Raw genomic sequence first — 144,179 nt, 5'->3', positions numbered from 1 at the left:
AGGGCGCAGGACTCTGCCAGCTCGGCTCAGCAGCATGTCGACCCTCTGCCTCTGGGTTCATCCATAAGATCAGAGGTGATGGAACTCCAGGCACTGATGCAGGAGTCTCTGGCAGGATTTGTCTCTAGGGTCGCTGCGAGTGTGGAGCAAATGGAGGAGTCCATAGCGAACATGAGAAGAGTCTTTGTGCAGTCATTGGCGCATGAATGCATCACCACGGAAAGGATGGCTACCTCCGTGGAAAGGATTGCTACCTCCATGGTAAGGCTGGCTACCGTAGAGGAGAGGATGGCTACGGTAGAGGAGAGGATGGCTACGGCCATGGAGGAGCTTAGTCACCAGGGTATGGAAAACATGGTCATTATTCAGAATAGAATGACATCTCTTGAGGAGCGATGGGCATCTATTGAACAGAGAAACCAGACCTTCATGGAAGTCCTTCTGAGTAGGACTGCCACTGCAGATACGGGTCCCCATGGCCCCCCTGATGTGCAGCAATGTGCTCTCCAGCCACTTGCAGGCGGTGAGGGGGACCTGACCCATGAGAGGGAGGTTGGTGGCAGACCTCAAGGAAGTGGGGGCTCCTCTCCAAGCGCTCACACTTCCATGCCACTGCAAAGCCCTTGGTCAGAGCCCCACTGGAGTCCATACCCAAGTGAGATAGACGTCTCAACCCCTGCACAGCCGCAGGAGCAGCAGACTGTTAACGAGCCCTCACAGGCTCGCAACCCCAGAGGATGCCCGCCAAAGGTGTCGAGACAGGAGCAGCAGGAAAGTGAGCAAGGGGCCTCCACATCTGCTGAAGCCACAGGAGAGGCACCACGTAGGAGCATGCGTAAGAGGAAAATTCTGCACAAATAGTCACAAGGGTAGTCACTTGGGTGCAATTTTGTGTTTATTGTAAAAATGCCATCACGTCGTTATAAAAATTCTGATGGCAAATGTTGCAGTTGCGGCGTCTGTCATTTCGCTATTGGGACTTCCACATTGAGGCCTTAGGAATACTTTCAACTGTCAGTATGGTGGTCAGAGTGCTAGGAATCCACTGGTTCTTGGCCATTGTCAAAGCTCTGGTAAGAAGCAGCGAGGCAAAAGTGTTTGATTGACTAGGCTAAGCAAATCTGGCCAGGATGAGTGTGTTCCTTGCATCCCGGGCAGCAATGTTCTCGCATAATGCTGCTGCTGGTTGATGGGCCTCTGCAGGTTGTTCATTTTCGCACTCCTCCTCCTCCTCCTCCTCCTCATCTGAGGAGGTTATGCAAGGAGCCACTTGGTCCTCAGCAATCTGCAAGCCATGATGCTGTGCCATGTTGAGAAGTGCACAGCAAACCATGATGATTCTGGAGACCCTGGCTGCTGAGTACTGCAGGGCTGCACCTGATCTATCCAGGCATCTGAAGCGCATCTTCAGCAAACTGATGGTTTGCTCGATAATGGATCTGGTGGAAATGTGGCTGGAGTTGTAGCGCTCCTCAGCTTCATTGGCTGGCCTCCTCAATGGCGTCATTAGCCACGTCCTCAGGGGATAGCCCTTGTCTCCAAATAGCCATCCGTGAAGTTGGTCTGGCGGACTGAATAGCGGAGGCACACTAGACTGGCGCAGTATGAAAGAGCCATGGCAACTGCCAGGGTACTTGGCACAAACATGCAAAATTTCCTTCTTGTGGTCACACACCAGCTGAACGTTGAGGGAGTGGAAGCCCTTGCGGTTGACAAAAATACCTGGATTGCGATGGGGTGCCCTAAGGGCCACATGTGTGCAGTCAACGACGCCCTGCACCCTTGGAAAGCCTGCCAGATGAGCTAATCCAACCGCTCGCGCTGTGACACTTGCACGATCCTTGGTGAAATGGATGTGATTGTGCGTGAGGGCAAAGAGGGCATCGGTTACCTGCGTGATGCAAGTGTGTGCGGCCGCCTGGGAGATGCCACTGATGTCTGCTGCTGATCCCTGGAATGAGCCTGAGGCAAAAAAGCTGAGTGCGGTGGTGACTTTGATGGCCGCTGGTAATGCTTGTCCACCTGGTCCTCTGGGCAGCAGGTCTTGCTGTAGCATTGCGCAGATGTCAGTCACTACCTCTAGCGAAAGTTGGAGCCGCCTTTGGCACTGCTGCTCAGACATGTTGAGGTAGCTGCGTCTGTAGACTCTGTTTGGGGGGTATCTCCTGCGCTGACAGGCTTCCAGGCGCTGGCCCCTTCTGGCCTGTGCAGCTTCAGGTGGGTGAGCAGTAGCCTGCCGCTCCTGCTGCTGCTGCTGTTGCTGGTGCTGCTGTTGTTCCTGGTTCTGCTGCTGCTGTGGCTGGTGCTCAAGCTCCTCTAATGCCCAGATGGGAAGGAAATAAATGGCTCCCATGCTTCTGGTATGTGCCTCCGTTGAGGAAGTGCTGAGTGAAGGTGGCGAGAGGGGTTTTCCAGGAGGTCACACTGGAGATGGGTGTGAGGCTCCAACCTTCCACAGGTGTGGTTAAGTCTTCTAAAAGTTACCCCAGACCTGAGACCACTAAGTCCTGCCACCTGCAAATCATGGCTGATCAAATCTCCTCTTTAATGGTTGACCTGCAGTTGATAGTCAGCAATCCAATAGTGCTCCCGCCAGGTTTCACATTCTTGTTTCCCACCAGGCGTGTTTCATGTGGGAAAAGGGTTAAATTCGCAAGGGCCTTTCAAAATAGGATTATAGAGGCCATTTAGTGGTTGCTAAGGGCCTTAACGACCAGTCCCAACTGTTGGATGCGGGACGGAGTCGGGACCATCAGACACGACTGAGTTAAAATTGCTCAGAGTCGGGAACCAGGTTGGGGGGGGGGGGGGGTCCCAGGGGTCCCGCCCCCCGCCCACCAGTTTTTATGATTTTAACCCCCCGCACGCCTCCAAGCCCGCCTCCATGGCTCAATGAAAATCGACGCCTTTAAGTCTTCATCACTTGTAAGCTCAGCCTTGCGTGAGCAGATGTTCACTATATCTCACTGTGAACCACATTGTAACCCTCTAAAAAATTGTTATAAAAATTATAAAGCTGCAATATACAATGATAAACTTTTTTTAACATCATGGTATAAAGGCTGTTATTTGTTTTGCTCAAAGAATCTATTACGACTGACAAGATGTGCAGGTTAGGTTGATTGGCTATGATAAATTGACCCTTAGTGTTAGGGGGATTAAATACATGGGGTTACGGAGATAGGGTGGGATATGTGTTGGTGCAGGGGTTACGGGGATCGGGTGGGATGTGTGTCGGTGCAGGCTCGATGGGCCGAAATGGCCTCTATCTGCACTGTGGGGATTCTGTGTGATTCTGTGATTCTGTGATAAACTAGAAGGAACAACTTGAGACGGCAAGTCTCACACGCGCAATACTGTGCAGTGAGGGTGGGGTCAATGCTAAAATGTGGAGTTTGTAGCCTGTGTTACAATGCATTACTGTATTCTTCCATAATTTCAACATATTTGGGAAGTTCATGCGATCAAGAGGTGAAAGTGAATGTGCCCTATATATATCAATAAACCACCACAAACTCTGACGCAATTTTGAAATTAGGGCAATAAGAAACACCTAAACCTTTAATCCTGTGTAACTGTAAAAGCATTACAAACACGTCTGAACCAAGTTCAAATGATAAAACTGTGAACGTTGAAACAGCCCAGAACTGAAATGTGCCTTTAGTTTGGCCCCTTAAATGCAAAAGTAACTGTTATATTGAGTGCAGGTTAATTTGTTGTTAGAATCTCCTTCACCTGGTTAAAAGAGCATTGAATTCAATGGAGCATAAAATCAGGCAGGGTGTGAAACGGGAGTCGAAGCCGAATCTGCCCTGTTCCCGCCAGGCAGATTAGTTTAAAATCGAGGTTCCAATATCAGTATTAAGCACTCCCAGGTTTGGCACAGCATGATTAAATACAGAATAAAGCTATTCTGCCTTGCCCCGCCTAGGAACATAGGAACCTAGGAACAAAAGTAAACCATTTAGACCCTCGAGCATGTTCTGCCATTCAATGAGATCATGGCTGATCTGCGACCTAACTCCATATGCCCGCCTTTGCCCCATATCCCTTAATACCTTTGGTTAACAAAAATCTATTGATCTCAGATTTAAAATTAACAATTGATCTAGCATCAATTGCTGTTTGCAGAAGAGAGTTCCAAACTTCTACCACCCTTTGTGTGTAGAAGTGTTTCCAAATTTCACTCCTGAAAGGTCTGGCTCTAATTTTTAGACTATGCCCCCTAGTCCTAGAATCCCCAACCAGTGGAAATAGTTTCTCTCTATCTACCCTACCTGATCCCCTTAATATGTTGAAAACTTTGATCAAATCACCCATAACCTTATAAATACCAGGGAATACAAACCTAGTTTATGTAATCTCTCCTTGTAATTTAACCCTTGGAGTCCGGGTATTATTCTGGTAAACCTACGCTCCCTCCAAGGCCAGTACATCCTTTCTAAGGTGTGGTGCCCAGAACTACTCACAGTACTCCAGGTGTGGTCTAACCAGGGCTTTGTACAGCTGCAGCATGACTTCTACCCCCTTGTATTCTAGTCCTCTAGATATAAAGGCCAGCATTCCTTTCGCCTTTTTGATTATTTTCTGTACCTGTTCATGACATTTTAATGATCTATGTACTTGGACCCTCAAGTCTCTTTGGACCTCCACTGTTATTAGCTTTTCACCACTTAGAAAGTACCCTGTTCTATCCTAAGGTCCTAAAAGCTGAATATAGGGAGTTAGGAGGTAAGTTAAAAAATAGGACCTCAAAGGTAGTAATCTCAGGATTGCTACCAGTGCCATGTGCTAGTCAGAGTAGAAATAGAAGGATATTTCAGATGAATACGTGGCTAGAGGAATGGTGCAAGGGGGAGGGATTCAAATTCCTGGGGCATTGGAACTGGTTCTGGGGAGGTGGGACCAGTTCAAACCGGACGGTTTGTACCTGGGCAGGGCCGGGACCGATGTCCTAGGGGGAGTGTTTGCTAGTGCTCTGGGGGAGGGTTTAAACTAAAATGGCAGGGGATTGGGAACCTGAGCAGGGGGACAGAGGAAAGGGAAACAAGGATAAAAGCAAAAGATAGGAAGGAGAAAAACAAAAGTAGCAGTCAGAGAAATCAACGGTTTAAATCAAACATGGCCGCAGTAAATAATAATTCTAATAGGTCTAAGAGCGTTAAAAAAACAAGCCTGAAGGCTTTGTGTCTTAATGCGAGGAGCATTCATAATAAGGTGGATGAATTAGCTGCGCAAATAGAGGTAAACGAATATGATTTGATTGGGATTACGGAAACATGGCTCCAGGGTGGCCAAGGCTGGGAACTCAACATCCAGGATTATTCAATATTCAGGAAAGATAGGCAAAAAGGAAAGGGAGGTGGTGTAGCATTGCTGGTTAAAGAAGGGATTAACACAATTGTAAGGAAGGATATTAGCTCTGATGATGTGGAATCTGTATGGGTAGAACTGAGAAATACCAAGGGGCAGAAAACGTTAGTGGGAGTGGTATATAGACCTCCAAACAGTAATGCAGAGGTTGGGGATGGCATTAAAAGGGAAATTAAAGAAGCGTGCAATAAGGGCACAGCAGTCATCATGGGTGACTTTAATCTACATATAGATTGGGCTAACCAAATTAGTAACAATACTGTGGAGGAGGAATTCCTGGAGTGTTTAAGGGATGGTTTCCTGGACCAATATGTCGAGGAACCAACCAGAGATCAGGCCATCTTAGACTGGGTATTATGTAACGAGAAAGGATTAATTAGCAATCTTGTTGAACGAGGCCCCTTGGGTCGATATGATAGAATTCTTCATTAAGATGGAGAATGAAGTAGTCGACTCAGAGACTAGGGTCCTAAATTTAAATAAAGGAAACTACGATGGTCTGAGGCACGAGTTGGGTAGGATTGATTGGGGAATGTCACTCAAAGGGTTGACGGTGGATAGGCACTGGCAAACATTCAAAGACCGCATGGATGAACTACAGAATTTGTTCATCCCAGTTTGGCATAAAAATAAAACAAAAAAGGTGACTCAACCATGGCTAACAAGGAAAATTAGGGATAGCATAAGATCTAAGGAGAGAACATATAAATTGGCCAGAAAAAGCAGTAAACCTGAGTATTGGGAGCAGTTTAGGATTCAACAAAGGAGGACAAAGGGATTAATTAAAAAAGGGAAAATAGAATATGAGAGTAAGCTTGCAGGGAACATAAAAACTGACTGTAAAAGCTTTTATAGATATGTGAAGAGAAAAAGATTGGTGAAGTCAAGCGTAGGTCCCTTGCAGTCAGAATCAGGGGAATTTATAATGGGGAACAAAGAAATGGCAGACCAATTAAATACATATTTTGGTTCTGTCTTCACAAAGGAGGACACAAGTAACCTCCCAGAGATGTCGGGGAACATAGGGTCTGATGGAAGGGAGGAACTGAAAGAAATCAGTATTTGTAGGGAAATGGTGTTAGGGAAATTGATGGGATTGAAGGCCGATAAATCCCCAGGGCCTGATAATCTACATCCTAGGGTACTTAAGGAAGTGGCCCTAGAAATAGTAGATGCATTGCTGATCATCTTCCAGCATTCGATGGAATCTGGAACAGTACCCATGGATTGGAGGGTAGTTAATGTTACCCCACTAGTCAAAAAAGGTGCTAGAGAGAAATTGGGGAATTACAGACCGGTAAGCCTGACATCGGTAGTGGGGAAAATGCTAGAGTCCATTATAAAAGATGTAATAGCAGAGCACTTGGAAAACAGTGACAGGATCGGACAAAGTCAACATGGATTTACAAAAGGTAAATCGTGCTTGACTAACCTACTGGAATTTTTTGAGGATGTAACTGGTAAAATAGATAAGGGAGAACCAGTGGATGTGGTGTATTTGGACTTTCAGAAAGCTTTCGATAAGGTCCCGCATAAGAGATTAGCATGTAAAGTTAAGGCACATGGGATTGGGGGCAAGGTATTGACTTGAATAGAGAACTGGTTGGCAGACAGAAAGCAAAGAATTGGAATAAACGGGTCTTTTTCCGAGTGGCAGGCAGTGACTAGTGGGGTACCGCAGGGATCGGTCCTTGGACCCCAGCTATTCACAATATATATTAATGATCTAGACAAGGGAACTAGATGTAATATCTCCAAATTTGCAGATGACACAAAGCTGGGTGGGCGTGTGTGCTGTGAGGAGGATGCCGAGAAACTCCAGGATGATTTGGACATGTTGGGTGATTGGGCAAAAGCATGGCAGATGCAATATAACGTGGATAAATGTGAGGTTATCCACTTTGGTGGCAAAAACAGGAAGGCAGATTATTATCTGAATGGCAATAGATTGGGAGAGGGGGAAGTGCAACGAGACCTGGGTGTCCTTGTGCACGAGTCGCTGAAGGTAAGCATGCAGGTGCCGTAAGCGGTTAAGAAGGCAAATGGTATGTTGACCTTCGTAGTGAGAGGGTTTGAGTACAGGAACAAGGATGTCTTGCTGCAGTTATACAGGGCCTTGGTGAGACCACATCTTGAGTATTGTGTGCAGTTTTGGTCGCCTTATCTGAGGAAGGACGTTCTTGCCATGGAAGGAGTTCAGCGAAGATTCACCAGGCTGATACCTGGGATGGCAGGAATGACGTATGAGGAGAGATTGGGTCGATTGGGCATGTACTCGCTGGAATTTAGAAGAATGAGTGAGGATCTCATTGAAACTTATAACATTCTGACAGGACTGGACAGACTAGATGCAGGAAGGATGTTCCTGATGGTCGGGGAGTCCAGAACCAGGGGTCACAGTCTAAGGATAAGGGGTAGGCCATTTAGGACAGAAATGAGGAGGAATTTCTTCACCCAGAGAGTGGTGAACCTGTGGAATTCTCTACCACAGAAGGCAGTAGAGGCCAATACATTAAATATATTCAAGAAGGAGTTGGATATATTTCTTAAGGCTAAAGGGATCAAGGGGTATGGGGAGAAAGCAGGGACCGGGTACTGAATTTGGATGATCAGCCATGATCGCATTGAATGGCGGAGCAGGCTCGAAGGGCCAAATGGCCTACTCCTGCTACATCTTCTATGTTTCTATGTTTCTATCCTTTTTAGGTCCAAAGTGGATGACCTCACATTTGCCTACACTGAAATCCATTAGCCACAGTTTTGCCCATTCACTGAATCTATCAACATCTCTTTGTAATGTTATGCTTTCGTCCACACTGCATACAATGCCTCCTATCTTCGTGTCATTGGCAAATTTGGATATATGACTTTCTATCCCATCATCTAAGTCGTTAATAAATACGGTGAATAGTTGAGGCCCCAACACAGATCCCTGCGGGACGCCACTAGTCACATCCTGCCAATTTGATTACCTGCCCATTACCCTTACTCTCTGTCTCCTGTCACTCAACCTATTTCCTAACCCGGTCAATTATTTGCCTTCAATTCCATGGGCTTCAACCTTAGTTAACCTGTCCACTACTTTAGTAACCTCTTCAAAAAATTCACTCAGGTTCGTCAAATTTTTACAAATCCATGTTGGCTCCCTCTGATCAGCTGAAATTTTTCAAGTCACCCTATCCTTAATTATAGACTCCAGTAATTTCCTGACAACAGATGTTAGGCTAACTGGTCTATAATTTCTTGGTTTCCCTCTCTCACCATTCTTAAACATGCACAATTTTTGAAATCTAAAGGAATGATTCCTGAATGGAGAGAACTTTGGAAGATTATAGTTAGGGCATCTGCAATCTGCTCACCTACTTCCTTTAAAACCCTGGGATGGAAACCATCTTGTCCTGGAGATTTGTCACTCTTTAGCGCCATTAGTTTCGTCATTATTGTTATTTTACTTGCGTTAATTTTAGTGAGTCCCTGTCCCTGATGTAATATTAGTTTCCTTGGGATTTCCAGCATGCAATCCTCTTCCTTTACTGTAAATACTGACGCAAAGTAATTATTAAACATGTCTGCCATTTCCTTAATATCATTGACAATATCACCGTTATCAGTTTTCAAGGGGCTAACATTGCTCCTGACCACCCTCTTTTTCCTAATATAATTGCAAAAAATGTTTGTGTTGATTTTGATATCCCTTGTAAGTTTCTTTTCATATTCCCTTTTTGTAGCTCTTACTAGCTGTTTTGTCACCCTTTGCTGATCTTTGTATTTTTCCCATTCATAAGAACATGAGAAATAGGAGCAAGAGTAGGCCATTTGGCCCCTCAAGCCTCTTCCGCTATTCAATAAGATCATGGCTGATCTTCTACCTCAACTCCACTTTCCTGCACTATCCCCATATCTCTTGATTCCGGTAATATCCAAAAATCTATCGATCTTTGTCTTGAATATACTCAACGACTGAGCCTCCACAGCCCTCTGGGATAGAGAATTCCAAAGATTCACCACCATCTGAGTGAAGAAATTTCTCCTCATCTCAATCCTTAATGGCCAAGCCCTTATTCTGAGACTGCGATCCCTGGTTCTAGGCTCTCCAGCCAGGGGAAACATCCTCCCTGCATCTACCCTGTCAAGCCCTGTAAGAATTTTGTATGTTTCAATGAGATCACCTCTCATTCTTCTAAACTCTAGAGAATTAGGCCTAGTCTACTCAATCTCTCCTCATAGGACAATCCCCCCATCCCAGGAACCAGTCTGGTGAACCTTCATTGCACTCCCTCTATGGCAAGTATATCCTTCCTTAGGTAAGGAGACCAAAACTGTACACAATACTCCAGGTGTGGTCTGACCAGGGCCCTATATAATTGCAGCAAGACGTCTTTACTCTTATACACAATAAACACCAACATACCATTTGCTTTCCTAATTGCTTGTTGTACTTGCATGTTAACTTTCAGTGATTCTTGTACAAGGACACCCAGGTCCCTCTGAACACCAACATTTCCCAATCTCTCACCACTTAAAAATACACTGCTTTTCTATTTTTCCTACCAAAGTGGATAACTTCACCTTTCTCCACATTATATTCCATTTGCCATGTGTTTGCCCACTCACTTAGCTTGTATATATCCCCTTGAAGTGTCTTTGCATCCTCCTCACAACTTACATTCCCACCCAGCTTTGTATCATCAGCAATTCTGGATATATTACATTTGACCCTCTCACTCAAATCATTGATATAGATTGTGAATAGCTGAGGCCCAAGCACTGATCCTTGTGGTATCCCACTAGTTACAGCCTGCCAACCCAAAAATGACCCGTTTATTCCTACTCTCTGTTTTCTGTCCGTTAACCAATCCTCAATCCATGTTAGTAATTACCCCTAATCCCATAAGCCCTAATTTTGTTTAATAGCCTCTTGTGTGGCACCTTATCGAATGCCTTCTGAAATCCAAATACACCACATCCACTGGTTCCCTCTTATCTATTCTGCTAGTTACAACCTCAAAAAACTCTAAGGGGTCGATTTTATCTCAGGTGCAGGGAATTGGCGGGTTCCCCAAATTTAGTGATTCTGACATGATTGTAAATGGATCTGTGAGATTGATGCAAATTTAACACAATTGGCCAATTGGTTTCCAGCGTGTGGGAAGCCTTGGCAATTGAATATTTCCAGTCAGAAAGTCGCAGAATTTGACGTCATCATTGCTGCTGCTTTTAGGGCCCACAGCAAGCCTTGCTTCCTCTGCAGGTTTCCAACCTTCAACATTAAGATGGCACAGGAGCCTACAGGAGGAACGGCCAGCGGGAGGGCCAGATCTGTGCCCAAATTTGATCAGGCTTCACTACAGGCATTACTGGATGGCGCTAGGGCCCACAGGGAGGTCCTCTTCCCTTCTTCAAGGAGGAAGAGGCCTCCCAGCCAGACCAAGGCTGTGTGGCTAGAGGTGGCAGGTCAAGTCAACTGCTTGGGGCTTACATGAAGAACGTGGTTGCAGTGCAGGAAAAGATTCCATGACCTTCTTCGCACTGGAAAAGTAAGTACTGTATGATGTTTCCATCACTCTCAATCTGATCCCCATTGCCTTTCCTCACCAGCACTCAGCTTTAGCAATCTCTTCCTGCACATCCCACTAGACACTCACACCCATGCACCCTTACCCATTCCCTCTCTCTCTATGCTCACATTCACAGAACTATGCCACCATGCAGCCCTCACACTCCCTCTCACTCTGATGCTTTGAACACAACTGACAACACACAGGGAGGGCCCTTGGTATTGCAACCTCACTTTGTCTCCTTCTAAGTATCTATGCTATGCAATCTCTGCACTCACTCCTTCATTCTCACTCAACCTCCACTTGCCTCCCTCATTGCAGGAAAAGAGAGCTCACAACAGGAGAGAGCGAGCCAGGATAGGAGGAGGGCCGCCCTCATTAGCCCAGCTCACCCCCTGGGAGGAAGGCGTCCTGGAGATTGCCGGGGCTGACCGAGATGAGGACGTTGGAGAAGGACAGGCAGGAGCATCCCCGCAAGCTGCTGACAGAATAGTTTTCCATCTCTCTCATTGACATTGCATGAGTCGCTGATAATGATTCTGAAGCTACATCATATGGACTTATGATCATCTGCATAATGCAATGCGCATGTAACCTTGGCATCACATCTCTAACTTTTTCCTTGACTCCCCCACACGACCATCGAGAGCCCTCTGCAGGAGGAAGAGCCTGAGCAGCCAAACTCCTCAGAGGAATCTGCAACATCTGAGGGCGCAGCGTCAGCAGAAATAAGCGCACCCAGCACCAGCGCAGACACTCACACCTCGGTGGGACCTTCGGGACATAGAGTAGAGTTGTCACCTGGTGCATCACAGCTCACAAGTGAGCATCAGCAGATTGTGGAGACAGGGACAGCAGTGGAGAGTGCTCATCAGAGGGCGCAGGACTCTGCCAGCTTGGCTCAGCTGCATGTGGACCCTCTGCCTCTGGGTCCATCCATAAGATCAGAGGTGATGGAACTCCATGCACAGATGCAGGAGTCTCTGGCAGGTTTTGTCTCCAGGGTTGTTGCGAGTGTGGAGCGAATGGAGGAGTCCATAGCGAACATGAGCAGAGCCTTTGTGGAGTCAGTGGCGCATGAACGCTTCAACATGGAAAGGATGGCTACCTACATGGAAATGATTGCTGCCTCCGTGGTAAGGCTGGCTACGGTAGAGGAGAGGAGGGCTACGGCCATGGAGGAGCTTAGTCGCCAGGGTATGGAAAACATGGTGAGTGTTCAGAATAGAATGACATCTCTTGAGGAGCGATGGGCATCTATTGAACAGAGAAACCAGACCTTCATGGAAGTCCTTCTGAGTAGGACTGCCATTGTAGATATGGGTCCCCATGGCCCCCCTGATGTGCAGCAAGCTGCTCTCAAGCCACTTGCAGACACTGAGCGGACCTGACCCATGAGAGGGAGGTTGGTGGCAGACCTCAAGGAAGTGGGGGCTCCTCTCCAAGTGCTCACACTTCCATGCCACTGCAGAGCCCTCGGTCAGAGCCCTGCCGGAGTCCACACCCAACGGAGATAGAGGTCTCAACCCCTGCACAGCCGCAGGAGCAGCAGACTGCTGGTGAGCCCTCACAGGCTCGCCATCCCAGAGGATGCCCGCCAAAGATGTCGAGACAGGAGCAGCAGGAAAGTGAGCAAGGGGCCTCCACATCTGCTGAAGCCACAGGGGAGCCACTACGTAGGAGCACGCGTAAGAGGAAAATAAAGCACAAATAGTCACAAGGGTAGTCACTTGGGTGAAATGCTGTGTGTTTTGTTAAAATGCCATCAGTTGTGTGTTTTTCATAAAAATTCTGATGGCAACTTCTGCAATTGTGGCATGTGTCATTTCGCGAATGGGGCTGGTGGTCCTCTAATGCCAAGAGGGGAAGGAAAAAAAGGCCTCCCATGCTTCTGGTAGGTGCCTCAGTTGAGGAAGCGCTGAGTGAGGGTGGCGAGAGGGGTCTCGCAGGAGGTCACACTGGAGAAGTGTGTGAGGCTCCAACCTTCCACAGCTGTGGTTATGCCTGGTAAAAGTTGCCCCAGACCTGAGACAACAAAGTCCTGCCACCTGCAAATGATGACTGATCAAATATCCTCTTTAATGTTGGACCTGCAGCTGATAGTCAGCAAGCCAATAGTGTTCACGCCAGGTTTCACAGGCGTGATCCCCACCAGGCGCGTTTTACGCGGGAAAAGGGTTAAACAGGCAAGAGCCTGTTAAAATGGGATTATAAAGTCCAATCAGTGCTGTTTAAGGGCCATAAAGACCATTCCCGCCTGTTGCAGGCGGGACTGATTCGGGTCAATCAGACACACCTAGGTTAAAATGGCGTGGAGGCGGGAGCCAGGCAGGAGGGGGGTGGTCACGACCCCCAGGTTTTGCGATTTTAACCCCCCGCACGCCTAAAAGCCCGCCTCACGGCCCAATGAAAAGCAAGGCTTTACATTCATCAAACACAATTTCCCTTTCATAAGTCCATGTTGACTCTGCCCAATCCTACTATTATTTTCTAAGTGCCCTGTTACCACGTCCTTAATAATAGATTCTAGCATTTTCCCTACTACTGATGTCAGGCTAACTGGTCTGTAGTTCCCCGTTTTCTCTCTCCCTCCTTTCTTAAATAGCGGGGTTACATTTCGCTACCTTCCAAGCTGCAGGAACCATTCTAGAATCTGTGGAATTTTGGAAAATGACAACCAATGCATCCACTATCTCTATAGCCTCCTCTTTCAAAACCCTAGGATGTAGGCCATCAGGTCCAAGGGAGTTATCGGCTTTCAGTCCTATTAATTTCTCCAGTACAATTTTTTATTAATACTGATTTCTTTCAGTTCCTCATTCTCGCTAGACCCTTGGTTCTCTACTATTTCCGGGAAGTTTTTTGCATCTCCTTCCGTGAAGACAGAAACAAAGTGGTCCCAAACCCACTTCCAACCTGCCTCCAATCAATCTTCCTGGGAGTCGGGTCCCCAATTTGCGCAAGGACCCGACTCCTAGCGGCGGGAAGAAGATTATAGTCAATTGACTGCTTGTTAACAGGCAGTTAAGAGGCTTTTTCCGATATTGCCAGGTCAACTGCGGGATTCCCGACGTCCGGACACCACGGCAGGTAAGTGTGGCATGTTGTGAGTCTGCTGTAGTGTTTCTTCATTGATGACAGCTGCAGAAGTGGTGTGGAGGATCCAATGGTACACTAGTGCGTTTTAGAGGTAAGGAAATGCTGGGAAAATCATTTTTAATGTATTTAGACTTTGCTGTAGGTAATAAGGTTTGAAGTGTTTGTGTAGTCCCACCTCATTGGGAGAACCTCTCCCACCAGTGACAAATTTCTTCTTTAACCTCACCTGCAACTGCCATCTGTTTTATCCTAAGGAGAGAGTCTCTGGAACATAAACATAAGAACATAAGAAGTAGGAGCAGGAGTAGGCCATACGGTCCCTCGGGCCTGCTCCACCATTCAATAGGATCATGGCTGATCTGAACCTAGACTCACGTCCACTTCCCTGCCCACTCCCCGTAACCCCTAATTCCCTTATCAGCTAGGAAACTGTCTATCTCCATTTTAAATTTATTTAATGTCGCAGCTTCCACAGCTCTCTGAGGTAGCAAATTCAATAGATTTACTACCCTCTGAGTGAAGAAGTTTCTCCTCATCTCAGTTTTGAAAGGGCAGCCCCTTATTCTAAGATTATGCCCCCTAGTTCTAGTCTCACCCATCAGTGGAAACATCCTCACCGCATCCACCCGATCAAGCCCCCTCACAATCTTATATGTTTCGATAAGATCGCCTCTCATTCTTCTGAATTCCAATGAGTAGAGGCCCAACCTACTCAACCTTTCCTCATAAGTCAACCCCCTCATCTCCGGAATCAACCGAGTGAACCTTCTCTGAACTGCCTCGAGAGCAAGTATATCTTTTCTTAAATATGGAAACCAAAACTGTACGCAGTATTCCAGGTGTGGCCTCACCAGTACCCTGTATAACTGAAGCAAGACTTCCCTGCTTTTATGCTCCATCCCCCTTGCAATAAAAGCCAAGATTCCATTGGCCTTCCTGATCACCTGCTGTACCTGTTTCATGCAACAGGACCCCCAGATCCCTTTGTACTGTAGCACTTTGCAGTTTCTCTCCATTTAGATAATAACTTGCTCTTTGATTTTTTCTGCCAAAGTGCATAACCTCACACTTTCCAACATTATATTCCATCTGTCAAATTTCTGCCCACTCACTTAGCTTGTCTATGTCCTTTTGCAGGTTTTTTATGTCCTCCTCACTCACTGCTTTCCCTCCCATCTTTGTATCGTCGGCAAACTTGGATATGTTGCACTTGGTCCCCTCCTCCAAATCGTTAATATAGATTGTAAAGAGTTGGGGTCCCAACACTGACCCCTGCGGAACACCACTAGTTACTGATTGCCAACCCGAGAATGAACCATTTATCCCAACTCTCTGTTTTCTGTTAGATAGCCAATCTTCCACCCATGCCAGTATATTACCCCCAATCCCGTGATTTTTTTGATCTTGTGCAGTAATCTTTTGTGTGGCACCTTGTCAAATGCCTTTTGGAAGTCCAAATACACCACATCCACTGTTTCCCCTTTATCCACCCTGTTTGTTACATCCTCAAAGAATTTGAGCAAATTTGTCAAACATGACTTCCCCTTCATAAAACCATGCTGACTCTGTCCGATTAAATTATGCTTATCCAAATGTCCTGTTACTGCTTCCTTAATAATGGACTCCAACATTTTACCAACCACAGATGATAGGCTAACTGGTCTATAGTTTCCAGCCTTTTGTCTACCTCCCTTTTTAAATAAGGGCGTTACATTAGCGGTTTTCCAATCTGCTGGGACCTTTCCTGAATCCAGGGAGTTTTGGAAAATTACCACCAATGCATCCGCAATCCCTACCGCTACTTCTCTCAAGACCCTAGGATGTAAGCCATCAGCTCCAGGGGATTTATCCGCCTTAAGTCCCATTATCTTACCGAGTACCATCTCCTTAGTGATTTTAATCGTGTTTAGCTCCTCCCCCCCATAGCCCCTGTTTGTCCAGTGTTGGGATATTTTTAGTGTCCTCTACTGTAAAGACTGATACAAAATATTTGTTCAGCGTTTTTGCCATCTCCATGTTCCCCACTACTAATTTCCCGGTCTCGTCCTCTGAGGGACCAACATTCACTTTAGCTACCCTTTTTCCTTTTATATAACTGTAGAAACTCTTGCTATCTGTTTTTATATTTTTTGCTAGTTTACTTTCATAATCTATCTTCCCTTTCTTAATTAATCTTTTAGTTATTCTTTGCTGGCTTCTAAATGCTTCCCAATCTTCTATCCTCCCACTAGATTTGGCTACTTTATATGCCCTTGTTTTCAGTCGGATACTATCCTTTATTACTTTACTTAGCCACGGATGGCTGTATTTTCTTTTACGCCCCTTTTTCCTCACTGGAATATATTTTTCTTGAAAGTTGTGAAATATCTCCTTGAATGTACACCACTGCTCATGTACCATCTTACACCGTAATCTATTTTCCCAGTCCACTTTAGTCAACTCTGCTCTCATACCTTCATAGTCTCCTTTATTTAAGCTTAGTATGCTGGTTTGAGAGCCAACTCTCTCACCCTCCAACTGAATTTGAAATCCAATCATGTTATGGTCACTCATTCCAAGGGGATCCTTTACTAGGACTTTTTTATTAATCCTGTCTCATTACACAGGACCAGATCTAAGATTGCCTGCCCCCTGGTTGGTTCAGTTACATACTGCTCAAGGAACCCGTCCCTAATGCACTCTATGAACTCTTCCTCAAGTCTGCCCTGCCCAATTTGATTTGTCCAGTCAATATGAAAGTTAAAATCTCCCATGATTATAGCTGTTCCCTGATTACAAGCCCCAACTATTTCCTGATTTATACTCCGACCAATAGAGTTGCAACTGTTAGGAGGCCTATAGACTATGCCCACCAGTGACTTTTTCCCCTTATTATTCCTTATCTCCACCCAAACTGTTTCACTATCCTGATCCTTTGACCCAATATCATTTCTCACTATTGCAGTGATTCCATCCTTTATTAACAAAGCCACCCCACCTCCCTTTCCTTCCTGTCTGTCCTTCCTAATAGTCAAATACCCCTGGATGTTTAGTTCCCAGTCATGGTCACCTTGCAGCCATGTTTCTGTAATGGCCACCAGATCATACCCATGTGCAGTTATTTGTACCGTCAACTCGTCTATTTTGTTACGAATGCGGCGTGCATTCAGATAAAGAACTTTTAAATATGTTTTGTAACAACATAAGAACATAAGAAATAGGAGCAGGAGTAGGCCAATCGGCCCCTCGAGCCTGCTCCGCCATTCAATAGGATCATGGCTGATCTGATCCTAACCGCCAATCCACTATCACAGAACCATCTCCTGAATCTAACAGAATTAGACACACAAAATAGGAGCAGGATCAGGCTACACGGCCCCTGGGCCCGCTCCGCTCCCCACAGGGCCATGGCCGATCTGAACCTAGACTCATGTCCAAATTCCTGCCCGCTCCCCGTAACCCTTAATTCCCTTTACTTCTAGGAAACTGTCTACTTCTGTTTTAAATTTATGTAATGATGTAGCTTCTACAGCTTTTTGGGGCAGCATATTCCATGGACCTACCACCCTCTGAGTGAAGTAGTTCCTCCTCATCTCAGTTTTGACAGAGCAGCCCCTTATTCTAAGGCTATGCCCCCTAGTTCTAGTTTCACCCATTATTGGGAACATCCTCCCCGCATCCACCCGATGCCACCCCTTCACAATCTTATATGTTTCAATAAGATCGCCTCTCATTCTTCTGAACTCCAATGAGTAGAGTCCCAATCTACTCAACCTCTCCTCATATGTCCATCCCCTCATCCCCGGGATTAACTGAGTGAACCTTCTTTGTACTGACTCGAGAGCAAGTATGTCCTTTCTTAAGTATGGACACCAAAACTGTATGCAGTATTCCAGGTGCAGTCTCACCAATACCTTGTACAACTGAAGCAATACCTCCCTATTTTTATATTCTATCCCCCTAGCAATGAAAGCCACCATTCCATTGGCCTTCTTAACCACTTGCTGCACCTGCATACTAACCTTTTGAGTTTCGTGCACCAGGACCCCCAGATCCCTTTGTACTTCAGTACTTTCCAGTTTCTTGCCATTAAGATAATAACTTGCTCTACGATTTTTCCTGCCAAAGTGCATAACCTCACACTTTCCAGTATTGTATTCCATCTGCCAAATCTCTGCCCACTTACTTAGCCTGTCTATGTCCCCTTGCAGGTTTTTTATGTCCTCCTCGCTCACTACTTTCCCTCCCATCTTAGTATCATCTGCAAACTTTGATATGTTACACTCGGTCCCCTCCTCCAAATCGTTAATATAGATTGTAAAGAGTTGGGGACCCAGCACTGACCCCTGCGGAACACCACTAGTTACTGATTGCCAGTCTGAGAATGAACCATTTATCCCAACTCTCTGCCTTTTGTTAGATAGCCAATCCTCTATCCTTGCCAGAATATTACCCCCATTCTGTGATGTTTTATCTTAAGCAATAATCTTTTGTGTGGCACCTTGTCGAATGCCTTTTGGAAGTCTAAATACACTACGTCCACTGGTTCCCCTTTATCCACCCTATATGTTACTTCCTCAAAGAACTCCAGCAAATTTGTCAAACATGACTTCCCCTTCATAAAACCATGCTGACTTTGTCCTATTAAATTATGATTATCCAAATGTCCTGTTACGGTCTCCTTAATAATGGACTCCAAAATTTTACCTACCGCAGATGTTAGGCTAACCGGTCTATAGTTTCCAGCCTTCTGTCTACTGCCCTTTTTAAATAAGGGTGTTACATTAGCAGTTTTCCAGTCTGCCGGGACCTTTGCCGAGTCCAGGGAGTTTTGGAAAATTATTACCAATGCATCCACAATCCCTACCGCCACTTCCCTCAAGACCCTAGGATGTAAGCCATCAGGTCCAGGTGATTTATCCGCCTTGAGTCCCATTATTTTACCGAGTACCACTTCCTTAGTGATTTTGATCGTGTTTAGCTCCTCCCCCCCCTTTAGCCCCCTGTTTGTCCAGTGTTGGGATATTCTTAGTGTCTTCTACTGTAAAGACTGATATAAAATATTCATTCAGTGTTTTTGCCATCTCCATATTTCCCACCATTAATTTCCCGGCCTCATCCTCTAAGGGACCAACATTTACTTTAGCCACCCTTATACTTTTTATATAAGTATAAAAACTCTTACTATCTGTTTTTATATTTTTTGCTAATTTACTTTCATAATCTATCTTCCCTTTCTTAATCAATCTTTTTGTTATTTTTTGCTGTCTTTTAAAGTTTTCCCAATCCTCTATCCTCCCACTAGATTTGGCTACCTTATGTGCCCTTGTTTAGTCGAATACTATCCTTAATTTCTTTACTTAGCCACGGATGGCTGTCTTTTCTTTTACATCCTTTTCTTCCCAGTGGAATATATATTTTTTGGAAGTTGTAAAATAACTCCTTAAATGTACACCACTGATCATGTATCGTCTTACCCTTTAATCTATTTTCCCAATCCACTCTATTCAATTCCGCTCTCATACCTTCATAGTCTCCTTTATTCAAGCTTAGCACGCTTGTTTGAGATCCAACCTTCTCACCCTCTAATTGAATATGGAATTCAACCATGTTATGGTCACTCATTCCAAGGGGATCCTTCACTAGGACATTTTTAATTAATCCTGTCTCGTTACACAGGACCAGATCTAAGGTTGCTTGCCCCCTGGTCGGTTCAGTTACATACTGCTCAAGAAACCCATCCCTAATACACTCAATGAACTCATCCTCAAGGCAGCCCTGCCCAATTTGATTTGTCCAATTAATATGATAGTTAAAATCCCCCATAATTATAGATGTTCCCTTATTACAAGCCTCAACTATTTCCTGATTGATACTCCGTCCAACAGAGTTGCCACTGTTCGGAGGCCTATAGACTACGCCCACTAGTGTTTTTTTCCTCTTATTATTCCTTACCTCCACCCAAACTGTTTCATTATCCTGATCTTTTGACCCAATATCATTTCTCTGTATTACAGTGATTCCTTCCTTTATTAACATAGCCACCCTACCTCCCCTTCCTTCCTGCCTGTCCTTCCTGATCATTAAATAACCTGGTATGTTTAATTCCCAGGCATCGTCACCCTACAGCCATGTTTCTGTAATGGCCACAAGATCATATCCATATGTAGTTATTTGTGCCATTAACTCGTCTATTTTGTTACGAATGCTACGTGCATTCAGATAGAGAACTTTCAAAGATGTTTTGTGACACTCAGTTCCTGCTTTGGCCCTTTTTATTACTTTACCTTTTACTCCATACCTTCTGCCCATTCCTGACATGCTCTGGTTTTTAATTTCCCCACTGCTACCTAAGTCTATGACCTTCTCTGTTGTCATTTTTATTATTTGCTCTCTAGGAACCTCCCCCCCACTAGTTAGTTTAAAGCCCTCTCTACAGCCCTAGTTATATGATCCGCCAGGACTCTAGTCCCAGCACTGGCCAAGTGAAGCCCGTCCCAACGGAACAGCTCCCTCCTGCCCCAGTACTGGTGCCAGTGTCCCAGGAAGCAAAACCCATTTCTCCCACACCAGTCTTTGAGCCACGCATTTAACTCTCTAATTTTATTTGTCCTAGCCAAATTCGCTCGTGGCTCAGAGATTATTACCCTTGTGGTTCTGCTTTTTAATTTGGCCCCTAGCTGCTCAAACTCCCTCAGCAGAACCTCCTTCCTTGTCCTATCTATGTCGTTGGTACCAACATGGACCACGACAACTGGATCCTCCCCCTCCCACTCCAAGTTTCTCTCCAGTCCAGAGGAAATGTCCTTGACCCTGGCACCGGGCAGACAACACAGCCTTCGGGACTCTCGCTCTCGGCTGCAAAGAACTCTATCTATCCCCCTAACGATACTATCCCCTACCACTACAACATTTCTTTTAACTCCCCCCACTTGAATGGCCCCCCGCTCCATGGTGCTGTGGCCAGGTTGCTCATCCTCCCCGCAGTCCCTGTTCCCATCCTCACAGGGAGTAAGAGCCTCGAACCTGTTGGACAAGTGCAAGGGCTGCGGCTCCTCCAACACTACCTCCTGGATCCCCGTACCTGCCTCACTTCTAGTCACACCATCCTGACCCTGGCCACGGACTACATCTGAATTAATTAATCTAATTGGTGTGAATACCTCGTGATACACAGAGTCCAGGTAACTCTCCCCCTTCCTGATGTGTCTCAGTGTTTGAAGCTCGGACTCCAGCTCTTCAACACGGAGCCGGAATTCCTCGAGCAGCCAACACTTACTGCAAATGTGATCACCGTGAGCATCAATGGTGTCCACCAGCTCCCACATATTGCAGCAGCAACACATCACCTGATCTTCCATTCTATGTAATTAATTAAATTTATTAATATTATTCTTAAATACCCTCTGCCCCGATTCTAGATGGTGAATATCACACCTTAGAAACTATAAACTATAAACCAAACAATTTATTCCTGCTTTTACCCCCTTTACTACTTTACCTTTATCTTTATATATTCTGTCTCTTCCTGACATGCTCTGCTTTTTAATTCCCCCACTGCTACCTTGCTCTATTGCCTTCTCCGCTGACATTTTTATTTTTCGCTCTCTTGAAACCTCCCCCCCACTAATTAGTTTAAAGCCCTCTCTACAGCCCTAGTTATTCGATTCGCCAGGATTCTAGTCCCAGCACTGGCCAAGTGAAGTCCGTCCCAACGGAACAGCTCCCTCCTGCCCCAGTACTGGTGCCAGTGTCCCAAGAAGCAAAACCCATTTCTCCCACACCAGTCTTTGAGCCACGCATTTAACTCTCTGATTTTATTTACCCTAGCCAAATTTGCTCGTGGCTCAGGTAGTAATCCAAAGATTATTACTCTTTATTACCCTCAGCAGAACCTCTTTCCTTGTCCTATCTATGTCGTTGGTACCAACATGGACCATGACAACTGGATCCTCCCCCTCCCACTCCAAGTTTCTCACCAGCCCAGAGGAGATGTCCTTAACCCTGGCACCGGGCAGGCAACACAACCTCCAGGACTCTCGCTCTCGGCTGCAAAAAACCCTATCTATCCCCCTAATGATACTATCCCCTACCACTACAACATTTCTTTTTACTCCCCCCACTTGAATGGCCTGGGAGTCTGGGTGCAAGGGCTCACTTTTGTACAGTGATTGGTAATGTTTGCAACACCTCACTGCTGTTAAACACTGATAAATCAGCTGTCAAATAAAAATGACCGTGTCCCTTTTATGGAAACCGGTAGATGACGCATCATCAACTGACGTCATCTGACACCGGCTTTCTCTTAATTGGCTGGCAAGCCCGCAGGGCAGGCTTAACAAGGCCATTTAATGTAAAATAGCATCTGTGCGTCGGGTGTCGTTGGGGGTGTGATAGGAACCCGCAAGTCAGCTGACCCACTCCCAACTCGCCGCTTCAGGTAAGATCACAGTCAAAATATTTGTTTAATTTCTTTGCCATTTCCTTCTTCCGCATTATAATTTCTCCTGTCTCAGCCTGTAAGGGACCCACATTTACTTTTGCTAATCTTTTCCTTTTTACATACCTATAGAAGCTTTTACAGTCTGTTTGTATGTCTCTCGCTAGTTTACTCTCATATTCTATTTTCCCTTTCTTTATCAATTTCTTGGTTCTCCTTTGCTGATTTCAAAAATCCTCCCAGTCCTCAGGCTTACTGCTCTTTCTGGCAACATTATAAGCCTCTTGCTTTGATCTAATATTATCTTTAATGTCTCTTGTTAGCCATGGTTGGACCACTTTTCCTGTGGGGTTTTTGTGCCTTAAAGGAATGTATATTTGTTGTAAATTATGTATTAATTCTTTAAATGCTAGCAATTGCTTCTCTACCGTCATACCTTTTAATGTCGTTTCCCAATCTACCTTAGCCTCATACCTACATAGTTTGCTTTGTTTAAATTTAAGACCCTAGTTTCAGATTTAACTAAATCACTTTCAAACTCAATGTAAAATTCTATCATATTATGGTCACTCTTCCCTAAAGACCCCTTTACTACAAGGTTATTAATTAACCCTTTCTCTTTGCACAATACTAGCCTGTTCCCTAGTTGGTTCCTCAACATACTGATGTAGAAAACTATCTTGCATACATTCCATGAATTCGTCCTCCATACTATTACTGCAAATTTGGTTTGCCCAGTCTATATGTAGATTAAAATCCCCCATGATTACAGTATTTCCCTTGTTACATGCGACTCTAATTTCCTGATTTATACTCTGCCCTACATTACAACTACTGTTTGGGGGCCAGTGCTAGTTTTTGCATTTTTGTATTCTTTTTCTTTTAGTTGTAAGTTGTCTCTTACCACTTTAATCATCCCTGGCTGTTTCTTTTGGCAGTAGAGCTCTTGCCCCTTAGGAGTATAAACTGGTCCTGTACCACGTTAAATTCTTTTTTGAACACCACCCACTGATCTGCTGTTGTTTTACCCATTAACAGATTTGCCAGTTTACTTGGGACAGTCTCTGTCTCATAGCATTGAAGTCAGCTGTACCTAAATCTAGAATCTTAGGAGCTGTTTCACATTTCCCCCTTTCAAACACTTTGTTGAACTCGATCATGTTATGATCGTAATTAGATAAATGTTCTCACACCATTAGACTGTTAACTAAATCTGTCATTACTAAATCTAATGTGGCATGCCCCCTTGTTAGTTCTAGGGTATATTGTTGCACAAAACTATCTCGGACACACTCAAGAAATTCACTGTCTTTCTGACATGTGCTAGTCTGCTTATCCCAATCTGTATGAAAGTTAAATTCCCCATTAAAACCACTCGGCCTTTGCTACATGCTTGTGTAAGCTCTACATTTATACAATCTAGCACTTCACAGCTACTAGCAGGGGTCCTATACACAACTCCCACTACAGTCTTACATCCTTTTCTATTTATTAATTCTACCCATAAAGTCTCCACTGCCTGCCTACCTCTCATTATATCCTCTCTTATCATTGAAGCAATTTCATCCTTAATTATTAAGGCTACTCCTCACTCTCTACCATTTTCCCTATCTTTCCTGTAGATCTTATAACCTGGTATATTTAGTTCCCAGTCCTGGCCATCTTGCAGTAATGGCTACCATGTCATACCCTCCAAGTTCAATTTGCACCTGCAGTTCATCCAATTTATTCCTTATACTCCATGCATTTGTATAAGTCACACACCCTAACCTTAAGTGTACCATACCCTAAGTGTCAGCTGTGGCTCAGTTGGTAGCACAACCACCTCTTAGTCAGAGGGTCCCACTCCAGGGACTTGAAATCTAGGCTGACACACCTAGTGCAGTACTGAGGGAGTACTGCAATATCGGAGGTGTCGTCTTTCAGATGAGACGTTAAACCGAAGCCTCTCAGGTGGACATAAAAGATCATATGCCATTATTTGGAAGATGAGCAGGGGAGTTATCCCTGGTGTCTTAGCCAATATTTATCCTTCAATCAACATCACTAAAAAACAGATTATCTGGTCATTATCATATTGCTGTTTGTGGGAGCTTGCTGTGTGCAAATTGGCTGCCGTGTTTCCTACATTACACCAGTGACTGCACTTCGAGAAATACCTCTGTAAAGCGCTTTGCAATGTCCGGTGGTCGTGAAAGGCACTATATAAATGTAAGTCTTTTTTTTAACCTGTCCTTCAGCTCTAATGTTTTACTCATATGTTTCTTATTTCTCTCTCCTGGTTTAATTTTTTTTAAAATTCATTCCTGGGATGTGGGCTTTGCTGGCAAGGCCAGCATTTATTGCTCATCCCTAACTGCCTTTGAGAAGTTGGTGGTGAGCCGCCTTCTTGAACCGCTGCAGTCCGCGTGGTGAAGGTACTCTCATAGTGCTGTTAGGGAGGGAGTTCCAGGATTTTGACCCAGCAACGATGAAGGAACGGCGATATATTTCCAAGTCAGGATGGTGTGTGACATGGAGGGGAACTTGGAGGTGATGGTGTTCCCGTGCGCCTGTTGCCCTTGTCCTTCTAGATGGTAGAGGTCGTGGGTTTAGGAGGTGCTGTTGAAGAAGCCTTGGCAGGTTGCGACAGTGCATCTTGTAGATGGTACACACTGCAGCCACGGTGCACTGGTGGTGGAGGGAGTGAATGTTTAAGGTGGTGAATGGGGTGCCAATCAAGTGGGCTGCTTTGTCCTGGATGGTGTCAAGCTTCTTGAGTGTTGTTGGAGCTGCACTCATCCAGGCAAGTGGAGAGTATTCCATCACAATCCTGATTGTGCTTTGTAGATGGTGGAAAGGCTTTGGGTAATAAAGAGGTGAGATACTTGCCGCAGGATACCCACCCTCTGACCTGCTCTTGTAGCCACAGTATTTATGTGGCTGGTCCAGTTAAGTTTCTGGTCAATGGTGACCCCCCAGGATGTTGATGTTGGGGGATTCAACGATGGTAATGCCATTGAATGTCAAGGGGCGGTGGTTAGACGCTCGCTTGTTGGAGATAGTCATTGCCTGGCACTTGTGTGGTGCGAATGTTACTTGCCACTTATCAGCCCAAGCCTGAATGTCACCCAGGTTTTGCTGCATGTGGGCATGGACTGCTTCATTATCTGAGGAGTTGTGAATGGAACTGAACACTGTGCAATCATCAGCGAACATCCCCACTTCTGACCTTATGATGGAGGGAAGGTCATCGATGAAGCAGCTGAAGATGGTTGGGCCAAGGACACTGCCCCAAGGAACTCCTGCAGCGATGTCCTGGGGCTGAGATGATTGACCTCCAACCACCACAACCATCTTCCTTTGTGCTAGATATGACTCCAGCCAGTGGAGAGTCTTTCCCCTGATTCTCATTGACATTACTTTACATATTTTAGTTTTCCCTTTACCTGTCATGCCGAAAGCACAATTTCTGATGTTTACTCTACTGTCTTCCCTTTCGTTTGTTTTTGAACTATTATTTATACTACATTTTCCATATGAACCTTCCCCCCGCCCCATTTACTAATTTAAAGTCCTTGTGACCACCCTATTTATCCTTTCCGCTCTAGCCTGGTTCAGGTGGAACCCGTCCCAATGGTACAGTTCCTTCCTATCCCAATACTGGTGCCAGTGCCCCATGAAATGGAACCGCTCTTTCCCACACCACTTCTTTAGCCGCGTGTTCACCTCCCTAATCTGCATATCCCTATGCCAATTTGCACTTGGCTCATGTAATAATCCAGAGATTATAACCTTTGAGTTCCTGTTCTTTAATTTAGCTCCTAGTTCCTGATACACCCCAAACAGGATCTCTTGCCTACTCTTCCCTATTTTGTTGGTCCCAACATGGACCATAACGACTAGCTCCTCCCCCTCCCTCTCCAATATCCTTTCAAGTGGTTCGAGATGTCCCTCACACTGGCACCAGGTAGGCAAAATACCATGTGCGACTCTCAATCTTGCTTACAAAGGATGCAATCTGTCCCCATAGTTATTGAATCTCCTACAACTACCACATTACGCTTCCCCTCCTCCTTCCCCCTTTGGACAGGCTCCTGCTCCAAGGTGCCGCGGTCTGCATTCTGGCTGTCCTTCCGACAGTCTTTATCCTTATTCTCACAGGTAGCAAATACATTTTAACAGTTGAATAGGATCAGTTTCTGTGAATCCTCGTTCTCTATCTCACCAGGGTTCCCCTTACTTTACACACTATCGGTCACACCAACCCCGTTCTGAACCTGCACCTCTCTACGAGGTGTGACCGAAGTCTGGAGCAAACTGACCAGATACTGCTCCCCCTCCCTTATGTGTCGGAGTGTCTCCAACTCGCACTCCAACTCAATGGCCCAGAAATTCGGGTCGGGGGCTTCCCGCGGGTGCAAGCCTCCGATTGCACTTACCTTGTGCGCCGGCCGTTGTGCTGTGGGCCCACGTGGAATTCTGATCCGGGGCCTGCTCCAGCTGCCGGCGCGCAGTGCTTGCGTATCCCAGGGGCGCAGTTAGTTAAAAGCGTCCCCTGGGATCACGTGGGCCATGGGGAGCCAATCGGAGCAGGGAATGCTCCATTCATAAGTATGACAGGTAGGGCTGTCAAACTTAGAAATACTATGGGCCCCAAAACATCACTAAATCTTCAAATATTTTTTTTTTAAATCACCTTTTTTAAATAAAACTATAAATTACATGAAATAACTATTTTAAACAATAATTTAAATTTTTGAAAAAAATAATTTTATTTTCTAATGGGGCTAAAAATAAACTTACCTTTCTTAAAATATTTAAAAATAATAAAGCTGTGGAAAAAATGTTTTAATTTTAATTAATTCACCATTTACCTTGTAAAAAGCAGGCCTTATGCCTGCTTTTTAAATGTGTAAAATCTGCAGACTTACCCTCCCAGGAAAACCTGCAAAAAAAAGTAAGTTCGATGCGCACGCGCAGCCTCTCCTGCGCACGCGTTCGAACTCTGAACCCCTTCAATAACCACAAAACTAGAAGTTATAGACTTAAACAAGTTGGCTTTTAATCACTAAGCTCAGAGCTAACATCTCAACACGCCGACTGGTTCACAGGAATGAGTCATACAGATCCTGGGATCTTTATGTAAGAGAAGTCAGGGGCGGAGCCAAGAGCCAAGACCTGGAACCTTCCAGGTTAGTCGGGAAAGAGGAAGTGAAACTATACACCGTGGGGGAGGGTAATATACATGAGTGCAAAACGAATACAGAATCAAGACAAACTATACACCGTGGGGGAGGGTAATATACATGAGTGCAAAACGAATACAGAATCAAGACAAACAGGTTTAATTACATTCACCCCTTCTATAGATTTAGTCCATCGGGGTGATGTTTCTTAAAAGTTGGTATAAGTGAGTCTGTCAGGAGGTTTTGCAGTTCTCAGGGATCGGCGCAAAGCCGGTTGGGGTGCCTCTAAGGGAGTGGATTCTGGTTCCTCCACTGTCCGAGCCTCCGCAGTGTCTTCCAGGTTATCTGCAGTGTCCTCCAGGTTAAAGTTGAGTATTGATACCTCTGGGCGTCCTGTCTCTTTGCAGTGTAGGTCTTCATCGGGTAGTCTCCCATCGTTCTCTCCGCGCCCCGAGGGAGCGAGGTCTTTTATGGAAACAGTGTCCTCTCGCCCGTCAGAGTATTCGATATAGGCGTACTGAGGGTTTGCATGGAGGAGCTGTACCTTTTCCACAAGGGGGTCCGTTTTATGGCCTCTCACGTGCTTCCGCAATAGTACTGTCCCCGGAGACATCAGCCACGCGGGTAGAGATATGCCCAAGGTGGATTTCCGGGGGAAAACGAACATCTTTTCATGAGGGGTAGCGTTACTGGCAGTACATAACAGAGACCTTATGGAGTGGAGCACGTCTGGGAGGACTTCCTGCCAGCGGGAGGTCGGAAGGCCTTTTGACTTTAAGGCTAACGTGACAGCCTTCCAAACAGTAGCATTCTCCCTTTCCACTTGCCCATTACCCCGGGGGTTGTAGCTAGTGGTTCTGCTAGGGTGGCTATCCCCTTCGAGAGCAAGAACTGGCGCAGCTCGTCACTCATGAATGACGTCCCCCTATCGCTGTGTATGTAGTTCGGCATGCCAAACATGCAGAATAGATTACAGAGACACTTGATGACCGTGGCACTGGTCATGTCTGGGCAGGGAATGGCGAAGGGGAAGCGGGAATATTCATCAATGATATTGAGGAAGTATACGTTACGCAGAGGGAAGGGGTCCCTTGAAGTCCAGACTTAGGCGCTCGAATGGCCGTGTGGCTTTGATAAGGTGTGCACGGTCAGGCCTGTAGAAACGAGGCTTGCATTCCGCACAGATGCGGCAGGCTCTGGTCATTGCCCTGACCTCCTCGATGGAGTGGGGCAGATTGCGGGACTTTATAAAATGGTATAGTCGGGTGACCCCTGGGTGACAGAGGTCGTTGTGGAGACCCTGTAATTTGTCCGTATGAATGCTGGCACACATTCCCCGCGATAGGGCGTCTGGGGGTTCATTAAGGGCTCCCGGCCTGTACATAATATCATAGTCGAACGTGGATAGTTCGATCCTCCACCTGAGTATTTTGTCATTCTTGATTTTCCCCCTTTGTTTGTTATTAAACATTAAAGCCACCGACTGCTGGTCGGTGAGCAGGGCGAAACGTTTGCCGGCTAGGTAGTGTCTCCAGTGCCGCACTGCCTCCACTATAGCCTGTGCCTCCTTCTCGACAGAAGAGTGCCTGATTTCAGGTCCCTGAAGGGTTCGGGAGAAGAAGGCCACAGGTCTCCCAGCCTGATTGAGGGTCGCAGCTAAGGCAAAGTCTGACGCATCGCTTTCGACTTGAAAGGGAATGCATTCGTCCACTGCACACACTGCAGCCCTTTCAATGTCCTGTTTAATACTGGTGAAAGCCTCCCGAGCTTCAGCTGATAGTGGGAAGGACGTCGATTTAATGAGGGGTCGGGCCTTATCAGAGTAATTGGGCACCCATTGGGCATAATACGAAAAAAATCCCAGGCACCTTTTTAAAGCTTTGGGATTGTGTGGCAGGGGCAGTTCCTTTAGGGGGCGTAATCGGTCAGGGTCCGGTCCAATTACCCCATCTTCCACCACACAGCCGAGGATACAGAGACGGGTTGTGTTGAAGACACATTTGTCTTTGTTGTAGGTTAGATTCAGCTTTAGGGCAGTTTTTAAAAATCTCGCAAGATTTAGATCGTGGTCTTGCTGGTTGTGCCCGCAGATAGTGACATTGTCCAGATAGGGGTAGGTAGCTTGTAGTTTATTCTCGTCAACCATGCGGTCCATCTCACGTTGGAAGACCGAGACCCCATTTGTTATTCTGAAGGGCACTCTGAGAAAATGGTAGAGGCGCCCGTTCACCTCGAAGGCGGTGTATGGTCGGTCCTCCGTTCTAATGGGGAGCTGGTGACATGCGGATTTGAGGTCGATAGTCGAGAAGACTCGGTATTGCGCAATCTGGTTGACCATTTCTGATATGCGGGGTAAAGGGTAGGCGTCCAGCTGGGTATAAATATTAACAGTCTGGCTGTAGTCAATTACCATCCGTTTCTTTTCGCTGTTTTTAACTATGACTACTTGGGCATGCCACGGGCTGGTACTGCATTCAATAATGCCTTCCCGCAGGAGTCTGTCCACTTCCGCCTTGATAAAGTGTCTGTCTTCCAGACTGTACCGTCTACTTTTGGTCGCTATGGGCCTACAGTTCGGAGCGAGATTAGCGAATAAAGAGGGCGAGCTGATTTTTAAGGTTGATAGGCCACAGACTGTGAGTGGCGGCTGGGACCCGCCATATGCTAGCGTGACACTTTCGTTGTGGCACTGGAAGTCCAGGCCCAAGATTACATTAACACAGAGTTCTGGCATCATGAGGAGTTTAAAATCCTTGTAGTCCATGCCTTTTACAGTCAGTGTTACCACACAGTAACCCAAAATGTCCGAAGTATGGGGCTTAGCAGCCATAGCAACTCTGCTCCGTGTAGGGGTTACCGTTAATGAGTGCCGCCGTAACAGGCTAGGGTGGATAAAACTCTCGGTACTCCCACAGTCAATTAAACATTTCGTTAAATTCCCGTTTACCTGTGTGTCCATCATGGATTTTGTCAACGGGTGTGGCCTGGATTGATCCACCGTGATCGAAGCCACTGTTGGGCCCTGGGCGGCCGTTGAGTCGGGAAAAGATGGCGGATCCCAAGATGGCAGCCCGCACAGCACGCACGAGGCAGTGACGGAGTTGGAAATCAGATTCCCCCTGCAGACTTTGCTAAAATGCCCCTTTTTCTTACATTTGAAGCATGTAGCGTCCTTCGCTGGGCATCGTTGTCTGGGGTGCTTGGCCTGGCCGCTGAAGTAGCATTTCGAGCCTCGAGACATTGCCACTGTAGTAGGACTCCTGGGTGAACTTCTGTGTGGGGACTCCGGCGGCGTAGAGCTGGTCCGAGACCTGGATGGGGAAGATGGCTGATTCCAAGATGGCGGCCCCCTCGGCGCGCACGAGGCGGTGAGGGCCGCATGGCCGGAAGAATAAGAGTCAGACTTTCTCTGGGCCACGTCCAGCGATTGCGCAGTGGCCACTGCCTTTTTAAAGTCCAGGACCTCCTTCTCCAACAGTCTCTGCCGGATATAATTCGATTTGAGGCCCGTGATGAAGGAATCGCGGACCAATTCGTCAGAGTACGTGTTGGCCGTCACGGCCTTGCAGTTACAGTCCCGGACCAGGTCCTTTAGGCCCTGTAAGAAATCGTCCATTGATTCCTCTGGTCGTTGCCTGCGTGTAGCCAGCAGATTTCTGGCGTACACTTCGTTTACCGGCCTCTGGTATTGGGCCTTCAGGATAGTGATGGCCTCCGTGTAAGAGGTGGCGTCCCGGATGAACGAATAAATCCAATGACTTACGCGAGTAGTCAGTCGACTCAGTTTATCTACCTTGCTAGCGGATGAGGCCCCCACGAAGAGTTCGAAGCATTTGAGCCAGTGTCCAAATTGATTTGATGTTTCAGCAGAATGTGGATCCAAGTCCAGATGCTCTGGTTTTAGGAGTCGATCCATCCTAGTATTCTTTAGTGATTAAAATTGATGGGCCTTCAATAACCACAAAACTAGAAGTTATAAACTTAAACAAGTTGGCTTTTAATCACTAAGCTCAGAGCTAACATCTCAACATGCCGACTGGTTCACAGGAATGAGTCATACAGATCCTGGGATCTTTATGTAAGAGAAGTCAGGGGCGGAGCCAAGAGCCAAGACCTGGAACCTCCCAGGTTAGTCGGGAAAGAGGAAGTGAAACTATACACAGTGGGGGAGGGTAATATACATGAGTGCAAAACGAATACAGGATCAAGACAAACAGATTTCATTACACCGTGCATGCACAGTGCATGCAGGAAACCGGCACTTCCATTGGGCCTACGGGTGAGTACCCCGTGTGTACTCACCCGTGGAGACCCGAATTTCTGTGATTCTCAGCCGGAGAGATTCGAGACAGAGATATTCACTGCAGATGTGTTTGATCAGGACAATCTCGCTGTCCACAAACTACCACATACTGCAGTCCAGACACCAAATCTGCTCTGCCATATCTTAGTCTAGATTATTTATATCTGCTTAAGTTTTTTTTTACACACTAATTTGCACTAAGCACTAAAACACTGGACAAACTTTTAAATGTCTCTATTTATTAGACTACTATCTAAACTTCCCAGAAATAAACTTAAGACTTCTCCCTGATCTAATCCAGGAAAAAAAAACTCACCAGCTCCCACCAATCAGCTCCTTCCCTTGTGAAGTGGTCACTTTAGGTGTTTTTACCTCTCTCCCTGACGGTCGCGCTCCCTCACCTCCAGGCTCTCCGATTCTAGTACTAATTGATCAGATGCTAGAAATACTAAACACACAAGTATAGTATATATATAAGTATACTTGCTCGGGGTGCCCGGCGGTGCCGAGGCTTTTTAGAGGGCATGTTGTTGTTGGAAGAGAGAGAGAGCGAGTTGGGGGGAAGAGAGAGAGCGAGTTGGGGGGAAGAGAGAGAGCGACTGCGGGGGAGAGAGAGAGCGACTGGGGGAAGAGAGAGAGCGACTGGGGGAAGAGAGAGAGTGACTGGGGGGAACAGAGAGAGCGACTGGGGGGAACAGAGAGAGCGACTGGGGGAACAGAGAGAGCGACTGGGGGGAACAGAGAGAGCGACTGGGGGAAAAGAGAGAGCGACTGGGGGGAACAGAGAGAGAGCGACTGGGGGGAACAGAGAGAGAGCGACTGGGGGGGAAGAGAGAGAGCGAGCGACGGGGGAGTGAGCGCGACTGGGGGGGGAAGAGAGAGAGCGACGGGGGGGAAGAGAGCGAGAGACTGGGGGAAGAGAGAGCGAGAGACGGGGGGGAAGAGAGAGAGCGAGAGACTGGGGGAAGAGAGAGAGCGAGAGACTGGGGGGAAGAGAGAGAGCGAGAGACTGGGGGGAAGAGAGAGAGAGCGAGGGACTGGAGGGGAAGAGAGAGAACGACTGGGGGGAAGGGGGAGGAAGGGGAAGGGGCAGGAAGGGAAGGGGAGGAAGGGAATGGGAGGGGGAGAGGAAGGGGGAGGGGGAGGGGGAGGGAAGGGAGGAGGGGGAGGGAGGGAAGTGGAGAGCAGGAGGGGGGAGAGGGGAGGGGGGGGAGGGAAGGAGGGGTAGAGAAGGGAGGGGGGAGAAGGTGGGGGAGGGAGAAGAGGGGGAGAGAGGGGAGGGAGAGAGGGGAGGCAGAGGGAAGGAGAGAGAGAGAGAGAGAGGGAAAGAGAGAGAGAGAGAGGGAAGGGGAGAGAGACAGAGAGAGAGGGGGAAGGAGAGAGAGAGAGAGAGGGAAGGAGAGAGAGAGAGACATTGGGAGTGTGAGAGAGAGAGATTGGGAGTGTGAGAGATTGGGAGTGTGAGAGAGAGAGATTGGGAGTGGGAGAGAGAGAGAGAGAGAGACTGGGAGTGTGAGAGAGAGAGAGATTGGCAGTGTGAGAGTGAGAGAGAGATTGGGAGTGTGAGAGAGAGAGGGATTGGGAGTGTGTGAGAGAGAGAGAGATTGGGAGTGTGAGAGAGAGAGAGATTGGGAGTGTGAGAGAGAGAGAGATTGGGAGTGTGAGAGAGAGAGAGATTGGGAGTGTGAGAGAGAGAGAGAGATTGGTAGTGTGAGAGAGAGAGAGATTGGGAGTGTGAGAGAGAGAGAGATTGGGAGTGTGAGAGAGAGAGATTGGGAGTGTGAGAGAGAGAGATTGGGAGTGTGAGAGAGAGAGAGATTGGGAGTGTGAGAGAGAGAGATTGGGAGTGTGAAAGAGAGAGAGTTTGGGAGTGTGAGAGAGAGAGATTGGGAGTGTGAGAGAGAGAGAGAGAGATTGGGAGTGTGAGAGAGAGAGAGAGATTGGGAGTGTGAGAGAGAGAGAGATTGGGAGTGTGAGAGAGAGAGAGATTGGGAGTGTGAGAGAGAGAGAGATTGGGAGTGTGAGAGAGAGAGATTCGGAGTGTCAGAGAGAGAGATTGGGAGTGTGAGAGAGAGAGTGGGAGAGTGAGAGAGAGAGAGAGATTGGGAGTGTGAGAGAGAGAGAGATTGGGAGTGTGAGAGAGAGAGATTGGGAGTGTGAGAGAGAGAGAGAGATTGGGAGTGTGAGAGAGAGAGCGATTGGGAGTGAGAGAGAGAGAGAGACTGGGAGTGTGAGAGAGAGAGATTGGGAGTGTGAGAGAGAGAGAGATTGGGAGTGTGAGAGAGAGAGATTGGGAGTGTGAGAGAGAGAGAGAGATTGGGAGTGTGAGAGAGAGAGATTGGGAAGTGAGAGAGAGAGAGAGATTGGGAAGTGTGAGAGAGAGAGAGAGATTGGGAGTGTGAAAGAGAGAGATTGGGAGTGTGAGAGAGAGAGAGAGACTGGGAGTGTGAGAGAGAGAGATTGGGAGTGTGAGAGAGAGAGAGATTGGGAGTGTGAGAGAGAGAGATTGGGAGTGTGAGAGAGAGAGAGAGAGATTGGGAGTGTGAGAGAGAGAGATTGGGAGTGAGAGAGAGAGAGAGATTGGGAGTGTGAGAGAGAGAGAGATTGGGAGTGTGAAAGAGAGAGATTGGGAGTGTGAGAGAGAGAGAGAGAGACTGGGAGTGTGAGAGAGTGAGAGAGATTGGGAGTGTGAGAGAGAGAGAGATTGGGAGTGTGAGAGAGAGAGATTGGGAGTGTGAGAGAGAGAGAGATTGGGAGTGTGAGAGAGAGAGATTGGGAGTGTGAGAGAGAGAGAGATTGGGAAGTGTGAGAGAGAGAGAGATTGGGACTGTGAGATATTGGGAGTGTGAGAGAGAGAGATTGGGGAAGTGTGAGAGAGAGAGATTGGGAGTGTGAGAGAGAGAGAGTTTGGGAGTGTGAGAGAAAGAGAGATTGTGAGTGTGAGATATTGGGAGTGTGAGAGAGAGAGATTGGGAGTGTGAAAGAGAGAGATTGGGAGTGTGAGAGAGAGAGATTGGGAGTGTGAGAGAGAGAGATTGGGAGTGTGAGAGAGAGAGATTGGGAGTGTGAGAGAGGAGAGTGGGGAGTGTGAGAGAGAGAGAGAGATTGGGAGTGTGAGAGAGAGAGAGATTGGGGAGTGTGAGAGAGAGGGATTGGGAGTGTGACAGAGAGAGAGAGATTGGGAGTGTGAGAGAGAGAGAGAGATTGGGAAGTGTGAGAGAGAGAGCGATTGGGAGTGAGAGAGAGAGAGAGAACTGGGAGTGTGAGAGAGAGAGATTGGGAGTGTGAGAGAGAGAGAGATTGGGAGTGTGAGAGAGAGAGATTGGGAGTGTGAGAGAGAGAGAGAGATTGGGAGTGTGAGAGAGAGAGATTGGGAGTGTGAGAGCGAGAGAGATTGGGAGTGTGAGAGAGAGGAGAGAGATTGGGAGTGTGAGAGAGAGAGATTGGGAGTGTGAAAGAGAGAGATTGGGAGTGTGAGAGAGAGAGATTGGGAGTGTGAGAGAGAGAGATTGGGGAGTGTGAGAAAGAGAGATTGGGGAGTGTGAGAGAGAGAGTGGGAGTGTGAGAGAGAGAGAGAGATTGGGAGTGTGAGAGAGAGAGAGATTGGGAGTGTGAGAGAGAGAGAATTGGGAGTGTGAGAGAGAGAGAGAGATTGGGAGTGTGAGAGAGAGAGAGAGATTGGGAGAGTGAGAGAGAGAGAGAGATTGGGAGTGTGAGAGAGAAGAGAGAGCGATTGGGAGTGAGAGAGAGAGAGAGACTGGGGAGTGTGAGAGAGAGAGATTGGGAGTGTGAGAGAGAGAGAGATTGGGAGTGTGAGAGAGAGAGAGATTGGGAGTGTGAGAGAGAGAGAGAGATTGGGAGTGTGAGAGAGAGAGATTGGGAAGTGTGAGAGCGAGAGAGATTGGGAGTGTGAGAGAGAGAGAGAGATTGGGTGTGTGAGAGAGAGAGAGATTGGGAGTGTGAGAGAGAGAGAGATTGGGAGTGTGAGAGAGAGATTGGGGAGTGTGAGAGAGAGAGAGAGAGAGAGGACTGGGAGTGTGAGAGAGTGAGATCGGGGACTGTGAGAGAGAGAGATTGGGAGTGTGAGAGAGAGAGATTGGGAATGTGAGAGAGAGAGAGAGATTGGGAGTGTGAGAGAGAGAGATTGGGAGTGTGAGAGAGAGAGAGATTGGGAGTGTCAGAGAGAGAGTTTGGGAGTGTGAGAGAGAGAGAGATTGGGGAAGTGTGAGAGAGAGAGAGATTGGGAGTGTGAGATATTGGGAGTGTGAGAGAGAGAGATTGGGAGTGTGAGAGAGAGAGATTGGGAAGTTGTGAGCGAGAGAGAGTTTGGGAGTGTGAGAGAAAGAGATTGTGAGTGTGAGATATTGGGAGTGTGAGAGAGAGAGATTGGGAGTGTGAAAGAGAGAGATTGGGAGTGTGTGAGAGAGAGAGATTGGGAGTGTGAGAGAGAGAGATTGGGAGTGTGAGAGAGAGAGAGAGATTGGGAGTGTGAGAGAGAGAGATTGGGAGTGTGAGAGAGAGAGAGATTGGGATGTGTGAGAGAGAGAGAGAGATTTCTGAGTGTGCGAGAGAGAGAGATTGGGAGTGAGAGAGAGAGAGATTGGGAGTGTGAGAGAGAGAGATTGGTAGTGTGAGAGAGCTAGAGATTGGGAGTGTGAGAAAGAGAGAGACTGGGAGTGTGAGAGAGAGAGATTGGGAGTGTGAGAGAGAGAGAGATTGGGAGTGTGAGAGAGAGAGAAGAGAGAGATTGGGAGTGTGAGAGAGAGAGATTGGGTTTGTGAGAGAGAGAGATTGGGAGTGTGAGAGAGAGATTGGGAGTGTGAGAGAGAGAGAGATTGGGAGTATGAGAGAGAGAGACTGGGAGTGAGAGAGAGAGACAGATTGGGAGTATGAGAGAAGAGAGAGATTGGGAAGTGTGAGAGAGAGAGAGATTGGGAAATGAGAGAGAGAGAGAGATTGGAAGTGTGAGAGAGAGAGATTGGGAGTTTGAGAGAGAGAGATTGGGGAGTGTGAGAGAGAGAGAGATTGGGAGTGTGAGAGGGAGAGAGAGACTGGGAGTGTGAGAGAGAGAGATTGGGGAGTGTGAGAGAGAGAGAGAGAGAGATTGGGGAGTGTGAGAGAGACAGAGAGAGATTGGGGAATGTGAGAGAGAGAGAGATTGGGAGTGTGAGAGAGAGAGAGGGGAGACTCACATACTCCTCAACTCTTGGGTCTAGTGTGGTGGACTATACAATCACTGACCTGGACCCCTGCGATATCAACGCATTCACTGTCAGGCAGCAATCCCCCTCTCAGACCATAACCAAATAAATGTGTACCTTAAAACTTTCTGCCCAAACTACAGACACAAAAAAGGAACACAGTAAGCTACATAAAAATAAACCAGACATACAGATGGGCCCCAGACAGTGGAGATAAATTCATCACAGCACTAAATTCACCTGATCTCACAAGTAAAATTTTCAAAATTTATAAAGAAAATCTATATGAGATCACCAGAGATGGTGTAAACACGGCCATAGAGGAATATAAATATGATCTTCCATGAGGCAGCTGTAAAAAGCCGACCTCGTGAAACAGAAGAGGAAGCATCACAAAAAGACAAAATAAAAAATAATGAAATGGTTTGACCACGAATGCAAAAATGCCAGAAAAGACCTGAGAAAAAATATCAAACCAAAAGCATCGGCAACCAAACAATCCGGACCTACGTACTAGATACAATGAAACCCTCAAAAGATATAAACACACCATTAGGAACAAAACACAAAACTATACCCACAAAAATACTCGAAGAAATTGAAAACTCCACCAATCCAAAACAATTCTGGGAAATGTGGAAATAACCTGAGTACAACACAATTGCAAGCATTACCAATCCAAGATGGCGACATCTGGAGAACACATTTTGAAAACCTCTACAAAGACATCCCAATAAACAAAACAAACACCCAAGTCAACATTCAGGTCACAGAAAAACTCCACACATTAGAAGCAACAATTAAAGACAAACCAAAACCCTCTAGACTCCCCAATCACATGGAAAAGAAACTGGCCACAAAAACAAAATCTCTCCACCCTAAAGAAAGCCTGTGGCCCAGACAACATCAAAAATGAAATGCTAAAGTTCAGCAATATGGAGATGCAGGGTGCGATACTCAAACTATTCAACATCATATTACGCTCAGGCTGTTTTTCCCCGATATCTGGTGCCAAGGACTAATCTCCCCCATATATAAAAAGTGGAAACAAATCAGACCCAAATAACTACCGCGGCATCTGTGTCAACAGTTGTCTAGGGAAGTTATTCTGCAGTATTCTAAATAGTAGATTACTTGATTTTCTTAACAAACATAATATCCTCAGAAAAAACCAAATAGGCACAAAAAATGGGAAAATATTCGCCTGTTTCATCGACTTCAAGAAAGCCTTTGACTCTATATGGCACGAAGGGCTCTATTATAAACTTCTTCAGTGTGGAATAGGGGGCAAAGTCTATGACCTTATTAAATCAATGTATCTGAAAAACAAATGCGGGGTCAAAATTGGAGACAAACGCACCGATTTCTTCACCCAGAGAAGAGGCGTCCGGCAGGGCTGCAATTTGAGCCCGACCCTGTTCAACATATACATAAATGAATTAGCAGACATGCTGGAGCAAAGCGAGTCACCAGGTCTCCGTCTCCTGGATGGAGAAGTGAAGTCCCTGTTCTATGCGGACGACCTGGTTCTGCTGTCTCCCACAGAACAGGGATTACAGCAACAACTAGACCTACTCGACAAATACTGCCAAAATTGGGCTCTAACAGTAAATCTAAAGAAAACCAACATCATGATTTTTCAGAAAAGACCCAGATGTCAGGAAAACAAATACCAGTTTACCCTCAGTGATACCACTATAGGACACACTATGAGCTACACCTACCTTGGTCTAACTATTACAGCATCAGGGAGCTTCAGCATAGCAGTGAATGCACTAAAAGAAAAAGCCCGAAGAGCCCTATATGCAATAAAAAGAAAATTCTACAACATCCAAATCCCAATCAAAATCTGGCTCAAAATTTTTGACAGCATAATCCTGCCCATTGCACTGTACGGTAGTGAAGTATGGGGCCCGCTAAATCACCAAAGCTACACTAAATGGGAAAAACACACAATAGAAGCCCTACATGCAGAATTCTGCCGAAGCATCCTTCGCACCCAAAGAAAAACGCCAACAAATGCATGCAGAGCCGAACTAGGCAGATACCCACTGATAATAAACATCCAAAAACGAGCACTAAACTTCCTAAATCACCTCAAATCTAGCTCCCCAGACACCCTTCATTTCAAAGCCTTTCAGACCCAAGAGCTAAACCCAGAAAAGAGTCCCCTGAGTCAGCTGCTACTGAAACTAAGTACTCAGCCGGACCCTGACCAGCCCCAGACCAACACAGCCGTCCAAACACCAATCCGAGTGAACCAAATCATTAAAAAATGCAAAGAAACCTACCTGGAACATTGGAACAAAATAACCGAAAGCCAAAGCAGATTAGAATGTTACCGGGCCCTAAAAAGAGAATATAAACTGGCAGACTACCTCACGACCATCAGAGACACAAAACAGAGACAGACCCTCACCAGGTACAGACTAAGCGACCACCAACTGGAAATTGAAAAAGGCAGATACAAGAAATCCTGGCAGCCTAGAGAGAATAGAATATGCGATCAATGTCTGGCTGGCGAGGTTGAAACAGAAATGCATTTCCTCCTAAAATGCGAAAAATTCAACACATCAAGAAACATATTATTCAACAAGCTAAGCCAAACAACCCCAGATTTCAAGGAATTGGATGATCTGTCAAAATTGAGATTAGTCCTAGGAGAAGGAGACAGACCATACCTTGGGGCTAAATATGTAACAACATGTCACAACCTGAGGACTGTTAAAAAGTAAGACTGTTTAAAATTAATATTGAACGTACCAAATGAAGTAGAAAGACTGTTTAAAATTAATATTGTTTAAAAGTAATATTGTATATACCCAACAAATGTCAAATCGATTGACACCTACAGAATTTGGAAAACTGTACCTTTTTGCAATGTAAGCTTTGGCAATATGGTTCTCTGTAAACTTTCATGCCAATAAAGCATTTGAACTGAACTGAACTGAACTGAACTGAGAGATTGGGAGTGTGAGAGAGAGAGATTGGGAGTGTGAGAGAGAGAGAGAGAGAGAGACTGGGAGTGTGAGAGAGTGAGATCGGGAGTGTGAGAGAGAGAGATTGGGAGTGTGAGAGAGAGAGATTGGGAATGTGAGAGAGAGAGAGAGATTGGGAGTGTGAGAGAGAGAGATTGGGAGTGTGAGAGAGAGAGAGATTGGGAGTGTGAGAGAGAGAGATTGGGAGTGTGAGAGAGAGAGAGATTGGGAGTGTGAGAGAGAGAGAGATTGGGAGTGTGAGATATTGGGAGTGTGAGAGAGAGAGATTGGGAGTGTGAGAGAGAGAGATTGGGAGTGTGAGCGAGAGAGAGTTTGGGAGTGTGAGAGAAAGAGAGATTGTGAGTGTGAGATATTGGGAGTGTGAGAGAGAGAGATTGGGAGTGTGAAAGAGAGAGATTGGGAGTGTGAGAGAGAGAGATTGGGAGTGTGAGAGAGAGAGATTGGGAGTGTGAGAGAGAGAGAGAGATTGGGAGTGTGAGAGAGAGAGATTGGGAGTGTGAGAGAGAGAGATTGGGAGTGTGAGAGAGAGAGAGATTCTGAGTGTGAGAGAGAGAGAGATTGGGAGTGAGAGAGAGAGAGATTGGGAGTGTGAGAGAGAGAGATTGGTAGTGTGAGAGAGCTAGAGATTGGGAGTGTGAGAAAGAGAGAGACTGGGAGTGTGAGAGAGAGAGATTGGGAGTGTGAGAGAGAGAGAGATTGGGAGTGTGAGAGAGAGAGAAGAGAGAGATTGGGAGTGTGAGAGAGAGAGATTGGGTTTGTGAGAGAGAGAGATTGGGAGTGTGAGAGAGAGATTGGGAGTGTGAGAGAGAGAGAGATTGGGAGTATGAGAGAGAGAGACTGGGAGTGAGAGAGAGAGACAGATTGGGAGTATGAGAGAGAGAGAGATTGGGAGTGTGAGAGAGAGAGAGATTGGGAATGAGAGAGAGAGAGAGAGAACGTACCAAATGAAGTAGAAAGACTGTTTAAAATTAATATTGTTTAAAAGTAATATTGTATATACCCAACAAATGTCAAATCGATTGACACCTACAGAATGTTGGAAAACTGTACCTTTTTGCTATGTAAGCTTTGGCAATATGGTTCTCTGTAAACTTTCATGCCAATAAAGCATTTGAACTGAACTGAATTTGAACTGATTGGAAGTGTGAGAGAGAGAGAGATTGGGAGTTTGAGAGAGAGAGATTGGGAGTGTGAGAGAGAGAGAGATTGGGAGTGTGAGAGAGAGAGAGAGATTGGGAGTGTGAGAGAGAGAGATTGGGAGTGTGAGAGAGAGAGAGAGAGAGATTGGGAGTGTGAGAGAGACAGAGAGAGATTGGGAGTGTGAGAGATTGGGAGTGTGAGAGAGAGAGATTGGGAGTGTGAGAGAGAGAGAGTTTGGGAGTGAGAGGGAGAGAGAGATTGGGAGTGTGAGAGAGAGAGAGATTGGGAGTGTGAGAGAGAGAGATTGGGAGTGTGAGAGAGAGAGATTGGGAGTGTGAGAGAGAGAGATTGGGAGTGAGAGAGAGAGAGAGATTGGGAGTGAGAGAGAGAGAGAGATTGGGAGTGTGAGAGAGAGAGAGATTGGGAGTGTGAGAGAGAGAGAAGAGAGAGATTGGGAGTGTGAGAGAGAGAGATTGGGAGAGTGAGAGAGAGAGATTGGGAGTGTGTGAGAGAGAGAGATTGGGAGTGTGAGAGAGCGAGAGATTGGGAGAGAGAGAGAGAGAGATTGGGAGTGTGAGAGAGAGAGATTGGGAGTGTGAGAGAGAGAGATTGGGAGTGTGAGAGAGAGAGATTGGGAGTGTGAGAGAGAGAGATTGGGAGTGTGAGAGAGAGAAATTGGGAATGTGAGAGAGAGATTGGGAGTGTGAGAGAGAGAGAGATTGGGAGTGTGAGAGAGAGAGAGATTGGGAGTGTGAGAGAGAGAGATTGGGAGTGTGAGAGAGAGAGATTGGGAGTGTGAGAGAGAGAGTGGGAGTGTGAGAGAGAGAGAGAGATTAGGAGTGTGAGAGAGAGAGAGATTGGGAGTGTGAGAGAGAGAGATTGCGAGTGTGAGAGAGAGAGAGAGAGATTGGGAGTGTGAGAGAGAGAGAGAGATTGGGAGTGTGAGAGAGAGAGCGATTGGGAGTGAGAGAGAGAGAGAGACTGGGAGTGTGAGAGAGAGAGATTGGGAGTGTGAGAGAGAGAGAGATTGGGAGTGTGAGAGAGAGAGAGATTGGGAGTGTGAGAGAGAGAGAGATTGGGAGTGTGAGAGAGAGAGAGATTGGGAGTGTGAGAGAGAGAGAGAGATTGGGAGTGTGAGAGAGAGAGAGATTGGGAGTGTGAGAGAGAGAGAGATTGGGAGTGTGAGAGAGAGAGAGATTGGGAGTGTGAGAGAGAGAGATTGGGAGTGTGAGAGAGAGAGAGAGAGAGAGACTGGGAGTGTGAGAGAGTGAGATCGGGAGTGTGAGAGAGAGAGAGACTGGGAGTGTGAGAGAGCGAGATTGGGAGTGTGAGAGAGAGAGATTGGGAGTGTGAGAGAGAGAGATTGGGAGTGTGAGAGAGAGAGAGAGATTGGGAGTGTGAGAGAGAGAGATTGGGAGTGTGAGAGAGAGAGATTGGGAGTGTGAGAGAGAGAGAGATTCTGAGTGTGAGAGAGAGAGAGATTGGGAGTGAGAGAGAGAGAGATTGGGAGTGTGAGAGAGAGAGATTGGTAGTGTGAGAGAGCTAGAGATTGGGAGTGTGAGAAAGAGAGAGACTGGGAGTGTGAGAGAGAGAGATTGGGAGTGTGAGAGAGAGAGAGATTGGGAGTGTGAGAGAGAGAGAAGAGAGAGATTGGGAGTGTGAGAGAGAGAGATTGGGTTTGTGAGAGAGAGAGATTGGGAGTGTGAGAGAGAGATTGGGAGTGTGAGAGAGAGAGAGATTGGGAGTATGAGAGAGAGAGACTGGGAGTGAGAGAGAGAGACAGATTGGGAGTATGAGAGAGAGAGAGATTGGGAGTGTGAGAGAGAGAGAGATTGGGAATGAGAGAGAGAGAGAGAGAACGTACCAAATGAAGTAGAAAGACTGTTTAAAATTAATATTGTTTAAAAGTAATATTGTATATACCCAACAAATGTCAAATCGATTGACACCTACAGAATGTTGGAAAACTGTACCTTTTTGCTATGTAAGCTTTGGCAATATGGTTCTCTGTAAACTTTCATGCCAATAAAGCATTTGAACTGAACTGAATTTGAACTGATTGGAAGTGTGAGAGAGAGAGAGATTGGGAGTTTGAGAGAGAGAGATTGGGAGTGTGAGAGAGAGAGAGATTGGGAGTGTGAGAGAGAGAGAGAGATTGGGAGTGTGAGAGAGAGAGATTGGGAGTGTGAGAGAGAGAGAGAGAGAGATTGGGAGTGTGAGAGAGACAGAGAGAGATTGGGAGTGTGAGAGATTGGGAGTGTGAGAGAGAGAGATTGGGAGTGTGAGAGAGAGAGAGTTTGGGAGTGAGAGGGAGAGAGAGATTGGGAGTGTGAGAGAGAGAGAGATTGGGAGTGTGAGAGAGAGAGATTGGGAGTGTGAGAGAGAGATTGGGAGTGTGAGAGAGAGAGATTGGGAGTGAGAGAGAGAGAGAGATTGGGAGTGAGAGAGAGAGAGAGATTGGGAGTGTGAGAGAGAGAGAGATTGGGAGTGTGAGAGAGAGAGAAGAGAGAGATTGGGAGTGTGAGAGAGAGAGATTGGGAGAGTGAGAGAGAGAGATTGGGAGTGTGTGAGAGAGAGAGATTGGGAGTGTGAGAGAGCGAGAGATTGGGAGAGAGAGAGAGAGAGATTGGGAGTGTGAGAGAGAGAGATTGGGAGTGTGAGAGAGAGAGATTGGGAGTGTGAGAGAGAGAGATTGGGAGTGTGAGAGAGAGAGATTGGGAGTGTGAGAGAGAGAAATTGGGAATGTGAGAGAGAGATTGGGAGTGTGAGAGAGAGAGAGATTGGGAGTGTGAGAGAGAGAGAGATTGGGAGTGTGAGAGAGAGAGATTGGGAGTGTGAGAGAGAGAGATTGGGAGTGTGAGAGAGAGAGTGGGAGTGTGAGAGAGAGAGAGAGATTAGGAGTGTGAGAGAGAGAGAGATTGGGAGTGTGAGAGAGAGAGATTGCGAGTGTGAGAGAGAGAGAGAGAGATTGGGAGTGTGAGAGAGAGAGAGAGATTGGGAGTGTGAGAGAGAGAGCGATTGGGAGTGAGAGAGAGAGAGAGACTGGGAGTGTGAGAGAGAGAGATTGGGAGTGTGAGAGAGAGAGAGATTGGGAGTGTGAGAGAGAGAGAGATTGGGAGTGTGAGAGAGAGAGAGATTGGGAGTGTGAGAGAGAGAGAGATTGGGAGTGTGAGAGAGAGAGAGAGATTGGGAGTGTGAGAGAGAGAGAGATTGGGAGTGTGAGAGAGAGAGAGATTGGGAGTGTGAGAGAGAGAGAGATTGGGAGTGTGAGAGAGAGAGATTGGGAGTGTGAGAGAGAGAGAGAGAGAGAGACTGGGAGTGTGAGAGAGTGAGATCGGGAGTGTGAGAGAGAGAGAGACTGGGAGTGTGAGAGAGCGAGATTGGGAGTGTGAGAGAGAGAGAGAGATTGGGAGTGTGAGAGAGAGAGATTGGGAGTGTGAGAGAGAGAGAGATTGGGAGTGTGAGAGAGAGAGATTGGGAGTGTGAGAGAGAGAGAGATTGGGAGTGTGAGAGAGAGAGAGATTGGGAGTGTGAGATATTGGGAGTGTGAGAGAGAGAGATTGGGAGTGTGAGAGAGAGAGATTGGGAGTGTGAGAGAGAGAGAGTTTGGGAGTGTGAGAGAAAGAGAGATTGGGAGTGTGAGATATTGGGAGTGTGAGAGAGAGAGATTGGGAGTGTGAGAGAGAGAGATTGGGAGTGTTAGAGAGAGAGATTGGGAGTGTGAGAGAGAGAGATTGGGAGTGTGAGAGAGAGAGAGATTGGGAGTGTGAGAGAGAGAGAGAGATTGGGAGTGTGAGAGAGAGAGATTGGGAGTGTGAGAGAGAGAGATTGCCAGAAAAGAGTCCCCTGAGTCAGCTGCTACGGAAACTAAGTACTCAGCCGGACCCTGACCAGCCCCAGACCAACACAGCCGTCCAAACACCAATCCGAGTGAACCAAATCATTAAAAAATGCAAAGAAACCTACCTGGAACATTGGAACAAAATAACCGAAAGCCAAAGCAGATTAGAATGTTACCGGGCCCTAAAAAGAGAATATAAACTGGCAGACTACCTCACGACCATCAGAGACACAAAACAGAGACAGACCCTCACCAGGTACAGACTAAGCGACCACCAACTGGAAATTGAAAAAGGCAGATACAAGAAATCCTGGCAGCCTAGAGAGAATAGAATATGCGATCAATGTCTGGCCGGCGAGGTTGAAACAGAGATGCATTTCCTCCTAAAATGCGAAAAATTCAACACATCAAGAAACATATTATTCAACAAGCTAAGCCAAACAACCCCAGATTTCAAGGAATTGGATGACCTGTCAAAATTGAGATTAGTCCTAGGAGAAGGAGACAGACCATACCTTGGGGCCAAATATGTAACAACATGTCACAACCTGAGGACTGTTTAAAATTAAGACTGTTTAAAATTAATATTGAACGTACCAAATGAAGTACAAAGACTGTTTAAAATTAATATTGTTTAAAAGTAATATTGTATGTACCCAACAAATGTCAAATCGATTGACACCTACAGAATGTTGGAAAACTGTACCTTTTTGCTATGTAAGCTTTGGCAATATGGTTCTCTGTAAACTTTCATGCCAATAAAGCATTTGAATTGGAATTGGATTGTGAGTGTGAGAGAGAGAGATTGTGAGTGTGAGAGAGAGAAATTGGGAGTGAGAGAGAGAGAGATTGGGAGTGTGAGAGAGAGAGATTGGTAGTGTGAGAGAGCTAGAGATTGGGAGTGTGAGAAAGGGAGAGACTGGGACTGTGAGAGAGAGAGATTGGGAGTCTGAGAGAGAGAGAGATTGGGAGTGTGAGAGAGAGAGAAGAGAGAGATTGGGAGTGTGAGAGAGAGAGAGATTGGGAGTGTGAGAGAGAGAGGTTGGGAGTGTGAGAGAGAGAGACTGTGAGTGAGAGAGAGAGATTGGGAGTGTGTGAGAGAGAGAGATTGGGAGTATGAGAGAGAGAGACTGGGAGTGAGAGAGAGAGACAGATTGGGAGTATGAGAGAGAGAGAGATTGGGAGTGTGAGAGAGAGAGAGATTGGGAATGAGAGAGAGAGAGAGATTGGAAGTGTGAGAGAGAGAGAGATTGGGAATTTGAGAGAGAGAGATTGGGAGTGTGAGAGAGAGAGATTGGGAGTGTGAGAGAGAGAGAGATTGGGAGTGTGAGAGAGAGAGATTGGGAGTGTGAGAGAGAGAGATTGGGAGTGTGAGAGAGAGAGATTGGGAGTGTGAGAGAGAGAGAGATTGGGGGTGTGTGAGAGAGAGAGATTGGGAGTGTGAGAGAGAGAGAGATTCGGAGTGTGAGAGAGGGAGAGATTGGGAGTGTGAGAGGGAGAGAGACTTGGAGTGTGAGAGAGAGAGAGATTGGGTGTGTGAGAGAGAGAGATTGGGAGTGTGAGAGAGAGAGATTGGGAGTGTGAGAGAGAGAGATTGGGAGTGTGAGAGAGAGAGATTGGGAGTGTGAGAGAGAGAGATTGGGAGTGTGAGAGAGAGAGAGATTGGGAGTGAGAGAGAGAGAGGGATTGGGAGTGTGAGAGAGAGAGAGATTGGGAGTGTGAGAGAGAGAGAAGAGAGAGATTGGGAGTGTGAGAGAGAGAGATTGGGAGTGTGAGAGAGTGAGATTGGGAGTGTGTGAGAGAGAGAGATTGGGAGTGTGAGAGAGAGAGAGATTGGGAGAGAGAGAGAGAGAGATTGGGAGTGTGAGAGAGAGAGATTGGGAGTGTGAGAGAGAGAGATTGGGAGTGTGAGAGAGAGAGATTGGGAGTGTGAGAGAGAGAGATTGGGAGTGTGAGAGAGAAAGATTGGGAATGTGAGAGAGAGAGATTGGGAGTGTGAGAGAGAGAGATTGGGAATGTGAGAGAGAGAGATTGGGAGTGTGAGAGAGAGAGAGATTGGGAGTGTGAGAGAGAGCTAAGCCAAACAACCCCAGATTTCAAGGAATTGGATGATCTGTCAAAATTGAGATTAGCCCTAGGAGAAGGAGACAGACCATACCTTGGGGCCAAATATGTAACAACATGTCACAACCTGAGGACTGTTTAAAAGTAAGACTGTTTAAAATTAATATTGAACGTACCAAATGAAGTAGAAAGACTGTTTAAAATTAATATTGTTTAAAAGTAATATTGTATGTACCCAACAAATGTCAAATCGATTGACACCTACAGAATGTTGGAAAACTGTACCTTTTTGCTATGTAAGCTTTGGCAATATGGTTCTCTGTAAACTTTCATGCCAATAAAGCATTTGAACTGAACTGAACTGAACTGAGAGAGAGATTGGGAGTGTAAGAGAGAGCGAGATTGGGAGTGTGAGAGAGAGAGAAGAGAGAGATTGGGAGTGTGAGAGAGAGAGATTGGGAGTGTGAGAGTGAGAGATTGGGAGTGTGTGAGAGAGAGAGATTGGGAGTGTGAGAGAGAGAGAGATTGGGAGAGAGAGAGAGAGAGATTGGGAGTGTGAGAGAGAGAGAGATTGGGAGTGTGAGAGAGAGAGATTGGGAGTGTGAGAGAGAGAGCTTGGGAGTGTGAGAGAGAGAGCTTGGGAGTGTGAGAGAGAGAGAGATTGGGAGAGAGAGAGTGGGAGTGTGTGAGAGAGAGAGAGAGAGAGAGAGTGGGAGTGTATGAGAGGGAGAGTGGGAATGTGTGTGAGAGAGAGAGAGAGAGAGAGAGAGAGAGACTGGGAGTGTAAGCGGGGTAGGGGGGATAAACATATGATGTAATTAAATCAATGTATACAAACAACAAATGTGCAGTTAAAATTGGAGACAAACAAACAAAATACTTCCCACAGGGGCGGGGGGTGACGCAGGGCTCGCCAATCTCACCGACACTCTTTAATATTTACATAAATGAACTGGCAAAACTACTTGAACAATCTACAGCACCCGGCCTCACCCTATATGAATCCAAGGTGAAATTCCTCCTCTATGCAGACGACCTGGTTCTGCTGTCACCAACTAAGGAGGGTCTACAGCAGAACCTGGATCTGCTGGAGTCGTTCTGTCAGACCTGGGCCCTGACAATAAACCCCCAAAAAACCAAAGTCCTTGTGTTCCAGCAAAGATCCAGACATCAGGGACCCAAAATAAATCTCACACTAGGAACAACTAAAATCGAACAAACCACTAACTACACATACTTGGGCATAAAAATCAGCTCTACGGGAAATTTCAAACTGGCTGTGAATGAACTGAAAGAGAAAGCTAGAAGGGCTTTCTATGCCATTAAAAGATCAATCCAAATAGAAATCCCAATTAGCATTTGGCTCAAAATTTTCAAATCAGTAATTGAACCAATTGCACTCTATGGCAGTGAGGTGTGGGGACCGCTAACACAACAAGAATTTGCAAAATGGGACAAACACCCAATTGAGATCCTACATGCAGAATTCTGTAAAAGTATCCTCCGGACTCAAAGGAAAACCGTAAACAATGCATGCAGGGCAGAACTAGGCCAATATCCACTAATAAATACTATCCAAAAAAGAGCCACCAAATTTTGGAAACACCTAAAAATGAGCAACCCCCACTGCTATCATTACGAAGCCTTGAAATGCCAAGAGAGGACCATAAAGAAGAATACCCTCAGTCAACTAGTCCTGGGACTCAGTGAAGCAACCACTAACACTACTAACAATAACCAGCCCCAGGACAGTGACATCGTAGCACAGAGAATTTGACCCAACACAATTGTCACTAAGCAAAAGGAAAAATACCTGTCATATTGGGCAGAAACAACAAAAACCCAAAGCAAACTCAATTGCTACTTGGCCCTAAACAGACAATACAACATGGCTGATTACCTGACCATGGTAAAGGATAGCAAACTGAGAAAAACCTTGACAAGGTACAGACTTAGTGAACATAGCCTGGCGATCGAAAAAGGCAGACACAGGCAGACCAGGCTGCCAAGAGAGGACAGGATATGCTCTCACTGCAGTCAGGGAGTGGTGGAGACAGAGATGCACTTCCTCACAGCTTGTGGAAAATATCAGGGCATCAGGGAGAATTTCTACCAAACATTCTCACAAATATGCCCTGAATTCAGAAATTTGAATGACGACCAAAAACTCCCATACCTACTAGGGGAAGAGAGAAACTGTGTAACACTAGCGGCACACTATGTTACAGCTTGCCATAAACAGAGGGACAACCAGTAAACCTAAGAAAAGAGTATATACAAATTATACGAATGTATATTTATACACTCAGGGATATATCTGTTTATACACTGTACGAATAGATCTGCGTTTATGTGTTCAACCATAAATGTATTTCGATGCTTTGGCAACATAAGATGTACCTTATCATGCCAATAAAGCGATTTGAATTGAATTGAATTGAAGTGTGAGAGAGAGAGAGACTGGGAGTGTGTGAGAGAGAGAGAGACTGGGAGTGTGTGAGAGAGAGAGAGACTGGGAGTTTGAGAGAGAGAGAGAGAGACTGGGAGTGAGAGAGAGAGAGATTGGGAGTGTGTGTGTGAGAGAGAGAGAGAGAGTGTGAGTGTGTGTGAGAGAGAGAGAGAGTGGGAGTGTGTGAGAGAGAGAGAGAGGCTCGGAGTGTGTGAGAGAGAGAGACTGGGAGTGTGAGAGAGAGAGAGACTGGGAGTGTGAGAGAGAGAGAGAGACTGGGAGTGTGAGAGAGAGAGAGATTGGGAGTGTGAGAGAGAGAGAGATTGGGAGTGTGAGAGAGAGAGAGAGATTGGGATTGCGAGAGAGAGAGACGTACTAGATACAATGAAACCCTCAAAAGATATAAACACACCATTAGGAACAAAACACAAAACTATACCCACAAAATACTCGAAGAAATTGAAAACTCCACCAATCCAAAACAATTCTGGGAAATGTGGAATAACCTGAGTACAACACAATTGCAAGCATTACCAATCCAAGATGGCGACATCTGGAGAACACATTTTGAAAACCTCTACAAAGACATCCCAATAAACAAAACAAACCCAAGTCAACATCAGGTCACAGAAAAACTCCACACATTAGAAGCAACAATTAAAGACAACCAAAACCCTCTAGACTCCCCAATCACATGGAAAGAACTGGCCACAAAAACAAAATCTCTCCACCTAAAGAAAGCCTGTGGCCCAGACAACATCAAAAATGAAATGCTAAAGTTCAGCAATATGGAGATGCAGGGTGCGATACTCAAACTATTCAACATCATATTACGCTCAGGCTGTTTTCCCGATATCTGGTGCCAAGGACTAATCTCCCCCATATATAAAAGTGGAAACAAATCAGACCCAAATAACTACCGCGGCATCTGTGTCAACAGTTGTCTAGGGAAGTTATTCTGCAGTATTCTAAATAGTAGATTACTTGATTTTCTTAACAAACATAATATCCTCAGAAAAAACCAAATAGGCTTTCTTCCAAAACACCGCACCGCCGACCATATCTATACCCTTCACACCCTCATTGAAAAACATAAACACCAAACAAAAAATGGGAAAATATTCGCCTGTTTCATCGACTTCAAGAAAGCCTTTGACTCTATATGGCACGAAGGGCTCTATTATAAACTTCTTCAGTGTGGAATAGGGGGCAAAGTCTATGACCTTATTAAATCAATGTATCTGAAAAACAAATGCGGGGTCAAAATTGGAGACAAACGCACCGATTTCTTCACCCAGAGAAGAGGCGTCCGGCAGGGCTGCAATTTGAGCCCGACCCTGTTCAACATATACATAAATGAATTAGCAGACATGCTGGAGCAAAGCGAGTCACCAGGTCTCCGTCTCCTGGATGGAGAAGTGAAGTCCCTGTTCTATGCGGACGACCTGGTTCTGCTGTCTCCCACAGAACAGGGATTACAGCAACAACTAGACCTACTCGACAAATACTGCCAAAATTGGGCTCTAACAGTAAATCTAAAGAAAACCAACATCATGATTTTTCAGAAAAGACCCAGATGTCAGGAAAACAAATACCAGTTTACCCTCAGTGATACCACTATAGGACACACTATGAGCTACACCTACCTTGGTCTAACTATTACAGCATCAGGGAGCTTCAGCATAGCAGTGAATGCACTAAAAGAAAAAGCCCGAAGAGCCCTATATGCAATAAAAAGAAAATTCTACAACATCCAAATCCCAATCAAAATCTGGCTCAAAATTTTTGACAGCATAATCCTGCCCATTGCACTGTACGGTAGTGAAGTATGGGGCCCGCTAAATCACCAAAGCTACACTAAATGGGAAAAACACACAATAGAAGCCCTACATGCAGAATTCTGCCGAAGCATCCTTCGCACCCAAAGAAAAACGCCAACAAATGCATGCAGAGCCGAACTAGGCAGATACCCACTGATAATAAACATCCAAAAACGAGCACTAAACTTCCTAAATCACCTCAAATCTAGCTCCCCAGACACCCTTCATTTCAAAGCCTTTCAGACCCAAGAGCTAAACCCAGAAAAGAGTCCCCTGAGTCAGCTGCTACTGAAACTAAGTACTCAGCCGGACCCTGACCAGCCCCAGACCAACACAGCCGTCCAAACACCAATCCGAGTGAACCAAATCATTAAAAAATGCAAAGAAACCTACCTGGAACATTGGAACAAAATAACCGAAAGCCAAAGCAGATTAGAATGTTACCGGGCCCTAAAAAGAGAATATAAACTGGCAGACTACCTCACGACCATCAGAGACACAAAACAGAGACAGACCCTCACCAGGTACAGACTAAGCGACCACCAACTGGAAATTGAAAAAGGCAGATACAAGAAATCCTGGCAGCCTAGAGAGAATAGAATATGCGATCAATGTCTGGCTGGCGAGGTTGAAACAGAAATGCATTTCCTCCTAAAATGCGAAAAATTCAACACATCAAGAAACATATTATTCAACAAGCTAAGCCAAACAACCCCAGATTTCAAGGAATTGGATGATCTGTCAAAATTGAGATTAGTCCTAGGAGAAGGAGACAGACCATACCTTGGGGCTAAATATGTAACAACATGTCACAACCTGAGGACTGTTTAAAAGTAAGACTGTTTAATATTAATATTGAACATACCAAATGAAGTAGAAAGACTGTTTAAAATTAATATTGTTTAAAAGTAATATTGTATATACCCAACAAATGTCAAATCGATTGACACCTACAGAATGTTGGAAAACTGTACCTTTTTGCTATGTAAGCTTTGGCAATATGGTTCTCTGTAAACTTTCATGCCAATAAAGCATTTGAACTGAACTGAACTGAACTGAACTGAGAGAGATTGGGAATGAGAAAGAGAGAGAGAGATTGGGTGTGTGAGAGAGAGAGATTGGGAGTGTGAGAGAAAGAGAGATTGGGAGTGTGAGAGAGAGAGATTGGAAGTGTGAGAGAGAGAGAGATTGGGAGTGTGAGAGAGAGAGAGACTGGGAGTGTGTGAGAGAGAGAGAGAGACTCGGAGTGTGTGAGAGAGAGAGACTGGGAGTGTGAGAGAGAGAGAGACTGGGAGTGTGAGAGAGAGAGAGAGACTGGGAGTGTGAGAGAGAGAGAGATTGGGAGTGTGAGAGAGAGAGAGATTGGGAGTGTGAGAGAGAGAGATTGGGATTGCGAGAGAGAGAGAGAGATTGGGAATGAGAAAGAGAGAGAGAGATTGGGCGTGTGAGAGAGAGAGATTGGGAGTGTGAGAGAAAGAGAGATTGGGAGTGTGAGAGAGAGAGAGATTGAGAGTGTGAGAGAGAGAGATTGGGAGTGTGAGAGAGAGAGATTGGGAGTGTGAGAGAGAGAGAGATTGGGAGTGTGAGAGAGAGAGAGATTGGGAGTGTGAGAGAGAGAGAGACTGGGAGTGTGTGAGAGAGAGAGACTGGGCGTGTGAGAGAGAGAGAGATTGGGAGTGTGAGAGAGAGAGAGATTGGGAGTGTGAGAGAGAGAGAGATTGGGAGTGTGAGAGAGAGAGAGATTGGGAGTGTGAGAGAGAGAGAGACTGGGAGTATGAGAGAGATTGGGAGTGTGAGAGAGAGAGATTGGGAGTGTGAGAGAGAGAGATTGGGAGTGTGAGAAAGAGAGATTGGGAGTGTGAGAGACAGAGTGATTGGGAGTGAGAGAGAGAGAGAGATTGGGAGTGTGAGAGGGAGAGATTGGGAGTGTGAGAGAGAGAGACTGGGGCCTAGAAATTGAGTTTGCGCTGCGCCAGGGCTTTAGCGCCGGAAGTTAGCGCCGGCACTAAGTCCCTTTGCGCGCGCCAAAAATTCAGTAGCGCCGCGCCCAAACGGCTGCCGGCGCTACTGAAGGGTTTTAGCGCCTGAAAACTGGCGCAACGCACCGCATTGCGGCACTATTCCGGCGCTGCGGCGCCCGCTGCGGTGCGGCAGGCTCGGGAAGTGCAGGCCTCCTCCTTCCGTTAAGGAGGAGCTGCCTGCACCCGGCCGCGGCCCGCGCAAATCTCTTCAAAAATGAGCCCGGCACCTCGGACAAGTGCCGGGCTTGCATCTGTTCCGGGGGGGGGGGGGGAGAAGTCCGGGGAGGGAGCTGCCGGCAGGCGGCCGGCGGGAAAGCGTCCGGCCGCCGCGGGGCCTTTAATGCGCCGGCGCAAACACATGTTGGACTCTGTTGCCAGAGTCTTAGTTGCGGCTGCCACGGGCGAGGCGGCCGCAACTGAATTTCGGCGCTGGGGCCCGTCGGCATGGCAACCGGGACGCTGCGCACACCGATGCCGTCATCGGTGCCGGCGCAGCGCTACCGGTGCAACGCCGCTTTAGGGCCCCAGGGAATTTTTGAACTGGCCATAACTCTGGCGCTAGTCCCTCTAGCACCTCAAAAGCGGCGCTAAGGCTAGTGAATTTCTAGGCCTGGGAGTGTGAGAGAGAAAGATTGGGAGTGTGAGAGATTGGGAGTGTGAGAGAGAGAGAGATTGGGAGTGAGAGAGAGAGAGAGACTGGGAGTGAGAGAGAGAGAGATTGGGAGTGTGAGAGAGAGAGATTGGGAGTGTGAGAGAGAGAGAGACTGGGAGTGTGAGAGAGAGAGACTGGGAGTGTGAGAGAGAGAGAGAGACTGGGAGTGAGAGAGAGAGAGAGACTGGGAGTGAGAGAGAGAGAGAGATTGGGAGTGTGAGAGAGAGAGAGAGACTGGGAGTGTGAGAGAGAGAGAGAGATTGGGAGTGTGAGAGAGAGAGAGAGACTGGGAGTGTGAGAGGGAGAGAGATTGGGACTGTGAGAGAGAGAGAGATTGGGAGTGTGAGAGAGAGAGATTGGGAGTGTGAGAGAGAGAGAGATTGGGAGTGTGAGAGAGAGAGAGAGATTGGGAGTGTGAGAGAGAGAGAGACTGGGAGTGTGTGAGAGAGAGAGACTGGGAGTGTGAGAGAGAGAGAGATTGGGAGTGTGAGAGAGAGAGAGATTGGGAGTGTGAGAGAGAGAGAGATTGGGAGTGTGAGAGAGAGAGAGATTGGGAGTGTGAGAGAGAGAGAGATTGGGAGTGTGAGAGAGAGAGAGAGAGATTGGGAGTGTGAGAGAGAGAGATTGGGAGTGTGAGAGAGAGAGAGACTGGGAGTGAGAGAGGGAGATTGGGAGTGTGAGAGAGAGAGAGACTGGGAGTGAGAGAGAGAGATTGGGAGTGTGAGAGAGAGAGAGATTGGGAGTGTGAGCGAGAGAGACTGGGAGTGTGAGAGAGAGAGAAATTGGGAATGTGAGAGAGGGAGAGATTGGGAGTGTGAGAGAGAGAGAGACTGGGAGTGTGAGAGAGAGAGATTGGGAGTTTGAGAGAGAGAGAGAGAGATTGGGAGTGTGAGAGAGAGAGATTGGGAGTGAGAGAGAGAGAGAGATTGGGAGTATGGGAGAGAAAGAGATTGGGAGTGTGAGAGAGAGAGAGAGATTGGGAGTGTGAGAGAGAGAGAGATTGGGAGTGTGAGAGAGAGAGATTGGGAGTGTGAGAGAGAGAGAGAGATTGGGAGTGTGAGAGAGAGAGAGATTGGGAGTGTGAGAGAGAGAGATTGGGAGTGTGAGAGAGAGAGAGAGATTGGGCGTGTGAGAGAGAGAGAGATTGGGAGTGTGAGAGAGAGATTGGGAGTGTGAGAGAGAGAGAGATTGGGAGTGTGAGAGAGAGAGAGAGATTGGGAGTGTGAGAGAGAGAGAGAGATTGGGAGTGTGAGAGAGAGAGAGAGATTGGGAGTGTGAGAGAGAGAGAGAGATTGGGAGTGTGAGAGAGAGAGGTTGGGAGTGTGAGAGAGAGAGAGAGATTGGGAGTGTGAGAGAGAGAGATTGGGAGTGTGAGAGAGAGAGAGAGAGAGATTGGTAGTGTGAGAGAGAGAGAGAGATTGGGAGTGTGAGAGAGAGAGAGATTGGGAGTGTGAGAGATTGGGAGTGTGAGAGAGAGAGATTGGGAGTGTGAGAGAGAGACTGGGCCGCCGCGGCCGCTCACCTGATGGCTTTAGGTCGGGCTCTCGGGCGGGGCTGTTGACGCCGCGGGGAGGTTTTGTGCGCGGCAGCTCCTGGCACGGCCCGCCGCGGCCGCTGACCTGATGGCTTTGGGTCGGGCTCTGGGGCGGTGCTGTTGATGCCACGGGAGGTTTTGTGCGCGGCAGCTCCCGCACGGCCCGCAGCGGCCGGTAACCTGGTGGCTTTGGGTCGTGCTCTGTTGCGGGGCTGTTGACGCCGCGGGGATGCTTTGTGCGCGGCAGCTCCCGGCACGGCCCGCAACTCAAGGCCCAGGCTTCCCGGGTTGCTAGGCCGCGCCCGGCGCCGGCACAGCCGCTCGAAATGGCCATCAAAGTAGGCGAGCCTCCGGGCGAAGGGCAGGGGATCACTTCATTTCCTACTGTTGCTAAATACAATTTAAAACTCAAATAAATTTTTATTTAATTCCCTAACACATAATTCAAATAAATTCCCTAACACACAAAGTGTGGAAAAAAAATCGTGAAGAATCAAGATGGCGGCCACTCACCTCGGTTCAGAATGATAAGGCCCGCCCACACACGCATCGATTGGTCGACCGTCAGGTCACCAAAGCGTAGGATTGGTCAATCGTCAAATCACTCAACACTCAACTGTAGGATGGCCCACCCGCACGCGCAATGAACCCGCCCCCGTGATGCAGCGATTGGTCAACCGTCGGTCAACTGTCAGGTCGCTCGACCGCACGATTGGTCAACCTTCACGTCACTCAATGCTAATGAGCAAATGAGCGGAACTTTTCCCATTTAATGAGTGGAATTTTGAACATTTTTTGGATACCGTGGGCACGATTTTTGTCTGACGGAAATGTAAATATGCCTATGACCGGTCCGTAATCGTAAGCTTTCTTTTGATGTGACGCGCGTGTAGGTACGCTCTATAACTTTCGAACGTATAGAGAACAGACAGACAGACAGACAGAAGAGCTCTTTTATTTATATATATAGATAGATAGATAACCTATATACTTGCTTTAAAACCTCAGATTCTGCTGCTCCTCCGTGTGTTGATTTAGATATAATGTTACTTTTTGAATTTTTTCCCGTCTCTGTTTTGGTCTGTGCTTTGCTGCACTGCCACTGCCGCCTGGTTCCCACGCTGCTTTTAAATGCTCCGCTCCTCCGATGTGTTTTGCTGCACTTTCGTTTGTTTCTCAGAAGTATACCACACTCTCATGTGACATTTTCACATTTCTAAAAACAGTTAATTTAATGCTGTATGATGGCAGTTTTGTGCTGTGGTCCATGACCATAAAGAACTGGAATGAGGTTGACCAACTTCATTCCACATAGGGCCTTATAGTTAATAGTAGACTTTCATCCTAACAGTCTGGGATTGATTTGAACATAGGTCCCAGAGGTAAAAGGGCAGTGTACACTTTGTTCATTAAGATTGTCACAGTTCATTACCTCCTTTACAGTAAAAGATATTTGTAATGTATTATTCTGTCCTAGCACACGAGGTCCTGCAATTTCACATTTCTAAACACACCAGAGTTGCTCAGCTGTTATCAGCTATGGGTCCCAGCAGGAAGTGTGCCCATTGAGTCCAACGCAGATCATTTCAAAACCTGGATGCCATTCTGGAGGAATCCAAGTCTGAAAGCTGCTGTACGGTACTGTACGCTTAGTCAATACTGAAGCTTTTATGCTTTGATGCATCAAGTGCAGTATCCTTACAGGAAGACTTAGACTAATGGAGAGTCCATGCTGGGAAACCTGTAAGGGGTATGAAAGAAGCTGTCTGAAGAAGCATCAAGCAGTAAGAAAGCGATTTTCAGAGACTCTATTCAGACATGCCACTTACTTGTTTATCTAATACATTTTTCAGGAAGCACATTGAAAACATTTTGAGTTTTGGTCTTTGTTACAAGTTTTGCATTTGCCTAAACTTGGATTCAGTGGCATCAGTCACTCTTGTAAGTGGATTCCATGCCCTCACATATCAGAATAGATTCACACTGCCCAATTTCTACTCATATGATAGTATAAGTCAAGGGTGTAACCATAGTACCACGTAGAGATCTGAACCGGATAGTTATGGCCACGATTTTGCTCACCTTGGCTGGCCTGTGGCGGGCGACATTGGTGGCAGGTCCCGACCCCACTGCTGCCTCCATCCTGCTGTCTGAAATTAATTTCCCGTGATTGGGCTTGTTAAGCCCACCTAGCGCGTTTCCTGGCCAATTAGAGGAAGCGGGTCTGGTGACGTCATTTGATGACGCGTCATCAGCCGATTTCCTTAAAGGGACCATGGCCAAATTTATTTTGACATTTGTGCTGTCAGTGTTCTACAGCATTGAGGTGCTGCAAACACTGACAAGCACTGCACCGAGGCAGAGGGCTGCACCCAGGCTCTCCCATGACTCTCCATATGCTTATGGAGGGAGTCCTAGCATGTAGGGAGGTCCTCTTCCCTTCCCATGGGCGGAAGAGACCTCCCAAGGAAATCAACACAGCCTGGTTGCAGATTGCAGAGGTCACAAGCAGGGATGTGGTCAGGAGGACCTGGGTGCAGTGCTGCAAACATTTCAATGATTTCAGTAGCTCACGAAACGTTAGTACAAAATCACACTCAACCTCATCCTGCTGTGCCTCTCATCACATCCCCATCACTCTGCTTTCCCTACCCTACTCCTGCACATCCTTACTCACACCAACTTACCTTGCACCTCCACCCATCCCTCTCTATCTATATTATCACATCTCCATCTCACTAGCCGCCGCTAACACTCACCCTCATCCTAGTGCAATCATACCAACTACCAACACACAAGGGTATGCACTTGGGTCTTTTATGCAATGTTCATGTAAAGTTTCTGTTAATGTGGTGTCAAACATTGAAACCTTAATTTTGAACACTTTGCATTCTTGGACAGATTTGTGTGCACCTTTGGAAGTGTTTTAGTGAGTTGCCGTGAACGGTGAGACATAACGGTACCCCATGCAATGGTGATGAGTGTGAAAGGAATGGATTGGTCAATGTAGGGATGCTTTATGGTGTTGTTGTGGGGTGGTGCCAACCTGGGCATCATGTGGCAGCCAGGGTGTACAGCATCAAGTGAAGTAAATCTGGCCATGGTGAGGCTATCCCTGGCCTCCCGGGCAGCAATGTGGTCGGGTGCTGATGCCCTCTGTCCTGTGCAGCATCAGTTGATTGTGGAGAAGGTTGGTGTTGGTGCTGCTGGTGTGCCTAGTGCTGCTAGTGTTGGGGCTGATCGTGGTGGGATTCTAAGGACCAAGCTATGAGAATATAAAGGACACCCATGCTGATGGAATAGATGACAGGTGAAGTAGAGATGACTGAAGCGATTTGTCAATGGTGAGAGAGGTAATGAGGTCAGATTGGATGGAGACTTGTGTAAAGACTTGCAGCATGGTGAATCTGTTGTGGAAATGCTGTGAGGAAGAGCTTATGGCTAAGGGAAGATATCTCTGTAAGGTGGGAGCTTTTACTTTACAGTTGAAGCTGCCAACTCAACAGTTGATTCAATGGCCATTCATCTCCCACCTCGGCTTAACAGACGTGATCCCCAAGCAGTGAGGACCCTGTGGGCAAGCATGTAAAAACAAAAGGTAAGCTCAAATGTATTCTTAATGATCTCTAAACAAGGTCATAATTACTTGAATTGGGTCCCCCACCGCTGCGTGTTGGGTCTGCTCAGCGCTGACAGACCCGACATCGGGGAAAGGCGTGTGGCGGCGGGTTCATAACGGGGTCCCAATCCGCTTGGGGAAAAAAACACTTTCCCACCCGACCCGCCACTGGTCGCGCTCGCTGACACCCCGGAAAATCTAGGCCTATGTCTTTCATAGAATCATAGAAAGTTACAGCACGGAAGGAGGCCATTTCGAACCATTGTGTCTGCGCCAGCCAACAAAGAGCTATCCAGCCTAATCCCACTTCCCAGCTCTTGGTCCGTAGCCCTGCAGGTTACAGCATCCCAAGTGCACATCCAAGTACTTTTTAAATGTGGTTAGGGTTTTTGCCTCTACCACCCTTTCAAGCAGTGAGTTCCCGACCCCCACAACCCTCTTGGTGAAGAAATTTCCCCTCTAAACATTCCACCAATTACTTTAAATCTGTGCCCCCTGGTTTTTGACCCCTCTGCTATCCATTTTATCTAAGCCCCTCATAATTTTATACACTGCAATAAGGTCTCCCCTCAGCCTCCTCTGTTCCAAGGAAAACAAACCCAGCCTATCCAGTCTTTCCTCATAGCTAAGATTCTCTACTCCTGGCAACATCCTTGTAAATCTCCTCTGTACCCGCTCTAGTGCAATCACATCTTTCCTGTCATGTGGTGACCAGAACTGCACGCAGTACTCTAGCTGAGGCCTAACTAGTGTTTTATATAGTTGAAGCATAACCCCCCTGCTCTTGTATTCTATGCCACGGCTAATAAAGGCAAGCATTCCGTATGCCTTATTAACCACCTTAGCTACCTGGCCTGCTACCTTCAGGGATCTGTGGACATGTACTCCAAGGTCCCTTTGTTCCTCTACACTATTCAGTGTCCTACCATTTAATTTGTATTCCCTTTCCTTGCTAAACCTCCCCAAATGCATTACCTCACACTTCTCCGGATTGAATTCCATTTGCCACTGTTCTGCCCACCTGACCAATTTATTGATATCTTCCTGCAGTCTATAGCTTCCTTCTTCTGTATCAACCACACAGATGATTTTAGTATCATCTGCAAACTTCTTAATCATACCCCCTATATTCAAGTCTAGATCATTGATATAGAAACATAGAAACATAGAAGACAGGAGCAGGAGTAGGCCATTCGGCCCCTCGAGCCTGTTCCGCCATTTAATGAGATCATGGCTGATCATCCAAATTCAGTACCCTGTCCCTGCTTTCTCCCCATATCCCTTGATCCCTTTAGCCTTAAGAAATATATCTAACTCCTTCTTGAATATATTTATTAAATTGGCCTCAACTGCCTTGTGTGGTAGAGAATTCCACAGGTTCACCACTCTCTGGGTGAAGAAATTCCTCCTCATCTCAGTCCTAAATAGCTTACCCCTTATCCTTAGACTGTGACCCCTGGTTCTGGACTCCCCCGCCATCGGGAACATCCTTCCTGCATCTAGTCTGTCTAGTCCTGTTAGAATTTTATAAGTTTCAATGAGATCCCCTCTCATTCTTCTAAACTCTAGTGAATATAAACCTAATTGACCCAATCTCTCCTCATACGTCATTCCTGCCATCCCAGGTATCAGTCTGGTGAATCTTTGCTGCACTGCCTCCATGGCAAGAGCCTCCTTCCTCAGATAAGGCGACCAAAACTGCACACAATACTCAAGGTGTGGTCTCACCAAGGTCCTGTACACCTGCAGCAAGACATCCTTGCTCCTGTACTCGAATCCTCTCGCTATGAAGGTCAACATACCATTTGCCTTCTTAACCGCCTGCTGCACCTGCATGCTTACCTTCAGCGACTGGTGCACAAGGACACCCAGGTCTCGTTGCACTTCCCCTTTTCTCAATCTATTGCCGTTCAGGTAGTAATCTGTCTTCCTGTTTTTGCCACCAAAGCGGATAACCTTGCATTTTTCCACGTTATACTGCATTTGCCATGCATCTGCCCAATCACCCAACCTGTCCAAATCATACTGGAGTTTCTCTGCATCCTCCTCACAGCACACACGCCCACCCAGCTTTGTGTCATCTGCAAACTTGGAGATATTGCATCTAGTTCCCTCATCTCGATCATTTATATATATTGTGAATAGCTGGGCTCCTAGCACCGATCCCTACGGTACCCCACTAGTCACTGCCTGCCACTCGGAAAAAGACCCATTTATTCCAACTCTTTGCTTCCTGTCTGCCAACCAGTTCTCTATCCAAAACAGTGCCTTACCCCCAATCCCATGTGCTTTTACTTTGCACGCTAATCTCTTATGCGGGACCTTATCGAAAGCCTTCTGAAATCCAAATACACCACATCCACTGGTTCTCCCTTATCTATTCTACCAGTTACATCCTCAAAAAATTCCAGTAGATTAGTCAAGCATGATAAACCTTTTGTAAATCCATGTTGACTTTGTCTGATCCTGTCACTGTTTTCCAAGTGCTCTGTTATTACATCTTTTATAATGGACTCTAGCATTTTCCCCACTACCGATGTCAGGCTTACCGGTTTATAATTCCCTGTTTTCTCTCTAGCACCTTTTTTAAATAGTGGGGTTACATTAGCTACCCTCCAATCCATGGGAACTGTGCCAGAGTCTATAGAATTTTGGAAGATGACCAGCAATGCATCTATTTCTAAAGCCACTTCCTTAAGTACCCTAGGATGTAGATTATCAGACCGTGGGGATTTATTGGCCTTCAATCCCATCAATTTCCATAACACCATTTCCCTAAAAATACTGATTTCATTCAATTCCTCCCTCTCATTAGACCCTATGTTCTCCGACATCTCTGGGAGGTTATTTGTGTCCTCCTTTGTGAAGACAGAACCAAAGTATGTATTTAATTGGTCTGCCATTCCTTTGTTCCGCATTATAAATTCCCCTGATTCTGACTGCACCAATCTTTTTCTCTTCACATATCTATAGAAGTTTTACAGTCAGTTTTTATGTTCCCTGCAAGCTTACTCTCATATTTACCACAAAAAGCAAGGGACCTAGTACTGAGCCCTGCGGAACCCCACTGGAAACAGCCTTCCAGTCACAAAAACACCCATCAACCATTAGCTTCTGCTTCCTGCCTCCGAGCCAGTTTTGAATCCAACTTGACACTTTGCCCTGGATCCCATGGGCTTTTAACTTTGTGACCAGCCTGCCATGTGGAACCTTATCAAAAGCCTTGCTAAAGTCCATATACACTACATCAAATGCACTACCCTCATCTACCCTCCTTGTTACCTCCTCAAAAAATTCAATCAAGTTTGTCAGACATGACCTTCCCTTAACAAATCCGTGCTGACTATCCTTGATTAATCCGTGTCTTTCTAAATGAAGATTTATCCTGTCCTTCAGAATTCTTTCCAATAATTTTCCCACCACCGAGGTTAGGTTGACTGGCCTGTAATTACTTGGTCTATCCCTTTCTCCCTTTTTATACAAGGGTACCATATTAGCAGTCCTCCAGTCCTCTGACACCACACCTGAAGCCAGAGAGGATTGGAAAATGATGGTCAGGGCCTCTGCTATTTCCTCTTTTCTTCGCTTAACAGCCTGGGATACATTTCATCCGGGCCTGGGGATTTATCCATTTTTAAAGCTGCTAAACCCCTTAATACTTCCTCTCTCACTATGTTTATTTCATCTAATATTTCACACTCCTCCTCCCTGATAGCAATGTCTGCTTCGCCCCTCTCCTTTGTGAAAACAGACGCAACATATTCATTAAGAACCATACCGACGTCTCCTGCCTCCACACATGATCTGGGAGGTTATTTGTGTCCTCCTTTGTGAAGACAGAACCAAAGTATGTATTTAATTAGTCTGCCATTCCTTTGTTCCGCATTATAAATTCCCCTGATTCTGACTGCAAGGGACCTATGCTTCACTTCACCAATCTTTTTCTCTTCACATAGGCCCTACCCTTTCTTTAGTTATCCTCTTACTCTTAATATATTTACATGTGCCTTTCACATGTGCCTCTCCAATCTTTTGTAAAGCAGACTGAGAAAACACCTGGTAAAATGAGGCCAGAAACAAATCGCTAAGCTGGTTTAATTATAATGTCTAGGCGATATGCACTTGTATTTGAGTGGGGGAGAATTTCCTCAGGCCTTTTCCCACACCGCTTCGCCAAAGGTTCGGCAGAAACCCCGTTTAACGAACATCTGCTGAAGCTACGACAGCAGAGCGAGAGAAGCCCCAAGGAAATTCACCCCAATATCTGTTTAAGATACAATGACTGGTAACTCCTCAGGTTCATTCCCTCACATAATCATATAATGCCCCCCATAGGCACAGGTGTGGTTGCTAATAACATAAAGAAGGCAAGTGCAGTCTGAAAGAGTGCTCACTTGAACATTTATTTTTTGTGAATCTTTCAGTGAGTTTGTTTTGTTTGCACTTCATCAAAGAATTTATAGAAAACCTCCTGACTGTTACTGTAATGTGGCAAAATCGGAAATATCCCGCTGAAGCAGCTTGTTGCTGTAACTCTGATGATTCATTGCCATTTCCAGCAAGAACATTTTGTAAAATGAAACAGTTTTGGGGCCTGCTTATAATATGGCATTGGAGTTGAGTATCTCTCCATTCTGTTTTAAAAATGTTTTATAGAAACTTACACAAATACACATTAGACTCTCATGGTATAATATTTTTAGTATTAATTCATCTTTTAATTTTCAGCACTGTTAATAAAGAAAATCTTTTTTGAAAGAGTGCAGAGATAAGCATCTTGCCTATTTCAACTATTTGGTTTAAATTTATTCATTGTGAGGGCCAGGCCTTATTAGCAGTGAGACGGGGGGCTGCAGCTGGAAATGGGCAGCCTGTCTGGCCTCTGGACCCGAAGCAGATAGGTCTGTGGGGAAGCCCAGATGTCTGGAGGGGTGGGGTGGAACGGCTGCAGCCCAGGCTGGTTTTCTGGAGCCTGGAGGAGCACTTCTGCTCCATCCAGTTCAGTCCAAAAATGGCAATTGCAGTCCTATGCATGTCATAAGACTCTGATTTGCATTTTAAATAGGCCTACTGGCGATGGCGGCAACAGGGCAGTAGGTCATTGACCATCACTTTCGAGGTGCTACCACCCTGTTTCTGCTAGGTGGGAGGCTTGAAAATTCACTCCATAGAGTCAACAGAATCTCATGGCACAGAAGGCTGCCATTCAGCCCATCAAAGCTGTGGTACCTCTCTGAAAGAGCTATTGGCTTCAGAGAGTCAGGATTTGGATCCTCGGTCTGATCTGAATTTTAAGACTGCACGACTGAGCTGATGTGTAGTTTTTTCTAGCCCATCAGAAACATTTATGCATACTTACATGAAATCTCAAAAAGCTTTTGTTAATGAGGATGGATAAAAAGATTTTCCTCCTTTCACTAATGATAATTGGAGGAAATATGGTAGCAGTGACTACATATGCATGTATAGTGTCATAACTTATTCAAAGGGACTAGTTCAATCAGAATTTTCATCTAGTAACTTTAAGATAATAAAACATAAAGTGGGAGAAATTCGGTATCGCCCCATTTGGGGCGCAATTATCGGCCGGGCGCAAAGTTTAGCGCCTGGCGCTAATTATCGCCTCCGACTGCAAACTTGGCTTCTATTGCCCCTGGAGTTGATTGGAGCGCTAAATCAGGCGCTACACACCTCTCTTATGGCGCTAATGCCGAGAAGCGAGGCGCTACCTCAGAGCGCTGGCGAAGCTCATGTGATGTCAGTCAGAAATGGAACACAGACACACTGGCGCCGGCCAGTTCTTAAAGGGGAGGGTCGATCTTGCTCCCCATCCACACCCTGCTCATTGCTGCCTTGAATCTCGGCCTGGCGAGACCTGTACATCAAATCTGTTGGAAAGAACAATGGAGAGGCCCAGGGAAAGAGCTCAGAGTGCAGCCACCAAAGACTCTTCTAAATCGATGCAAGGAAAATCAAATCAAAAAGAACCTGCAAAGTGCTGCTCAGTACCCAAAACTCCTCAACACAGCTTTAAATATCTCCTGCAGTCTCTCTCTCTCACTCAGAATGCGTGGTGGAAAAATTTCACCAAAAAAATAGGCAGGAAGCGGTCGCCTTCAAATAGCGCTCCCCCAGTCCCTTCCCGACTGCAAAACGCTCCCCTCAACCTGTTGTTGCTAGCGACAGGTGGTAAGATAGGGGGCGCCACTCAATATCCAGTCCGGGGCACTACCGGGACGTTGCACGCTCGACAGACGTCACGATCTGCGGGCGCAGGAGATCATGGCGGTAGTGTTTAGCGTCGCCACAAAATATCGAGGCAATTTCATGAGCGGCGCAAACATCGCCGCGCATGGGCGCTAGTTGTTTTGCACCCCATTAGCGCCCTCTTAAGGCGCTAACAGGAGGCGCAAACCAACCGAATTTTTCCCCCAAAGTGTTGGCGTAACATAAACTGTGATCACAAAGAAGATTGAGTTGGTGACATAGTTCAAACACCCACTTATTTATACAAATTCAATAAGTTTATATACAAAAACAAAATAATGCAGATGCTGGAAATCTGAAATAAAAACAGAAAATGCTGGAAATACTCAGCAGGTCAGGCAGCATCTGTACAGGAAGAAACAGAGTTAACATTTCAGGTCAATGACTTTTCATTAGTACAGCAATCCTGATGCAAGGTCATCGACCTGAAATGTTAACTCTGTTTCTCTCTTCACAGATGCTGCCTGACCTGCTGAGTACTTCCAGCAAGCTTATATACAACCACGTAGACATTGTATAGGAGTAAGCCTTTGGCTTAGTGGTAATATTCCCACCTCTGAATAAGAAAGCAAAGGGTTCAAGTACCACTCCAGACTATTCTGGCAAGTGGTGACTCGAATGAGGTTTCTAAATACTGGGCTGACATTCAGCAGAATATTTGTGTCCAGACAGGGTGATTATTGACCCAGTGGTAGTATTCCTGCCTCTGAGTCAGAAGGGTTGGGTTCCAGCCCCACTCCTGACGGCTCCGACAAGTGGAGCACTGGTTCTGATAACTGAGTTGATGTCCAGCGGGGGTACTTGCGTCCGATGAGTGTGGTGCGCGCTCCGCCCCCCCACTCAATGTAAGAGTAGATGGAGCTCTTTAGCCTTGGTTGCAGCCCACCTTGGAGAAATACTGTGAAGATAAAGACCACGAGGAAGGCGATGGGAAACCATCTCAGGTACTCTTCCCTAGCAAGTGGCTCAAGAATCTCATATGTGAAGCTTGAGTTAACAGCTGTCAGAACACAAGGGACATGTTGCTTGGAAGGCAGACATAAGTGAGCAAATGCAGTGAATAATGTCTGAAACCATTTGATATCCACTTAGTGCCTTCCCTCAGATGCAGGGTGTGACCTGATAAGTTAGCAATCTGACAAACCTGGAGGAAAACAAAGTTATTTTTTGTATTTGATGCTGCATTCTGGTTAGGTAACCAAAATTTTAAATGATGCATATTGAAATCTAACACAAATTAGGGAAACATTAGGGAGAAATTGAGCAATTATCTTGACTTTTACATAAGAACATAAGAAATAGGAGCAGGAGTAGGCCAATCGGCCCGTCGAGCCTGCTCCGCCATTCAATAAGATCATGGCTGATCTGATCCTAACCGCCAATCCACTATCACAGAACCATCTCCTGAATCTAACAGAATTAGACACACGAAATAGGAGCAGGATCAGGCTACACGGCCCCTGGGCCCGCTCCGCTACCCACAGGACCATGACCGATCCGAACCTAGACTCATGTCCAAATTCCTGCCCGCTCCCCGTAACCCTTAATTCCCTTTACTTCTAGGAAACTGTCTATTTCTGTTTTAAATTTATGTAATGATGTAGCTTCTACAGCTTTTTGGGGCAGCATATTCCATGGACCTACCACCCTCTGAGTGAAGTAGTTCCTCCTCATCTCAGTTTTGAAAGACCAGCCCCTTATTCTAAGTCTATGCCCCCTAGTTCTAGTTTCACCCATCAGCGGGAACATCCTCCCCGCATCCACCCGATCCAACCCCTTCACAATCTTATATGTCTCAATAAGATCGCCTCTCATTCTTCTGAACTCCAATGAGTAGAGTCCCAATCTACTCAACCTCTCCTCATATGTCCATCCCCTCATCCCCGGGATTAACCGAGTGAACCTTCTTTGTACTGACTCGAGAGCAAGTATGTCCTTTCTTAAGTATGGACACCAAAACTGTACGCAGTATTCCAGGTGCGGTCTCACCAATACCTTGTACAACTGAAGCAATACCTCCCTATTTTTATATTCTATCCCCCTAGCAATGAAAGCCAACATTCCATTGGCCTTCTTAATCACTTGTTGCACCTGTATACTACCCTTTTGAGTTTCGTGCACCAGGACCCCCAGATCCCTTTGTACTTCAGTACTTTCCAGTTTCTTGCCATTAAGATAATAACTTGCTCCACGATTTTTCCTGCCAAAGTGCATAACCTCACACTTTCCAGTATTGTATTCCATCTGCCAAATCTCTGCCCACTTACTTAGCCTGTCGATGTCCCCTTGTAGGTTTTTTTATGTCCTCCTCACTCACTACTTTCCCTCCCATCTTAGTATCATCTGCAAACTTTGATATGTTACACTCGGTCCCCTCCTCCAAATCGTTAATATAGATTGTAAAGAGTTGGGGACCCAGCACTGACCCCTGTGGAACACCACTAGTTACTGATTGCCAGTCTGAGAATGAACCATTTATCCCAACTCTCTGCCTTCTGTTAGATAGCCAATCCTCTATCCATGCCAGAATATTACCCCCAATCCCGTGATTTTTTATCTTAAGCAATAATCTTTTGTGTGGCACCTTGTCAAATGCCTTTTGGAAGTCTAAATACACTACGTCCACTGGTTCCCCTTTATCCACCCTATATGTTACTTCCTCAAAGAGCTCCAGCAAATTTGTCAAACATGACTTCCCCTTCATAAAACCATGCTGACTTTATCCTATTGAATTATGATTATCCAAATGTCCTGTTACTGTCTCCTTAATAATGGACTCCAAAATTTTACCTACCACAGATGTTAGGCTAACCGGTCTATAGTTTCCAGCCTTCTGTCTACTGCCCTTTTTAAATAAGGGTGTTACATTAGCAGTTTTCCAGTCTGCCGGGACCTTTGCCGAGTCCAGGGAGTTTTGGAAAATTATTACCAATGCATCCACAATCCCTACCGCCACTTCCCTCAAGACCCTAGGATGTAAGCCATCAGGTCCAGGTGATTTATCCACCTTGAGTCCCATTATTTTACCGAGTACCACTTCTTTAGTGATTTTGATCGTGTTTAGCTCCTCCCCCCCTTTAGCCCCCTGTTTGTCCAGTGTTGGGATATTCTTAGTGTCTTCTACTGTAAAGACTGATATAAAATATTCATTCAGTGTTTTTGCCATCTCCATATTTCCCACCATTAATTTCCCGGTCTCATCCTCTAAGGGACCAACATTTACTTTAGCCACCCTTATACTTTTTATATAACTATAAAAGCTCTTACTATCTGTTTTTATATTTTTTGCTAATTTACTTTCATAATCTATCTTCCCTTTCTTAATCAATCTTTTTGTTATTTTTTTGCTGTCTTTTAAAGTTTTCCCAATCCTCTATCCTCCCACTAGATTTGGCTACCTTACATGCCCTTGTTTTTAGTCGAATACTATCCTTAATTTCTTTACTTAGCCACGGATGGCTGTCTTTTCTTTTACACCCTTTTCTTCTCAGTGGAATATATATTTTTTGGAAGTTGTAAAATAACTCCTTAAATGTACACCACTGATCATGTATCGTCTTACCCTTTAATCTATTTTCCCAATCCACTCTACTCAATTCCGCTCTCATACCTTCATAGTCTCCTTTATTCAAGCTTAGCACGCTTGTTTGAGATCCAACCTTCTCACCCTCTAATTGAATATGGAATTCAACCATGTTATGGTCACTCATTCCAAGGGGATCCTTTACTAGGACATTTTTAATTAATCCTGTCTCGTTACACAGGACCAGATCTAAGGTTGCTTGCCCCCTGGTCGGTTCAGTTACATACTGCTCAAGAAACCCATCCCTAATACACTCAATGAACTCATCCTCAAGGCAGCCCTGCCCAATTTGATTTGTCCAATTAATATGATAGTTAAAATCCCCCATAATTATAGATGTTCCCTTATTACAAGCCTCAACTATTTCCTGATTGATACTCCGTCCAACAGAGTTGCCACTGTTCGGAGGCTTATAGACTACGCCCACTAGTGTTTTTTTCCCCTTATTATTCCTTACCTCCACCCAAACTGTTTCATTATCCTGATCTTTTGACCCAATATCATTTCTCTGTATTACAGTGATTCCTTCCTTTATTAACATAGCCACCCCACCTCCCCTTCCTTCCTGCCTGTCCTTCCTGATCGTTAAATAACCTGGTATGTTTAATTCCCAGGCATTGTCACCCTGCAGCCATGTTTCTGTAATGGCCACAAGATCATACCCATATGTATTTATTTGTGCCATTAACTCGTCTATTTTGTTACGAATGCTACGTGCATTCAGATAGAGAACGTTCAAAGATGTTTTGTGACACTTAGTTCCTGCTTTTGCCCTTTTTATTACTTTACCTTTTACTCCATACCTTCTGCCCCTTCCTGACACGCTCTGGTTTTTAATTTCCCCACTGCTACCTAAGTCTATGACCTTCTCTGTTGTCATTTTTATTAGTTGCTCTCTAGGAGCCTCCCCCCCACTAGTTAGTTTAAAGCCCTCTCTACAGCCCTAGTTATATTATCCGCCAGGACTCTAGTCCCAGCTCTGGCCAAGTGAAGCCCGTCCCAACGGAACAGCTCCCTCCTGCCCCAGTACTGGTGCCAGTGTCCCAGGAAGCAAAACCCATTTCTCCCACACCAGTCTTTGAGCCACGCATTTAACTCTCTAATTTTATTTGTCCTAGCCAAATTCGCTCGTGGCTCAGGTAATAATCCAGAGATTATTACCCTTGTGGTTCTGCTTTTTAATTTGGCCCCTAGCTGCTCAAACTCCCTCAGCAGAACCTCCTTCCTTGTCCTATCTATGTCGTTGGTACCAACATGGACCATGACAACTGGATCCTCCCCCTCCCACTCCAAGTTTCTCTCCAGTCCAGAGGAGATGTCCTTAACCCTGGCACCGGGCAGGCAACACAGCCTTCGGGACTCTCGCTCTCGGCTGCAAAGAACTCTATCTATCCCCCTAACGATACTATCCCCTACCACTACAACATTTCTTTTAACTCCCCCCACTTGAATGGCCCCCCGCTCCACGGTGCTGTGGCCAGGTTGCTCATCCTCCCCGCAGTCCCTTTTCCCATCTTCACAGGGAGTAAGAGCCTCGAACCTGTTGGACAAGTGCAAGGGCTGCGGCTCCTCCAACACTACCTCCTGGATCCCCGTACCTGCCTCACTTCTAGTCACACCATCCTGACCCTGGCCACGGACTACATCTGAATTAATTAATCTAATTGGCGTGAATACCTCGTGATACACAGAGTCCAGGTAACTCTCCCCCTCCCTGATGTGTCTCAGTGTTTGAAGCTCGGACTCCAGCTCTTCAACACGGAGCCGGAATTCCTCGAGCAGCCAACACTTACTGCAAATGTGATCACCGTGAGCATCAATGGACTTTTACCTCAATGGAAATGTCTTTGATATGAGACCCAAACAAAATTTGCAGCCATTTCAGTTAGCTTTAGATCTCTGAATGTATCTATATCACAGAAATCAAAACAGGAAATATCTTTACTTGATCTTTACTTGTTTTCATCTTTCACCATCTGTGGGCAATTATTGTGCCAAGTTCTCAGTCAGCTAATCTGAGATTCCAATCATCTACAATTAAATGGATGCTTTTAACTGAAAGGATTTATCAGCCAAACCCTCCAGAGACACCAAGGTTCACGGGACTACATATGTTAACATACTTTAAACAGCTTGGCTTTTATGCAAGATTACTTTTACAGTCTGACATTAAAGTTCTATCCTCTGCACAATACATTACTGATAATAACAACTGTAAACACTAAGGAGTTAGTGATACGATGGAAGGCAGGAGAGATTAAAAGACAAAAGGGATGATGGTGCAAGGCAAAAGGAGATGGTCATGGGACACATTAAGAAACAAAAGATGAGTCTAGATAAGGTGTAAATGGGAATGGCAGAATCATTATTCAGACATGCAGACTACAAAATTACTAGGCTCCAGTCCCCGCATAGAGTCTCACTCAATGGGAGTGCAGCTCGGAGAACTGGGTACGGAGGTCAGCATGTCTGATGTGCACTTTGGCCACGATTTACCGCAGGACTGCTCTCACCCCACCACGTAACGTCACCGCAAGTGCAGCAGAAATCTGCTTCAGGTAAAATTACAGCGGCGGAGCAGGAGCAGTTCTGAGGAAATTCTCAACCATTGTCATGTATCACTCCATTAAGAAAGCAATTGATGCTGTATGACCACATATCCCGCTCAACAGTTGCAGCAGCAGAAAGTTTTTCCAAGTTGCTGGCTTCTCCAATGTACAGGATGTCACTGACTGTGTGCAATTTGTGTGCACATCATAGACCCTATGGCATACCTATATAAGAAGGGCTATTGTGTCAGTGCATGGTCCCAGAAGAGGAGTATTTTCATTCTGAAGCAATCAAATGTAACATGGATCTTTGAAGGAAAAGGAAGACAGGCTGCCTTATCTCCTCAAAGATATCTTCCACAACCATGTCACCTCTGCACAACCATCATACTCCAGCAGGAAACAGGTAATCTCAGGATTGCTACCAGAGCCACGTGATAGTCAGAGTAGAAATAGAGAGATATTTCAGATGAATACGTGGCTAGAGGAATGGTGCAAGGGGGAGGGATTCAAATTCCTGGGACATTAGAACCGGTTCTGGGGGAGGTGGGACCAGTACAAACTGGACGGTTTGCACCTGGGCAGGACCGGGACCGATGTCCTAGGGGGAGTGTTTGCTAGTGCTGTTGGGGAGGGTTTAAACTAAAATGGCAGGGGGTTGAGAACCTGTGCAGGGAGACAGAGGAAAGGGAAGCAAGGATTGAAACAAAAGACAGGAAGGAGAAAAGCAAAAGTGGAAGGCAGAGAAATCAAGGGTGTAAATCAAACAGGGCTACAGTAAATAATAATTCTAAAAGGACTAAGAGTGTTAAAAAAACAAGCCTGAAGGCTTTGGGCTCGAATTTCACAGGGCCGTGGAGGCGGGAATGGAGGCGTGTGGGGTGTTAAAATTGCAAAAAGTGGTGGACGGGCCCAACCCTACCTCCATCCCGCCTCCAAGCAATTTTCAAGAAATTGTGTTTACTGCTCCCGTCTCCGTCCCGCCTCCAAGAGGTGGGATAGGCCCTTAAGGCCCTTAACAAGCACTAAATTGCCTCTATTATCCCATTTTGAAAGGCCTTGGTGATTTTAACACTTTTCTGACATGAAGCATGCCTGCACTGAAACACGACGGTGAAACCTGGCGGGAGCACAATTGGATTGCTGACTATTAGCTGCAGCTCCACCATTAAATAGGATATCTGATCAGCCATCATTTGCAGGTGGCAGGACTTTGTTGTCTCAGGTCTGGGGGAACTTTTAGAAGGCATAACCACAGCTGTGGAAGTTTGGAGCCTAACACCCATCTCCAGTGTGACCTCCTGGGAAACCCCTCTCGCCACCTTCACTGAGCGCTTCCTCAACTGAGGCATATACCAAGTAATCCTAAGCCCTCAATGTGGAAGTCCCATTAGCAAAATGACACACGCCACAACTGCAGCAGTAGCCATCAGAATTTTTATTTACAGTAACCATCTGATGGCTTTTAATATTAAACATCAAATTTCACCCAAGTAACTACCCTTGTGACTATTTGTGCAGTATCTTTCTCTTACGCGTGCTCCTACGTGGTGCTTCCCCGGTGGCTTCAGCAGATGTGGAGGCCTCTTGCTCACTTTCTTGCTGCTCCTGTCTCGACACCTTTGGCGGGCGTCCTCTGGGGTTGCGAACCTGTGAGGGCTCGTCAACAGTCTGCTGCTCCTGCGGCTGTGCAGGGCTTGAGACGCCGATCTCAGTTGGGTGTGGACTCTGGTGGGGCTCTGACCGAGGGCTCTGCAGTGGCATGGAAGTGTGAGCGCTTGGAGAGGAGCCCCCACTTCCTTGATGTCTGCCACCAATTTCCCTCTCATGGGTCAGGTCCCCCTCAGCGCTTGCAAGTGGCTTGAGAGCACCTTGCTGCACATCAGGGGGGCCATGGGGACCTGTATCTGCACTGACAGTCCTACTCAGAAGGACTTCCATGAAGGTCTGGTTTCTCTGTTCAATAGATGACCATCGCTCCTCCAGAGATGTCAGTCTATTCTGAACACTCACCATGTTTTCTGCACTCTGGCGACTTATCACCTCCATGGAGGTTGCCATCCTTTCTATGGTGATGCGTTCATGCGCCAATGACTCCACAAAGGCTCTGCTCATGTTCGCAATGGACTCCTCCATTCGCTCCACACTCGCAGCGACCCTGAAGACAAAACCTGCCAGAGACTCCTGCATCTGTTTCTGGAGTTCCAGCACCGCTGATCTTGTGGATGGACCCAGAGGCAGAGGGTCGACATGCAGCTGAGCCGAGCTGGCAGAGTCCTGCGCCCTCTGACTAGGACTCTCCACTGCTGTCCCTGTCCGCACAATCTGCTAATGCTCACTTGTGAGCTGTGATACGCCAGGTGACAACACTAGTCTATCTCATGAAGGTCCCACCGAGGTGTGAGTGTCTGCGCTGGTGCTGGGTGCGCGGAATTCTGCTGATGCTGCGCCCTCAGAGGTTGCAGCTTCCTCTGAGGAGTCTGGATGCTCAGGCTGTTCCTCCTGGCTAGTGGGGACTGGTGCTCTCGATGGTCCTGTGAGGGAGTAAAGGAAAGAGTTAGAGATGTGATGCCAAGGTTACATGCACATTGCATATTGCAGATGATCATAAGTCCATCTGTTAGAGCTTCAGAATCATTATCAGTGACTCATGCAATGTCATTGAGAGAAATGGAAAACTATTCTGTCACCAGCTTGCTGAGATGCACCCGTCTGTCCATCCCCGACTTGTGCATCATCCTCCACTTCCACGATCTCCAGGACTGCATCCTCCCAGGGGCTGAGCTGGGCTACTGAGGGTGGCCCTCCTCCTGTCCTCGCACTTTCCCTCTTATTGTGAGCTCTCTTTTCCTGCAATGAGGGAGACAAGTGGAGTTTGAGTGAGAATGAAGGAGTGAGTGTCGAGAATCCATAGCATAGATGCTTAGAAGGAGACAAAGATAGAGTGAGGTGGCAAGACCAAGGGCCCTCCCTGTGTGTTGTAAGTTGTTTTCATAGCATCACAGTGATAGGGAGTGTGAGGGCTGCATGGTCGAATAGTTAGGTGAATGTGACCATAGAGAGAGAGGGAATGGGTAAGGGTGCATGGATTTCAGTGTCAAGTGGGATGTGGAGGAAGAGATTGCTAAAGCTGAGTGCTGGTGAGGAGAGGCAATGGGGATCAGATTGAGGGCGATGGGAAAGTCATACTCACTTTTCCAGTGTGCAGAAGGTCATGAAACCTCTTCCTGCACTGAACCAAGGTTCTGCGGGTTATCGACAAAGAGTTGTCCTCCTGGGCCACCTGGATCCACACAGCCTTGATCTGCTGGTGAGGCTTCTTCCTCACTGAAGAAGGGAAGAGCACCTCTTTATTGACTCTTGCTCCCTCCACTAAAGCTTGCAGGGCAACGTCATCAAACCTGGGAGCAGACCTTGGTCTCTCGCTGGTCATTCTGCCTCCAGGTCCCTCTAACATGAAAGGCCAAAAGGTTGGCAGTCTGCAGGGCAGCACGGTGGCATAGTGGTTAGCACTGTTGCCTCACAGCGCCAGGGACCCGGGTTCAAATCCAGCCTCGGGTGACTGTCTGTGTGGAGTTTGCACATTCTCCCCGTGTTTGCGTGGGTTTCCTCCGGGTGCTCCGGTTTCCTCCCACAGTCCAAGGATGTGCGGGTTAGGTTGATTGGCCATGATAAAAAAAAAAAAATTTTAATTGACCCTTAGTGTTAGGGGGGATTAAATACGTGGGGTTACAGGGATAGGGCTTGGGTGGGATGGCTGTTGGTGTAGGGACCGGGTGCTAGGGTTTGGATGATCAGCCATGATCTCGTTGAATGGCGGAGCAGGCTCAAATGGCCTACTCCTGCTCCTATCTTCTATGTTTCTATGTTAAGAAGCAAGGCTTGTTGCAGACCTTAAATGCAGCAGCAATGATGACGTCATCAGAGGCAAGTTTCAGACTGAAAAATCTAATTGGGCCATGGGTTCCCACACGCTGGAACTCAATTTCACACTTGAGTTAAAATCGCTTCATTCTCCCACATCGATTTAGAATCGGGTGGCTAACACGAAAAGTGGATTACACGAACCCAGCCCGCCCCAGTAACAAAATCGAGCCTTTTGTGTCTTAATGCGAGGAGCATTCGCAAAAAGGTGGATGAATTAGCTGCGCAAATAGATGTAAACGGATATGATGTAATTGGAATTACGGAGACATGGCTCCAGGGTGACCAAGGCTGGGAATTCAATATCCAGGGGTATTCAATATTCAGGAAGGACAGGCAAAAAGGAAAGGAGGTGGGGTAGCATTGCTGGTTAAAGAGGAGATTAACACAATAGTAAGGAAGGATATTAGCTCTGATGATGTGGAATCTGTATGGGTAGAGCTGAGAAATACCAAGGGGCAGAAAATGTTAGTGGGAGTTGTATGCAGACCCCCAAACAGTAATGCTGAGGTTGGGGATGGCATTAAACAGGAAATTAGAGACGCGTGCAATAAGGGCACAGCAGTTATCATGGGTGACTTTAATCTACATATAGATTGGGCTAACCAAATTAGTAAACAATGCTGTGGAGGAGGAATTCCTAGAGTGTATACGGGATGGTTTCCTGGACCAATGTGTCGAGGAACCAACTAGAGATCAAGCCATCTTAGACTGGGTATTATGTAATGAGAAAGGATTAATTAGCAATATTGTTGTACGAGGCCCCTTGGGGAGGAGCGATCATAATATGATAGAATTCTTCATTAAGATGGGAGAGTGAAGTAGTTGACTCAGAGACTAGGGTCCTGAATTTAAATAAAGGAAACTATGATGGTATGAGGCGCGAGTTGGCTAGGATGGATTGGGGAACGTTACTTGAAGGGTTGACGGTGGATAGGCAATGGCAAATATTTAAAGATCGCATGGATGAACTACAGAATTTGTTCATCCCTGTTTGGCATAAAAATAAAACAAAAAAGATGACTCATCCGTGGCTAACAAGGGAAATTAGGGATAGCATAAGATCCAAGGAGAGGACATATAAATTGGCCAGAAAAAGTAGCAAACCTGAGGATTGGGAGCAGTTTAGGATTCAGCAAAGGAGGACAAAGGGATTAATTAAGAGGGGGAAAATAGAATATGAGAGTAAGCTTTCAGGGAAAATAAAAACTGATTGTAAAATCTTCTATAGATATGTGAAGAGAGAAAGACTGGTGAAGTCAAGCATAGGTCCCTTGCAGTCAGAATCAGGGGAATTTATAATGGGGAAGAAAGAAATGGCAGACCAATTAAATACATACTTTAGTTCTACCTTCACAAAGGAGGACACAAATAACCTTCCAGAGATGTCGGGGAACATAGGGTCTAATGAGAGGGAGGAATTGAATGAAATCAGTATTTGTAGGGAAATGGTGTTAGGGAAATTGATGGCATTGAAGGCCGATAAATCCCCAGGGCCTGATAATCTACATGCTAGGGTACGTAAGGAAGTTGCCCTAGAAATAGTAGATGTATTGCTGGTCCTCTTCCAAAATTCTATAGACTCTGGAATAGTTGCCATGGATTGGAGGATAGCTAATGTAACCCCACTGTTTAAAAAAGGTGGTAGAGAGAAAATGGGGAGTTATAGACCGGTAAGCCTGACATCGGTAGTGGGGAAAATGTTAGAGTCCATTATAAAAGATGCAATAGCAGAGCACTTGGAAAACAGTGACAGGATCGGACAAAGTCAACACGGATTTACAAAAGGTAATCATGCTTGGCTAATCTACTGGAATTTTTTGAGGATGTAACTGGTAGAATAGATAAGGGAGAACCAGTGGATGTGGTGTATTTGGACTTTCAGAAGGCTTTTGATAAGGTCCCTATTAAGAGATTGGCATGCAAAGATAAAGCACATGGGATTGGGGGTAAGGTACTGACTTGGATAGAGAACTGGTTGGCAGACAGGAAGCAAAGAGTTGGAATAAACAGGTCTTTTTCTGAGTGGCAGGCAGTGACTAGTGGGGTACCGCAGGGATCAGGGCTAGGACCCCAGCTATTCACAATATATATTAATGATCTAGACGAGGGAACTAGATGTAATATCTCCAAGCTGGGTGGGCGTGTGTGCTGTGAGGAGGATGCAGAGAAACTCCAGTATGATTTGGACAGGTTGGGTGATTGGGCAGATGCATGGCAGATGCAGTATAATGTGCATAAATGTGAGGTTATCCACTTTGGTGGCAAAAACAGGAAGACAGATTATTATCTGAACGGCAATAGATTGGAAAAGGGGAAGTACAACGAGACCTGGGTGTCCTTGTGCACCAGTCGCTGAAGGTAAGCATGCAGGTGCAGCAGGCGGTTAAGAAGGCAAATGGTATGTTGGCCTTCATAGCGAGAGGATTTGAGTACAGGAGCAAGGATGTCTTGCTGCAGGTGTGCAGGACCTTGGTGAGACCACACCTTGAGTATTGTGTGCGGTTTTGGTCACCTTATCTGAGGATGTTCTTGACATGGAGGGAGTGCAGCGAAGATTCACCAGACTGATACCTGGGATGGCAAGAATGATGTATGAAGAGAGATTGGGTCGATTAGGCTTATATTCGCTAGAGTTTAGAAGAATGAGAGGGGATCTAATTGAAACTTATAAAATTCTAACAGGACTAGGCAGACTAGATGCAGGAAGGATGTTCCCGATGGCGGGGGAGTCAAGAACCAGGGGTCACAGTCTAAGGATAAGGGGTAAGCCATTTAGGACTGAGATGAGGAGGAATTTCTTCACCCAGAGAGTGGTGAACCTGTGGAATTCTCTACCACAGAAGGCAGTTGAGGCCAACTTATTAAATATATTCAAGAAGGAGTTAGATATATTTCTTAAGGCTAAAGGGATCAAGGGATATGGGGAGAAAGCAGGGACAGGGTACTGAATTTGGATGATCAGCCATGATCTCATTGAATGGCAGAACAGGCTCGAGGGGCTGAATGGCCTACTCCTGCTCCTATCTTCTATGTTTCTATGTACAACCAATCACATGGGCGAACCAGGAGACTCACTGAGTAGATGTTTGGGGTGCTAACGCAACATTTTCGATGCTTGGAAGAGTCATGGGGAGGTGGGCTTACAATAAAAGATTGTACGTGTGCTGTGATTGTTTTTTTCATTACCACTGACTCAGGAAGCGCACATTAATAAAAAACATGCATTACTACAGTTTGTTAAATTTGACCAAAAGAATGAAGTTCACCCATTTTCTAATAAAATTGAAATTTGAATGCTTTGATTTTTTTCATGCAATGCTGTCTGAGGCAGCATAACATCTTTAGATGGTTGCCAGATCCGTGACTGATTTGAATCTCTTTTTATCTGAGTTGGAATCTTTCAAGCTTGAATAATAAAAACCTGTTAATGGTGATAGCTCGATAAAGTGATATGGTAAACGAGCCGAATTTTGCTTATTTTAATCAGTTGCATTTGCAATCTGTACATGAGCAGTATCATCCATCTTACTAACATGCTTAGGCAGCAAATGTATCCACTGGTGCATTATACTGGAACTTCTGTTTCTAGGATGACTGCATGTTGTTGATGTTTCTGGCTTTTGGTCTTATGCAGAAAGAAATATGAGTACTCAATTCTATGTCCACAGTTAAATATTCATCACTCTCTGCGGGCAGATTCTGTGCACAGATAAGATATGGCCACCAATTTTCATGTCCTCCACCTGGCTGGAATGGGGTGATATAGGGTCTAAAATGGCAGTGCATCCTGTTCCTGCTCCCAATACGTCCACCACCATTTCCGACCCATCATGGAAGTGGGTTTCCAGAGTACTTCCCTGCTTCAGGTGGAAACCTACTTCTAAGATGCAAAATAGGGGGACCTAAATGGAATCTTATCTGTACACAATCATTGTTTATAACAATAAACATACCATAATTCCAGAAAGTGAGTGGAGCCTGAAATGTTCACTGAAAGTAAGAACAGAGCAGGTTCTTGGATTGTCTTTCACTGCCTCAAGTTGAACCTTTTGGATAACTGGGTGAAGGGTCTTCTCTTGTGATATCTATCCTAACCCATACCTGTACAGTGAGCTCACATTACTCTTTAAGCTTGACAAAAGGCTTTGTTAAACCTATGTTGCATACAGTCTGCGACTGATAATTCATAGTCATTTTTGTGCTAAAAAACATGAATGAAGCAATATGAACAGCACAACAAAAAGGAATTGTGTTATCAGATAGATTATGGCCTAGAAATTCAGTCTGGCCACTTTTGGGGCGGTAAAGTCGGGCGGTCGCTAAAGTTAGCGCCCGCCGGAAAGTGTAGGCCACTTCGCCGAAATTCAGTAGATTTGGCCAAGAGTTTGGGCGAGCACTGAAACTGGCGTTGCACTGCTATCTTCAGGCGCTAAGCCGGCGATGCGGACTGATAACGCCGAGGCCGGGCGCAGCGCAGGTGCGGTCATGTTTTGATTGACAGCAGACACCCTGACGCCGGCCAGCTCTTAAAGGGGGAAGGGTCGACTTTGACTGCTGCCACGCCCTGCATAGTGGAGCCCTGCAGCTAGGCCTCAACACTGCTGGTGGACCCAAATAGCGCCTGAAGCCATGGAGAAGGCCCGTGAACGAGCGCAGCGCTTCTCCCAGCATACTTTGAGGGTGCTGGTTAATGGTGTGGAAAAGAAAAGAGAGATCTTGTGCCCGGACAGTGGCAAGAAGGCTCCCAGGAGGCAGTACAGGAGAGCCTGGAAGAAAATCGCCCACAGGGTGTCATCCACCAGCGATGTCCCCAGGAGTGCGGACCAATGCCGCAAGAAGTACAACGACCTCACTCGGATGGTGAAGGTGAGTACCCTTTCCAGTGTCCTCCTCATCCTTGCATGTGCACCTCACATTATGGGCAAAGGGACCTCAAAGGCCTAATGGGCAGCCCTCCTCCCGCAGCTATGGCACTGGCATGATCATCAATAGCACTTTCTGCACTTAACACACTGTTCAAGCTATTCGACCATGGGAGGCAGTGCACACAGCAACAGGGCACCACACTGGCCAAGCTATTCGACCATGGGAGGCAGTGCACACAGCAACAGGGCACCACACTGGCCAAGCTATTCGACCATGGGAGGCAGTGCACACAGCAACAGGGCACCACACTGTACTTAGAGGCCGTCCTTTCTCTTGCAGGCCAAGCTGGCGTGGAATTTGAGGAGCCAGTCTGCCACCGGGGGAGGCCGTCCCCAGTACCAGGCGCTCAGTGAGCTGGAGGAGAGCGTGGCTCGACTCATGCGTGGCCGGGTGACTGGCCCTGTTGCCATTGGAGATGCGGACCCTGTACTGGGACCCACTGGTAAGGACATGACCGGTTGGACCTCTCTCGTTGCCCTTGCGCTTCAGATCTACATCCTTTCCCACTGTCCGACCAATGCGCATAATGCCACCACTCATGCCTCCCTCGCTGATGCCCTGTCCTCACTCTAAAGCTACTCTTGTGCCTTCCTGCTTTCAGCTGGTGAGGAGGAGGTGGTCCTTGAAGCTCAGAGTGCCAGGCCCTTGGAGGAGGAGGACGACGAGGACCAGGAGGAAGGCGGCACATCGGGGGAACCCTCATCCGCGCCAGGGGATGGCAATGGAGGGGAGACATCTGGCCTGGAGGAGAGGCAGGGGGAAGTGTTGCAGGGGGGTGTAGCTCCTGGGCCCAGTGGGGTCGAGGCACGCGGGAAGGGTCGGGCAGCACGGCGGCCTTCTCCCCAGAGGGGGGAAGTGTTGCAGGGGAGGGCAGTTCCTGGGCCCAGTGGGGTCGAGGCACGCGGGAAGGGTCGGGCAGCTCGGCGGCCTTAGTCCGCCCTCCAGTCCGGAGACGGTCCTCGCCCAGGAGGTGCGCCTCCTTGATGAGATGTCCGCGGCGTCGGAGCGGCACTACAAGGAGTTCATGGGGGTTGTGGGACAGTTGCCTCAGGTCATTGAGTCCCTGGCTCATAGTGTGGTCGCTTTCGGGGAATCACAGGCCAGGGGGGTCGAGCAACTCACGGCAGCACACGACAGGGGTGTCCAGCAACTCGCGGCAGCGCAGGACAGGGGTGTCCAGCAACTCGCGGCAGCGCAGGACGGGGGTGTCCAGCAACTCGCGGCAGCGCAGGACGCGAGTCGCGAGTCCATGAGTGGTGCCGTCCAGACACTGGCAGATCTGATGCGGGCACATACCAGGGCAGTTCGGGCACTCACTTCTGCCACACTCGCTGTGGCGCGGAAGCATCGCCAGGGCACCCGCCGCCCTGCTGCAGCACAGCGGTCTGGCCTCCACCAGATTGCTGCGCTTGCTGCACTGCCAGCCCGGCCGAGTGCCAGTGTCTCTGGCGAACAGCGCACGCCTGGCATCAGCCAGCTTGCCCCCATTGGTGCAGCCGACACTGCCACTCCCCCAGCCAAGGTGCAACGAGCTGCTGCTGAGACTGATGCTGGCCAGCCACAGCTGCAGCAGTCAGCAGCCGGCCCCTCCCGGGCCGGGCCTCGTCTAGGCCAACCCCCAAGGGCATCTGCCGTCACGCATTGTGGCCCTCATGAGCCTTCCCCCAGCCTTGCCACACCCACAGGGCCCAGGTTGAGGCGGAGCAGCAGGTTGGGCAGGGGCCGGAGAAGCCTGCATAAGGACTCGCCCTCTCGGCACACCCAGTAGAGTGTGGTGATAGCGGTTTTTTTTATATGGGGGTGTTTGTGTTCTGGGGGGGGCTTATTTTGGTAAGGCCGAAGATGAAGGCATTTTTTGTTTTTATGGGGGTGTTTGTGTTGTGGAGGGGGGGGCTTATTTTTGTAAGGCCGATGATGAAGGCCAATTGGATGGGCAAGTTTTGTTATTCCTCCCCAGGTTGTGGGAGTGACAGATGTTTTTGACTGTTTTTTGGGGGTCTCGTCTGTTTTTCTGTTTCATGTGGGAAGGGCCCTGAGTTTGTAAAATAAAGCTTTTTATTTATTCAGCATGTCCAGGTGTCATGTTTCAAGTGGTTGTTGCGTTAACCGGCTGAGGGCTTGCGGAGCGGCTGCATTCAGGTGCGTTCATTGCCACAGGCCATTCCCTGACAGGGGGCCTAGAAGTGTCGTTCAATAAGCCGCCGGCGGACGGCCCTTGGACCTTGTGGCTCCCTCCTGGGCTGGTACTCCTCCTCCTCCTCCTCCTCCTCCTCATGGTCCTCCTGCTCGTCCTCCTGAGGTGGTGGTGCAACGTCAGGTGGCAGTGCCTGAGTCCTGCGGATAGCCAGGTTGTGCAGCATGCAGCACACGACGACGAACTGGGAGACTCTATCCGGCGAATACTGTAGAGATCCGCCGGAACGATCCAGGCAGCGGAACCGTTGCTTGAGGACGCCAATCGTTTGCTCTATGATGTTCCTTGTGGCTTGATGGCTTTCGTTGTATGCCTCCTCCGCTGGGGTCCTGGGCGCGCGGAGCGGGGTCATGAGCCATGTACACAAAGGGTAGCCCTTGTCCCCAATAAGCCATCCCCTTGGTGGAGGCTGTGCCTCGAACATGTCAGCCACAGTAGTCTGGCGCAGGATAAATGCATCGTGGCTGCTTCCTGGAAAGCGGGCATTGACAGCTAGGATGCGCTGCCTGTGGTCACACACCAGCTGTACATTGAGGGAATGGTAGCCCTTCCGGTTGCGGTAATCCTCGGCATTGTCGATAGGTGCCCGCATAGCCACATGCATGCAGTCAATGGCGCCCTGCACCATGGGGAAGTCCGCGATCCTGCCAAATCCGACTGCACGCTGCTCCTGCCTCTCTAGGGTCATGGGGAAGGAGATGAATTGGTGTCTCCTCGCGAAAAGTGCATCGGTGACCTGCCGGATGCAGCGATGCACGGCGAACTGGGAGATGTTCGCTATGTCCCCAGCAGCGGCTTGGAAGGAGCCGCTTGCATAAAAGTTCAGAGCCACCGTGACCTTCACTTCCACCGAGAGAGACGTCCTGCACATCAGCTGTGGACGCAGATCTCTGTGAAGCAGCTGGCAGATCTCTGCAACCACCTCCCTTCTGAAGCGCAGCCTCTTAACACAATGCGCCGCAGTCATGGTGAGATAGGACACCTGCTGCCGGTATTGCCTGAGTGGGTAAGGCCTACGTTGCCGACGCCTGATGGCCCCTCTGCGTCTAGGCATGGCTGGCCCTCTCACACAGCGTCTGCGAGCCCTTCGCACATAATGCTGCAACTGAGGGTTGGAACCCCATACAGCCCCCATAATAAACTTGCAAACAGTGAAATCACAATGATTCAAATGTCAAAGCTCTGGCCAGAAGCCAAAAATACCTCTCCTATGTTGTCCCAAATCAGTAAGCTCTGTTCCTTGGTCTCTGTCCAGAAATCCAAAGCAGTAAAGTCATTGCAGCAAAATGGCTGGGCTTTATAGGTCAGTGTAAGTGCCCTTTAATTAGCGCTCCCCGAGGCCCACTGGGCCTCTGTTGCATTCCACTTCGCAGTTCTTAACAGCGCCACGCCCACATTGGGCGGGCGCCACTGAATTTCCGGTTTGGGGCGCACAAACAGCGTTGCACGACAAAATGACGTCATAAGCTGCGCGCGCAGCTGAGCGGGCGCAAACACTTTGCACCGGCGCTAAATGTCTACTGAATTTGGGCGTAGGCGCAGATCGGCCTGCGCCCGGGCGCTAAGTGCCTAGCGCTGGAAATATACCCCTCTTATGGCGTTAACGGCTGGCGAACGCAACTGAATTTCTAGGCCTATATGTGGTAAGATACTGCTCTGTGCTTTCCAAAGTGTGCCTTTGTCTTTCCATTATTATCAATACTATTGCTGTAAAAACAACTTGAAAAATAATCATAATAAATAATAACATGAAGAATGGCATGGCTAATATACACTAACTCTGAAGGGCTTGGCTTAAATATATGAAGAATGGATAACCTATGAGGTACAGGATCCATGCATTTTCAAAAGTAAGTCAAGGTGCATTATTTGGAACAGAATAATATTTTCTGACGAAAGGTCATCGACCTGAAACGTTAACTCTGTTTCTCTCTCCACAGATGCTACCTGACCTGCTGAGTATTTCCAGCATTTTGTGTTTTTATTTAATATCTTCTGTCACTTTCTATGGTGTGGTAAAGAGGTTGAGCACATTCACCTATCTCTTTGCTAGTGCCATTATTTCAGTGTGGGCATATTTTGTGAAATTGTGCTGTCCATCGCACCTGGAGTCCACGGAACCAAGCCAGGCCATCCTTTACTGTTTTTTGTAAAGACTTCCATTCAACACCAGAAAACAGGGTCTTCACCTTCCTTGGAACAAACTCCAAGGCAGCAGGTGCATGGGAACATTATTATCTCCAATTTCCCCTCCAAGTCACACACCAGCCTGACTTGGAAATATATTGCCGTTCCTGCAACTCCCTATCTAACAGAGTTGTGGGAGCACCTCCATCACACGGGCTGCAGCGGTTCAAGAAGCAGGCCCACCACCACCTTCTCAAGAGACACTAGGTATGGATAATAAATGCCAGCCTTCTCAGTGACACCCACATGAGAATGAATTTAAAAAAAAGACATGGCTGTATATAAAACAGTGTGCTAATAATAAATGATAACTGTGGCAATCAAGTGTTAATAATAAACTAGTGGATGGCAAAATTGGGCTTGGTAGTGCCCGATTTTTGGGCGCTATGAGGTCCCTTAAGGTTCCAAAATGCTGTCCGCAGTGCGTGTGCACACTTATGCGAAGTGCGCCAGACGCCTTATTGGTAAAGGAGTTAGCGTGCCCGGACCTAACATCCACCGGAAGTATGCAGAACAGGCAGATCATGGCGTCAATCAGCATGCAACGCTGATTTGACGCCAGCGCTGCTACTTTGGAGCTCCCGCTCCAGCTTACACCCACTCTTAACCTCGCACAGCTGAACACACGTTTAACGGCATGATGGACCACTCACCAGGGCTATTTAAAGGAACCATCAACTACTTATAAGTTAGTTGCTGGATTATTTCTTCTGGCTATTGCTGCAATTCTACATGTTTTGGGTGCTTTTCTATACATGTTAAACATTTCAGTAGTCTACAGGGAGTGGTCTGGCTGGTGCTGAGGTACTTTTTTGGTTACTTAAAGGCTTGCACACAAATCAGTTGCTTCCAGACATGGGTGGCCTAGTAGGCCTTCCTCTTGGCATTGAGCATGATTGGGAGAATGAGCAGAGGCCACACAGAGCAAGAAAGGCTGCTAGAAGAGGGAAGAGGAGGAGGGGGAGAAGGGCTCTCAGTAGAAGGCCATATCCGCCCAGGCTGTTCAGGGCACAATTCTTCTACCTAAACTTCAGCGATGAACAATGTTTGAGCCGTCTGCGCTTGACTACGGAGTTCACCACTGAAATCTGCCACCTGCTGCAGCCACAACTCCAACCTCAGAGCAGGGCAGGGACTGCATTGCCAGTGCTTGTGAAGGTAACCGTGGCTATGAATTTTTATGCGTCTGGCTCCTTCCAGGCTTCTGCTGGAGATATTATCAAGATTTTGCAGTGCACTGCTGCATAAAGGAGGCCACTGAGGCTCTCTATGCAAAGAGAGATAATTTCATTTCATTCCCTCTTGCCAGAGAGAAGCAGGTGGAGTGAGCACAAGGATTTGCAAGGATTGCAGGTGCCATTGACTGCACGCACATTGCTTTGCGTGTGCCTCATATCAGCTTACTTAAACCTAAAGGGATCCTGTAAAGTCTGTGGGTTGTTTAGTTAATTAATACACAGACTCCAAGAGTAACTTAAAACAGGACTTTACTATTCGAAGGTCAGGGCGAATCTGCCCAATAACTCCTGGCACAACACTTATATACTGGTGTGGTCACCGTCGGCATTACCGTATACAGAAGCCAAACAAAGTAGTGCCACACCTAAAATAGTTCTCTTAAAGGTGAACGGTTACATACAATAGTTCTCTTAAAGGTAGACGGGTACATACACTACAATCCTCCCTTTTTAGCTTACAACATACTTATTCCCCATTAAACATAACATATAATCAACTTCATGTAAAACAATTCACAGATATAGTCTCTGCGGGAAACAGTTCACAGATTCAGTCTCTGCGGGAACAGTTCACAGATTCAGTCTCTGGTCTTGACTCGGTCCGAACAACATCTCTGTGGTGTAGCTGGTTCACATTTCTAGCGTGACTCATTCAATAGTCTTTCCCTTGGCTTAACAGCTTGAACTTCCGTCCTGCTGAACCAGCAGTGCTGACTTTTACAAACAGCTGGACTGCCTTGGTAATTTTTCCTACTTTCCAGCTGATTTGGCCCCCTTCATGGGGCCCACGTGCATGATCTGATAGAAGTGATAATGATTTAGATGGTTATCGTCTTCTGCTTCGTCTTTTTCTTTTCTGCTTCTTGGAGACTCTCGGGGCTCCCTTATCCGCTGCCAGCTGTAGCGCCACCATCTCCCTATGTTCCTTAGACTTGAAGTGCTTCATCCTGATTTCTGCACTTTGGGAGTTTTCATCACAAGCTGGGCAGACCAAGTCATCGTAATATTCCGTGTCACTCAACAGGTCATGGTAATATTCGGTGTCGTCCTGAGCTAGTCTAGCGAGAGGGCCTGCTACTTCTTCCGTACCCAACTGGACGTTAGCCGACTGTTGTTCCCTCCCTAGACATCTTTCCTGAAGAGACTTCTTCATGCGTTCATATTCATCCCGCTCTTCCTGGGTTTCCTGCACATCCTTCACTAATGACCTCGTTTGTGATTTCAACACTTCCCCTTCCCTCGGGGATTGATTGATCAGGCTATTCAATCCTTCTACTGGAGCAGCTGTTTCAACATTCTGCTGTTCACATTGACGTGATTCAGCATACTTTTGGCATCCCTGTAAAATCTGTGTTGCAACCTCAGCTATTTCCATAACTTTTGAGAGCTCCGAACTCCTTCCCTTTGAAGATTGAAGCTTGTGTTCAGATTGTTCCCATTGTAGAGTCTTGTCCTTCAGCATATGAAGGAGTTGGCTGACCATTAACTCTTCCACGGGAACACTGTGGGTCAGAGTCTTCTCCATTTCATCCACCTTTTCCTCCAATGCTTTCACCTTCTTTTCCTCTTGTACTTTGGCTTCCAGCGCTCGGAGAAGTTGCGCCTTGATGCTCTCTAGCTCATGTTCAGAGGCCATTCTTACAGTCTCTGTGTTTCTTACAGTTCCCTTTACTTCCACTGAACGGATTCCCAGTTGAATCTGTTCTTCAAGTTGTTGAATCTCGGTCATTGCCGCCCCATATTTGTCTTGGGTTTCCTTTAATATTTTTATGAGTTCTTGTACATCTTGTCTTTCATGTTCTGCCATGTCTTTCACCTCTAATTTCTCATCTATGGATGGAACTTCTACCGATGAGTCTGTCTTGGCCTTGAGCTCATCAAGAATTTCCTGCAGCCTTTGGACTTCTTGCTCATGTTCAACCTTCAGTTGCTCATATGCTTCCACTGAAACTAGCTTTTGGAGGTTGCCGAGTTAACCCCTTCCAGAATTGTAGCCTGGGCCTGTTCATACTGTTCTTTCAACTTCTCACACTCTGCTTGTAAGGAGTCGTAGAGAAGAACTGGAATAAAATCCTGGCTTCCTGAAGATTCCTCTTCATTTGCTTCTTCCTGCAAATATTCTAACTCCTGAACAGCATAAGGGAGATGTGATCGGTAATTGGTCACGATGGCTCTATGGTCGCTCTCTGCTTGAGCTAGCTTGCTTCTGTTGTCTTCCCAGATTCTCCCATTTGGTGTCATAGAACTTTTCCATATTTTTCATCTCTTGTACGAGACGGTAACTCAATTGTTCTAATTGTTGTCATAATTTGAAATAAGTTTGAGTCTGAGCTCGGTGTTCTTCCGTCATGGATATGTCCGTAACTTGAACAGGCTCAGAATTTTCTGTCAAACTAGGTTGTCGTTGTTCGGTGGAGTTCTGTTCTGAAACTTTGTTCTTCTCTGGAGCATAAGCCTTTATGCATGCCTTCGTTTTTCCAACCTTCGTCTGCAAGTCCATTTCAGCCTTGTCTTTCATATTTGGGTTGGTCTTATCGTCATCCGTTTCAGAATCTGAGCTGATTGTCTGCACCGAGTCCTCACTCGTTATGGCTTTTAGATAGTGCCATTCCATGTCTATTTTCTTGATCCACTCCCGTCCTAGAAGTGGTGGTCCTCCCTCATGTAGTACGTATAAGTTCATTCTTGGGTGTTCTTTACCCCTATCTCTCACTTTGACTCTTATCTTTCCCATGGGGTATACTTTATGCCCCGTGTATGTCTGCAATACGAACTTGGTATCTCTTAAGGGTATATGTGAGAATAGCCGGTGGTAATCCCTTCGATTTATGACTGATAGAGCTGATCCAGTGTCCAACTCCATTTTCACTTGGATTCCAGCTATTTTTAGCATGACCCAGATAGTTTGTAGGTCAGCTTCCTTACTCACATTGCGAATTCTCAGACTACCCAGCTCCTGGCCGTTTGGGTCTGAGTCTGAATTCTGTTCGTCTGAACTCTTCTCAGCCACCTTGTGTACCTTGTTGTACTTTTCCTGTGATGGCTTCCTTTGGTGTTGGTCCTTTGGTTGTTGGTCTTTTTCCCTGACCGGCATACCTTAGCTATGTGACCCAGTTTGCCACATTTCCTACATTCCTGGTTCTTAAACCAGCATTGGTTCTGGTCGTGTGTTGTCTTCCCACAACGATAGCATTTTGTTGTTGTCGAGGTAATTTGATCCACACTTAGTGCTGCTGTCTTTAGCTGCATTTCCGCAGTTCCCTTCGCTGCGGCTTCGTGCGATGCTGCAATAAGGACAGCCCTGTCAAGTGTAAGGTCGTTCTCTTCGAGTAGTCGCTTTTGCGTTCCTTCCTTTGCCAACCCGCACATGAACTTGTCTCGCAATGCCTCTGTCAGATTCCCTCCAAACTGGCAGTATTTCGCTAGTCTACGCAGTTCGACCAAGTATTCTGCGTTGCTTTCGTCTTTCCGTTGCGTTCTCGCATAGAATTTGAATCGTTCCGCCAACATCAACGGTGTGGGGTTCAAGTGATCCTTCAGAACAGCCACAATATCATCGAAAGCCTGATCCGCCGGTTTAGCTGGTGATAGTAGATGCTTCAAGAGCCCGTATGTCTTCGCGCCCATCGAGTTTAGCAAGGTTATAGCTTTGTCATCTTCTTCTATTTTATTGGCCTCACAATAGATCTCGATGCGTTCCACGTACGTGGCCCAGTCTTCTACCTCGGCATTAAAATCGTTGATGTTACCACGCTTAGGCATCTTCCTCTCTTTCTGATAACACCCCGAATTATTTCTTTAACTTATTTTTTTTTTTTTTTCCTAAGATGGCGGTTTTCCGGCGAAAATGGCGGTTTCCCGCGCTTATCTTCTCTCCCCGCCCACTTCAATGGCGGTTTCCCGCTTCTGTCTTCTTCCCCGCCTAATGGCGGCTTCCCGCGTTTCTTCCCTAGCGGGAGGGGTACACTTTCCCCCACAGGCGACGGCCGCTGGCTTTCAGATTCACAGCCTGCGCGTCGGCTTCAGTGCTTTCCCTTTTCTCGGCAAGGCAACCGGCGCTGGGTACCCCCCGTTGACGGCGAACAGGTTCAGCCGCTGGGCTGGCTCTCGCTCAGTTCCCCTTGCTTGGGCTCGGTCTCTCTCCCGCTCTCTCGGCTCTACCGGCGCTGGGTACACCCCGTTGACGGAGAACAGTTTCAGCCGCTGGACTGGCTCTCGCGCAGTCTCCCTTGGTCGGCTCTGCCTCTCCCGCTCGCTCGGCTCTACCGGCGCTGGGTACACCCCGTTGACGGAGAACAGTTTCAGCCGCTGGACTGGCTCTCGCGCAGTCTCCCTTGGTCGGCTCTGCCTCTCCCGCTCGCTCGGCTCCCAAACGCCTCTCCCAGCCGTCTCGCAGTCCGGTGCTTCCCTCCCCGGCTGCGGCTGAGTTTTTATATCTTCCCGCGCCTGCGCTCCCGGTCGCAGCGCTTCGTGGCTTCGGTCGCTGCCCGGCCTTTTTCGCGGTCGCGGTCTAGCTGTCTCACGACGCCGTTGCGTCCCCAGCCTGTCTGTACCGCGGCTTCCTTGCTCCACGCTGCCCCAGTCTCAGCGCCTCTGGGCCCGACTTCTGTCCGGCTCCTTTCCCCCTCGACCGTGGTCGAGTGCATCGCCCTTATCCTCCGGTTATTCTTTTTACTTTTCCCTTACTCACAGTCACCGTGGCCGCCTTGCTTCTCGTGCTGATCGGCTCACTCCTCACCGTGGCAGAAGGGACAGTCAGTGCCTGTTGCTGATGGAAGTCTTTGTCTCTGAATTCTTCCTCCTTTCCAGCTCTGCAGACTCGAGTTTTCTCCCAGCAGAATGACGAGGGCGGTTGCCTCTTCTCGACGCTCGTTAACTGCTTCGGAATTATTGTTGCCGCAGGGTACGATCGGACTCGTCGCCACTGTAAAGTCTGTGGGTTGTTTAGTTAATTAATACACAGACTCCAAGAGTAACTTAAAACAGGACTTTACTATTCGAAGGTCAGGGCGAATCTGCCCAATAACTCCTGGCACAACACTTATATACTGGTGTGGTCACCGTCGGTATTACCGTATACAGAAGCCAAACAAAGTAGTGCCACACCTAAAATAGTTCTCTTAAAGGTGAACAGTTACATACAATAGTTCTCTTAAAGGTAGACGGGTACATACACTACAGATCCCACTCCCTCAACATGCAGCTGGTGTGTGACAGGTCAATGCCCAGTATACTGGCAGCAGTCACAATGCATTCATTCTGCAGCAGTCCTCTATGCCAGCTTTATTTCAATCACCACGGCAAACCAAAGGGTGGATGCTGGGCGACAAGGGCTATCAACTGATGACATGGCCCATGACTCCGGTTCGCAACCCACGCACATATCCGCAGCAGGCATACAAGGAAAGACATGCTGCCTTAAGAAATCTTTTAGAGCAGACCATTGGTGTCCTGAAGAAATGATTTCACTGCCTGGACCGCTCTGGAGGAGCCCTGCAGTACTCGGTTGAGCGGGTCTGAAGATTTGTCGTGGTCTGCTGCATGTCCTTGCCACCACCTATCAGATGAGAAGCTGAGGAGCAGGAGCATGAGGAGGAGGAAGAGGGGAAGGAGGAGGAGGGGGAAGGAGGAGGAGGAAGGGGGGAGGAGGAGGAGGAGGAAGAGGGGGTGGAGGAGGAGGAGGAAGAGGGGAGGAGCAGGGGAGGTGGAGGAGGAGGAAGATGGGGAGGAGGAGGAGGAGGAAGAGGGGGAGGAGGAGGAAGAGGGGGAGGAGGAGGAGGAGGAGGAGGAGGAGGAGGAAGGGGGAGGAGGAGGAGGAAGAGGGGGAGGAGGAGGAGGAAGAGGGGGAGGAGGAGGAGGAAGAGGGGGAGGGGAGGGGGAGGAGGAGGAGGAGGAAGAGGGGGAGGAGGAGGAGGAAGAGGGGGAGGAGGAGGAGGAAGAGGGGGAGGGGAGGGGGAGGAGGAGGAGGAGGAAGAGGGGGAGGAGGAGGAAGAGGGGGGAGGAGGAGGAGGAGGAAGAGGGGGGAGGAGCAGAGGAGGAGGAGGAAGAGGGGGAGGAGGAGGGAAGAGGGGGAGGAGGAGGAGGAGGAAAAGGGGGAGGAGGAGGAGGAAGGGGGAGGATGAGGCGGAGGAAGAGGAGGAGGAGGAAGAAGGGGAGGAGGAGGAGGAGGAAGAGGGGGAGGAGGAGGAGGAGGAAGAAGGGGAGGAGGAGGAGGAGGAAGGGGGGAAGAGCAGAGGAGGAGGAGGAAGAGGAGGAAGAGGGGGAGGAGGAGGAAAAGGGGGAGGAGGAGGAGGAAGGGGGAGGATGAGGCGGAGGAAGAGGAGGAGGAGGAAGAAGGGGAGGTGGAGGAGGAGGAAGAGGGGGAGGAGGAGGAGGAGGAGGAGGAAGAGGGGGGGAGGAGGAGGAGGAGGAAGAGGGGGGGAGGAGCAGAGGAGGAGGAGGAAGAGGGGGAGGAGGAGGAATAGGGGGAGGAGGAGGAGGAGGAAAAGGGGGAGGAGGAGGAGGAAGGGGGAGGATGAGGCGGAGGAAGAGGGGGAGGAGGAGGAAGAGGGGGGGAGGAGGAGGAGGAGGAAGAGGGGGGGAGGAGCAGAGGAGGAGGAGGAAGAGGGGGAGGAGGAGGAAGAGGGGGAGGAGGAGGAGGAGGAAAAGGGGGAGGAGGAGGAGGAAGGGGGAGGATGAGGCGGAGGAAGAGGAGGAGGAGGAAGAAGGGGAGGAGGAGGAGGAGGAAGAGGGGGAGGAGGAGGAGGAGGAGGAGGAGGAAGAGGGGGAGAAGGAAGCGGAGGAAGAGGGGAAGGAGGAGGAGGAGGAAGGGGAGGAGGAGGAGGAGGAGGAAGAGGGGAGGATGAGGCGGAGTAAGAGGGGGAGGAGGAGGAGGCGAAAAAGAGGGAGAAGGAGGAGGAGGAGAGGAGGAGGAGGAAGAGGAGGAGGAAGAGGAGGAAGGAGGAGGAAGAGGAGGAAGAGTAGGAGGAGGAAGAGGAGGAGGAGGAGGAGGAAGTGGAGGAGGAGGAGGAGGAGGCGGAGGAGGAGGAGGAGGCATAAGAGGAGGAAGAGGAAGGGAGGCTGCAATCTAGACAGCCCCTTTCTGCCTGGGCTATATGTGAAGAACTAATTCAAGTGCGATACCAGAAATCTCAACCCCAATTCCCCATTCACCAACAGTCCCACCAATGTGGCTGCAATGTGTACCAAGATGTCTACAAGATGCACTGCAGTAACTCGCCAAGGCTTCTTCGATAGCACCTCCCAAACCCGTAAGGTCATTGACCTGAAACGTTAACTCTGTTTCTCTCTCCACAGATGCTGTCTGACCTGTTGAGTATTTCCAGCATTTTCTGATTTTATTGTAGTGCTCCTACTGCTGCCTATCCTGAGAACAGCTAACTGAGCACAGACCAGGGGTCAATCTTGGAATGCTTTTGGTCTGTACTGCTTAGTTACTTACTGAGCTAGCAGGAGAGCTAGGGTAATTTTCTTTTAACAAAAGAGCCTAATGTAAAACAAAATTCAAGGATTGAAGAATGTGTGCAGTATTATCCAATTGGTCTCAGTACCTGAAGATCTTGTTGTGGGAGCTTCCGGTCTATTTTTAGTTGCCCACATGAGAAGAAAGCAAAATGCAAGTTGTCAAATTGCAGGTTGTCTTTTACAGTTGCCTGCATTAGTAAGGCTAGTAATTATATACAGTAAATGAACTATGGTGGTAAAAATCACTTTTTAGTTTATCCAGTTATTGGCCAGGTTGCAATCTCTTTGAATTCAGCATGCTAATATAAATCTACAACCATAATTAATAGCACACATAAATCAATGTAGTAATTGTGTTGCTCACTGTTTCTGATGTCTCACATTTAACTGCTATTTTAACAACTAGTGTTCAAATTCTCAGTGGAACTTGTGAATTAAGCTTCCGCATCTGTAATTGTCTTTCCATCTGTAATAAAATTACTACCTAGACTCATTTCATTCCACCAGAGAGAATTTTATTATTAATATTAGTCCCATAGTTAACTGTTCTAGTAAATGTACACCACTTTATTGAATATTAAGAGAACCTTTGTTATAATGCTTGAGATTTCAACAATTATTAGGTGCCAATCTTGGCCCAGTAGTAGCACGCTCGCCTGTGAGTCAGAAGGTTGCTGGTTCAAGTTCGACTCCAGACACTTAGGCATCAGTATTTCCTTTAAGCAGCACAGCCGTGCTCCAGGGAACCTGCGCAGCTGGCTTGCCGGCTTTTCAATGTAAAAACCACGCATGTGCAGTATTTTGAATGGCCCGTGCAGGACCAAAAAAAATTATAAGGAACACTGTTGAGCATGTAAACTAGGCTGACACTTTAGTGTAGTACTGAGAAAGTGCTGCACTGTCAAAGTTTCTGTCTTTTGGATCAGATGTTAAACTGAGGTTTCTGTCTGCTTTCTCAGGTGGACATAAAAGATCCCATCCTATTTGAAGAAGAGCGTGGGAATTCTCCTAGTGTCCTGACCAATATTTATCCCTCAACCAATATCACTAAAAAAATAGATTATCTGGTCATTTATCTCACTGCTGTTTGTGGGATCTTTTGTACACAAATTGGCAGCCACATTTCCCTACTTTACAACAATGACTACACTTCAAAAGTACTTCATTGGCTGTAAACATAGGAACAGGAGTAGGCCATTCAGCCCCTCGAGCCTGTTACGCTGAACTTCATCTGCCACAGTTTTGCCCACTCACTTAATTTATCAATGTCCCTTTGCAATTTTCTGCTCCCATCTACACTATTTACTATGCCATTTAACTTAGTGTCATCAGCAAACTTAGATATACAGTTCTCTATCCCTTCATCCCAGTCATTTATAAGTACAGTGAAAAGTTGCGGCCCCACTACTGATCCCTGGGAGACACCACCTTCTGCCAATTAGAATCATAGAATCATAGAAATATACGGCACAGAAGGAGGCCATTCAGCCCATCGTGTCTGTGCTATCCAGCCTAATCCCACTTTCCAGCTCTTGGTCCGTAGCTTTGTAGGTTACGGCACTTCACGTGCATATCCAAGTATTTTTTAAATGTGATGAGGGTTTCTGCCTCTACCACCCTTTCAGGCAGTGAAAAAAGTTCTCAACTCCCCTCTAATCCTTCTACCAATTACTTTAACTCTATGCCCCCTAGTTATTGACCTCTCTATCTAGGCCACTCATAATTTAATACACCTCAATTAAGTCTCCCCTCAGCCCCCTCTGTTCCAAAGAAAACAACCCCAGCCGATCCAGTCTTTCCTCATAGCTAAAATTCTCCAGTCCTGGCAACATCCTTGCAAATTTCCTCTGTACCCTCTCTAGTGCAATCATATCTTTCCTGTAATGTGGTGACCAGAACTGTACGCAGTGTCCTAACTAGTGTTTTGTGCAGTTCAAGCATAATCTCCCTGCTCTTATATTCTATGCCTCGGCTAATAAAGGAAAGTATCCCGTATGCCTTCTTAACCGCCTTTTGTTCTGCTGAGAAGACAAGATGGAGTTTAAGAAATGCTTAGATGAGGTAAAAGATTGGAGTGCATACCCATTATCCCCACTCTCATCTCCTACCTCCTAACCAATTCCCTATCCAAGCCAATAGGTTGCTTCCAATTCCATATGCCCTCATGTTTGTTCAGTCTCTTACGTGGAACCTTGTCGAATGCCTTCTGGAAGTCCACATAAATAACACCCTTAACTACCCTGTTAGTTACCTCCTCAAAAAAAATCAACTAGGTTCGTTAGACATGACTTACTCTTTAAAAATCCATGCTAGCTCTCTCTGATCAGCTCATATTTGTTCAAATGTTCAGTCACTCTGTCCCTCATAACAGATTCTAGTAAAGTACTTTGGGATATCCTGAGGTCACAAAAGGCACTATATAAATGTAAGTTCTTTCTTATTTCAAATTTACTTTCTCCCCAATCAATAGTGAGCAAATATTTCACAAATAGGCAAAAGAAAGAGTGCAGGGTCAGAAAACATTATGTAGTCCATCTGACCTGTCCGAAAAACTAATACCCTCAATCACCCACTTCCCCTCACTCACCCCCTCCTTCAAATATCTATCCATTCTCCTTTAAGTTTTTCCACAATATCTGCGTCCACTGCCTCTATCATGTTTCAGGATTTTTGATCATTTTCTTTGGTCCACAGAAAGGATTTGGGAAAAAAGTGTTACTTATAAGTGTTGTGTTCTAAAGCAAAGTGTAGTCACACTGATCTAAAAAAGGTGCGGAGATGAAAAGTGATTAACATGCTAATGAGCTAGGCTTTAAAGTTATTTCGCCAAAGACTATGTGTTTGTCTCGATCATTAATAAACACCTCACACCAATTGTGTTAGGAGGTCCCTCGCCCCAAACACGCAGCAGGGTTTGTCTGGCACAGGCCCTCCTCTCAAATTGTGAATACAAGACGATAAAGAACAGAGACAGAGACACAGATTTTTAAACAGACAAAATTCACCAGGCTCAGAAGGTTAGAATGCTGGAGAGTAGCTAGAAGTTATCCTGTTTAAGTCAAGCAAGATGACCCACTGATGTGGGGAAGCATAGTAAGTTGTACTGATTGAATTAAATGGGTCTGATTATAATTGTTTTTCATTTGAGGCCATATGAGTTGAACTGAAGAACATAAAAGGGGCAATCACATTGCTGGGAGTGTACTATAGACCTCCAAATAGTCAGAGGGAGATAGATGAGTGAATATGTAAGCAAATTTCTGAGAAGTGCAAAAACAATAGGGCAGTAATAGTTGGGGATTTCAACTATCCTAATATTAACTGGGATAGCATCAGTATGAAAGGTATAGGGGGTGCAGAAGTCTTAAAATGCATTCAGGATAACTTTTTTAGCCAGTACGTAGCAAGCCCAACAAGAGAGGGGGTGGTCCTGGACTTGGATTTAGGGAATGAAGCTTGGCAGGTAGAAGGGGTATCAGTGGGAGAGCATTTTGGTGGCAGTAATCATAATTCAGTTAGATTTAGCATAGTTATGGAAAAGAACAAAGATAGACCAGGTGTAAAAGTTTTCAATTGCGGATAGGCCAATTTTACTAAGCTGAGATGCAATTTAGCAAAAGTGGACTGGAAAAAGCTACTTGAAGGTAAATCAGTGTCAGAGCAGTGGGAGGCATTCAAGGAGGAGATAGTGAGGGTTCAGAGCAAATAGTTCCCACAAAGAAAAAGGGTGGGACTCCCAAATCTAGACACCCCTGGATGTCAAGGGAAAATTATTGGAAAAAATTCTGAGGAACTGCATTAATCGTCATTTAGAAAGGCACGGATTAATCAAGGACAGTCAGCATAGATTTGTTAAGGGAAGGTCATTTCTGACTAACTTGATTTAATTTTTTGAGGAAGTAACAAGGAGGGTTGATGAGGGTAGCATGTTTGATGTAGTTTACATGGATTTTAGCAAGGCTTTTGACAAGGTTCCACTTGGCAGACTGATCAGAAAAGTAAAGCCCATGGGATCCATGGGAAAATGACAAGTTGAATCCAAAATTGGCTCAGTGGCAGGAAGCAAAGGGTAATGGTCAACGGGTGTTTTTGTGACTGGAAGGGTGTTTCCAGTGGGGTTCTGCAGGGCTCAGTACTACGTCCCTTGCTTTTTGTGGCATATATCAATGATTTAGACTTCAATGTAGGGGGCATGATTAAGAAGTTTGCAGATGATATGAAAATTGAGGTTGGTAGTGAGGAAGAAAGCTGTAGACTGCAGGAAGGTAGGTCATGTGGGCAGAAAAGTGGCAAATGAATTCAATCCGGAGAAGTGTGAGGTAATGCATTTGGGGAAGGCTATCAAGGCAAGGGAATACACAATACATGGTAAGATGCTGAGAAGTGTAGAGGAACAGAGAAACCTTGGAGTGCATGTCCACAGGTCCCTGCAGGTAGCAGGATAGGTAGATAAGGTGCTTAAGAAGGCATATGGGATACTTTTCCTTTGTTAGCCAAGGTATAGAATATAAGAGCAGGAAGGTTATGCTTGAACTGTATAAAACACTAGTTAGGTCACAGCTAGAGTACTGTATACAGTTTTGGTCACCACATTACAGGAAAGATGTGATTGCACTAGAGAGGGTACAGAGGAGATTTACGAGGATGTTGCCAGGACTGGAGGATTTTAGATATGACGAAAGATTGGATAGGCTGGGGTTGTTTCCTTTGGAACAGAGGAGGCTGAGGGGGGACTTAATTGAGGTGTATAAAATTATGAGGGAACTAGATAGAGTGGATAGGAAGGATCTATGGCCTAGAAATTCAGTGGCCTGTGCCACCAGTTTGCGCCCAAAGAAGGCTTTTGCGCCAGTCTGCAAACTTCAGGCGAAATTCAGCGGTGCGCTAATGGCGGCGTTAGGCTGTAGCGCTGCGCCGCCACCGATGACGTCATCGGTGTGCGCAGCACCCCGTTTTCGCGAAGAACGCCATATTAAGTCGCGCCCGCCTCTTCAGCGCCGGCCGCAAATAGCGACCGGTACACAGGGCCTACCTGTGGCGGTAGTGGCGGTAATTAAAGTGGAGGTGCGGCCGGCCGCTTTTTTGGCGGCCGCCTGCCCGCACCTCCTTCCCCGGCCTCCTCCACCCACCCCCCCCACGGCATTGCCGGCTGGTTTCCGGGAGCCCGGCACTTCTCCGTTCTGCCGGGCTCTTTTGCCGGCACTCGCGATCGGGGCTCCGGCTGCTGCAGGCACCTCCCCGGGTGGCGCTGCGGCCACTAGCGCGCCGATAATCAGTTTCAGCGCCCAAGCGGGGTGCCGAAACCCCTGTTTAGCGGCCGCCTTCCACTTGGTGCGCTGACACTGAATATCCCGCTTGCGCAAGTGGATCCGCGCGCAGCGGTAATTCCGGCGCCCAGGCGAGCTGGGCGCCCCAAAATGAATTTCTAGGCCTATATCCCTAAGCAGAGAGATCAATAACCAGGGGGCATAGATTTAAAGTAATTGGTAGAAGGATCAGAGGGGAGTTGAGGAGAACTTTTTTCACCCAGAGGGTGGTGGGGTCCGGAACTCACTGCCTGAAAGGGTGGTAGAGGCAGAAACTCTCATCACATTTTAAAAATACTTGGATATGCACTTGAAGTGCCGTAACCTACAAAGACACGGACCAAGAGCTGGAAAGTGGGATTAAGGTGGATAGCTCTTTTTCGACCAGCGCAGACACGATGGCCTCCTTCTGTGCTGTAAATTTCTATGATTCTATGATTTGCTGTGAAATAAAGCAGCATAATCATTTGCATCTGACTTTGTTTTACTAGGTGTTTTTTTTTTGTCTGCCTTCAGAAGACAAGGCAAGACCCTAAACTTAAATACCTTTGCGGTCAATCCATTCCATACATTCACCACTGTGGCAAAAAGGTATTTTTTGTCTGCATTAGATATTTGATTTAAATCTCTTATTACTAGGAAGAGTAAACACAGGGTTATGTGTGATGCTCTGTGAGCTGCTTTCTGCAAGAGACAGACAATGCACAGTTTGTTGTATAGCACAGGCCCTGTAGCTAGCTGGAATGACATGACCAAAAATTAATGTATATGTCACAAACCTTGTATTTCTATGTAACATTATAAATTCTTCCTGTCTTGCCATGCTAACATTTTGCTATAATAGAAAATTACTGTAGACCAGTGCAATTGTGTTAAACTGGCCAGTATATTGTTATATTGCTGTGCATTTTTCCTAGAATACTGAATAATTTTTAAACCAATAAAAAACCATTACTGTTATCAGGATGAAGAGGTAGCTTTGTTGAAGCTGCAATGTCTATGGGAGTATCTGGTATCACTTGTGAGAAACACCATGGGCTGAATTTTGCCGGCGCTCAGAGGGCGGGTCAGCTGTCAAAATAGCAAAGATTGACAATGAGTAGGGAATCCACTGTCAACCCGCCTCCACGCGAGTCTCCCAGGTGTCAGGTCTGTCGGCGCTGAGCAGATCCAGGCACACCAGCAACAACAACAACAACACCAGCCTTCTCCGCAATGAGCTGATGCTGCAAAGGACACAGAGCATCAGCACCCGACCACATTGCTGCCAGGGATGCCGGGGATGGCCTCACCATGGCCAGATTTACTTCACTTGACGCTGCACACCCTGGCTGCCACATGATGTGCCAGGTTGGCACCACCTCACATCAACACCATAAAGCATCCCTACAATGTCCAAGCCATTCCTTTCACACTTGTCACCATTGCGGGAGGGAGGGGCATTACCCTTATGTCTCACCATTCACTACAGCTCACTATGTCACTTCCAAAGATGCACATAAATCTGTCCAAGAAGTTAAAGTGGTGACAATAAAGGTTTCAATGTTTGACAGCACATTACCAGAAAGTTCACATGAACATTGGCTAAAACACACAAGTGCCTACCCTTGTGTGTTGTTAGTTGGTATGCTTGCAGTAGGATGAGAGTGCAACGGAGATTCACCAGACTGATACCTGGGATGGCAGGAATGACTTGGAATAAACAGGTCTTTTTCCGAGTGGCAGGCAGTGACTAGTGGGGTACCACAGGGATCGGTGCTAGGACCCCAGCTATTCACAATATATATTAATGATCTAGACGAGGGAACTAGATGTAATATCTCCAAGTTTGCAGATGACACAAAGCTGGGTGGGTGTGTATGCTGTGAGGAGGATGCAGTGAAACTCCAGTATGATTTAGACAGGTTGGATGATTGGGCAGATGCATGGCAGATGCAGTATAATGTGGATAAATGCGAGGTTATCCACTTTGGTAGCAAAAACAGGAAGACAGATTATTATCTGAACAGCAATAAATTGGGAAAAGGGGAAGTACAATGAGACCTGGGTGTCCTTTTGCACCAGTCGCTGAAGGTAAGCATGCAGGTGCAGCAGGCGGTTAAGGAGGCAAATGGTATGTTGGCCTTCCTAGCAAGAGGATTCGAGTACAGGAGCAAGGATGTCTTGCTGCAGGTGTACAGGACCTTGGTGAGACCACACCTTGAGTATTGTGTGCAGTTTTGGTCACCTTATCTGAGGAAGGATGTTCTTGCCATGGAGGGAGTGCAGCGAAGATTCACCAGACTGATACCTGGGATGGCAGGAATGACGTATGAAGAGAGATTGGGTCGATTAGGCTTATATTCGCTAGAGTTTAGAAGAATGAGAGGGGATCTCATTGAAACTTATAAAATTCTAACAGGACTAGACAGACTAGATGCACAAAGGATGTTCCTGATGGCGGGGAGTCCAGAACCAGGGGTCACAGTCTAAGGATAAGGGGTAAGCCATTTAGGACTGAGATGAGGAGGAATTTCTTCACCCAGAGAGTGGTGAAGGAGTTAGATATATTTCTTAAGGCTAAAGGGATCAAGGGATATGGCGAGAAAGCAGGGACAGGGTACTAAATTTGGATGATCAGCCATGATCTCATTAAATGGTGGAACAGGTTCAAGGGGCCGAATGGCCTACTCCTGCTCTTATCTTCTATGTTTCTATGTTTCTATGAGGGGAAGTGATAATGTAGATAGAGAGGGATGGGTGGAGGTGCAAGGTAGGTTGCTGTGAGTAAGGATGTGCAGGAGTAGGGTAGGGAAGGCAGATTGATGGGGATGTGATGATTGGCACAGCAGGATGAAGTTGAGTGTGGCTTGGCAGTAACGTTTCGTGATCTACTGAGATCATTGAAAGGTTTCTGCCACTGCAGCCTGGTCCTCCTGACGACATCCCTGCTTTTGCCCTCCTATGCAATGTGCAACCAGGCTGTGTTGATCTCCTGGGGAGGTCTCTTCCGCCCATGGGAAGAGAAGAGAACCTCCCTGCATGCTGTGACTCCCTCCATAACCATATGGAGGGAGTCCTGGGAGAGCCTGGGTGCAGCCGTGCACCTTTGTGCAGTGCTCGTCAGTGTTTGCAGCACCTCAATGCTGTAGAGCACTGACAGCAGAACTGTCAAAGTCAATTTGGACATGGCCCCTTTAAGGAAACTGGCTGATGACGTGTCATCAAATGATGTCATCAGACCCGCTTCCTTTTAATTGGCCGGGAACCTCGCAAGGTGGGCATAACAAGCCCTATTAACATAAAATCACTTGGAGAGTGTGGGCTGCAGTAGGCAGTGGGCTGGAACCGCGACACCGACCCCGGCCGCCCCAGACCCGCCTCGGTTGGCGAAATCACAGCCGATGGCTTTGTGGTTCTGGATAAAGGAAGGCTAGTTGGATATAAGTTCGAACAGAACAGACTCGAGAAGATAGCGTGCTGAAACCACTGTACTTCTGTTCCGGGAAACTGAGGTAATGTTATACTCTTTCTGTATTTTGCAGTGCTGTTCAATAAAGTTATTAAATTAAATTGTTGTTGTGAGCTTGTTTATCTGGTGTCCGAAACCACAAGGCACCATATTTAAAGGGTCAACAGTTAAGACAGGTGAAATTCAATTAATATGTATTGGAGCAGTGATTTCTGTGAAACAAAGGTGTTTTCATCTGTTAATGCAGATTGAGTGCAAAGACATTTAGTTCAAGTTATCACATATAGACCAAATAGATGAAGACCAATTTCATAGAATCATAGAAACTTACAGCATGGAAAGAGGCCATTCGGCCCGTCATGCCTGTGCTGGCTCTTTGAAAGAACAGTCGTGCTTAGTCCCACATCCCCGCTTTTTGTCCATAACCCTGTAAGTTCCTCATCCTCAATACCTGTTCAACTCCCTATTAAAATTATTTATGGAATCTGCTTCCACCACCTTTTCAGGTAGAGCGTTCCAGATCCCGACAACTCTCTGAGTGAAAAAAATTCTCCTCATCACTCCTCTAGAACTTTTGCCAATGATTTTAAATCTATGACCCTCTTGCCATAGGGAATAATCTTTCTCTATCTACTCTTAACAAAACATCATCTTGAAAACCTCAATTAGGTCACCTCTTAACCTTCTCTGTTCCAAGGAGAACTGTCCTAACTTTTCCAACCTTTCCTCATAACTGAAGCCCCTCATCCCTGGTAACATCCTGATAAACTTCCTCTGTACCCTTTCCAAGACCTTTACATCTTTCCTGAAATGTGATGCCCAGAATTGTCCACAATACTCCAGCTGATGCCTAACCAGTGATATATAGGGGGAAAAATTCAGTTGTTTGCGCCTCCCATTAGCGCCTTAAGAGGGCACTAATGGGGCGCAAAGCAACTAGTGCCCGGGCGCGGCGATGTTTGCGCCACTTGCAAAATTAACTAGACATTTTGCGACAGCGCGAAACACTACCGCCACGATCTCCTGCGCTGGCAGATTGTGACATCAGTCGAGTGCACAACACCCCGTTAGCGCCCCGGACCGGATATTGAGTGGCGCCCCCCTGCCTTACCGTCTGCCGCTAGCAACGACAGGTTGAGGGGAGCGTTATGCTGTCAGAAAGGGACTAGTGGAGCGCTATTTAAAGGCGACTGCTTCCTACCTTTTTTTGTTGGTGACATTTTTGCACCACGCATTCTGAGAGAGAGAGAGAGACTTCTAGAGGGATTCAACGCTGTGTGAAGGAGCTTTGAGTACTGAGCAGCACTTTGCAGGTTTATTTTGATTTGCCCTTCCTTGCTTCACCAGCACTCTGAGGTAGCGCCTCGCTCCTCGGCCTTTGCGCCTTAAGACAGGTGTGAAGCGCCTAATTTAGTGCTCCAATCACCTCCAGGGGTGATAAAAGCCAAGTTTGCTGTCGGAGGCGATAATTAGCGGCAGGCGCTAAACTTTGCGCACGGCCGATAATGGCGCCCCAAACGGGGCAATACTGAATTTTTCCCCCATAAAGTTCTAGCATAAGAACATAAGAACATAAGAAATAGGAGCAGGAGTAGGCCAATCGGCCCCTCGAGCCTGCTCCGCCATTCAATAAGATCATGGCTGATCTGATCCTAACCGCCAATCCACTATCACAGAACCATCTCCTGAATCTAACAGAATTAGACACACGAAATAGGAGCAGGATCAGGCTACACGGCCCCTGGGCCCGCTCCGCTACCCACAGGGCCATGACCGATCCGAACCTAGACTCATGTCCAAATTCCTGCCCGCTCCCCGTAACCCTTAATTCCCTTTACTTCTAGGAAACTGTCTATTTCTGTTTTAAATTTATGTAATGATGTAGCTTCTACAGCTTTTTGGGGTAGCATATTCCATGGACCTACCACCCTCTGAGTGAAGTAGTTCCTCCTCATCTCAGTTTTGAAAAAGCAGCCCCTTATTCTAAGACTATGCCCCCTAGTTCTAGTTTCACCCATCATCGGGAACATCCTCCCCGCATCCACCCGATCCGACCCCTTCACAATCTTATATGTTTCAATAAGATCGCCTCTCATTCTTCTGAACTCCAATGAGTAGAGTCCCAATCTACTCAACCTCTCCTCATATGTCCATCCCCTCATCCCCGGGATTAACCGAGTGAACCTTCTTTGTACTGCATGATCTCTGCTTTTATATTATATTCCTCTATTCATAAACCCAAGTAACACATATGCTTTTTAACACCCAATATTTAATAAAATTAACTAATTACAAGTAAATTCTTAACAGCTGATACTTAGAAGAAAACTAAGAGGGTCCCAAATAATAATCAACCCAATGAAAACCAAGTATTAGAAGAATATTCCTCAGTTGCAAATCTCACAAATGGCTGCCTATACTGCATCTGTGACCTTTGCACCAAAGTCTGGTATGGGGGAGGAGGCTTCTTCTGTCAATTAGATTTATTTTTGTTAAGAAAGGGCACAAGAAGACAGCTTAGCCCTAAAGGTCAGTCAACAACTTTTGTGTTTTACAAAGCTGAGAATCCACTCAATGATGAAATATTGCAACCTAGTTTTTCAGGCTGCTGAGAAAATGAACCCATTGGACCTGGGCTCAGTATACTTTACAGTTTTGGCAGTATTGGTAACATCTTCTCGATCAACAGTTAAGAGGAGTTTCTGTAAGTAGACCACTGTCCCCTGCAAATCTGAAGCTGTGCCTTTACTGCATACTAGAAGGACTAAGAATGACCCCATTTGCAGTCATTTGCTCACTGGTTGTAATGCAAGGGGAGATTTTCTACTTCGGTGCACATATCGGGAAACTAGCTAGCAATTTTCCATTCATTAACTTTAATGGTGAGAAATTAATGGACTAAGGGTGTGCAATTTCTCAAAATGTGCTACCAGCATGTGCCACGAAAGAGGAAGTAGAAAATCTTCTCGATTGTCTCACACTGGCCCCACTGCCAACTTTTCTTTACAATGGTAGATATTACCGGACAGACCAGAAGCTTGCAGACTAAAGCAACCAATATCTTTATTTATGTGTGCAAGGTGTGAGATGTGGTTGTGAGTGTTGCTAGGTAGAGATTGTTGGTGAGTGAGTGCTGGGGGTGTGGTGCATTGAGAAGTGTGTGAAGCTTGTGGTACAGATGGTGGTATGTAGCATTTGTTGAAGCCTTCACTCACCCTGACCACCCATGTGAGTGCGTTAAACATCTTCCTGCACTGTGTGTGGGTCCTGGAAACCACAGTGCTGCCCGTGACATGGTGTGCCACCTCCCTCCACATAGTCTGGCAGACTTGTGGCGAGGGCCTCCTGCCAGTTGGCGGGTACAGGACTGCCCGCCTTCTCTTCACTGTTAAAACCAATGGCCTAGAAATTCATTATAGCCACTTTTGGGGCGGTAAAGTCGGGCGGCCGCTAAAGTTTGCGCCCGGCGCAAATTCGAGGCCACTTCGCTGATATTCATTAGCTTCGCCTTAAGAGTTTGCTCGAGCGCTAAAACTGGCGATGCACGGCTCTCTTTAGGCGCTAAGCCGGAGGGGCTGAGCGATACCGCCGAGGCCGGGCGCAGCGCAGGTGCGGCCATTTCTTGATTGACAGCAGACACCCTGGCGCCGGCCAGCTCTTAAGGGGGAAGGGTCGACTTGGTCTGCTGCCACGCCCTGCACACTGGAGCCCTCCAGCTAGGCCTGAACACTGCTGCTGGACCCATATAGCGCCTCAAAGCATGGAGAAGGCCCGTGAACGAGCGCAGCGCTTCTCAGAGCTTGATCTGAGGGTGCTGGTTAGCGCTGTGGAGAAGAGACGCCATATTTTGTTCCCAGACAATGGGAGGAAGCCACCGACCCGCGTCTACCGGAGAGCCTGGAGGCATGTCGCCACCAGGGTGACATCGAACAGTGAGGTCCCCAGGAGCGCGGTACAATGCCGCAAGAAACTAAATGACCTCGCCAGGATTGTCAGGGTGAGTACCCTTTCCAGTGTCCTCCTCATCCTTGCATGTGCACCTCACATTATGGGCAAAGGGACCTGAAAGCCCTAATGGCCAGCCCTCATGCAGCAGCTATGGGTCAGTCATGAACATCAATTGCACATTGTACAGGTAGACTATCCTTTATCCGAAAACCTCGGGACCAGCCGAGTTTCGGTTTTCGGAGAATTTCGGATTTCGGAAGGTGGGTCGGCGGGGGGGTCGGCGGTTGTCGGGGCCGGCGGGGTCCACGGGGGGGTCGGCAGTTCGCGGGGTCCGCGGGGGGGTCGGCGTGGGTCGGGGCCGGCGGGGTCCGCGGGGGGGTCGTGGGGGGGGTCGGCGGTTATCGGGGCCGGCGGGGTCCGCGGGGGGGTCGGCGGGGGGGTCGGCGGTTGTAGGGGCCGGCGGGGTCCGCGGGGGGTTCGGCGGGGGGGTCGGCGGTTGTCGGGGCCGGCGGGGTCCGCGGGGGGGTCGGCGGGGGGTCGTGCGCACGACTTACGCTGACGCTCAGCGTAAGTCGGTCGGGGTCGGCGGGGGTCGGGGCCGGCGGGGGGGTCGGCGGGGGTCCGCGGGGGGTCCGCGGGGGGTCGTGCGCACGACTTACCCTTTATCCGAACTTCCGAAACCGGAACCCTCTAAAAACCGAAGGTTTTTTCGTTCAGCGTAAGTCGTACGCACGACTTACGCTGAACGAAAAAACCTTCGGTTTTTAGAGGGTTTCAGTTTTCGGAAGTCCGGATAAAGAGTAGTCTACCTGTGCACTTAACACACTGGCCAGGCTATTCGACCATGGGAGGCAGTGCACACAAGATCAGGGCTACACACTGGCCAGGCTATTCGACCATGGGAGGCAGTGCACACAAGATCAGGGCTACAGACTGGCCAGGCTATTCGACCATGGGAGGCAGTGCACACAAGATCAGGGCTACACACTGTACTTAGAGGCCGTCCTTTCTCTTGCAGGCCAAGCTGGCCAATAATAAAAGGAGCCGGACTGTGACCGGGGGAGGCGGACCCCAGATCCAGCCGCTCACCGAGCTGCAACAGCGCGTGGAGCGCATCATGGGTGCCCGGGTGATTGGCCCCGTTGCATCTGGAGATGCCGACCCTGTTCTGGGCACCAATGGTAAGAACATCATTTTTTGGACCTCTCTCATCCCACTTGCGCATCAGATCTACATCCTTTGCCACTGTCCGACCAATGCGCTGAATGCCACCACTCATGCATCCCTCGCTGACGCCCTCTCCTCACTCTAAAGCTACTCTTGTGCCTTCCTGCTTTCAGATGGTGAGGAGTAGGTCCCTGAAGTTGCCAGTGACAGCCCCTCAGAAGAGGAGGAGGAGGAGGAGCAAGAGGAAGGCGGCCCATCAGGGGAACCCTCAGCCGCGGCAAGCCATGCCACTGTAGGGGAGACGTCTTCCCTGGAGGGGAGCATGGGGGAAGGGTTGGAGGGGAGTGTAGCTCCTGGGACCAGCGGCCTGCAGAAACGCGGGAGGGGGGTGGAAGCTCAGCGGCCTTCTCCTCAGAGGGGGGAAGGGTCGGAGGGGAGTCCAATTGCTGGGCCCAGCGGCGTCCAGCAACGCAGGAAGGGTCGGCCAGCTCGGCGGCCTTCTCCCCAGAGGGAGAGTCCGGCCTCCAGTCCGGAGACGGTCAACGCCGAGGAGATGCGCCGCCTCGAGGACATGTCCGCGGACTCGGAGCGCCGGCACACGGAGCTCATGGGGGTAGTGGCACGGATGCCTGAGGCCATCGAGTCCCTGTCTCGGAGTGTGACCGAATTCGGGGCCTCACAGGCCACCAGTTTGGCGGAATTTGGGGCAGGTCAGGCAGCGACTGGCCAGGTGATCAGTGGTGCCGTGCAGTCACTGGCTGCTCTGATGCGGTCACAGAACAGGGCAACACGGGCACTCACTGCTGCCACACTCGCTGTGTCAGCCCGGCATCGCCAGGGCACCCGACGCGCTGCAGCAGCACAGCGGTCTGTCCCTCGGCAGATTGCTGCGCATGCTGCAGTGCTGGCCCGGCCGAGTGCCAGTGTCTCAGGCGACCAGCGAGCGCCTGCCATCCGCCAGCTTGCCCCCATTGCTCCAGCCGCCACTGCCACTCCCCCAGTGGAGCCGCCACGAGCTGCTGCAGCGACTGATGCTGGCCAGCCACAGCTGCAGCATTCACCAGCCGGCCCCTCAAGGGCCAGACCTCGTCTAGGCCGACCCCCAAGGGCATCTGCCGTCACGACATGTGCCCCTCAGGAGCCTTCCCCCAGCCTTGCAGCAGCCACTGGCCTCACTTTGAGGAGGAGCAGCAGGGCGTCCAGGGGCCGGCAAAGTTTGCAGAGGGTGTGTCCAAATGTTGTGTTTTGTGGAATGGTTGTTTTTTGAAGGCCGAGGATGAGGCCATTTTTATTTACATCTTTGGTTAATCCTCCCCAGGTTGTGGGAGTGACTCATGTGTGTGAGTGTTTTTTGGGGGTTTCGTGTGTTCTTGGTTTTCATGTGGGAAGGGCCCTGAGTTTGTACAATAAACCATTTTATTTATTCACATTGTCCATGTTTGATCTTTGAAGTGTTTGTTGCCTTAACCGGCTGAGGGCTTGCGCAGCGGCTGCAATCATGTTCTTTCATTGGCACAAGCCATTCCCTGACAGGGGGCCTAGAAGTGACGTTCAATAAGCCGCCGACGGGCGGCCCTTGGACCTTCTGCCTCCCTCCTGGGCTGGTACTCCTCGTCCTCCTCCTCCTCATGCTCCTCCTGCTCCTCCTCCTGAGGTGGTGGTCCAACGTGAGGTGGCAGTGCCTGAGTCCTGCGGATAGCCAGGTTGTGCAGCATGCAGCAAACGGCGACGAATTGGGAGACTCGCTCCTGCGAATACTGGAGGGCTCCCCCGGAGCGATCCAGACAGCGGAACCGTTGCTTCAGGATGCCGATTGTTTGTTCGATGAGGTTCCTGGTCGCTTGATGGCTCTCGTTGTATGCCTCTTCAGCAGGGGTCGTGGGCGCGCGGAGCGGGGTCATGAGCCAGGTACACAAAGGATAGCCTTTGTCCCCGATAAGCCATCCTCTTGGGTGAGGCTGTGCCTGGAACATGTCAGCCACAGTTGTCTGTCGCAGGATAAAGGCATCGTGGCTGCTGCCTGGAAAGCGGGCATTGACAGCTAGGATGCGCTGCCTGTGGTCACACACCAGCTGTACGTTGAGGGAATGGTAGCCCTTCCGGTTGCGGTAATCCTTGGCATGCTCCAGAGGTGCCCGCAAAGGCACATGCGTGCAGTCAATGGTGCCCTGCACCATGGGGAAGCCCGCTATTCTTGCAAATCCCACTGCACGCTGCTGCTGCTTGTCCAGGGTCATGGGGAAGGAGATGAATTGACGTCTCCTTCTGAAAAGGGCATTGGTCACCTGGAGCATGCAGCAATGCACGGCGAACTGGGAGATGTTAGCGATGTCCCCAGTAGCGGATTGGAAGGAGCCGGTGGCATAGAAGTTGAGAGCCACCGTCACCTTCACTGCCACCGACAGAGACGTCCTGCGCATCAGCTGTGGACGCAGATCTCTGTGAAGCAGCTGGCAGATGTCTGTGACCACCTCCCTTCTGAATCGCAGCCTCCTAACACACTGCGCGGCAGACATGTTGAGATAGGAGAACTGCTGGCGGTATACCCTGGGTGGGTAAGGCCTCACTTGGTGACGCCTGTTGCCCCCTCTGCGTCTAGCCAGGGCTGCCACTCTCTCACAGTGTCTGTAAGCCCTTCCGACATAAGGCTGAAACTCAGCGCTCGAGATCTGCTCCTCCTAAGGCGCTAACGCCTGGCGCAGCCAACTGAATTTCTAGGCCAATGCCTCCAAAGCTTCATCGGCAAACCTCTGGGCTGTCTTCCTGGGGCGGCGATCTGCCATCAGAATTTGTAAATAAGTGCTCCTTTTCCTTGTCCTTCTTCTTATGGTTGTTGAGGCCGCTGCACACCCAACAATGCTAAGAATGAGGTGCTGCAGTATCAATGAACCTCCCCTTTAAGTATTGAAAAAAGCCTGTAGCAATTATTACTTGCATTTAGATTGCCCCCGATATTAGTCCATCTTTTCAATGTAACGCCAATGAGTTTGGGTTTTTAGACGAGAATCATGACTGCCATCATTTTAATGAGGAGGACAAAATCTGCGTGCAGCCTAGATGATTTTCAACTGGCGCTACTTAACCATTTTTAGTCTAAACACTGCCCATTTTTTGGCTATACAGGTAGACTATCCTTTATCCGAAAACCTCGGGACCAGCCGAGTTTCGGATAAAGGGGAATTTCGGATTTCGGAAGGTGGGTCGGCGGGGGTCCGCGGGGGGGTCGGCGGGGGTCCGTGGGGGGGTCGGCGGGGGGTCGTGCGCATGACTTACGCTGACGCTCAGTGTAAGTCAGTCGGGGTCGGCGGGGGTCGGGGCCGGCGGGGTCCGCGGGGGGGTCGGCAGTTGTCGGGGCTGGCGGGGTCGGCGGTTGTCGGGGCCGGCGGGGTCCGCGGGGGGGTCGGCGGTTGTCGGGGCTGGCGGGGTCGGCAGTTGTCGGGGCCGGCGGGGTCCGCGGGGGGGTCGGCGGTTGTCGGGGCTGGCGGGGTCGGCGGTTGTTGGGGCCGGCGAGGTCCGCGGGGGGGTCGGCGGTTGTCGGGGCTGGCGGGGTCGGCGGTTGTCGGGGCTGGTGGGGTCCGCGGGGGGGGGTCGGCGGGGGGTCGTGCGCACGACTTACCCTTTATCCGAACTTCCGAAACCGGAACCCTCTAAAAACCGAAGGTTTTTTCGTTCGTACGCACGACTTACGCTGAACGAAAAAACCTTTGGTTTTTAGAGGGTTTTGGTTTTCGGAAGTCCGGATAAAGGGTAGTCTACCTGTAATGAATTTTTAGCCCTTTAAGCCCTTAAATATCAAACTTAAAACTTCTAGTAACTTCTTGATGCAGCGTTTCCCAGACACACTCAATAATACTTCATGCATATATGTAATTAATAATGGAAAACAGATACCAATAGACAATGGCGAATATTCAGGAAGATACGAACACTTTATACATCTGTAGTGAACATACAAATTCTCACCACAATCCATGTCATTTTGATCAAAGGAACAATGCTATTAAGTAATTCAGGGAAATGAACCAATTTGATCTTTTGATCAAAGACACAATTGGAGCTTTATTTAAAAGAAACAAGCAATTCATACTTTGCTGCACTGCATCCAAAGTCACGCACAAAGTGGACTGCATGAGGATTGCTTACTTCATGCCAGAATTCCCTTACAACATTTCAGATATGTGACTAGATTCCCAGTCCTATTAACTAGAGCAGCACAACGAGAGTTGTTAGTGCTTAAGCCAGACCGGCAATGTTTATGACAGTAATAAAAGGGCCGCTGCAGGTGCATCTCAATTTTTTTCTAATTTAGAAAACCAAAAGCCTTGCTTGAAAGATCATGGCCTCGATTTTCCCTGGGGATTCCACCCATTTTGTACATGCTCCAGTGTGTAAGTCAGATGAAAATGGTGTAGGGACACCCATCTGAATCCCCGCCCAAAAAATCTGCATGTTTCATTTTCTTTTGCTCCTGTTTCATTGGCTGTGACTTGCCCAGCCCACATGCAACTGATGGCAGAAGGGTGTGGCTTAGTGGACTAGCCAATTTCCCTCCCCTTCTGGCCCACCTCCTAGGATGCAGGCATAATGTTTGTTACTCTGTTTGTTAATAAAGTACTCGCGCTAATTCTACGATATCGCCTCTTCGAGTTCTTGTTCCACTACATGGATTTATCACATTTGGCGACGAGGTAACTAAAGGACCCTGAATAAAGAAGAAAAGTCTGCCAGGACGTTTAAACAACAAAATTACGAGCTACGGTTAGCTACCAGCTGGAAGAGAGCATGGCTGCCACGGTAGGAACAGTTTCCGCTTTTGATAGTCAAGCACAAACCTGGGAGGAATACTGTGAAGTGTTGGGTTATTTTTTTGAAGCAAATGAAATAAATGATGCTGGAAAAAGGAAAGCCATTCTGCTTAGTTCAGTGGGAAGCCAAACCTACAGTTTGATGAAGAATCTGCTCAGTCCTGAAAAGCCTGGAGACAAATCATTTGTTGAATTAGTGGCTTTGCCAAAAGAACATTTCAACCCTAAGCCTAGTGAGATTGTGCAGCGGTTCAAGTTTAATTCAAGGAACAGGAAAGAGGAAGAGAGCGTAATGGACTATGTAGCGGTGTTGCGTAAATTAGCACAAGATTGCAATTATGGGAACAACCTGAAGGAAATGCTGTGAGACAGGCTAGTTTGCGGAATTATGGATGACCAAATGCTGCGTAGATTATTATCTGAGATTGGGCTTACTTATGAAAAAGCATTGGAACTTGCTCAAGCCATAGAGACAGCAAACCGAGATGTAAAAGAAATACAGGGTTCAGACAGGGCTAATGCTACGCAAGTTGCAGGTCAGGTTGTTGTGCACAAGTTGAACATGCGTCAGAAACCACAACGTGAGCATGTGAAGGCATGTTATAGATGCAAGGGCGATCACCTGGCGAGTGAATGCCGGTTTCTGGAGGAAAAGTGCTACAAGAGTGGGAAACAAGGACACATAAAATGAGCTTGCAGGGCGAAATCACCGGTGGAGGAATCCAAACCAAAAGGGGGAGGACAACAAAACCAAGAGAGAGAAGTGAAAAAACATGGAGCACACCACATCAGCGGGGAAGCTGAGGAAGAAGAGGACATGTTCATAATGTATAGCATGTTAGAGAACATTCCAAAAGTGGCTCCTATCACATTGCAACTGACAGTAAATTACTCTAAGGTGAACTTTGAAGTGGATACAGGGTGCGGCATCACTATAATGAACAAGGCAGAGTACTCAAAATTGTGGAACCGTGCTAAAGTTCCAGAGTTAAAGCCTTGCTCCCTGCATCTTAAAACATATACAGGTGAACGAGTAGCTGCATTAGGTACAGCTAATGTAACTGTGCAACACAGGGACACAGTGGAACAGCTACCTGTAGTTATAGTATCGGGTACCGGACCAAACCTGTTAGGTCGGGGCTGGATATAAGAACTTAAATTAGACTGGGGAGCAGTACATCAAATAGATGCAGGCAAACAGTTGACTTTGCAAGAAGTGTTGAGTGAACATGAGAATGTGTTCAAGGAGGAACTTGGCACATTTAATGGCCCCCCAGCTAAGATTTATGTAGACAAGGAGGCACCGCCAAGGTTTTTTAAACAACGACCTGTGCCTTATGCCATGAAGCCAAAGGTAGAGGCTGAGCTTGACCATCTATCGAGAAAGAACATACTGGAGCCAGTGAAATGTTTGGAATGGGCAGCTCCCATAGTACCTGTTTTAAAACCGGACAATTCGGTAAGACTCTGTGGAGACTATAAATTGACAGTCAATCGGGTGTCCAAACTAGAGTCGTATCCGATTCCCAAAACAGAGGATCTCTTTGCAAACCTGGCTGGAGGAAAGAAATTCACAAAGTTGGATATGAGTCATGCCTACTTGCAGATTACACTGGATGATGAATCAAAGAAGTATGTCACCATAAATACACACAAGGGCTTGTTTACATATAACCGCTTACCGTTTGGTGTCTCATCTAGTCCAGCTATCTTCCAGAGGACAATCGAAGGTGTATTGCAAGGGATTCCACATGTTTCCATCTATCTGGATGACATTCTGGTGACGGGAAGAACCGACCAGGAGCATCTGAGCACTCTGAGAGAGGTACTACAGAGATTGGAGAGGGCAGGGTTCCGGCTCAAGAGGAGTAAGTGTACTTTCCTGGGGAATGAGGCAGTGTTCCTGGGACACAGAGTGGATGCCACCGGGCTCCATCCACTCAAGGAGAAGGTACAAGCACTGCAGGACGCCCCTGCTCCTACAAATGTGGCTCAGTTAAAAGCTTACCTGGGACTGCGGAACTATTATAACAGGTTTTTACCAAACTTGTCAACTGTGTTAGCACCTCTTCACAAACTACTGCACAAGGAGACACAGTGGCAGTGGGGAGAGGAGCAGGGGGTTTCATTTGAACAGTCCAAGAAACTGATGCTGTCGTCGGATGTGCTGGTTCACTACAATGCAGAGAAAGACATCATTCTCACTTGTGACGCTTCACCTTATGGGGTGGGGGCAGTTCTTTCACACTGCATGGAAGATGGAACTGAAAGACCAATAGGGTTTATGTCCCGAACTCTAACACCAGCAGAAAAACACTATTCCCAGTTAGACAAAGAGGGGTTAGCAGTAATGTTTGGGTTACAGAGGTTCCACAAGTACATATATGGCAGGAAGTTCACCATATGCACCGATCATAAACCTCTTCTCTCTCTTCCCTGAAAGCAGTTCCACAGATAGTATCACCCCGGATCCAGAGGTGGGCAGTGATGTTGAGGGCATATGAGTATGTCATCGTCTACAAGGCAGGCAAGTACCATGGGAACGCAGATGCCTTGAGCCGTCTTCCACTGCCAGGCACACCTATCCGTGCAGCTCCAGAGGACAGAGTTTTGATGTTGGAGGACACTGACACGGCACTTGTGACTGCAGAGCAAGTAAGAACATGGACAGGTAAAGATCCAGTACAGTCTAGAGTTCGAGAATATGTGGTGAGGGGATGGCCACAGCATCCGGAAGGGGCTGACTTCACACCCTACAGTGTCAGGAAAACAGAGCTGAGTGTGCAGGATGGTTGCGTGTTGTGGGGAGCACGAGTGATTATTCCACAGCCAGCATGACAGTCTATCCTAGAGCAACTACATCAGTGTCATCCGGGGGTCTCGCGTATGAAAGCCTTGGCTAGGAGTTACTTGTGGTGGCCAAAGCTAGATGAGGAGATAGAAAATCTAGTCAAGACATGCAGCACTTGTCAGGAACACCGGAAGGCACCAGCAGCGGCTCCTCTCCACCCCTGGGAGTGGCCGGATAAACCATGGAGAAGATTGCACTTAGATTATGCGGGTCCATTCATGGGGAAGATGTTTCTCATAATCATTGATGCACATTCCAAATGGATGGATGTTTATCCTGTAAATTCTGCTTCCGTCACTACTACTATAGACTGCCTGCGTCGGAGCTTCAGTAATCAAGGGCTACCGGAGATCGTGGTGAGCGACAATGCCACTTGTTTTGTGAGTACAGAGGCAAAAGAGTTCTTGAGAAAAAATGGCATAGTGCAGGTGACCTCGGCTCCATATCATCTGTCCTCGAATGGACTTGCGGAGAGAGCCATACAAACATTTAAGGAGGTGATGAAAAAAAGTGCAGAAGGGAGTTTAGCAGCCAAAGTGTCACGGGTTCTGTTCAGCTACAGAATAACACCTCAATCCACCACAGGACTCTCTCCTGCTGAGATGTTATTAGGTCGTAGACTACGCTCCACTCTTGACCTTGTCCACCCAGACCTAAAAAGGAAAATGGAAAACAGACAAAACAAACAAAAAGAGAACCATGACAAAAGAACAAAGAGCTGAAGTTTTGGAGAAGGAGATGCGGTCCTTACCAGGAATTTCAGTTATGGACCAAAGTGGATTCCTGGCTTCATAGGCTCAATGACAGGTCCAGTATCATACAAGGTCATGTTGGGAGATGGTAGGGTAGTACGCAGACATGTAGATCAGATACTTCCCAGACAAGGGGAAATTGAAATGAAGGTTCCAGATGCAATGACTGAAGACAGGGTTGCCCCCAGTTATCCAAGTGCATCTGTGGTGCCACCACCAGGGACAGAGACAATTCCACAGGAACCTATTCATCAAGAGGAAACCATCGTTGCAGAGTCAGATACTCTGAGCACTGCTCAGGAGCAGCTGGTGGCTTCACCACAAACAAGCAGGGACTTTACTGTTAGACGTTCACAAAGGACTCGCAAGCCACCAGAGAGATTGATACTGAACTGTTAGATTCGTCAAGTATGGAACATGATGAATGGAGACTCCTTATGTGACCCTCAGGAATGGTTGTTTGTTAAGAAATTCATACTGAAATCTTAAGGGGGGAGGGATATGGTAATCTGGGATGTTATGATTAAGGTTATCCACCAGGTGGTGCTGTAGCCAATGCTGCTGCTAAGGTCAGAGGTTTGCTTTCTGTTAAGGTCAGAGGTTTGCTTCCTGTCAAGGTCAGCAAAGAGTGAAATGCCAGGATGCAGGCATGATATTTGTTACTCTGTTTGTTAATAAAGTACTCGCGCTAATTCTACGATATTGCCTCTTCGAGTTCTTGTTCCACTACATGGATTTATCACAGTTCTGTTAAACATCTTTAAACAAATCAAAAGCAGAACCAGTTTTCAGAAAGAACCAAGCAGAAGTGACTGAGCCTGTCGCCCATAGAGAAAATACTTTCAAACAGGAGTCACAATCAAGTTGTCTGTTGAGGCAGAGATGAGGATGGAAGCTGAAAATGGAACGATTTCCCAGTTAAAAAAAACTTCTTAACATGAAAGGCATGGCAACAGAGAGCCCTTAAAAGAAATGGCAGAAAGGAAGTGAAAAGACCAGGTCATGAGGTATGTGATGAGCCTCTCCATTCCTAAAAGATACAATGGCCCCCTTCAACCCCTCCCCCACAACCCTGCTGAGCAAGTTATCAGACTGCCCCATTATACTGACAGTGAACTCATCCCACATCCATTTGGGATGTTTTTATTTGGCCTTAATGATAGAACTCCACCTGAATTGCTGTCTCCCCCCCCCCCACATTGCTCCCCTGTTAATTTGTAGACGGATGTCTAATAAATCCCAGTAAATTATATTTCATCGTTTCCCCCCAAAAAAAATCCCCTTCCCATTTCTGTAATAAAAATATTTGCAATTGCCTGCACTCACTTAAAAAAGCGGAGACAGCTGAAGCATTCTTGCAGCTGTAGCAATTTAAGCGCCATCAAATGAGCACCACTGTTGGTTCAAACACTTCCCTGGCCCATTCCCACCCCGTGTTTCTGCCAAACACTTCCCCAAAAGATCACGCTTAACTCCCCCTCCCCAATTACTTGGCAAAATCATTATTCATTTAACTGTGTTTCACTTTACCTCCCTGTCTTTGGCTGTGGAATATTTTCCCTTTAAGAAAAGAGTAGAGTGAAGACACTCTGCGTGCTGATATGAAATGCAACCCAGATGTTAGAAAGCATTCCTAAATGGTGATGAGAACAGCCGCAACCTGGCAATGAAGTGCCTATCATGTAAATCTTCATAGATGCTCAGACTACTGCCATAGCAGCCTTAGTTGCTAGACTGAAGAGAGCTGTCTCTTCCGATTTGGATTGACTTTGTGACCAGTTGCAGGCAAGTATGACACAGGGCTTCACTCATCTCATTGGGACCATTAGGTCTGCTTTTGCACAGGTTAGTGGCCATGCAGAGCCACTGTTCAGTACTTGCATGGCAGGAAAGTGCACAGATAATGGAGCTGCCTCTTAGGATAGTAGCACAACTGGTGTCCTCCAATGTGGAAGGAATGAGGCATGGCCAGGTTGCTCATGGATCAGCACAAGAGGTGCCACCTGCAGGAGGTCCATCTCAGGACTAGAGGCAAGGAGCAACTCAGTCCTAAGAAACTCTTCCTGTCAAACAATAACCAGACAGCTCATTCACTCCTGCCACTTAGCTAGCACCTAGGAAACATACAAAATTAAGTTTAAGAATGGACAAAATACACACAGGCATTAAGGAAAGCACAGTGGAAAGAGGTACTAGGTGACGTAAGAAAACTACTAGGCACTTGGTCTAAGTATTAAACAAGGCTTTAAGCAACTGTTTTTCAATATGGAGATCTAGTTGTGTCCTTCACTAGTTCCTGTTAAAGGATGTCCTGAGCAAGCTGGGTCCATGCCCGAGTATTTATACTTTCCCTGGACAGCGCCACCAGCAGGCCGCCCAGTATCATTTCATAAGTCATTTCCACATGACTGACAAGATTCATGTCACTAGGTACATACATAAAGCTGTTAGGGCCAATTTTCCTATGTGCCGTAATAGGTGGGACTTCTTTCCATCTCATGCCTGTATCCTTGGCCATGGCTGATTTGCCCAGGGGCAAGCTTATTAAAATAACCTGGATGAACCCCCAGGGCTATTTCCACCAGGACACCCACATTGGTGCAGCGTAACATGACCAGTGGTGTCAGCTGAAGCTTTAACTAGTACGATTGATTACTGAATGAACTGAACTAGGCAAACCGGCCATTTAAATTTGAATCTACCACCTCCTTCCCCACCACAGCTCAGAGCAATGCTGGATGGCAGGAATGTACTGTTGTTCCTAAGCCCAGCATTGCTAGGGCACAAATAATGGGAAATGCATTGTATTATTGTCATACCATCATTTGTGCCTATCATAATAACTCATATTTGGGCAGATGTATTATATGCCTGACATCACTTCCATGGGAAACCTGAAATTGGTGTCAGGTGGCAGAGGGTGGCAACTGGTGACCGCAAGAATAATGCTGTTGTAAGTGCTAAATTGTAGTAAAAGAGATGAAAGCAGTGAAAAAATAACACATTAGCTTTAAGGCACAAAGTTCTGTTTATCAAGTCAAAAACAGCAGTTAGAATATAAGTTTCACAAATATGGTAGCCTAGCTTTCAGTTGTGGAGTTCTGGAGTGAACAGCTTTCCCTTTCATGGACACTGAGCAAACCAGGAGCTCCAATGCAGAATCATTTTGTATGGTTTAACAATGACTTCAAAAACTTTGCCTCCTATAGTTCAGTAAGGCCTACTCACCCGATTCCCCGGGACTCATGCACAACAACAGGGAATCGGCTCTTACATGTGTTTGAACAGTGATTGAGTGATTCTGGGTGATATGAAATGGATAGAACATGTAGATTGCAGTTAGACTTCAATTATATGATGAGGCTTTTGTGAACCTTCCATACAAATGCTGGCTCATCTTCTGGTGCAGGTACTGCTGCAGACTTTATCATCCATAGCTATAGCATGGGACCATCACTTCTTAGTCTTCCTCTAAAGGTCATATACACAATACAGCTTACTTTGGATGGCTCATATTGCAAAGCACGAGTAAGTCAAGCACTGAAACTGCTGAGAACACTGAATGTTTGTTCTACGATTGATTGCATTGTTGTTGTGTGTCTGGTTGTTCCCTGCATGAGCTTCTGGCTCCTATAATGGGGTTATGAGCCATGGTTTTTTGGCCATAGCTGTGATATCTTAAAAACCATAAACCAGATTGTAAATTTGATTGGTATATATTAGCTGCAAGTATTGTATATTCCCCACAAGTATCATTTTCCAAAAATTGCTACATACTGAGGGAACAGGAAATCCTTATGAAAGAATCCTTATCCCATCAGATTGAACGGTGTGTATAATTGACTGCATCTAATGCTCTGGATAAGACAACTATGTTTCTCCGCACTCTGTGAAAGTAGATAAAGCTATCACTCTTACAGTGCATCTTTTGAAAAGAGGTAGGTGAGGTGCTTGTACAATGCTTGAAAATTCACCTTCTAGAGGGTACTGCAAGTAGAACATTTTAAATTGTTCCAATGGAGCAAAACTATGTGGCCAGGTGATTAAGCAGATTAGTAGAATTAAAAACTTTATGGCCTAGAAATTGATTAGTGCCCGAATTCAGCAGTGATCACGCCTAAATGGATGTGAAATTGGTTTTCTTGTGTCCCCAGGATGCGACTGGCGTGCCGAGGGCAGTAATCTCACCCCAAGAGCCAGAAATTCGGGGGGTTTGTCACCACCCGTTACCACCAGATTCGGGGACAAAATGCCATTTTCGGATGGCCGGCAGCACTGCCGATGTCAGCGTTCACCAAAATTATGTAGATGATGCAGATCGTGACATCAGTAAGTGTGCAATGCTCACTTGATGACCGATCTGCGAGTTTCGACTTCGCTGCTCCACTTACCGCCATGCCTTAAGTGCGAAGGGCTGAGCAAGCAGGAAGGAGGCTCCAGCAGCGATATTCAAAGGGATCATCGGCAACAACTTGCACCTGGTTGCAAGGTTCTAAGGTAAGAGGGATTGGAGAATGCCTCCATTCTTATTTAAAGGCTTCTGCTCACAACACTTGCCTACAGTCGTGGGGGCTCCACTGGCAGTCCCCCTCACACTTGAGTATCTTCGGGAGAGGGAGCGGAGGTAGCGAAGAAGACGAGAAGATATGCACAGAGGGAGGAAAAGAGCCAGGAGGGCTCTCAACAGGAGGCCTTACCCACCTAGGGTCTTCAAGAGCACTTCCCTTATATCCACTTAAGCGAGGAGCAGTGCATTAGGAGGCTCCACTTCACCAAGGAGATGGTCACATAACTCTGCCACCGCCTGCAACCAGAAGTCCAGCCTCGGAGCAGGGCGACCACGGCGTTCCCAGTGGCAGTTAAGGTCACCATGGCCCTCAATTTCTTCGCCAGCAGATCCTTCCGGTCTGCAACAGGAGATATAGCTAACACCTCACAGTTCGCCGTCCATCACTGCATCCGGGAGGTCACTGAGGCTCTCTGCACCAGGAGAAGGGACTACGTTTTATTCTGTCTGAGCAGAGACAAGCAGGATGAGTGCGCAAGTGGCCTTGCCAGGATAGCGGGCTTCCCTATGGTGCAGGGCGCACACATGGCTTTGCGGACGCCATATAACCATCCTGAGATCTTCTATCCTGGCAGCAGCTATGATGTCTGTAATGAAATCTGTTTGTCTTGATCCTGTATTCGTTTTGCACTCATGTATATTACCCTCCCCCACTGTGTATAGTTTCACTTCCTCTTTCCCGACTAACCTGGGAGGTTCCAGGTCTTGGCTCTTGGCTCCGCCCCTGACTTCTCTTACATAAAGATCCCAGGATCTGTATGACTCATTCCTGTGAACCAGTCGGCGTGTTGAGATGTTAGCTCTGATCTTAGTGATTAAAAGCCAACTTGTTTAAGTCTATAACTTCTAGTTTTGTGGTTATTGAAGGCCCATCAATTTTAATCACTAAAGAATACTAGGATGGATCGACTCCTAAAACCAGAGCGTCTGGACTTGGATCCACATTCTGCTGAAGCATCAAATCAATTTGGACACTGGCTCAAATGCTTCGAACTCTTCGCGGGGGCCTCATCCGCTAGCGAGGTAGATAAACTGAGCCTACTGACTACTCGCGTAAGTCATCGGATTTATTCATTCATCCGGGATGCCACCTCTTACACGGAGGCCATCACTATCCTGAAGGCCCAATACCAGAGGCTGGTAAATGAAGTGTACGCCAGACATCTGCTGGCTACACGCAGGCAGCGACCAGAGGAATCAATGGACGATTTCTTACAGGGCCTAAAGGACCTGGTCCGGGACTGTAACTGCAAGGCCATGACGGCCAACGCGTACTCTGACAAATTGGTCCGCAATTCCTTCATCACGGGCCTCAAATCGAATTAAATCCGGCAGAGACTGCTAGAGAAGGAGGTCCTGGACTTAAAAAAGGCAGTGGCCACTGCGCGATCGCTGGACGTGGCCCAGAAAAACTCTGACTCTTATTCTTCCGGCCATGCGGCCCTCACCGCCTCGTGCGCGCCGAGGGGGCCGCCATCTTGGAACCAGCCATCTTCCCCATCCAGGTCTCAGACCAGCTCTACGCCACCGGAGTCCCCACACAGAAGTCCACCCAGGAGTCCTACTACAGCGGCAATGTCTCGAGGCCCGAAATGCTACTTCTGCGGCCAGGCCAAGCACCCCAGACAACGATGCCCAGCGAAGGACGCTACATGCTTCAAATGTAAGAAAAAGGGGCATTTTAGCAAAGTCTGCAGGGGGAATCCGATTTCCAACTCCGTCACCGCCTCGTGCGTGCCGTGCGGGCCGCCATCTTGGGATCCGCCATCTTTTCCCGACTCAATGGCCGCCCAGGGCCCAACAGTGGCTTCGATCACGGTGGATCAATCCAGGCCACACCCGTTGACAAAATCCATGATGGACATACAGGTAAACGGGAATTTAACGAAATGTTTAATTGACTGTGGGAGTACCGAGAGTTTTATCCACCCTAGCCTGGTACGGCGGCACTCATTAACGGTAACCCCTACACGGAGCAGAATTGCTATGGCTGCTAAGCCCCACACTTCGGACATTTTGGGCTACTGTGTGGTAACACTGACTGTAAAAGGCACGGACTACAAGGATTTTAAACTCCTCATGATGCCAGAACTCTGTGTTAATGTAATCTTGGGCCTGGACTTCCAGTGCCACCACGAAAGTGTCACGCTAGCATATGGCGGGTCCCAGCCGCCACTCAAAGTCTGTGGCCTATCAACCTTAAAAATCAGCCCGCCCTCTTTATTCGCTAATCTCGCTCCGAACTGTAGGCCCATAGCGACCAAAAGTAGACGGTACAGTCTGGAAGACAGACACTTTATCAAGGCAGAAGTGGACAGACTCCTGCGGGAAGGCATTATTGAATGCAGTACCAGGCCGTGGCATGCCCAAGTAGTCATAGTTAAAAATAGCGAAAAGAAACGGATGGTAATTGACTACAGCCAGACTGTTAATATTTATACCCAGCTGGACGCCTACCCTTTACCCCGCATATCAGAAATGGTCAACCAGATTGCGCAATACCGAGTCTTCTCGACTATCGACCTCAAATCCGCGTATCACCAGCTCCCCATTAGAACGGAGGACCGCCCATACACCGCCTTCGAGGCGAACGGGCGCCTCTACCATTTTCTCAGAGTGCCCTTCAGAATAACAAATGGGGTCTCGGTCTTCCAACGTGAGATGGACCGCATGGTTGACAAGAATAAACTACAAGCTACCTACCCCTATCTGGACAATGTCACTATCTGCGGGCACAACCAGCAAGGCCACGATCTAAATCTTGCGAGATTTTTAAAAACTGCCCTAAAGCTGAATCTAACCTACAACAAAGACAAATGTGTCTTCAACACAACCCGTCTCTGTATCCTCGGCTGTGTGGTGGAAGATGGGGTAATTGGACCGGACCCTGACCGATTACGCCCCCTAAAGGAACTGCCCCTGCCACACAATCCCAAAGCTTTAAAAAGGTGCCTGGGATTTTTTTCGTATTATGCCCAATGGGTGCCCAATTACTCTGATAAGGCCCGACCCCTCATTAAATCGACGTCCTTCCCACTATCAGCTGAAGCTCGGGAGGCTTTCACCAGTATTAAACAGGACATTGAAAGGGCTGCAGTGTGTGCAGTGGATGAATGCATTCCCTTTCAAGTCGAAAGCGATGCGTCAGACTTTGCCTTAGCTGCGACCCTCAATCAGGCTGGGAGACCTGTGGCCTTCTTCTCCCGAACCCTTCAGGGACCTGAAATCAGGCACTCTTCTGTCGAGAAGGAGGCACAGGCTATAGTGGAGGCAGTGCGGCACTGGAGACACTACCTAGCCGGCAAACGTTTCACCCTGCTCACCGACCAGCAGTCGGTGGCTTTAATGTTTAATAACAAACAAAGGGGGAAAATCAAGAATGACAAAATACTCAGGTGGAGGATCGAACTATCCACGTTCGACTATGATATTATGTACAGGCCGGGAGCCCTTAATGAACCCCCAGACACCCTATCGCGGGGAATATGTGCCAGCATTCATACGGACAAATTACAGGGTCTCCACAACGACCTCTGTCACCCAGGGGTCACCCGACTATACCATTTTATAAAGTCCCGCAATCTGCCCCACTCCATCGAGGAGGTCAGGGCAATGACCAGAGCCTGCCGCATCTGTGCGGAATGCAAGCCTCGTTTCTACAGGCCTGACCGTGCACACCTTATCAAAGCCACACGGCCATTCGAGCGCCTAAGTCTGGACTTCAAGGGACCCCTTCCCTCTGCCGACCATAACGTATACTTCCTCAATATCATTGATGAATATTCCCGCTTTCCCTTCGCCATTCCCTGCCCAGACATGACCAGTGCCACGGTCATCAAGTGTCTCTGTAATCTATTCTGCATGTTTGGCATACCGAACTACATACACAGCGATAGGGGGACGTCATTCATGAGTGACGAGCTGCGCCAGCTCTTGCTCTCGAAGGGGATAGCCACTAGCAGAACCACTAGCTACAACCCCCGGGGTAATGGGCAAGTGGAAAGGGAGAATGCTACTGTTTGGAAGGCTGTCACGTTAGCCTTAAAGTCAAAAGGCCTTCCGACCTCCCGCTGGCAGGAAGTCCTCCCAGACGTGCTCCACTCCATAAGGTCTCTGTTATGTACTGCCACTAACGCTACCCCTCATGAAAAGATGTTCGTTTCCCCCCGGAAATCCACCTCGGGCATATCTCTACCCACGTGGCTGACGTCTCCGGGGACAGTACTATTGCGGAAGCACGTGAGAGGCCATAAAACGGACCCTCTTGTGGAAAAGGTACAGCTCCTCCATGCAAACCCTCAGTACACCTATATCGAATACTCTGACGGGCGAGAGGACACTGTTTCCATAAAAGACCTCGCTCCCTCAGGGAGCGGAGAGAACGATGGGAGACTACCCGATGAAGACCTACACTACAAAGAGACAGGACGCCCAGAGGTATCAATACCCAACTTTAACCTGGAGGACACTGCAGATAACCTGGAAGACACTGCGGAGGCCCGGACAGCGGAGGAACCAGAATCCATTCCCCTAGAGGCACCCCAACCGGCTTTGCGCCGATCACGGAGAACTGCAAAACCTCCTGACAGACTCATTTATACCAACTTTTAAGAAACATCATCCCGATGGACTAAATCTATAGAAGGGGTGAATGTAATGAAATCTGTTTATCTTGATCCTGTATTCATTTTGCACTCATGTATATTACCCTTCCCCACTGTGTATAGTTTCACTTCCTCTTTCCCGACTAACCTGGGAGGTTCCAGGTCTTGGCTCTTGGCTCCGCCCCTGACTTCTCTTACATAAAGATCCCAGGATCTGTATGACTCATTCCTGTGAACCAGTCGGCATGTTGAGATATTAGCTCTGATCTTAGTGATTAAAAGCCAACTTGTTTAAGTCTATAACTTCTAGTTTTGTGGTTATTGAAGGCCCATCAATGCCTTAATCCTGCGTCAGTCCAGTGTGCCAGCAATCTTCCAGCCACCACATGAAACTTGAGGGTGGCTGCTCAGAGACAAGGGCTATCCACTCTGCACCTGGCTCATGACTCCAGCACTCATATAATGAGAGCCATGTTTCCACCAGGAACATCATTGACCAGACCATCGGGCTACTGAAGCAACAATTCCGCTGCCTTGACCACTCGGGAGGAGCCCTCCAGTACTCAGTGGAGCGGGTGTCCCATTTCGTGGTGGTCTGCTGCGTGCTCCACAACTTGGCCATCATGAGGGTGCAGCCCTGGCCACCAGGGATTGCGGGACCACCTCAGGAGGAGGAGGAGGAGGAGGAAGAAGAGGAAGTGGAAGAGGACGAGGAGGAAGGTAGGAGGTAGGCAACCAATCCCCCTTCTGGACGGGCTGTCCATGAACGCCTCATCAGACTTCGATTCCAATGCATGAAACCCCAGATCCCCATTGCTCACCACATCCCCATCATATCATTGCTCTGTCGTGGAATAGCACAGTTTTCTCCTGGGCACAAAACTGAAATGAGAGCCACCACAAAAGATTCCAAACAAAATTAATAAATTTATCAATAATCAATTGATACATATGATATGAACTAATCACTTTTGTGCAATCCTTCATGCCTGTCGTTCGGGTGCCCTTTTCTGATCGATGTGCTCCTACAAGGTGCTCCCCATGTGGCTGCAGCATGGCGGGTGGAAGGCTGCTGAGTTTCCATGGGGGAGACTTCAGATGGTCTTGCAGGATGACCTCGAGCAGCTCTGGACCTAGAAGGCCTTGTAGACTGCACCACCTTGGCATGGGCGGCGGCAGTCTGGGCTGGCTGGCTGACAGGCAGTGGCAAGGGCAATGGTGGAGTGGCAGTGGTGGAAGCAGGAATGCTGTTATCCCGAGAAAGGACAGCAGGGTCTTGCTCCACTGGCCCACTGCCACTCCCCGGGGCAGCACCTCAGCATTCCTAGTAATCTGTTGGAGCACAGATTTCTGGCCTGCTGTGACACCCTGCAAGCCCTGGTCGACACTGGTAAATCCAGCCACGATGGCAGCAGTTTGAGCTTGGGTGGCATCAAGCTGAGACTTCATGAGAGTGGTCTGTGCTTCCGTAGCAGCACTAAGACGTTGGGTCGCTTCCGCCTATGCTGCAATGGCAGCCGCAACATCACCCATCACACACATGTCTGGGTCGACACGGTCTCTCCTGGAGTTTTCCATCATTTCCAGCCTGGAAATCCTGGGCTCCAAATGCTGTGCAAAGCCCCGTGCAATGTTGGAGGCAGATTCCTCCATGCTCCTTGACATTGCCAAGAGGCTCTCTGGCAGGCTTGCCATTGCACCTAGCAATTCGGTGTGCATGCCCATCACGCTTCTTCTGAAGGCCACCCCATCGAGGTCCTCATCTGAATTCCGTACAGCAGAACTCGACCTCCAGGGAGCTGGCCCCCAAGTTACCCTTTCCCATTGGTCTTTCTGCAGCCCATTCAAGCCTGGTGCCTCGCCCTGTGCAGATCCCGCATCTACACTAGCCTCTAAAATACGTGCACTGCCAGTTACTGAGTTGGTGTCTGCGAGTGACAGATGTAGTGACGCTGTGTCTTCTTCTTCTCCCCCCTCGCTCTCCTGCATTGCCTCGGGGATAGGCTGTTCGGGTGCTTGTTCTTGATTAGCTGAAAGCAGAAAGGCACAAGAGTCGGGTTATGGTGAGGGGAGGGGCAGGGGAAAGCAAGATATGCAATCAGCAGCTTGAAAGCGAGACGTGATTGTGGGATGAGGGGGAAGTGGGATGTGGGAAGAAGGATTAGGAATGACATTGTTGTCCCCAAGGGCTTCAACCTTTCCGGCTGCCATGGCCTCCATGATCTGCCGCCCAATCATCCTGAGCATTCTCTCCTCCAGGTGAGTGAGGCTCTGTATTGCGGCGTGTCTGCCACTGCTCCCTCCTGTTATGCACGATCTTGGCCTGCAAGAGAAAGGGAAGTGTGTGAGTGAGTGTGGTGCAATGTGTTTGGCTGATGTGCCTGCCATAGTTGAATAGCTGTCAGTGTGTGCAAGGTGTGAGGTGTGGGTGTGAGTGTTGTAGCAGTGGTAAGGTTGTGAGGGTGAATTGAAGCTATGATTGTGAGGTGTGAGTGGTGATAGGTAGAGATTGTTGGTAGGTGTGTGATCGAGTGTGGTGCATTGAGCAGTGCGTGAGGCTTGTGGTACCATGGGATACGGCTTTTGCTGCAGCCTTCACTCACCTTGACCTGCCGTGTGAGGTCATTAAACTTCTCTCGGCACTTGATCGCCGACCTGGGGACCACAGTGCTGGCCGTCACATAGGCGGCTATCTCCTGCCAGAGCCTTTGAGATGTATGGGGTGATGGCTTCCTGCCAGTCTGCGGGAAGAGGACAACCCGCCTCCTCTTCATGGCCATGGCCAGTGCCTCCAGAGCTGCATCTGAGAATCTATGGGCTCTCCCTGTGCTGAGGCTCAGCCATGTGCTTCCACTGCTGTCTTCTTCCAGGTGAAGTTGTAACTGGACTGACAATGAGGTACTGCAGCATTAATGCACCTCCCCTTTAAGTACTGAATAAAGCCTGTGCCAAACATGACTGGGAATTAGACTGGAACCGATATTGGCCCACCTGTTGAGCGTTAAGCCAATGAGCAGCGGTCTTAGTGCTGAGATCAAGACAGTACTCACGTTGCTGATGACTGAGCACAAATTTTGTGTGCTGCCTGGACTATTTTGACCTGGCGCAGTTTAATATTGTTGGGCCTTAACAGTACCCATATTGTGGCCATATCCAATTTCTAGGCCAGGATGTCTCTCCTTCTCCTCATGTCTTGCACCTCCAGTGCATTGTCAGAAAACCTTGGTGCTCGCTCTCTCGCATGTTTAGCCATTTCTCAAAGTATCACAGCCCAGATACACTTTTCAAAAACTCCAGCCACTTCTTGCAGCCACAATGCACCTCCCCTTTAAGAGGTGCAGGCTGCCTTTAAGTAGCGCTAGCCACTCACGATATCAGGCCCCATGCTGATGCGTGCAGCCAATGAACAGTGCAGGTAGAACTGGCTGCATGTAGCAATCATTTAAAACAGCAGGCAGCGTGTTGTGTCTCAAGGGGTTTTATACCCTTACCTATATAACAATTAAGAAGGACTCCGGGGTGGCGAGTTTAGTTAACGGCCATTTTATTTACAATGTGCTTCTTCACTCAATGCACTACATTTCCCATAGTGCATTGCAAATCACCATTACGGTATCCCATGTGGGACAATTCTAATACACATTCAAAATACACAACATATTCCCTCCCCCTTAAAATAGAATGTCCACAAAACAGAATAACTGAAAATGACTATAACTTTGGAAGAGAGGGTAGACTGCCTCTACATTCCGCTAGCCCTGGGGATTATTCTGCCCCATGCACACAGGTTAGCACTAACTGTAACTAAAGTGCTCTGGAGGCTGCCTTTCTCTTTGGGGGTAACGCCTAGTCTCAGGAGCAGGCTCTGGCTGGCTCTCCCATGACCCTGCAGGCGTGGCTTCCTCCCTCGATGGCACAAGAGTGGATGGTGCCACCGTCTCAGGGTCGGACGACCAGTCCCTGCTGGAGCCCCCAGCAGGTCCTTGATCCTTTGTTTCTTGGGTTACCTGTGGCGACTGTCTTGGCAGTAACTGGTCTACATGCCATCTCCATGTTCGGTCGTCTCCGGTGCGGACTCGGTATGAAACTGGGCCCGTCTTTTGAATGACCGTAGCCGGGACCCACCGCTCCGGGGTGGTGTAGTTACGTGCGAGGACTTTGCCCCCCACCACAAAGTGTCGTTCTTTGGACCTCTGAGCTCGTCTGCTGACTTGATCCTGCTGATTGACGTGCACCACTGCTTCTGTGGACGTTGGCATCAGCAGGTCAAGGCGTGTCTGTAGCTGCCTTCCCATGAGTAGGTAAGCAGGAGATGCTCCAGCCATAGCATGAGGCGTGTTTCGGCATTTCAGCAAGAAAGCATTCAGGCGCTGCTTTAGAGGAGCATCACTTCTTGCCGCTTTCAACGCGCGTTTCAGCGTTCTGACAAATCTATCCACCAATCCATTCGTGGATGGATGATAAGGCATGGAGAACGTGTGCTGAATTCCATTGCTCTTGAGGAACTCCTCCATCTCCTGGGATGTGAACTGTGTTCCATTGTCGGTTACGATCTGCTCCGGCAGACCAAATCGCCCGAACATCTCTCTGAGTCTCGATGGTTTTCCCCGTAGTGGTAGTGGACATTACTGCAACCTCCGGCCATTTGGAATGGGAGTCCACCGCGACCAGGAACATCGCTCCTTCCACTGGTCCCGCGAAGTCCAGATGGATCCGTTGCCACGGTGTCGCCGGCCATTCCCATGGATGCAGTGGCGCTACTCTTGGCGTATCCCTGGTTGTCTCGCATGATGGGCATGATTTTGCTTCAACTTCAATTTCATGATCCAGACTGGGCCACCAGAAGTAGCTTCGTGCCAGCTCCTTCATCCGGACAATACCACAATATCCTGAGTGCAGCTCGTTGAGGACATGTTTTCGCAGCTTTGGTGGTATGATCACTCGCATGCCCCAAAGGAGGCATCCTGACGTGACAGACAACTCCTTCCCTCTTGACAGGTAAGGTAGGAGCTCAGGTGGTGCGTCTGACACCCGTGATCCGTCTCCTCGCATCACCCGATCCAGCACCTTGGATAGCGTAGGGTCCACTCTGGTCTCTTACTTGACCTGCCGGGCTGTGACAGGGGCATTGCTCACCATGTCAAAGTAGAAAATCTTCTGCTCACAGCCTTCAGAGGGTACAGGCAGCGGAAGTCTTGACAATCTGTCCGCATTGCCATGTGCTGCTGACCTCCGGTATTTGATGTTGTAATTGTGAGCGCTTAACATCAGCGCCCAGCGCTGCATCCTGCACGCTGCCAGGGAGGGTATTCCTGTGTGTGGACCAAAGATCGATGTCAGAGGACGATGATCCGTCAGCAAGGTGAATTTCCTTCCGAACAAGTAGTGATGGAACTTTTTGATTCCAAAGATGATGCCCAAAGCCTCTTTTTCGATCTGCGGGTATTTCACCTCCGCCTTGCTCAGGGACCTTGACGCGAATGCAATCGGCTTCTCTTCGCCTGAGGGAAAGATGTGGGACACGACCGCGCCGACGCCATAAGGCGACGCGTCACAGGCCAGCTGAATCTGCAACGACGGGTCAAAGTGCGTCAACACTCTGGGGTCAGTCAAAGCTGCTTTGGCTTTCTTGAATGCAGCTTCGCACTCCTTCGTCCACGCCCAGGCCTTGCCCTGACACAGCAACTCATGTAATGGCTTCAACAGTGATGCCAGCTGTGGAATAAACTTTCCGTAATAGTTCAAGAGACCTAAGAATGACCGCAGCTGGCCGACATTTGTAGGTGCAGGAGCGTCAGCAATGGCTTTCACTTTCGACGGTGCTGTGTGTAGGCCGTCCGCGTCGATGACATGGCCTAGGTACTCCACTGATGGCTTGAAAAATTCGCATTTGTCCTTGCGAACGCGTAAGCCATATTCTTCAAGTCTTCCCAGTGTCTTCGTCAGGTTCTGCAGATGCTCATTGTCGTCCTTTCCTGTGACAAGGATATCGTCGAGATAACATTGTACCCCGGGAATGCCGCTTAAGATCTGGTCCATAACCCGCTGAAACAATGCTGGTGCTGACGTTATACCAAAGGGTAGGTGGCAGTACCTGTAGAGGCCCTTGTGGGTGGTGATGGTGAGGTACTTCTGTGAGTCCTCTTCTACATGCATCTACAAGTAGGCTTGGCATAGATCAATCTTGCTAAACTTCTGACCACCTGCTAGACCCACGAAAAGATCTTCAATGATGGGGAGGGGGTACTGTTCAGCTGAGAGCACAGGATTCACTGTTACTTTGAAATCTCCACATAAGCAAACCGCGCCGTCACTCTTCATCACTGGTACCACGGGTGTGGCCCACTCACTGTGCGAAACCGGCACCAGGACCCCTATCTTGACCAGACGCTCCAGGTCAGCCTCCACCTTTGGTCTGAGGGCGCAGGGAACGTTCCTGGCCTTCAGGAATCGTGGCTGACTGTCAGGCTTCACCTTGAGTTTGACCGTAATCCCCTTCATACTCCCCAATTCTCCGTCAAAGGCAGCCGCATGCTTTGTCAACACTGCCGCTAGCCCCACCTCTTCGACTGACACCGCATTCACTTTTTCCCAATCCAGATGAATTTTCTCCAACCATGGCCTGCCCATCAGGGATGGATAGTCACCCATGACCACATAAACTGGCAGCATCACGGTTTGTCCATTAAGCTCCACCTTGACCTCCGTCTTACCCAGCATTGGGACTGTTTCCCCAGTGTAGGTCTTTAAGATGAGCTTGGCCGGTGTCAGTGATAGGTGGTTCAGTTTTTCTTTGAATAGCTTCTCTGAGATCAAGGAGACAGCGGCCCCCGTATCCAGCTCCATTTTGACCAGTATTCCCTCTAGTAGTGGAGTGACTCCATAGCCTGATGAGCCTCCATTCACCTTTAACACATGGAGATTCCGCTCCCCATCAGAGTCTGTGTCACTGTCTTCCTGTTCTTGTTTCACCATGTGTAGGTTTTTCTTTTTAGAACGCCAGTTGGATGTGTTTCCTTGTTTGTTTTTGTGTGTCTCTGTGTAGGATTGTTTGCTTTGCCCTTTACACACATGTTCAATGTGTCCTTTCTTTTCACATTTCCGACAGGTCAGGTCTTTACACCAGTAGTCAGATGGCTGATGACCTGACCTTTCACATCTGTAACACTCTCTGGCGCCCTTGCATGCTTATCCGGTGTAGCTGCTACCCTGTGCACTCTTGTTGCAGCCCCCAACAGCTGTGCATCTTTAGCTGCTAACTCCATAGACACAGCAAGCTCCACTGCTGGTTTAAGCGTCAGTTTGTCAGTCGTGAGCAAGCGCTTCTGTGTTGCTTCGCATCTTAATCCACACACAAACCTATCACGGACAGTGTCATTTAGAGTTTCACCAAACTCACAATGCTCAGTTAGCTTCTTTAGCACTGCAACATATTCGGCTATGGACTCACCCTCCCCTTGGTTTCGTTTGTGAAACCTGAACCTCTCGGCAATCAGCAGCGGCTTGGGAAATGTGTTTCCAAAACTTCCACAATCTGATCATATGTCTTAGCGCTGGGCTTATCCGGGTGCATCAAACTCCGTAACAAGCCAAATGTTTTTGCTCCGATCACACTGAGGAACGTCGCCACTTTCACATCATCTTTAATGCCATTTGCAGTCACGAAAAATCCGAAACGCTCTGTATAAGCACTCCATTGCTCCGCCGTTTCATCAAATGGTCCAAACGCTCCGGTTAGCATAGCCATTCAAAAAAATTTTTTTTTCTTTACAGTCCTTTTCCTCCACTTTTTTTTTAATTTTTACAGTCCTTTTCCTCCACTTCGTTTCACTGTATTGCTACTCTCCCCCTTCTTATCTGTGTAACACACGAACTGCCACCTTTACGAGGCGATTGCCTCAGCACTAAACTGCGGGCGCGCCATTAAGAAAAGACAAGAACTTCTTACTTTAAACATCGCCGATTCCAGTGCAAAGTGATGCGCAAGTCCGCCATCCTCGTCGCCAGTTTTGTTGTGTCTCAAGGGGTTTTATACCCTTACCTATATAACAATTAAGAAGGACTCCGGGGTGGAGAGTTTAGTTAACAGCCATTTTATTTACAATGTGCTTCTTCACTCAATGCACTACATTTCCCATAGTGCATTGCAAATCACCATTACAGTATCCCATGTGGGACAATTCTAATACACATTCAAAATACACAACACAGTGCCATTTAACATGCTGCCTGCATCGTAATGAACTTGCACGGGCTAATCGCGTACTGCGATCCCGACGGCTGTTTTCAGGGTTATCAAATTAAACTCCCATGCTCAAGATAGAAAAATGGGCATTGAAGTGTCCAATATGGCATGCAGTGTGCATGCACTCTTTCCATGCCGGGAGAGCGCAGCATGCCAAATTGGTAAGGTTACCCTGGAGTTATCCAGGGTGCATGCCTGAAATCTGTGCTGGGCCTATTTCTTATGGAGGAAGAGGAAGAAGATAGTGAAGATAAAGAGACACCATCACTCAATCATACACTCACTGCCAGCAGCTCAGAGACTTGACACCGCACGTATTTTAGAGACACTGCAGGGCTCCTCCCGAACAGTCCAGGCAGTGGAACTGTTGCTTGAGGATGCTGATGGTGCTCCTTGTGGTAGCACAGCTCTCATTGTAGGCCTGCTGTGCACGTGTGCATGGGTTCCAGACCGGAGTCATGAGCCATGTCAAGAGTGGATAACCCTTGTCCCCCAGTAGTCAGCCTTTGACTTGCCGTGCTGGGTCAAATACTGGTAGCACAGAGGACTGCCGCAGAATTAAGGAATCGTGCCTGGTGCCAGGATAACGGGCATTCACTTGCATGATGCACTGCCTGTGGCCGCACACCAGCTGTGTGGAATCCCTTTTGGTTCATGAAAGTGGCTGAGTTCACATGAGGCGCTGCAAGGCAATATATGTGAAGTCAATGGAATCCTGCACCATAGAGAAGCCTGCAATCCGTGAAAACCCATGTCCTCACTCTGCCTCTTTTACTGTGGTAAGAGGGAATGAGATTAAACTGTTTCTCTGTGTATAGAAAGCCTCAGTGACATCCCTAATGCAGCAGTGCACTGCAAACTGCGAGATGTTGCTTATATCTCCAGCAGCAGCCTGGAAGGAGCCAGTTGCATAAAAGTTAAGAGCCATAGTCACCTTGACAGCTGCAGGCAATGCTGACCATGCCCTGCTTTGAGGTTGTAGTTGTGGCTGCAGCAGTGGCAGATTTCAGTCACGATCTCTTTTGTGAAACGAAGACGTCTCATGCATTGGTCCTCACTGAAGTTGATGTAAGAGAATTGCCCACTAAAGACACTCGGCAGATATGGCCTCCTGCTGAGAGCCCTTCTCCCCCTCCTCATCCTCCCCCATCTAGCAGCTTCTTCTAGCTCTGCGTGGCCTCTCTTCATTCTCCCAGTCATGCTCAATTCCCAGAGGAAGCCCTACCAGGCCACCCATGTCTGGAGGCAACTTGTTTCAACACAAGCTTTTAAATGAACAAAAAAGTACTTCAGCACCAGACTATTCATACTTTAGCCAAGTATAGGAAAGCTCCAAAAACATGTGCAATTGCACCTGCAGCCAGAAGAAATAATCCAGCTTCTAACTTGTAATTACTTCATCATCCCTTTAAAAAGCACTGGTCGGGGGGGTTCTTCATTCTGTTTATCGTCATGTTCAACTGTATGAGGTTAAGACAGGGCGTTGCCTGGAGTGTGCAGTTGGAAATGGCAGCACTGGCGTCAAATCAGCATTGCACACTGATTCGCATCATCATCATCTTGCTGCTCTGCATGCTGCCAGCGGGCATTAGGTGCGCGTGCGCAACCCCTTTACCAAGATCGTGTCCTGTGCACTTCCTGTTGGAAGTGTGCACACGCATCTCTGACTCCATTTTCGAACATTAGGTGGCCACGTAGCTCCTAAACAACAAGCTCTACACAGCCCAATTTAGCCCCAATACATTTTAAAGTAGATAAATATAGGTAATGAATGCTGAAGCAGGAAATATTAATTGCAGGTACACTGTTCCCATCACTTCAGATCTGTGGCCCCTTCATACTACAAAAACGTGGGAGTGCGTGAATGATAGATAAAATGCTACTTTTGTTTCCTTACTCCTTTTATCTATCAATAGCTCTAACTCCAATTAAATTACAGACTGAACTTTTGCTGGGCCTTTGATTTTAAGTTCCACAATGAAACTGCCTACATTTCCACTGATAACAGTAACATTTCTACAGGGTCACAGGACCAGATGTATTTGCAGGTAAGACTGCACACAATGTAACCCATGAAGATGGAAAAGGTAAAGGACTCGGTGATGATTAATGAATAGCCATGAGCAGCATCAAGTCATTGAAACTATTATCAACAAAGCAAATTAAGTATTAAGATGGATATAAAGGATGTTTGATTATAAGTGGAAACAGATTGGGGCTAAAGGTCCTCAGCTGCACTCTGCCAGTCGAAATGCAGGGCACCAGTTACCTCTGCTTCTGACCTTGCGCTCAGAAATGAGTATACTTCTACCCCCAGTGTGTCCAAATAACTCCCGCTGAATGTGGCCTACGCCAAGTGCCAGGAAATCAAATCAGGCCCATCTAGTAAATTGAGTTTGACACTGCTGCTCAAGAGCTTATACGTATTGCTACATTTAGAATACTGGGCACAAGCTTGGGGACCTTATCTTGGAAAGGATTTTGTTGCATTAGAGAGAGTTCAAAGAAGATCAACAAAAATAATTACAGGAGTGAAAACAGAACTAAGCTTATTTTCAATGGCGTAAAGAAGACTGAAAGCAGACATAAGAACATAAAAATGAACAATAAATGCCATTTACCTGAGCGAACAAACTCTTCTCATTGACTATCTACCCTGTCATGGACCCTGCTCCACCTGTTTAAGCTCCAGAAGGAAAGTTCTGTAAAAATACTCCCTAGTCCTTAAAGGTAATCAAGCAGAACTCTAGAATGGTCGTCTGTATTCATGTCCCCACTCATCAATCCTAGCCATTTTCTTCTCCAGAAACATTCACCCACCTTTTTTATTGTGAGCTTGGTGTTTGACATGCATGGAAACCCAATACCATATTCAAGAATCTCCAAATTAATATACTGAGTAATCTACAACCGCCTATAGGATTTCTATTTACCTAATAGGGAGTGCACACTCTCCGCCCACAGAGACACATCCAACTGTCCAAATGCCTGCGCCCGGAAAGAGGGAGCACAGCGAGAGCGAGCAGTTAAAAGGAGCAGTCCCGAGCAGCAGCAACTCAACAGGGCTGATTGGTGAGTGTATTTTGTTTTAAAGTTTCTAAGTTTATTTCTGCTAAGTTAGTTAATAGCCTATTAAATAGAAGGAAAGAGCTGATTGGTGAGTAGCTGGGGAGTGTTTTTGTTAAGTTTTAAGTTTATTTCTGCTGGGTTAGTTCTTAGTCTATTAAATAGAGGCATGGCAGGGCAGCTCAGTCCTGTGAAGTGCACATCCTGTGCCATGTGGGACGTCCTGGATGCTTCGCGTAGCCTGGATGACCACATGTGCAGGAAGCAAGAAGTGTCACCATCTACAGCGGCTGGAGTCACTGCGGTGCATCCGCAAGGCTGAGAGTTATGTGGCTAGCACGTTTCAGGAGATGGTCACCCCGCAGCTTAAGAGTACGCAGGCAGAGAGGGAATGGGTGACCACCAGACAGAAGAGGAGGACCAGGCAGGTATGCAGGAGTCCCCGGAGTGCATCACGCTCTCCAACCAGTATTCTGTTCTGAGGGCAATGGTTCCTCTGGGGAGTGCAGCCAGAGTCAAGTCCATGGCACCATGGGTGGCTCAGTTGCACAGGGCGGGAGGAAAAAGAGTGGAAGAGCAATAGTGGTAGGGGATTCAAAAGTTAGGGGAGCAGACAGGCGTTTCTGCGGCCATAGTCGTGACTCCATAGAAACATAGAAGATAGGAGCAGGAGTAGGCCATTCGGCCCCTCGAGCCTGCTCCGCCATTCAATGCGATCATGGCTGATCATCCAAATTCAGTACCCTGTCCTTGCTTTCTCCCCATATCCCTTGATCCCTTTAGCCTTAAGAAATATATCTAACTCCTTCTTGAATATATTTAATGAATTGGCCTCAACTACCTTCTGTGGTAGAGAATTCCACAGGTTCACCACTCTCTGGGTGAAAAAATTCCTCCTCATCTCAGTCCTAAATGGCTTACCCCTTATCCTTAGACTGTGACTCCTGGTTCTGGACTCCTCCGCCATTGGGAACAGCCTTCCTGCATCTAGTCTATCTAGTCCTGTTAGAATTTTATAAGTTTCAATGAGACCCCCTCTCATTCTTCTAAACTCTAGCGAGTACAAGCCCAATCGACCCAATCTCTCCTCATACGTCATTCCTGCCATCCCAGGTATCAGCCTGGTGAATCTTTGCTGCAGTCTCTCCATGCCAAGAACATCCTTCCTCAGATAAGGAGACCAAAACTGCACACAATACTCAAGGTGTGGTCTCACCAAGGCCCTGTACAACTGTACAAGCCCACCCAGCTTTGTGTCATCTGCAAATTTGGAGATATTACATCTAGTTCCCTTGTCTAGATCATTAATATATATTGTGAATAACTGGGGTCCTAGCACTGATCCCTGAGGTACCCCACTAGTTACTGCCTGCCACTCGGAAAAAGACCCGTTTATTCCAACTCTTTGCTTCCTATCTGCCAATCAGTTTTCTATCCAAGTCAGTACCTTACCCCCAATCCCAAGTGCTTTAACTTTGCACGCTAGTCTCTTATGCGGGACCTTATCGAAAGCCTTCTGAAAGTCCAAATACGCCACACCCAATGGTTCTCCCTTATCTATTCTACCAGTTACATCCTCAAAAAATTCCAGTAGATTAGTCAAGCATGATTTACCTTTTGTAAATCCATGTTGACTTTGTCCGATCCTGTCACTGTTTTCCAAGTGCTCTGCTATTACATCTTTTATAATGGACTCTAGTATTTTCCACTCTACCGATGTCAGGCTTACCGGTCTATAATTCCTCATTTTCTCTCTACCACCTTTTTAAAATAGTGGGGTTACATTAGCTACCCTCCAATCCATGGGAACTTTTCCAGAGTCTATAGAATTTTGGAAGATGACCAGCAATGCATCTACTATTTCTAGGGCCACTTCCTTAAGTACCCTAGGATGTAGATTATCAGGCCCTGGGGATTTATCGGCCTTCAATCCCGTCAATTTCCCTAACACCATTTCCCTACCAATACTGATTTCATTCAGTTCCTTCCTCTCATTAGACCCTATGTTCCCCGACATCTCTGGGGAACAGACGGGCGTTTCTGCGGCCGTAGTCATGACTCCAGGATGGTATGTTGCCTCCCTGTTGCCAGGGTCAAGGATATCACTGAGCGGCTGCAGGACACTCTGAGGGGGGAGTGTGAACAGCCTCCTTTGCATTAATGAAAACAAATCCAGCTTCTCCAACATTGAGTGTGTCTACTTCCACCACTTCCATCGGCAGCGAATTCCAGGTCATCATCACTCACTGCATAAAAAAGTATTTCCTCACGCCCCCCCGTATCTCTTGCCCAAAACCTTAAATCTGTGTCCCCTAGTCCTTGTACCATCAACTAGTGGGAACAGCCTTTCCCCGTCTAGCCTATCCAAACCCGTCATAATCTTGTACGCCGCTATCAAATCACCCCTCAACCTCCTTTGCTCTAATGAAAACAAATCCAACTTGTCCAACCTGTCCTTGTAGCTAAGATCCCCCATCTCCGGAACCATTCTGGTAAATCTCCTCTGCACCCTCTCAAGGGCCTTCACATCCTTCCTAAAGTGTGGTGACCAGAACTGAACACAATACTCCAGTTGTGGCCTAACCAGCGTTTTATAAAGGTTCAGCATAACTTCACTACTTTTGTACTCAATACCTCTATTTATGAAGCCCAAGATCCCATATGCTTTGCTAACCACATTCACAATATGTCCTGCCACCTCCAGGGACCTATGCACATTAACTCCCAGGTCCCTCTGTCCCTGCACGCTCTTTAAAACTGTGCCATTAAGTGTATATTGCCTCTCCCTGTTCCTTCTGCATCACCTCACACTTCTTGGTAATAAATTCCATCTGCCACTTGTCTGCCCATTCTGCTAGCATTTCGATGTCCTGTTGCAGTCGATTGATATCATCCTCACTGTTTGCCACACCCCCAAGTTTGGTGTCATCGGCAAATTTAGAATTTCTACTCTATTACAATATCCAATGTCATTTATATATATCAAAAAAAGCAGTGGCCCCAGCATTGACCCTTGGGGAACACCACTGTCTACCACTCCAGTCAGAAAAACAGTCATTTACCACAGCTCGCTGTTTTCTGTCCTTAAGCCAATTCCTTATCCAAGCTGCCACTGACCCACCTATTCCATGAGCCTCAATTTTGTTAACCAGCCTTCTATGTGATACTTTGTCAAATGCCTTCCGAAAATCCATGTAGACAATATCCATTGCATTCCCTTCATCAATCCTCTCTGTTACTTCATCAAAAACTTCAATTAGATTAGTCAAACACACTCTGCTTTTTACAAATCCGTGTTGGCTCTCCTTAATTAGCTTAAACCTCTCCAAATGTCCATTAATTTTTTCCTTGATTATTTTTTCTAAAACTTTACCCACCGCTGATGTTAAACTGTAGTTACTAGGATTGTCCTTACACGCTTTCTTGAACAATGGTGTCATAGTTACCACTTTCCAATCCTCAGGCACCTCCCCCGCATCTAGGGAAGATTGGAAAATTATGGCAAGCCCTTCTGCTATCTCCTCCCCCAATTCCCTTAGCAACCTGGGATGCAAGCCATCTGGACCAGGTGACTTATCCACTCTAAGCATACCCAACCTTTCTAGTACAACCTGTCTATCAATTTTCACCTCTTCCATTGCTTCTACCTTTTCCACTTCTACTGATATTTTGTCAGCATCCACCTCCTGAGTAAACACCGATACAAAGTACTCATTGAGTATTCTAGCCTTGCCCTGTGCTTCTAAGCATATATCACCTTCTTTGTCCCTAATAGGCCCCACCCCACCTCTTACTACTGTTTACATGCCAGTAGAAGATTTTTGGGTTCCCTTTTATGTTAACCACCATTCTACTCTCATATTCTCTCTTTGCCAATCTTATTTTCACCTTCACTTCCCCTCTCAACTTATTGTATTTGGTCTGGTTCTCCCTTGAAGAATTCACCTGACATTCATCATACACCCTCTTTTTTTGTTTCATCATCTCAATCTCCCTCGTCATCCAAGGAGCTCTTGCTTTGGTTCCCTTACCCTTCTCTCTTGTTGGAATGTAACTAGCCTGTATGTGGAACATCTCCTCCTTAAAGATCACCCATTGTTCTGTTACAGTTTTTCCTGTCAGTCTTTGGTTCCATTTTACCCTGGCTAAATTCTTTCACATCTCATTGAAGTTAGCCATATTCTAGTTTAGAAGTTCCACTCTAGGGGGGTGATTTTCTGAATGGGAAGCTTTTGGAGGTGGGACGCCCACTTGTTGGGTTGCAGTCCCACCTCTATCAGCTTCCAGCCAACCAGCGGGATTTTCCCCTGATTGACCTTGTTAAGCCCGCCCAATTAGGGTGAAGGCAGTTGCAGAGCATGTCAACGTATGACGTGTCATCTGTTAAGAATTTTTGAAAGAAGAAATGTCATCATTTCACAGCACTGTGAAGCGGTCAAACAGTGACATTTTGTGTAGTTTGATGAGTCCTTGGGAAGGAATTTAACCCAGGAGTCGGGTTGGAGTTGGGACTACAACTTTCGGGGGTGTAATCCCACCTCCATCGAGATGCGGCCAATCTATGCGGTTATAACTTGATTGACCTTATTGAGCCTGCCCAGTGGGCTCAGCAGGCCAATTAAGGGCCACCCGGCAACAGGTGACATCACAGACTGAAATTTCTTCTGTCAAGAGGTTCGGACAGATGAAATATCAGTGTTTCACAGCTGTTTGAAGCTGTCAAACACTGACAGTCTTACTTCTAACCTGAGTCCTTCTCCACAGACTCAGTTAGAAATCTCTCCTGCACAGAAAGCTGCAGGCTGTCAATTTTGACAGTTCGCAGCCATTCTGCTTTCTGTGCTGGTGAGATGAGGGACTCCCGGGACCTAAAGGAAGGAAGGCTGAAAAGGTAAGAAAAAGTAATTTACACTTCTTTAATCACTTTAGACACACCAGACACACTTACCTTTGCACTCATGCACACATCACTCACCTGAACACCGACATCTTGACCCCTACCAAGTCTTTCAACCCGACAGTATTCGACTAAAAACAAGGGCATATAAGGTAGCCAAATCTAGTGGGAGGATAGAGGATTGGGAAAACTTTAAAAGACAGCAAAAAATAACAAAAAGATTGATTAAGAAAGGGAAGATAGATTATGAAAGTAAATTAGCAAAAAATATAAAAACAGATAGTAAGAGTTTTTATAGTTATATAAAAAGAAAAAGGGTGGCTAAAGTAAATGTTGGTCCCTTAGAGGATGAGACCGGGAAATTAATGGTGGGAAATATGGAGATGGCAAAAACACTGAATGAATATTTTGTATCAGTCTTTACAGTAGAAGACACTAAGAATATCCCAACACTGGACAAACAGGGGGCTATAGGGGGGGAGGAGCTAAACACGATCAAAATCACTAAGGAAGTGGTACTCGGTACAATAATGGGACTCAAGGCGGATAAATCACCTGGAACTGATGGCTTACATCCTAGGGTCTTGAGGGAAGTGACGGTAGGGATTGTGGATGCATTGGTAATAATTTTCCAAAACTCCCTGGACTCAGCAAAGGTCCCGGCAGACTGGAAAACTGCTAATGTAACGCCCTTATTTAAAAAGGGCAGTAGACAGAAGGCTGGAAACTATAGACCGGTTAGCCTAACATCTGTGGTAGGTAAAATATTGGAGTCCATTATTAAGGAGACAGTAACAGGACATTTGGATAATCATAATTTAATAGGACAAAGTCAGCATGGTTTTATGAAGGGGAAGTCATGTTTGACAAATTTGCTGGAGTTCTTTGAGGAAGTAACATATAGGGTGGACAAAGGGGAACCAGTGGACGTAGTGTATTTAGACTTCCAAAAGGCATTTGACAAGGTGCCACACAAAAGATTATTGCTTAAGATAAAAAATCACGGGATTGGGGGTAATATTCTGGCATGGATAGAGGATTGGCTATCTAACAGAAGGCAGAGAGTTGGGATAAATGGTTCATTCTCGGACTGGCAATCAGTAACTAGTGGTGTTCCATAGGGGTCAGTGCTGGGTCCCCAACTCTTTACAATCTATATTAACGATTTGGAGGAGGGGACCGAGTGTAACATATCAAAGTTTGCAGATGATACTAAGATGGGAGGGAGGAGGACATAAAAAACCTGCAAGGGGACATAGACAGGCTAAGTAAGTGGGCAGAGATTTGGCAGATGGAATACAATACTGGAAAGTGTGAGGTTATGCACTTTGGCAGGAAAAATCGTAGAGCAAGTTATTATCTTAATGGCAAGAAACTTGAAAGTACTGAAGTACAAAGGGATCTGGGGGTCCTGGTGCACGAAACTCAAAAGGTTAGTATGCAGGTGCAGCAAGTGATTAAGAAGGCCAATGGAATGTTGGCTTTCATTGCTAGGGGGATAGAATATAAAAATAGGGAGGTTTTGCTTCAGTTGTACAAGGTATTGGTGAGACCGCACCTGGAATATTGCATACAGTTTTGGTGTCCATACTTAAGAAAAGACATACTTGCTCTCGAGTCAGTACAAAGAAGGTTCACTCGGTTAATCCCGGGGATGAACATATGAGGAGAGGTTGAGTAGATTGGGACTCTACTCATTGGAGTTCAGAAGAATGAGAGGCGATCTTATTGAAACATATAAGATTGTGAAGGGGTTGGATCGGGTGGATGCGGGGAGGATGTTCCCGATGATGGGTGAAACTAGAACTAGGGGGCATAGTCTTAAAATAAGGGGCTGCTCTTTCAAAACTGAGATGAGGAGGAACTACTTCACTCAGAGGGTGGTAGGTCCATGGAATATGCTGCCCCAAAAAGCTGTAGAAGCTACATCATTACATACATTTAAAACAGAAATAGACAGTTTCCTAGAAGTAAAGGGAATAAAGGGTTATGGGGAGCGGGCAGGAATTTGGACATGAGTCTAGGTTCGGATCGGTCATGGCCCTGTGGGTAGCGGAGCGGGCCCAGGGGCCGTGTAGCCTGATCCTGCTCCTATTTCGTGTGTCTAATTCTGTTAGATTCAGGAGATGGTTCTGTGAAAATAGATTGGCGGTTAGGATCAGATCAGCCATGATCTTATTGAATGGCGGAGCAGGCTCGAGGGGCCGATTGGCCTACCCCTGCTCCTATTACTTATGTTCTTATGTTCTTATGACAGCCCGCCTCCTCTAACTTGCCATGGTTTGGAGCCGTCGGGAATCCGACACTTCAACCTTCAAAATAGGGATTAGGCTAAAAACTGCCTGTTAACTACCTGTTAACAGGCAGTTAATTGGCACTAATCCCTTCCTTCCTGGCGGGTCCCAGTGCGGGGAGGGTACCCGCCTCCTTTGAAACTGGCATGGAGGTGTGTTTGGGTGCGGGATGGGGTCGAGACCCCTGATTTCGGGATTTTAACTCCCCCCACGCCTCCAATCCCGACTCCATGGCAAAATGAAAATCCTGCCCCTTGTGTTAAGTACTCATCAAACTTTTCTACTTTGCAGAAATCAGCTGGCTGTTGGATCGGAGGGTGCAGCAGCCAGTCTGTGATCTCTACAATGGAGATGTCGGAGACTCCGGCTGCACAGTGGCTGAAGGCTGTCGGTAGAAACAAAGGTAAGTTATCATTTTCTAACACTTTACACTCACGTCACGTACTTACCACTCCACACATGCACCCATCACTCACAACCACATCGCACTTTCAGATCCCTCCGACCCCCACAGACCCACTGCTCGCCTCCTACACCCTGGCGGGGTACCCCCAGGTCGGGAAGCCCGCACTTCGGGACGAAAAATGGGGATAATCCTATTTTCTGCCTGTTAACTACCTGTTGCCTCCAG

The sequence above is a fragment of the Somniosus microcephalus genome, chromosome 2 (assembly GCF_052327205.1).
Source record: "Somniosus microcephalus isolate GS21.2 chromosome 2, FLI_Smic_1.0, whole genome shotgun sequence".
Classification (NCBI taxonomy): Eukaryota; Metazoa; Chordata; class Chondrichthyes; order Squaliformes; family Somniosidae; genus Somniosus; species Somniosus microcephalus.
The sequence above is the reverse complement of the archived record's forward strand: the minus strand, read 5'-3'. Positions refer to the sequence as shown.